This window comes from Rattus norvegicus, chromosome 14 (assembly GCF_036323735.1).
Source record: "Rattus norvegicus strain BN/NHsdMcwi chromosome 14, GRCr8, whole genome shotgun sequence".
Classification (NCBI taxonomy): domain Eukaryota; kingdom Metazoa; phylum Chordata; class Mammalia; order Rodentia; family Muridae; genus Rattus; species Rattus norvegicus.
In genome coordinates, this window is record NC_086032.1 from 21,769,055 (window position 1) to 21,913,233 (window position 144,179).

Here is a 144,179-nt window from a genome sequence, read left to right on the forward strand (position 1 = left end):
AGTGCATTTCTAGATGGAAGGACAGAAGTTTGAAATAGATGTTACCGTGGTGCAAAGATCAGTGTCTATTGGCAAGCTCAGTATTTTATTAAAGTAAGATGAGAAGGGAAAGAAATACTGTGCTGAAAGGAGAAGCATTCACGGCTGCTCAGATAGATGTGACACTTCAAGGTGAAATGCTTCGGCAACGAGGCCATGTAGCACGGCTCTTTCTGTATAGAAATGTGAATTAGGCTGGAAGGAAACATAGGAATATGGTGTGGTTTGATTGACTTTATCTTGGAGTTTATTCTAATGATGCTAGTGATGGTTTTAACTTTCTCCAGCCTGTCATTGTTTTCTATAAAGAGAATGGTTACTTTATAACGAATGAGCTTTCTTGTACAATGGTATGAGAGTGAAGGACAGGCTTGGATTCTTAGCAGGAGTAGCGATTCCTGAAGGTGCTGCACATAATTTCATCCACGCTAACTGGCTCAAATCCAAAAACAGATTTGAATTTTTTAATCAAACAATCTTAGAAAAAATCCTTTTGATTCCGTGGCAAGCAAGAGCTGAAAGGATGTCACAGTGTCTCTTTACATTTTAAAGCGTGATAGATTTGTTACTCATTCCACAAATAGGCATTGAACTCAGTATTGAGCTTTTACAAACTAGATTATATTTTCTAAAACTAGGTGGCACTTAAATAAACATAATTAGTTTGAATTATTTTTCTGCAAGTGAATTCTCTCATTTGTTTAATTATTACTCTGGCTTCAGGCTTCTGGCTCCTGTATTTTTCTTCTACTAGCGGAACACACCCGGGTCTTATCATTTCCTACAGCAGAGGGCGCTGAAACCCAAGAATCAGGATTCAGGTTTTTCCTATGCTGTCAAACTTCTATATTTAGCAACTCTGACAAGAAGTCACCGATGGACCCCACCCCCACCCAGTGTAGGGGAATGTTGGGAGGTAAGGGGGATGGTTGGGGAGGGGAACACCCTTAATAGAAGAAGCGGAGTGGGAATGGGATAGGGACTTATGTCCGGGAAACCGGGAAAGGGAATAACATTTGAAATGAAAAAAGAAAGTCACGGAAGGAGCCTAACGCCCAAAGAAAAACCTCTCTGACCTTCACTTCATTTAATAACGACGGTGAACCAAAACGTTTTATGCACAGTCTCATCAGTTTCAACCAAAGTTTTTCTTTTATTAAGGATATTTCCGTCTTCCGCCCCACTCTCCTCCCTGATATATGTCATGCTCTGTGCTACACAGCATGCCAGGTACCGGAACAGTGCAAAAGTCAGTAGCTTTGAGCTTCTACTCTTCTTGAAATTAATTAACTAATTAATTAATTAATTAACTAGATGTGTATGGCATTTTGCTTGCATTTGTGTCTGCATACTACATTTGTGCCAGTGACCGTGGAGGTCAGAAGAGAGCGTCAGACCCCCTGCGCCTGGAGTTACCGATGGTGGTTATGAGTGGTCAGGAACCGAACCCAGGTTTTCTGAAGAGCAGTTAGTGTCCTAACCACTGGGCCATCTCTCTAGCTCTCACAACTGTATTCTGATATCTAACTCTTGTGATAACTTCCATGAAAGAGCTCAGGTTTACATTTTAAACATTTTCAAAGATGCATACCCAAGGGAGGACTTGGTCCAGTTGGATCTGTTGGGGATCCTCTTCCCATTCAATATTTTTAGGTTAAACCCGTTAATAAACAGTAAATCCCTAGGGTACGGTGCTTTTGAAACCTCTACAAAGAAACTCTTGAGAAGTCCACTGTTTTTCAGCCATCACAAGGACTTTTTCTGATTTTTTAAAAAATAGGATTAGCAGACCATGTCATGTATAAACGTAAAATTAGAAAAGAAAGAACCTTACTGGCAAAAGAAGCTTTTCCTATTTTTGTTCTGTCATCTTCTACAACTAAATTCTGAGTACAAACTAAATTACTAGAAAATGTTATTACATTTACTCTGTGTGTGTGTGTGTGTGTGTGTGTGTGTGTGTGTGTGTGTGTGTGTGTACGCACATCACAATGTGCGTATCAGGGTCAGAGTAGAGTTGGTTCTCACATGTGCACACAGAAAGCCAAATGTACACATAGAGGAATCTAAAAAACAATTGACATGAAATAAAATGCACCTATCTACATTGTTCAGAGGTCTTACATCTTTGCACAGTATCACTGACCACATATACTTCAGACGAGACCAGCGACTTCAGGGTGGTATGCCATAGGTGGTCACTTATATATACCTCAATGGTCTCTGATAACACTCCTGCCTTCACGTGATGTGGGACTCCCAGGGGCCTCTCTGAGGATTTGTCGTAGTTGCTGTTTTTCCACATTCTGCTGGTCATTTTGTTATCAAGATCTACTTTGCTATTTCCAACTCTTGATTTTACCTTAAGAACCACAAGAAAAATTAAGATATTCTTCTCCAGTTGTATGAGGGGATTGCTACTGCCTTCTTTTCAGTGCAGCCTGTGTCCTCCATTTTGAGAGCCTCTTTAAGAATCCCAAGAGTCTTCTTCTGTCCTTTGGCCCTTCAGTTCTCACCCCACTCCCATGCCTGTTGCTTAGCAGTGCCGACGCCCTACTTAGGATCTTGGCGATCCTAAGATCTATTTCTTTCTAACATCCATTCAACTTGTCCTAGCTTCTGTTGGAACCCAGTGGTGCAGGTCCTGGAAAGAACTCGGCTAAATCCGAGTGAAGAAAGACATTTATGTAAAGAGTACACCTGAGGAAGGTAGTGGGCAGGGTAACAGAAGAACTGCTTAGTACCGGATGGTCCGCTGTAGCTGTGTTATGTGAGAGCGGCCCTCTTTGCAGTTTGGGCTCTCGCCACGCAAGCCAGGGCAGTTCAGACTGGCGGATATCTGGCTCTTCTTGGCTGTGGGCTGTGTTTATAGGGTGGCACCTCTGTGGTAGAAGTGGGTGGTTGATCATGAAAGGTCCCACTCAGTCATTTCATTTGTTTAGTTCCCAACAGACTGAGGGCGAACTTAAAATCTCAGAGTAGCCTAGAAACTGGTTTGACCTGAAAGGATACAGAAGTGTTTGGCATGTTTGGTTTTCGTTGTTTAAAAGAAGTAATGTTATTAGAAATGCTTCCTGACCCAGGCTTGTATCATACCAGAGACAACTATCAATCTTGATATGTTCCCACTTTAGAAGATTATAATAGGTGCATTATCAAACTTTTCCTGCCCCACCCCTTCATTATTATCTCAAACACTTTAATTCAGATTTTTTCTCAGGGAAGTGGTCAAAGACCGTATTTTATAATATTTTACCCTTCTGGACTAGACACAATAATAAAATTAGTCTCAACACATGCAGATTAAGAAACATTTGATAATTAAGCACTAAGTAGAAATAAAAAAGAGATAGATCTTAGGATCACAATTTAGTATGGCTTATAACACGGGCATTGGAGTCCCCAGAACTATGCTGGGATTCTATTCCTGGAAGTGCTGGTCTTAAGTTATGAACTTAAGCAAGATTATTTAATTTCCCACTGTCCCATGTGCTCATTTGAAAATGGAATCATAGTAGTTACGTGTTCTGAAACATGCATAAGACACATAAGCGTATTAAATGTGAACATTTAGTTCAGTGACTAGCATACAACAAATTACAAAGGAAACTTGCCAATTTGATGCTATAGAATTTAGGTATTGTTGGGAAGAGATTTTGGGTATGCATAGAATCAGACAAAGTTGTCATTTCTGACAAGAGAATATTAATTGGGAGCACCAAAGCGAGACAGCAAAGAGAAGACGGGTAAAGTGGGCGGGGCCTTGATCTGAAGGCACAGCTGCAGGTTAGAGGAGGGAGGGGTGTGCACTTATCATTAGAATCTTCTAATCCACTCTTGCTCTATAAAGGATGCTCGAAACTGAAGATGTATTCCCCACTACTTCTGAATATGAATACAGGTTAATATTCTAATAAAAATGTATTCATTTAAAGGAGTAAATCAATTAATGGATATTTTAACTTTACAGGTGATTGCTATTCTTCAGGTTCTGTTCTCATAACCTTAGAGAATTTCTTTTTCCTCCCAGTGTTTCTATTTTTTCCTCGTGCCCTTCCCTCATAGCACCCAAAACAGCCTCATAGTATATTATATATTTACTTGGTCACTCCTCGTCTCTCTGAACATAAGTTATCACGAGGGCAAGGGTTTTTCCCAAATCTCTCACTATTATTCCTTCACCCAGAAGAAGACCCAGCTATGGAGGCATTTAATAAATATTTGCTGAAATACTAGTTTCAGAAGTTCAAAATATAGTAAATGAATGTTTGTTTTACGTGAAGCCACTTTTATGTTCTCTGAATAATACAACTCAAAATAGATTGATTTCAGAGCGATTCCTTGATCTGCTGAAATGGAGAGATCATTAGTAGTTGAGGCCATGGAAGGATTGGTCCAGTGAGATCCATGAGAAGGAATGAAAGGCTTTGCTCTAAAGAGCTGCAGCTGAACATGTGAGAGATCGTTGCTTTTGATATACATCTACAGGACATAGTTGTTCACGTCAGTGTTCAAATGATAAAGAGATCAATTGTAACTTCCTCTAACCTCAGGTAAGTTAAGCCTATGACATAGTCATTATTATTATTAGTCAATGGTTATGTGGACACGTATTCATCTACTACCAATGCTTTGAAATTATACAAGATAACCCACAAGACAAAAATATGACGAAGAATATTTGTATAGCAGAAACAAGATCTATTCTTGCAAAGCAATCAATTAGATGTCTATGCTTAATATTTGATGATATATCTGATTGTACCCCAAACATTAAATTATAGTGTTATGACGTAGTTGGATATCTGAACTTTTGCTATTATGGCATATTATTTGAACCCTTATTGGGTTAGGTCCCCTGCTTTTTATTATTGAACACTACAGACACAAATCAATTAGATTACACTAAATGTAAGGCAAAAGTTGGAACTTCCTCTAGGGTCTGAATTTCCATTTCCCAACAACTGGACAATACTGTTTCAACTTCATTTTCTTACTGTGAAACAAGTGGAAGCAGAGGTCTTAGTATGTTCCTTTTCCCCCTTCAAACTGGCTACGATTCTTCAAGCATAGCTCATTAGCTAATTTATCATAGATACTTGACAGTGAATGCACAGTACAAGAATATGCATGAGACAACCTGTTTGTCAATATACTGTCCTATTGCCCCATCTGCCTCTTACAAATCAAACGAGATATTTTCAGTACTTGAATGTTGTATGTGTAATCCCGCCTACCCACCATACCTTGTGTATAATGAACAAAAGTTAGAGTCAGGAAAGTATCTGTCTGAACATTCATGAGTGGAGTATCCTTAGGAGTGGAATTTAAGAGCTGCCTTGGCCTTTGGACTCTGTGTTGCTCACTGAGCAAAGCAAAGACTCAGGGAACTAGAATGACCACTGAGATGTGTTTTGGCTGCTCTCGATGTGATGACCCTCTCCCACTCACTGGCTATTATTTTGCAATGTTGTTATATATAAAGCAATTAGAAGAATGATCTGCCTTATGGATATTGATCTCCTCTTTAAAAAACCACTCAATTTCACCTATTTTCTAAGTATATAGTAGGTTATTATAAAATGTGATTTTTAAATTATTTCAGTTATGTTTATTAATTTCTACTTTTTACATTTTTGTTAAATTTATTTATTTTGTTCATAAAAAAAAGAAGGTGTCTGTCGCTGGTGACACAAGCTCTCCTCTCCTGTAGTACAGAATACTGGGCTTCCATTTTTTGCACTTCTTTTATTTTTCAACAGTTAGCTACCAGAATACCAGCCTAAATAGATTTACATGCCATAGCTTAGAGTTGTTGCTAATTGTTTCTAATATGATGAACATTGTTTGGGCTTTAGAAATGGACATTGAAGTTAGTGATTCGTCAGCTCATAGCTGTCTTCTTCTAAATGTCACGGTAGAAAATAAAATAATGCTCTCATTTTATTAGTTGTGTGATTCTTGAGATGGAGACAGGAAGAGCAGGGAAAGACGGGATGGTAAATGAATCCAAGGGTATATCACCGTCTTCACTGGACTTTCCCATCAATATTTTGGGGATCCTTTTCTGAAAAGTCTGAGCAGGGAGAGAGAAGCAGACACATTTATCTTCTTCCAGCCGCGAATTAGAAAAAGTTCATCTCACGATACATCAACCGTGACACAGTTTACGTTTCGCCACTAGGCCATTGTAGCTGCTATGAGGATGCTAGACCTCAAAAACAGCAGAGCAAGCAACCAGAGTATCTGGAACACTGCATGGAGCATGCTCTTGGGCGGAAGAAGGTCAGAGAGACTTGACACCTACCCATGCAGAGTCTGCAGCTCCCGAGCCCTGCTCAGCAAGCTAAGGCACCGCCCTAACTCAAAGTCAGCAGGAAGACTTCAGATGGGATGCGAGAGACGCGGCACAACGAGTGAGACAACATGCTCAGGTCTTACTTGAGGATGTCATGATGGCCCAGGAGCAGCAACTTAATAGTCTGGCTAGCCTGGTGGAGCAGCAAGAAAGCAGGTCTCTCACTATGAAGGCATCAGCATCTGGAACTCAAGTCTAATGGTTTACTCTAATGGAGTGGGTACCAGGCAGTCCTCTGCAGCAACATCCAGAGCATTCTACAGAGAGGAAAAGTCACACACAAAAATCTAAATAATTCACAACAATTGGCTTCCACAAGTGGCTCAGCAAAGTTTCATAGTTGAGCGCAACACTGAGGAAAAAGGAACCAGAGAATCCTGAGAAACAATCTACAGATGCTTGATCAGAATTTATTCCTCAAAAATGTAAATTTTATTAAAAAACAAAGCATGAGAAACCGTTTCAGCTAACATAATGCTAAGGAAATGAACTAACTGGGGTTTATAATACACAGAAAGGAGCCACTGGTATATTGGTTTCAATATGTGAATTAGTGCTGATATATGATAATTCAAGTTCAGACTTTATTTCTTTAGTTTTTTTAAAATAAAATGATCTCTAACAAAGCAAAACAAAACAAAAATCATCATTCTCAACAACAGCAAAACATCAATAAGACAACAACAAAACAAAACAAAACAAAACAACGCATACAAAACCCCATGAAGTCTTGGCCAACTACTCCTAGGCATGAGGTCAAGTGTGGGGGAAAAGGGGAGAGGGGGAGAGGGGAAGAGGGGGAGAGGGGGAGAGGGGGAGAGGAGGAGAGAACTTGTGTGCATGGTAGTGTGGGTAGGGACATAGAAAGGATCTGGGAGGAGTTGGGGGAAGGAAAATATGATGGAAATATAATGCACAAAACTTAAATGAATAAACATGTTTTAAAGTAATAAAAGTCTTAAAAACCACTGAATAAATCAAATCATTTATTTATCACAAATTCCATATGTGAATACAAATTATTTTGATCATATTATCCTCCCACCTCCTCCATCTCTTCTCAGGACCCACCAAGCTGTCTCCTTCCCAAATTCTTTATGTTCTTTTTTTTAAAAAAAAAAACATTATTTTTAAAAGCCTGTTGAGGTCAGCGCTGAGCATGTGTTATGTCAAAAAGACATAGCGTAGGTCTCGTCCCATTTCGCAACTCTTACATTCTTTATGCCCTGCCTTGGCATTCAATGTCCCCCTTGTCTTGGCTGAGAGTAAATAGATACAGAGGACTCATCACTGACAGTGTCATCACAATCACTTCCCATATCAGACCCACCCACTGACTGCTGGATGACCTTGGTAGTGTTTCACGAGACTTAGCTGTGTTCCTACCTCCTATGGTTCTCACTAAAAATTGAACAAGTCTATCTGCATAAAGAATTTGAACTTTATAGCCAAATTAAGTGTTCACGAAATGCTAGTTTAGGTGTAACAAGTCTCCCAGGTCCCAGGATTCCCCCACACTGATATCATGATGGAAATATCACTCATGCCTTGGAATCCCGTCCCTGGGTGGCACACGTGCCAACATGACTATAAAGATCTAATCACTCAAAATCATTAGTTCCAAGAAAGTCCCTAAAAAGATGAGGCTTGCCTTTTAGCTTTTGTAGTCCTGCTTCTGGCTCACTGTTCTTTCCTATCTGAGCTGTGTCAACCAAGTACGTAGTTTTTTTTGTGTCCCCATCCTGAGAAAGGCTCAGGACTGCACTTGGGTTCCAAACACCCAGTGTAGTCTCTGGGCAGCTAATAAAGATTTTCTTTTGGCTAGAATCCATGTCCAAGTGGTCTTTTCTGGTGGATGCCTCACGACATTAATATGGTTTTAAGATTTTTCATTTATTTCGTATGTGCGGGCTATGAGTAGCAAAGAAGTCAGATACATTTGCAAACTTAAACAGTGAGCATCTCTAGTGTGTGATTGTGGGTTTCAAGTTTTCATATATATACACACACACATATACATATATAAACAAATATACATATATAAACATATATACACAAATATAAATATATATACACACATATATATACATATATACACACATATACATATATTTCTCCTCCTCCTCCTCCTCCTCCTCCTCCTCCTCCTCCTCCTCCTCCTCCTCCTCCTTCTTCTTCTTCTTGAGACAGTTTCTTGCTATGTAGCCCAGGCTGACTTTGTTCAAGGTTTTTTTGCCTCAGCCTCCTAAGTGCTGGTATTATAGGAGTGAGTTACAATATAAAGATTCTAAACATATATACATATATATATATATAATTTAAATGATAGTATAATTATTTTAGTAGGAGAAAAATAAATTTTGTTCCCGGACACATAAGGAATACAGATTTTCTTATTGTTACTGCTCCGTCTCAAATCTTCCAACTTCATTTCTCTTCTCCCTTCTGTACACACAGGCAGGTGCACAATGTGAAGACAAACACACACTAACCATACTGCCAACATGGTTGAAGTACGCACATAGAAAACCACACACTCTGGAGTAAAATCTCAAGATTTTTCAAGTAAAAATATGGACTATTCAAGTAAATAGGATTTCACTCTACAAAAAAATATTCACCTAACTTTGCCCTAAATACCTTGGAAAATAAGTGGCTGGCTTCAAATTTAGACACTATAGTTAGGGAGATAGAGTATGCTAAACATTTCATGGAACTAGTACTAACACGTATTTATCTGAAGTTCAAATCCAATTTGGAATCATATTTTATCTGACAAATCTTCTTATCCCTGTTAGTAGTAGATTATTTACCCAAAATTTCTTCCTCTATCTTTAACTTGTTCTATGTATAATGAATTTTAATTCATGAAGATTGTGAATTTGAGGCAAGCCTTGGATATATAGTAAATTTTAGGGTATCTTAGGCCCTATATAAATTCTGTGTTTCAATTCTCTCTCTCTGTCTCTCTCTCTCTCTCTGTCTCTCTCTCTCAGTGTCTCTCTGTCTCTGTATGTCTCCCTCTCTCTAGCTCTCTGTCCCTCTCTCCATTTCTCTCTCTCTCTCTCTCTCTCTCTCTCTCTGTATCTCTCTCAGTGTCTTTGTCTCTGTGTGCCTCCCTCTCTCTGGATCTCTCTCTCTCTCTCTCTCTCTCTCTCTGTCTTTCTGTATCTCTCTGTATCTCTCTCAGTGTCTCTCTGTCTCTGTGTGTCTCACTCTCTCTGGGTCTCTGTCCCTCTCTCCATTTCTCTCTCTCTCTCTCTCTCTCTCTCTCTCTCTCTCTCACACACACACACACACACAGAGCTGTATGTATGCCATGTGTGTATCTTCATCAGTTTGAACAGAAGGTCTATCTATGATACTGTCACATGAAGAGAAGGTCTATCTATGATACTGTCACATGAAGAGAAGGTCTATCTATGATACTGTCACATGAAACATAAATGTAGACCCAAATAGCTCAACATCTCTACACAGAATAAAACTAAATATCCAAAGGAGCAAACATAACTGTGGTGTGTCTGCTCCAAAGTTTTGCCCTGTCAAATACAAACAAAACCATACATTCAGGAACTGTTCCTTCTCTTCCTTCAGACCTTCCTTCCAGCATCATAATGACCCATCCCTTCCTTTCTTGTGGTCTGTCATATTGTTTTAAGAGATAAGAAAACATAACTGAAACACTACACTGTGGAGGTAAAACAAATATGTCTGAATCAGAGTGACAAATCCTGTTCTTCTTGTCCCCTGGTCTGGGCTGCCTCCCCAGGTACTACATGAGTCAGGAGTGACAAGCCTTCCTCAGCTTTACTGAAACACCAATGACAGCTTTTGGGCAAATTCTCTGATATGGGCTATTATACGACAAATGGCACTGATGAAGACCTTCTCTTTCTCCAGAGTGCAAGTTACCTTGGATAACACCTCCTCTTCTTTTCTTTTTGCTTCTCTGTTTACCATTCTCGTTGGTTTCTTTACAGCTAGGGACTCAGCCTATTTGGGTATCAGGGAGTGTGTCTTGTAATTTAGTTTTCCTGTCTAGACTACTTGATTCTATCCCTTTTAAGGTGAGGAGATCATTGCTGTTTGGGATGTTACTCCATTTCTCAATTGCCCTTCTTTATGAAGACATAACCTCTTTTGAGACAAAGGACGTTAATACTTCCTGTTTAGAAGCCTCAGTTTTCTGAGGCTCAGGTCTACTCTTATTTTATGCTTGTAGATTTGGAGAAGTTAGAGATAATGACATTCCTGATACTCTACAATCCTTGCTCAAATTAAGAATAGACTTGTAGAAAACTGCTAAAGAGAAGAATGTCTCTCTTCAAACTATAAACTAAAATGTATTGGAAAAATCATTTTACCTTAAAATCCTGGTTCTGTTGCTTACCATCTACGTAGTGTTGAATTTGTTCATTAACTTCCCTAATTTTTTTCTTACTTTTAAAGAGGGATAACAACACTCTGGGTGCTCTGGTATGAATTAATTTTGATATAATGTAATATATATGACACAAACCAATAGGTACTTTTCACCTCAGGAAACTCTTATAATTGAGAATGTAAGAGCTAAGTTGCTAATAAAGTATTAGCATTCTTACTTAAATGTATTTGCATTTTTCAGCTCTCTCAATAATTTGAATATACTCAACCCAATTTCTCAATGAGTCACGAAGGAAGCAGTGACATGTCTTTCAGCTATTCTGATAAGACTGTATGTCATATAAAGTTCTCATACAAAGAGAACTGTTGTGAAGTTCTTGAAGAATCTTTCTGTGCTACCTAAGGTTATAATTTTGGAAAAGTTCAACGTATCAGCTTTGTATTTTGTTTTTCTTGCCTTTTTCTTTCTTGTAACTAACTGAAGCCACTTAGACTTTATTGTTTATCTCATATTAGAATTTTAAAATACATTTACTATGTGCATGGCTTTGTAAACTTGATATTAGGCACAATTGTTTTTAATAGTGAATGATAAAGGGTAGTTAATTGGAAAAGAAAAAAAACTCATTGAGTGGTAAAATAAGATTTTACATTGATATTCTCTACTAAACCATAAATATCTTTATTAGAAATAACTAGAATTATATTGATGTAAAACAATGAACTATAATTGAACATACATCGTTAGATTTACATAGTTCAGTTGGAGGTGCCTATCTTAGGTCACAGACAGAGTAAGGTAATAAAAAAATGGAAAAAAAAGTATAAGTGACTAGATGATCTAGCATCTCCTAATCCTCCAGGAAATTCAATTCAGGTGGCTAAAATGTACACTGTCACAAGAAATAAAAGATCTTTTGTAAATAACATTAATATATCTTATTTTTGTATTTGTTAATGTATCAACAACCCCTTATCAACCCCAAGTGAATTTACTAGGTTAGGATTTTTTCAAAGAAAGAATAGAAATAATAGAAATGTTAAAGATTTTTGTGAGTGCATGTGATTATTATTTTTGTGAGTGTATATGTGCCTGTGTGAGTGTTTGTGTGTATGAGTGTATGCATATATTTGCATGCATGTTTTTATATGTGTGTGCATGTGAAAAGGTGTTGGTGCATTTGTGTGTGTATGTATATGTGTCTGTGCGTGTGTGCACATGTATGCATGCACACTATGTGTGTGAATACAGTGCCAAGAGAAGCAAGAAGAGAGTTCTGGATTCCCTGAATATAAAGTAACAGGCAGTTGTGAGCCACTTGGTCTGGTACTGGGAACCAAACACCCGTATTCTGGAAAAACAGCCAGCACATTTAAGAGTCAGATCATCCCTCATCTCAAGATACAACTTTTAAAATTCCAAATAAGATTAACTTGTATTTCAAGAAACAAAGAGATTTTAAGACCTAACCTTTGCCAAGCCAGAAAAAAGAGATGACCTTAATGAACAATGTTATTGTTTTAGGCTTGGCCTGTTAATATTTCCACAGTTATAGAAGAACATTTCTTCTTCAAAACCAAATGGGATTACTGCCTCATGGATGGCACTGATGGAGTAAGGTAAATGTGTGTTGAAAAAAGGAAGACAAAGGCATCTCTTTTATTCCAGTGAAGTCTGGGGAGAAAGGGAAAAATCACAAGTTAACCAAGGAAGTCAGGCACCTTTTCATGGTTTCGCTTGAGGTGGGACTCCAAGAGAATGAGAGAAATGGATGAGTGTAAGGATACTGGAGATGTGGTAGCTTAGGTGAACTGTGATATATATCTGTACATCTAGGTAAACTCCTGCACACACAGCTTTGAAAAGTCTACAGTGGGGACAGCATAGTGCATGTACTAGGGAAGGGTGGCATGGTAGTTAAGTGTGAAGTCTGATCCCCACGACATAAATACAGGAGTGAAGCTGTTCCTGTGTAAGTCAGGGGAGAGACATGGGATGTTTAGAGGCATCGAGAACTGATGGAAACCTAGGCTAAACTGGGTAAAGAGAAACAATGACTGAGACTGGACCTTCGAGCTGAGTGCTAGTAGCATGGTAGCAGGTCCCAGGTAGCACAATAACACTTCAGCTTCAGCGTTGAAAAGTCCAAGGACCAGACCAGAGATGTGGAAAGACCTTTCCTAATAAGCTTCCCTTGATTTCAAATAATCTTTAACTGTGTATCAATGTATTGTCTTCAAAAAGAGAAGTATTAAGAAATCAATAAAATGTTAAAACACATCTGTTTCTGAACAGAATTATCGAGATTCCAGACAAACTCTGAGGAGAAACTGAACTTGGAATTCAATGTACCACCCAGATCAGTTGTCTAGGAGAACAAAACATTCATTTAACTTGTAACTTCTGACTCAGCCTTAGAAAGCCTTGGCTCCAAAGAACTCTGGTGGAAAGTAATGTTCCAAGCACCAAATCTGCATGCTGCTTGCTAAGGTGCTGGGACTCTAATCCCTCATAGTGAACAGAGCTAAAAGATGCACATTTAGACACACATGACACTTTCCGTGTGCATGCACATGCTTATTTCCATCTTCCTTCGGTGTAGATACCGTCCCACTCAGGCTTTATTTCAGACTGCCTCATATCGGTAGCTACAATTATCAGGACCAAGTAATTAATGCGTTTTGAGTGAGTTCTGTGTGAAGTGGAAGGAAGGACACAGACAATCAAGGAAGTGAAAGGCCAGGCTTCACAAACATTCACATCATTTCTTAAAACTTAGAAGTCTGAGAAGAGAGTCTGCTCTTCTTTGGAAACGATTGTGGAGCTGTCTTCTCTCAGACCCAAGATCAATTGTTCTCTACACTCTCCTCATGGCCAGTGGGTAAGGAAAGTGCCTTTTCCTGGGACAGGTTAAGGTGATGGAGAAGTAGTTGTGAAATTGCCGCAGAGGATAATTATTAAATTAGCGACAAGAGGTGTAAGGGGCAATTTGGAACACAAGTGAAAATGTCTAGTGAGATTTCGACATTTGCTCAGGGGGATGTCAGGATCGAAAATGTTGTCTGACAGTCATGAACTTATAGATAACAATTTAAATAAAGACGTGGATTAAAAAATGTGATAAGGAAGATCCATGAACGCCAAACTTAGAGAATTTGAAATATTTCCTAGGTGGACAGAAGTGGAGGATTGGGGAAGGTCTTCGAGGTGTTGTGCCATAATGAAATATTTAAGGTGTTTCATGACTCATCTATTTCATCTGCCAAGGATTAGTTAAATCGCCAGCACAAAAGCTACAGTGATAACATAGTAGACCATACTTTAAGATTATCTTCACTGATAATTAGCAACACTTTGAAGCCAAGGTCTACTTAAAATTTTTCTCTTGGGATATTTGTTCAATGTCCTTTTGAACTTGATGCAGGATCTAATACTGAAGGTGCATCTAACACCCTTTTTTTTTTTGGCCTCATACTTTTAATTAACATCAAGCAAATGTCTGCTCATGTTTCTAGATTGTTGGTTTCCACAGTGGTCTGTTTCATGCCACAGAGTGGATTATTCATAAAGAAAAGAAACTTGGGGTTGGGGATTTAGCTCAGTGGTAGAGCGCTTGCCTAGCAAGGCAAGCGGAAGGCCCTGGGTTCGGTCCTAGGCTCAAAAAAAAAAAAAGAAAGAAAGAAAGAAAGAAACTTATTGCTCATTGTTATAGATAGATGTCTAAAAAGAAGAGTATATCTGTTGGTAGATTTTTCTGTGCCCTAGTGGATAGCTCCACTCCTATGCATGCATGGGCAGCACTAATTGAACTGAAGGGAGTTACTAAAAATAAATAAGAAATGGTTAGGGAGCGGCTGTAGTGTGATGATATGAGAGGAGTTAGGGGAGACGGGGAGGGATTTGATCATTTTTCTTTATATACATGTACTAAATTCTCAGCAGTAAAGAGGATAATAGACAGTAAAATGTAGCCAGATCAAGGTGTTACATCTTATGAAGACTTCTTGCCAATTCTCTTTTGGAGTATCAAAGCATATAAATGAGAACAAAAGTATTTCCAGAAATAAAAAGACTTACTCCATCTTTGATCAGTTTTGCTCTTGATGAACTCAGGGATTGGACGAATTATTTAACCGATGTCTAAAAAAAGAGTACAATGTTTCCTATCTTATTTGGAAAGCTGTAAAACCTGATGGGTTATTTGCTATTCTGGAGCCATCTGGCATAGTGCCATACATAATGACAGTGGTACTCACAGGCTGGCAGATGAATGTCTCAATTGAGCAGCTGTTGACTGAAGCCCGAACTTACTATTGGCTAAGGAAAGATGACGTGACTTAACTTCCAGGCAAGAGCCCTTTTGATTGACTCTGCAGTCCATGGCTGAGTCAGAGGTAAAGGGTTAAGGCTAAGAACTGGAGGGCGTGTGTGCATGTCTTTGTCTGTTTTGGATCTCAGAGAAAAGATTCCAGTGTCGTTTTCAACAACTGCAAACTGAAGAAGCACATGCTATGTGAGGAAGGAACAATATCAAGGTAATAAGCCAAAAGGTATGGAAAGCAGTACAGGGACTAGTACGTGCTCTAACGTTTGCTTGTATTTTCTCCTTTCTGCTTCACGTTAGCCTCTTAGGGCTGTGATTTTAGAAATTCTTAGGATTATTTAAAAGTGTTATTTTGTTGAAAAGTTTCTCTACTCAAACATTAATGAATAATTTTGTGCTTTAATTTATTGCTAAGAATTTTACTTTCAGAAAATTAAGAAGAGTCTTGGAAAATTTGAAATGTTTAATTCAGTGCTTCTCAAACTTGCACCAAGTACCTCTGAGGAGCCCTGAGGCTCCTCACAGGTTGCTGAAGTCAAAACTATTTTGCAGGTAACAAAAATGCCAGTTTCTATTTTTACTGTATTAGCAAAATTCACAATTAAAAAAAACAATTATGCTGTGCTAGCATCAGTACAGGAACATTAAACAAATACACAAACAAAAAAAGGAAAACCAGCTTCCTGGAGGACTGACTGCTCCTCACAAAGCAGTACAGTTTTGACTTAGTAATATTGACCACAGGTTCAGATATTTCCAAATGGCCTGGTAACAAAATGAATACCATGTGGGGATGCTTCTTGTATATATTGAAGTACAATGAGTACGCGAAGAAAAATTGATGTGGTGAGGATATTCAGACTTACATTTACATAAGACGACGTGTTGGAAGTCAGTTAAGTAAGCTTCTCACTTTGATGAGTGAGGAAACTCAATCTCTGAAGTAAAAATAAGAAAATTTAAAGCTCGTAAATTTGACAGGTCCTCAAGATTTAGAATTTTACAGAACGAATTTGGCGTTGATGTTAAATGATATTTTTTTATATGATGAAATGTGTCACTATGTAGATGTGTTGGCATCCGCATGTGAATAAAATCAGGCACAACAAAAGAACCAACCAGCTATGCAGAACTGGTAAGTTTTAGTGTAATACAGTAGGGCATCACATTTTATGCTACTAATAACTTAAGAAATGATTAGGGAGAACCAAAGCATGCCCATTAGTTTGACAATGGAATCCATTAGTTTTGAGAAAGCTTAATTTAAAAAAAAAATGAAAGACATATTTTAAACTGTTTATTAGTGTGACCTTAAATAAATTGGTACTGTAACTTTCTTGTTTAAATTCCTAATATAGTAAATGTTGTTGATGCCTCATATAATAAATAGTTCACTGAATGTAGTACAAACAGGCCTTAACACCAAAGTACGTGAAAAAAAAATCGGGGCTTAATTCTTTACAAAAGAAAAGTCAGGCATAAAAGAATCATGTAATGATAGGGTGTTGATATGTTGCTCTTACAGCTAGAATCAAAATATATACAAGCCCACAGAAGTCCTACTGTTCTTTTTTACCCAGTGACTCAGCCCAACTTGTATTCAGCATTCTGATGATGCATGGGATGACTATGTGGGCCAGAAGCTTCAAAGACTGCAATGCTGTGTGCCCGGGGTGCATTTAACTGTGATGAATACTGCTGCACCAACCAGAGGCACTTTACATTTTAGTAATTCCCATAGTCGTGCTGAAAATCAGAAACAATTTGTACTCCCTAGGGAGCAGAATTATTTTGACCCTCATGACAGCAGTGCTATGTCTCTTATAGGTCAGTTTGTCCTGGAAGTATAATTATTTTAGAATAGAAAAGAGTATCAAAACTAATGTCGGCTGAACTTCCTCATGACAAACATGGAAGAAGAGGTCCAGAGACAGAAAGAAACCACAGCAAGTTTCACGCTGCTTATTCAGGAACGGTGCTGCCTTTCCTCAGTGAAAGCTCTCCCTACTGTATTGCCCCTTGTCCTCTATTGTTGAACACACTCTCCTGTGTGCAGTCTTTAATCTTGAGGACAAATACTGAAGGTACAAACCCGAACAACAATCATTGAAACCTTTGCCTTCTTTTTCAGCACTCCAGGAAGGTTTTATTTTATTATTATTATTATTTTTATTATTTTATTTTTATTATTTTATTTGCGGTACAAATCAGAGACTGGCAAGTACGATGTTGAAAGTCAAATTTGGAAGACTAGTTTAGGTTCCTATCATTTTACTGCCATCACTGATAGGTGCACACATGTGTGAGCGTCTATCTATTTCTATATAAAGTAAATATATATATGCACATGCATAAGTATATGTATGTGTATATGTATACATACCTGTACATGATGTGTATGTATAATGTATAATTTCTTCTCTATGTATCTCTCAGCATATACATTATATACATATGTATTTGTAAGGTTTATTTAGGTAATATTGCTATTTCATCCAGGATTATAAACAAAAAGTAGTGGAATACTTTGCTCTGAGAACAATCTGAAAGTTTTTACGATTTTAAACTTTTCCTAGATTATTTTTCATCCATTCTTTTCTTTTACTATTTCTACACTACTCACCTTCTTTCCAATCTGAAAGCTAATATGAACTTTTACATTAAAATATTATATTGTTAAATAATTATTGCCTCTTTCACATATGAAATAATATTTAAGCTTGCATTAATATGTCCCCATTTTGCATATTTTTATAAAAAAGGAACTACTTGTTAAATGATTAAATTTGGTATGTTTCTATGTTTTATTAAGTCACTTTGAAATGTTTCAAAGCATGTCAGTTTTCTCATAATTAAATATCCATGTGGAAAATTACATTTCCTGCAAATTGCATTTTTTTCTCATCAGTTCTTTAGTCACTGTATACCTGCTGTCTTGCCATAACATCTTAACATCATTAAAATACACTAACTATTAGAAATTAAAGTCTCGACTAACACATGCTCTTAAGAAGAAGTACATATATCTATCTATAATCATTCCATGCAGTCCCTATGGAAACAAGTTTAGGTTCATCTCACTTGACATGAACTATATGTATGACCATGCAGAACTAAGACCTGGAACTCACCATCTTCAAACCATTACCTAAGGTTAGATGACAAACCTTTAGTTGCTTATAATAACATTCTGGAAATGATAATGACCGCCCATGTCTACAACTGGTATCTAGCCTAAGACCAAGTGTAGATAAGAGAGAATAATTTGTAATACTGCAGATGTGTCATCAAGTTTAAGCCTCTCATCTTGGTGTTAATTGAGCATGTAACTATAGATTTCAGGAGGAAATCCTGACCTGCAGAAGTTGTGTCATTGCTGGTTTCATTCATGAGCTATGAGCACAGAGTCACACCTCCCGTGACAGGCACCCTGAATTATGCATAGACAGTGAGAGAGATAACCAATGAATTAGTGCACTCACTGTAGATGAAAGAAACAAAACACAAGTTTAAGAAAAAGCTTTGATGAATTAGGTTCAGTGTTTGGTGTGCCTGGAATTGTCAATGAAAGTGGCCAGAACTGAATGCATTGTAGATAAATAAATGTCAATGCATTGTAGATAAAGAGTCAAGGAAAACTCGAGAGGCAGTGCCAGACTTGGAGAAAGAAAACACAGAAGGTCAAAGATGGGTATCATTGGGTGATGTTCACTTCCCAAGCTGTCAGCTTCTGCATTCTATTACCCTTGTTGCCTATGTCTCCTGTATGAAGGGACATAAATCAAAGCCCTCCGTTTCTGCCCTCACCCTAGAGTCTACTTAATTTCTGATTTGAATGAAAACTTCTTGACAACAGCCCACAGCAGCTATCTAGTTCATCCTACAAATCTTTCTGTGATTAAACACCACATCAGAGTAATATTTTTCATAATCAGTGTCACAAACTATTAATATAAAATATGACAGTTTTTATGGCAGAACACAGTACAAAAAGCTGGTCTGGCACAATAGACCCACAGGAAAAGTCAGCTGCTACGAAGCCTGATGACTTGTGTTTAATCTCTGGAATCCATATAATGGGAGAGAAGTGACTCCTACTAGCTGTCTGTCCTCTGACTTCTTTATACTCATGTATGCCCATACACACATACAAATGAGGTGGCACGAATGATTTCTTTGTTTTAAAGGTGTTCTGTGATATTTTAGAATCCTCATAGGAACCAGAAAAAGCCCAACTTTTTTAGGGTGGTTTTCAAAACAGTGCTGTGGGAGGTAGCATGCTCGTGGGTATCACTAAAAGTGACTCCAGCAGGAAGGAGTATTTTATCGATGATGTCGCTTAGCACTGCTGGTACACAGTGATAATTACCAAAGCAACTTAATTTTTTTCCTTATTTCTTTTCAATTCTTTAAAGGTTATATGTATCCCTAGTTCCTATATGTAGAACAGGCTGCTTCTATCCTACCTGGTGTTAATCTTCACATGCCAGTACTTTATAACATCAATAGACTTCCTGTGGCATTTCATACCAGCATTGATTTCTTTGATCAAGACTGAATATTTAGATAAGCCACTACAAAAAAACATCAATAGGCTAGAAACAAACAAGGCACATCTTTAAAAGACAGGACTATCCTGACTTAAGTCTAATTTATCATCTGATTCCTGGATTCCCCAGTAAAGAAAGAATAATAAATATTGAAAGAGTTCTAGAGAGGTAGCAATTTAATTTAATCTGTGGAACTTTATGTTTTTATTTCCTAGGCCAGGGTAAAAAATGAAGGGGCAGACGCTGTTCCCACCTCTAGATCTTATACACAGGGTAAATACGAACTACACTGTGAAACCTGATAGGAATAACTCACCCTCTTTCTGTTAAAGGACTTCCTGTCTGGGCCTAAAATTCATATGAGATAAAGGTAAAAGTTAAAAATCTAGTTTCTGTTCTTCAGGGTTGAAGAGAGAGACCCAGAACACTCTCAGGTGATATCAGTGACAGAAATCTGAATCTCATTAAGGTCACATTCTATGTCATTTTTATAAATAATAGGAAAGTCTACCAGAAGAAAAGATTAGGGTTGCAGAGGAATATATTACCACTGCCAAATGACTCCTGCAGCAAGGATTATTGGGTTATTGCTTTTTATATTCCAAATATTTAATTTGCTACTCAAACTATTCTAAGGACAGGTGACATGTTCACCAGTCTTATATGGGCAAAAAATCTAAGGCAAGGAATATCACCTGTTTTAAGAGAAGTAAGTAAATTATTGGCAGAACAAGGACTTGAATCAAAGTGTATGTGCACAACTAATAACGTCCCTTAAACTGCTACCTAAGCTGTTGAAGGTTTAAGTAAAAAGTGGTAATTAAGTTGGGTTTATTACAGAGACATATTTAAATGAGACAAAATAATAGAGAAGACACCTCAACGGGATGGAGACTGATAACAGCAGAGAATTACACTGTTAAAATATGATTACACGCTTTAAGCATGACAAAGTGTAGGAAGGCTTGAAAGGTCATGATCAATGTCTTGAAAAATGAGTTGGGAAGACATTGCTCCTTAGAGGACTGTGAATTGTATTCAGCCATGTATTAGTTGGCTTATTGCCGGTACAAAATATTTGACAGGAAAAAAAAAAACATAAGCGAAAAAGAGTGCCTCTAGGTCATGGTTTTAGAGGTCATGATTTTAGAGCCCATGACTCCATACTCTTTGGTGGGACATCATGGTAGGAGAAGCATGTGGTGTAGGAGCTTTTTCACTTCATGCAAGGCAGGAAGCAGGGAGAAAGAGCAAGGACCCCAGCAACATACTCGCCACACTGTTGGGAAATCTCCGAATAAGTAGTTGAAGACTAACTTCTACTATTTAACCCCTTGGTGGGCATTTTATATTCAAAGCAAGACAATAACATTTTTGATAAAGTAGAAAATAAGGCTCCATTAAAATACCTTAAAGAATGTTTTTATTGCCTATTTTTTGAGAATTTCATATGATTCATTTTGCTCACATTCATCCACCACAACACTTTGATAACCACCTTTTCCACCCTCGCACTCAATGGTGACCTTTTTCATCATTCCCAGTTTGTTTTGCTCAACTCTTCTTGAGAATGGGAACTTATTGCAGTGTGGTTTGAATCACCAGGGGTCATGTCATTAAAGGAAGCTGTGACACTCTGACAATAACTCTTATGCCAGAGCACGGGTAATTGATTTTAGATTAGCCTGGATTGTACTGATGAGAGAAAGGAACAGTGGTCATGAAACTGTGGCAGGAAACTGCTCTAAAATTAGAAACTAGTTAGGAAAAATGAGGCTACATATACAAAACAGCAATATGAGGAAATGATTATGAAATTTTGGACTGGATGCAAAGAGTGAAATTGAACTGTGATTTAAGCATGCTGTACAGATTTTGAAAGCAGCCAATTGAAACTAAGTGTAGTGGCTGACTAAGACAGAAAAGCACAAAGAGCCAAGACTCCGTTCTCTAATGGCAGCATAACTTTAACATGTTCACCTTGTACAATGTCAGGCACAGTGTGTGTCAGGTATATAACAGATGATAAAATTCATTTAAAATACAGTTGAACAAGACTCTGGCAAGATAATGAAACAAAGACCACTAGTGGGTGTCTACAAGACTACAATCACAGGTAAGCAGAGTTATAAATTTTCTTTTCCTTTTTTTCTTTTTTATTAGATATATTTCTTTACTTACATTTCAAAGGTTATTCCCCTTCCCGGTTTCCTGTCCATAAGCCCCCATCTCATCCCCTCCCCAACCCCATATGGGTATTCCCCTTATACATCCCCCTAATTGCCCTCCATATTCCCCTGCACTGGAGGTCCAACCTTGGCAAGACCAAGGGCTTTCCCTTCCCCTGGTGCCCCAACAAGGCTATTCTCTGCTACATATGCGGCTGGAGCCCTGGGTCAGTCCATGTATAGTCTTTCGGTAGTGGTTTAGTCCCTGGAAGCTCTGGTTGCTTGGCATTGTTGTTTTTATGGGGTTGCAAACTCCTTCAACTCTTTCAATCCTTCCTCTAATTCCCCCCCAAGGGGGTCCTATTCTCAGTTCTGTGGTTTGCTACTAGCATTGACCTCTGTATTGGACATGCTCTGGATGTGTCTCTCAGGAGAGATCTATATCCAGTCCCTTTCCGCATGCATTTTCTAGCTTCATCAATCTTATCTACTTTGGGCCACATGTGGGGCAGGCTCTGAATGGCCATTCCTTGAGTCGTTGCTCTAAACTTTGCTTCCATATCCCCTCCTACGAATATTTTCCCCCTTTTAAGAAGGAGTGGGAGCAAAATTTTTGAATTGCCTGAATAGAAGAATATTATATAAAGACCTTAAAATTTATTCAGTCATGAATGAAAAATCACTTGAAAAAGAAATAACCAGAGCCCCTAGTGTAGAGACCTCTATCTTGAGGGCTTGAAGATGTAAGCAATAGAAAAGTCAAGGGTCCTAGGAGAGTTTGTGAACTCCCAGTCTTTGAGACATTAAAGAATTGCATTAAAATGCATTAAAGTGCTTTGCCAACTACAAATTTTAAGTGATTAATGTCATCAATTATGGACATAAGTGTTTCTGCATTTTGAAAACAGAACATATAAAAATAGCTGGGAGGAAGAATTCTAGGTTGATTAAACTATGTTGGTTAATGTTTCTTAAAAGAAGGCAATTTCCAGAAACAATGTGCAAGAATATTCCAGGGTTGACATAGTCATACTCATTCTTTCAACTGATATATTCAGTATCTGTCAAAAGTAGATATGAACTGTTTATATATATATATATATATAAAACTAGATAAGATTGATGAAGCTAAAAACGCATGCTGAAAGGGACCAGATATAGATCTCTCCTGAGAAACACATCCAGAGCATGTCCAATACAGAGGTCAATGTTAGCAGCAAACCACCAAACTGAGAACAGGACCCCCTTGGGGGGAATTAGAGAAAGTATTGAAAGAGTTGAAGGAGCTTGCAACCCCATAAAAACAACAATGCCAACCAACCAGAGCTTCCAGGGACTAAACCACTAACGAAAGACTATACATGGACTCCAACTGCATATGTGGCAGAGAATAAACTTGTTGGGGCACCAGTGGAAGGGGAAGCCCTTGGTCCTGCCAAGGTTGGACCCCCAGTGCAGGGGAATATGGGGGGCAGTTAAGGGGGATGTATGGGGGGAATACCCATATGGGGGAGAGGGAAGTGAGGGGATGGGGGCTTATGGATAGGAAACCGGGAAGGGGAATAACATTTGAACTGTAAGTAAAGAAATATATCTAGTAAAAATTTTTTTAAACAAAGGTAGGTAAGGACAAGATCTTACTCTAAAACTGTACATTTTTTTGTCTGAAGGGAATGCCCCCCTAATTATATTGCAGTAGTTTGTAAGCTGAAAAGAAAAGACAAGTAAAGGTAAAATGGAGAAGGGGATGGAAATTCATTTATTTCAAAATCAGCAAAGAAACATATGGGATAATAGAGTATTACCTGCAATAAGAAAGCAATTTCACATTAACTTCCACAAAACCGTTTCAGAAATATTTTCATCTGTATTCTGTATGATTGTTGCCAGGAAGTATAAAGGCCATCATGGTTGTGAAGAGGACTCATTTTGTTCTGAGCAATGCTAACTGTTGCATATTGAAGCTGATTCTAATTTCTGAAACTACTGTCTTAGTCAGGGTTCCTATTCCTGCACAAACATCATGACCAAGAAGCAAGTTGGGGAGGAAAGGGTTTATTCAACTTACTTCCACACTGCTGTTCATCACCAAAGGAAGTCAGGACTGGAACTCAAGCAGGTCAGGAAGCAGGAGCTGATGCAGAGGCCATGGAGAGACATTTCTTACTGTCTTCCTTCCCCCGGCTTGCTCAGTTTCCTTTCTTATAGACCCTAAGACCACCAGCCCAGGGACGGTACCACCCATAATGGGCTGGGGTCCTCCCACCTTGACCACTAGTCGATGAAATGCCTTACAGCTGGGTCTCATGAAGGCATTTCCACAACTGAGGCTCCTTGTCTGCGATAACTCCAGCTTGTGTCAAGTTGACACACAAAACTAGCCAGTACAACTACCTTGCACAGATACAAAGGAAGCAAGACAGAAATAAAGAAATGAGCTCAAAGAGGGGGAAAAGTTATACCATTACGTGATGGTGCATACAATTTTAGATCATGAGCCATACTACTCTAGATTGAGAAAGCAAATAGTACAACTTCTTGAATATATAATATAAAAAATATATGTACTACAATATATTTCTTGGGGAATGTTTACTAGTCTCTTGTTTATATTAAGGATGAGGTTTATACCTTCATTTGTCTAAAAGATCAAATAGCAAAAGTACGTACGAATAGCAAACACAAACTACTGTTACCAGTCTTTATTTGCTTCTTAGAGGAACTTTATAGAGCATAATTCATAAAAATATGATTAGTGAAGATCTTCAAATCAATCCCTGTCTGTGGAAAAGGGGGCAAGGAACATCTGTCAAACGCAACAGCCACCTATTTTTAAGAAATGAAAAGACATATTGTCCCAATCAATACTACTATAGTCTTCTTAGTGCAATGCCTGAGAATTCACTTTTGAAATATGTCAAAAGGATCAAACTCCTTTATATTATGAAGATTGTTTTATGGGTAGAAAGGGCAGCAATATAAAAGAACGTTCACTTAAAAATAAAATAAATCACTGTCTCCAAATGCATTTGCTATGTATTATCAGTAAAATAATTTTTGGCACAGACTCCAAATTTCTACATATTAACTTTAAATTGTAGTCATATGCCATTTATTAATATACTTTAAGTCAATACAAAATGCAGTTTACAAAAAGGTGAGCTATAACCATTTGTAAAAATCTAACAAACATGTTAACATATTATCAAGTTAGTTCAAGTGTGGCGTGTAAAAATTTGTAAAAATCTAATTAACATATTTATGCCAACATATTATCAGGTTAGTTCACGAAAGTTAGTGTATCATGCATAACACCAACATGTTAATGTTAACTGAGAATAATATGATTGATCAGAAAGCTTCTTTAGGTCACCATAGTTCTTAAAATATTTTAATTAATTCTCTGAGTATTTTATGCAATATGATTGGACCATATTCACCCACACATCTACACCCAACTCTTCCCAGATATACTCTTATTTATCCTCACCTAAACGTCATGTTTTCTTTTAAAAAATTAACCCTTCCAATCCAGTTTATATGCCTATATAGGCCCATGTATATGTATATACATATACATATACATATACATATACATATACATATACATATATTCACTGAAATATGGTTAATCTATCAGGGGCCACCTTCTTAAAGATAACAGATTCTCCTCCAAGAAGCCATTATCTATGAACATGTCCTCATCTAGGGCTGGGGGTTCATGAACCCTTTCAACTTGTATGATAGAGAATTGATTGGCTCAGTACTGTGCAATCCTACTACAGATAATGTCTGCCACTGTGAGTTTACAAGTACAACAATCTTGCCATATCTAAAAGGCACTGTTCACTCTGCTTTTCCCCCAGCCTCTGCCTCTTACAGTCTTTCCTTCCACAGAACTCCCTGGGCCTTCACGGAAGCCGTGATATTCATGTCTTATTTCTGCATGGATACTCACTATGAGTTTTATTACTTGTGTGTTTTTGCAGTGACTACCGTCCAGCAGCACACAACGACACTTCACTAGTGAGGTTTGAGAGCTACACTAATCTACAGGTAGAAAAATATGGATTTAGAGGGCAATTTGATACTGGCCATTTGGCAGAATAATTGTAGTAGGTTCACTCTTGGGGCCCATGAACTCCTTCACCATGGGTTCTTGGCCAAATTTGCGAGGCCATGCTAGTGTTTGCCTCTATGGAATTGCTCTTAAATTCACTCAGAAAATGCTTGCTTGCTCCATTAACATAGGTGCCACTATTTCACCCAGGGTCATGTTTTGCTTACTACATCAGCCATTATTGTAGTTCAAAGCTGGGCAAGACCAATGATGACTTCCACCCCTACCCAGAAGCTGACGTAGCACCCCGCAGTACAATGAAAGATAATCAACATGGAGGAAGCTTCCTGATCAGTACCAGCTTGATCTCTCCTGTCTTTTCTCCAAAATGTATCTTGTCTTTAGCAAATGAACAATACCATGAAGTTCTGAGAGACAACTAGGAGCACTGACAATAGTTTACATTGTTTATGGAGACTTTAGTATATCTCTGACCAACAACTTGGGGAAGGATTTCTACATCTGGTACTCGTCTCTTCACTGGGCAAACTATGGCTTTGGGGATGAGCATAATCCCCTGTATAGGGTAATTACAATCAAAGCATTTTACATGAATATAAAAAATTACATATGCCACTTATAAAAATGATAGGTTGCCATAGGTCCCTTTTCTCTGCTGTACACTCCCATCCTCTTACAACTTAAAACTCCCTCCTTATTGTGACATTTTGCTCCATTGTAAAGGAAAATTTATAAACAAATTAATGGTGCTAGTAAATGTCATGTGGGTGAGATAACCCAGGCCAACATCCCATGGAGATCTTAGTGTCCAATATTTAGATGTGCGTGTTTAATTTAGAGTGCTGTAGAATTCAGGACACTAGAAAGAGAGCATAGATATTGAGTGGGAAGAAGGATTTTAAGGGAAGAGGGTTAGAAGAACACAGATTATCATTAAAAGTGAAAGAGAGGGACAGGTCATCACTTTTAACTGTGCTTTGCATCTCTAAAGTACTTCATTGTACATGTAAAATAATTGTTATCACTATTTGAAGTAAAGTACTTCTAAGGGGTATGTGCACATGTGCAGTATATGCATACCTATGAATATAGGAGGAGGCCAGACGAAGATGTTGCCTGTTCTGCTTTATTCTCACCACCTTACTCCTTGAGAAAGAATCTCTCAATCACATTGGTTCATGCATGGAAAGGCTTGAAGCAAAGAAAGAAATGAAAGAAATAATGTAAATATAGTCTCAGAAAGGTTCTAAAAGCTAATAATATTTCTATACCCAAAAATCTTATAAAAGATACTTTTCAAATGTCTTCTCTGTGTGGTCTAAAATTTTCTAGCATAAACATTAATCTCTTACAGTGACACAAAATTTCCCCATATTATTTGAGGGTTAGACCAAAATCTACTTATTTTTGGACAGACAGTTAAACTTTGAATTAAATTAAATTTTACCATTGATTTTTATTGGTTATTAGAACTCTTGAGCCTAAAGTCCTATACTATCTAAATGGACATTAAATACCCATGAACTGAGAGAACAACTGGGGAGGAATGGATGAGTTTTGGCTGCAACACAGGACTGAAAATAGAAGAGGGGAGTTCTGCTTTTAGAACCTGACACAAGTTCATCCGTCTCCATGTAACATACAGAATAAAGCATTAGGCTACAACTCCTCTAAGTTTTCTGTCATCCCCTTATTTGGGATTGAGCCTGATGATTTATAGCAATAGATGAATTAGATATTCTATAAAATGAGATATGATTCTGTAGACTCATATTTGCATCTGTGTCATGTGGGCTTTTTCAGAGGAAAAATTCTTATTGGGCATACCAAAATATGAGACTAAACTAATTTCAAAAATAATGAAACTATACATATGTAAATCTATGAATATTATTGACAGAAATAGGGCTTTTATGGTTGCTCTGAATCCTATTGTCTTGGTAAGAGTTAAGTGTAAGCCGTGATAACACTTTGGACTTAATACCTAGCCACTGTCACAGACCTGCTAGGATAATCCCCTTGATGTGGCCCTCTCTTTATCAACTGTAAGGTTGTTTCAGACAGACATGAGTGTTGCTTACTCTGCTTCTCTTTGTAGTTAACATACTACTTGACACATAGAAGGTACCCAACACAGAGTTAACGATTATGTGCATCAGTGCATGAAAATTTGAGTACAATACTTGGAAATGTTCTTGATTTAAGAAAGTTTAAAGACAGCCGAGTTGTTTTATTATTTTGAATGAGTATATACAGTGTACTCTACTAATATAGAACAAGAACAAGAACTCTACTAATACAACTATCCAATCGTTTAAAAAGGAAAGCCATGGAGCAATATAAGAACTATGTGAATGCAACGATATATGTTTATTTACATAAAACATCGGTTATATATTTTCACAAGGAATCATGCAAACCTGAGCCACATGGTCAGCAGAATATTTCCATTGTGATCTGGGTGGCATTCTCTCTCCTTCTTCTATTTTCTTCACATTTTTCTGCCTTATCATTTCCTTGTCTTCTCCCTGGGTCTCCTTCTTCCTCTGCTTTCTTTTTCTGTTTCTCTCTTTCCCATTCCTTCCATTTTTCACTCTTCCTCATTCTGCTTTCCCGTCTCTCATTTCTCTTTCTAGTCTATGACTCATTCTAGTTTTTGCTTACATAGCAGTACAGTTCAGTGTGCAGAATACAAACAAAATGAAAGAAAAAGAAAAATTAAAATAAAGCAAACATAATGTAAGGGACCATGTTGCATCAAGACTTCTGAAAATGTAGAAGTCACTGTTCCATATATCTTGGAATAGCCTTGTCTATGAACTTTTCCACTGAGGGTTAATATAATCCATGATGAGACCTGTGAAAATAAATTCTTAGAAAACAATTTTGATGTGCATAAAGAAATCATACTATCTATAAATGTGATAAGCATATTAATAGATCCCAGTCCCAATCCAAGTCCTGAAATGATCATTTTTCCATCTATCTACTATCATTTGTCTGCCTGTCTGTCTGCTTGCTTGACTGTCTGTTACCTTTCTTCCTTAGTTTGATTTCTGTAATTGTGATAAACACCATGACCAAAAACAATTTGGAGAGGGTTTATTTCAGCTCACAGTTGTAGTCAATCAAGAAGGGAAGTTTCAGGGCAAGAACATGAAGTCGGGAACTAAAACAGACACCATGGTGGAACACTCTTATTGGTTTGTTCTCCATGGCTCACAGAACCCTTCTACATCAATCTTCAATCAAGGAAATACCATACAGATTTGCTTACATGCCAATCTGATGGAGGTTTTTCTTAATTGAACTTCCCTCTTCTCAAATGACTAGCCTGTACCAAGTTGACAATAAACAAAAATGCAAAAGCCAAAACAACACCAAGGGAGACTCTATCTATCTATCTATCTATCTATCTATCTATCTATCTATCTATCTATCTATCCATCCATCAATCATCTACCTATCTAATTATTTACCTATTCATTTATCCAAATATCTCTTCCTAGAAAATAAGATTTAGAAAGCAAGTCTTGTGATGTAGCCTATAATGTTAGTTATCCAGGGGGCTGAGATGGGAGATTCACAAGTTCAAGGTCTACTTAAGCTGCAGAGTGAATTACAGATGAGCCTGGGCAAATTTGGAAGACTTGGTTTCAATATAAAAAAGATATAGGCTGTGGATATAACTCAGTGATGGTGTACCTGTTTAACATCCCTGAATCCTGAGGTCCAATCCTTAGTACGGAAGAATTAAGACTTACAGAGGTTACCTTCATTGTTTAAGAAGGCAACTCTGTGGTACACTCTAATTTCCTGATTGTGCTTCTTTCTATCCTTTTTTTTTTCTGAGAAGAGATTAGAATGGTTTGTTATTTTGTCTTTTTTTTGTATTATTACATGTTTCTTTTTTAATAGTTACCTCTTCTTACTTTTCTTAGCTCTGTTTGAAAATTTCATATATGCATATATATTTTAATCAAATCCCTCTCCCTTCTAGCTACTCCCCTATCTCTCCCATAATGTTTCACTCTCAACTTCATGTGATCATTTTTAAAAAAAACACAGAGACCACTTAATTGTATTTGGTTGGACCTGAGACTATCTAGAGTATGGGTAGCATCTTAAAGATACATCCTTGAACAAAACTATTGTTCCTCCCACTAGCAGCATCAATTGCCAGTGGCTCCTCAGGTAGAGGTGGGACTGTGTGAGCCCCTGTGCCCTCTATGCTGGAACTATGTTTAACTTATGAATAGAGCTTATGCATACAGTCACAGTCCTGCGAGTTCATGTGCGCAATGGCCCTACCGTGTCTTACAAATGCTCTTTCACTGTATGTGTCCGCTACTTCTGGTGTATAGAATCTTTCTGTGCCCTAAGAGCTAGCGAGTATGAGTATATGAGCATGATGGTTCCATGTTCTGAAACCCAAGGATGTGGCACCATTGGCAATGATACACTGCTATCAACTTTTAGGGGCTAAGACCAGCAATTGGATTTAATGGTTGCGGGGTCTGTGGAATCCCAGTGACCAGCATAAAACATAACTCATACTTGGCACCAGGCTTTTTGTTTTATAGTTTTTGGTATCTGGAAGAGACACTGTCTCCTCATTAAAGGGTAACTGTATTTAAACTCTGTTTACACACACACACACACACACACACACACACACACACACACACACACAAAGCTTTCATATGTGGTTTTTTAAAAATGATCACATGAAGTTGAGAGTGAAAAATTCTGGGGGAGATAGCATATATATATATACATATGTGTATATATATATATATTTCAGAAGCTTCTACAGTAGTAGGGTTCTATGTGGTATTTCACTGTCTTCAGTGTTGGTTATTCTTCCACACACTCTACTTCTACTCTGCCTTCTCCCCTTGCACATTTTCATTGTTCCTCTATCCTCCTCATACCACTCATGTTCCATTTCCTTGAAATCTTACCTCATTACCCTTTCTTAGCTTCCCAATTTCTATGAGCACTCCAATTTAAACACATATTTATATAGAGCCAAAGCAACCACAGATAAGTGAGAACACAAGACATCTATTCCCAGAACTCAGGATAGGAAGAGGAACCTGGCTGGCTGAATTTGTGTTTAGACTTCCACATACACACCTAGGTGTAAGTGCATCCTCCCTCCTCACACATATCCCCTCATCCATACACACCACATACAAATAATAAATATTTTTAAAAGGAAGAAAAAAGTGAATTTCCTATAGTTCCTGAAACTGATTAGATCTTAAGGAAGAATAGCTGTGTTCACTTGGGAAATAAAGACAATCCATAAACGGAACTTTCAATTCTCGGAGGAAATCAGTATGGAGGAGCATTATTCCCCCCAAAATCATGTTATCGTCATGATTTCACAGGGTTTTTTTATTTATTTATTTATTTATTTATTTATTTATTTACTTACTTACTTATTTATTTATTTATTTATTATATATAAGTACACTGTCACTGTCTTCAGACACACCAGAAGAGGGCATCAGATCCCATAACAGATGGTTGTGGGCCACCATGTGGTTGATGGGATTTGAACTCAGGACCTCTGGAAGAGCAGTCAGTGCTCTTAACCGCTAGCCATTTCTACAGCCCTTTCACAGGGTTTTATAAACTGGCTAAGCAGAAAAATCCACACTACGAGGTTTAGTTATTTCCCTTTTTGATTTTTTTAATCATTTTTTAAAATATTTTGAGATTACAATAGAGTTACATCATTTTACCTTTCCTTTCCTTCCTCCAAACCCATACATATAATCATCTTTGCATTTTTTCAAATGCATGGTATACACATATGCGCATATGTATGATTTCTTGTTCATTGTCAACTCTAATGAACCAGGCACCTCCTCCTTCTTATGATGAAATACATCCATGTACTTTCATGGGGACCAGGGAACCTCAGCACGCCTTACTCAGTGGCGCGTGAGTATTCGCCATCTTAAATCTCAGCATTTAATTGTGATGCTATCACTCCATTCTGAGAGGATATATTTTATAAAGAGAGTATCATATTTTATAAAGGATTGATGGCATTAAGAATTTGTCTTAGCTTTGTTTGCCAGTCCTACCTGGCGGCATTATAACTGTCTAACAGGATGAATGTGAGACTCATGACCTTTTCCTTTTTGAATAGGACAATTGTAAATCAAATCTGTAGACACAGACTATCCCTCTACAACTCACAAAGCACACATTCTTACACTTCAACAGCCATATAAATCAAATATAACAGATGTTACTAAGCCCTTTTCTTCTATCAGGCCATCTCCCCTTTGAGAGCTAGAGTGAGAGCCTCATGGCAGAAGATAATCCATTTCTCTCAACCGACGAGATCTTGAGAGTACAGAGACAGGATCTTTAGAAATAGGACTTGCAGTCACAAGCTATTATATTACAATAGAGGCTACTATTTTTCAGAGTTTAGCTATCAGTACATAGAGTATTTTCCCTTAATATAATTAAAAGAATGAAGATAAATGAGTTTCAAATAAAGGAAACAAGATTTTCAGAGCTGTTGAATGTCTTCTATTCCCTTTAGAATAATTACCATTTCCTTCACACCTGCCATGTTCCTACATTTAGTTAGATTACAAGGGATAAAACAAATTAATATCAATTAACTGAGATTAGTGAGTTAAGATCAGGGTCAAGATTAATGAAAGAAAGACAGATAAACAAATATCCAAGAAAATCAATGAAATGCAAACTGGTTCATTGAAAAGATAAACAATAATAACAAACCTTTAACTGAATTACTCAAAAGAAAGAGAGAGAAGCCAGAAATTAATAAAATTAGAGGAGATATTGGACTAAATACCAGTGAAATTCTAAACAGCAGTCCTGAGACCACTTTATAAAATGAGAAAGGAGATAATATTTCTACATTCTCTTTTACCCTGATACCCAAACCAGATTAAGACCCCCCTCCTACAGAGAGAGAGAGAGAGAGAGAGAGAGAGAGAGAGAGAGAGAGAGAGAGAGGGAGAAGGAGGAGGAGGAGGAGGGGGAAGAGGAGGAGAAGGAAGAAGAAGATTACAGACTATTCTCCTGAAACATGTGAAAATACTCATTAAATATCTGCCTCAATTCAAGAATACATTTAGAATATCATTCACCATGGCCCGGTTGTTTATATTCCAGAGATAAAGGGATTGGTCGACAAAAACAAATCCATAAATGTAATATGCAACATAAATGGACCCATTAATAGAGAGTATATAACTGTCTGAACAGATGCAGCAAAGAAGTCTGACAAAATCTTCAGAAGAGATGAGGAGGGGAGGGAGCGTAGCTGATGTGAAAAGGCTATATAGGTTATATACAACAAACATACAGCCAATATTGCACTAAATGGAGAGCAATTCAGAATCTCCACTACATTCAAGAGCAAGACAACAGTCTTCTTTCTTTATTCTTATTTGTTATAGATTTGAAATTTTGACTAAAGCAAGAAGACGAGTGAGAAAAATAAGTATCATATCTCCTTGGACAAAAAGAGAATATGAGAACAGAAGGGATATTTCTAAATTCACATAAGTAGTTCATGACAGGAGCTGTACCCAGGATTCCCATGCAAGACTCTAGCATACTACTGCTCCAAATTGGTAAGAACTTTATCTCGGAAGGTGAAAGTGAATTAGCCTAATATATTTATTAAAAGCAGTATGAATATATACATGTGAGAATGAATGATAGAATTTTTTAAACCAAAGTTTAGATAATTTGAAAGAATACACCAACAGAACACTTTGTTGCAAGTGACACTCAAATTTCAGTTAATGAGCTTTTAGAAATTAGGTTCCTTGGAGCTGGAGAGATCTATCAGTAGCCAAAAGCACTTGTCAACTTTTCAGAGGAAACAGGTTTAGTTCCCAGCAGCCACATGGTACTTAGAACCATCTCTAACTCTAGACCCAGGAAATTACACACCCTTTTCTCATTTTTACACATGTGATACAGATACACACATGCAGGCCCAACATTCACACACATAAGTAAAATCAATTACATTTCTGAGCTCAGGAGATGGTCCAGTTAGTAAAGGACTGACAAAGTCAAGGACCTCTTTGATCCCCCAAATGCACCTGAAGCAAAACCTGGCATGGTGATAAACACATTATCCTAGTCTGGGAAGCAAAGGCAGGCTGACCCTTGAGCCTTGCTGGGCACCCTTCCTAACCTACTTGTTGAATTGCAGGCAAATGAGAGATCTCACCTTTTTATTATTAATTAATTATTATCAAAATTTATTATCAACAATAACTATTAATTATCAATTAGTTTTTATTTATTTACATCCTCCTCTCGGTCCCCCTCCCAGAGTTCTTCCTCCATCCCTGTAAGGGGCCTCTCCCTTCATCCCCTTCCCTGGAGCATTAAATCTTTACAGGATTTGGGGCAAGATCTCCCACTGAGACCAGACAAATCAGTTCTCTTCTACTTATGTGCTGGCGGGGAGGGGCTCAGACTAGCCTGTGTATGCTCTGGGGCTGGTGGCTTAGTCTCTGGGAGCTCTGAGGGGTCCAGATAAGTTGACACTGTTGGACTTTCTATGGGGTTGGTTGCCATCCCCTTCAGTTCCTTCAATCCTTCCCCCAACTCTTCCATAGGGGTTCCCGAAGTCAGTCCAATGTTTGGTTGTAAGGATCTGCATCTGTCTCAGTCAGCTGCTGATGGTAGAGCCTCTCAGAGGACAGCCACGATCGGTTCCTGTCTGCAAGCACAACATGACCTTAATAATAGTGTAAGGGTTTGGTGCCCGCCCTTGAAGGATGGATCCCAAGTTTGTCTACTCACTGGTCAGCTATTCCTTCAGGAGAGAACTCGTCTTTAACAAAACAAGAAATGACATAAGAAACAACAGCCAGGCATTGTACTCTGGCCTCCACTGTTGTTTTGTCTGTCTGTCTCTTTCTCATATACACACATATGCACCCACATGCTTGCACACATGCTTCTATGCACAGCTGCACTAGCACACGTACACATGCAAATAAAATTAGAATTCTTCTATTGCAACCTTTAACATGTTTAAAAGTGTTAGACATTTTAATGTGTTTAAACCACATATTGAGTGAGTTTTATTTTTCTGCATCAAAACTACCCGTGGTTTTCGCTGTGTAGTCAAAAATTTTGGAAATGGAACCCTACACCTCTCAAACCCACCCACCTCCCAGTCTCTGATTCAGTAAGAGGATTCTGGTTTTGTTAATTTGAAGAAACAACCTGTGTGTATTGCGGTATCCTGCACAAATCCTCAAAGGAATGTTTGAAATTTCTACAATATGCCTTTCTACAACGTGGAGCTTGATTTCCTCCCACTAAGCTAACAGTTAATTCTTTTTTTTTTTTATAAACTTGAGTATTTCTTATATACATTTCAAGTGTTATTCCCTTTCCCGGTTTCCGGGCAAACATCCCCCTCCCCCCTCCCCTTCCTTATGGGTGTTCCCCTCCCAACCCTCCCCCCATTGCCGCCCTCCCCCCATAGTCTAGTAAACTGGGGGTTCAGTCTTAGCAGGACCCAGGGCTTCCCTTTCCACTGGTGCTCTTACTAGGATATTCATTGCTACCTATGGGGTCAGAGTCCAGGGTCAGTCCATGTATAGTATTTAGGTAGTGGCTTAGTCCCTGGAAACTCTGGTAGCTTGGCATTGTTGTACTTTTGGGGTCTCGAGCCCCTTCAAGCTCTTCCAGTTCTTTCTCTGATTCCTTCAACGGGGGACCTATTCTCAGTTCAATGGTTTGCTGCTGGCATTCGCCTCTGTATTTGTTGTATTCTGGCTGTGTCTCTCAGGAGCGATATACATCCGGCTCCTGTCGGTCTGCACTTCTTTGCTTCATCCATCTTGTCTAATTGGGTGGCTGTATATGTATGGGCCACATGTGGGGCAGGCTCTGAATGGGTGTTCCTTCAGTCTCTGTTTTAATCTTTGCCTCTCCCTTCCCTGCCAAGGGTATTCTTTTTCCTCATTTAAAGAATGAGTGAAGCATTCACATTTTGATCATCCCTCTTGAGTTTCGTTTGTTCTAGGGATCTAGGGTAATTCAAGCATTTGGGCTAATAGCCACTTATCAATGAGTGCATACCATGTATGTCTTTCTGTGATTGGGTTAGCTCACTCAGGATGATATTTTCCAGTTCCAACCATTTGCCTACGAATTTCATAAACTCGTTGTTTTTGATAGCTGAGTAATATTCCATTGTGTAGATGTACCACATTTTCTGTATCCATTCCTCTGTTGAAGGGCATCTGGGTTCTTTCCAGTTTCTGGCTATTATAAATAAGGCTGCGATGAACATAGTGGAGCACGTGTCTCTTTTATATGTTGAGGCATCTTTTGGGTATATGCCCAAGAGAGGTATAGCTGGATCCTCAGGCAGTTCAATGTCCAATTTTCTGAGGAACCTCCAGACTGATTTCCAGAATGGTTTTACCAGTCTGCAATCCCACCAACAATGGAGGAGTGTTCCTCTTTCTCCACATCCTCGCCAGCATCTGCTGTCACCTGAGTTTTTGATCTTAGCCATTCTCACTGGTGTGAGGTGAAATCTCAGGGTTGTTTTGATTTGCATTTCCCTTATGACTAAAGATGCTGAACATTTCTTTAGGTGTTTCTCCGCCATTCGGCATTCCTCAGCTGTGAATTCTTTGTTTAGCTCTGAACCCCATTTTTTAATAGGGTTATTTGTTTCCCTGCAGTCTAACTTCTTTAGTTCTTTGTATATTTTGGATATAAGGCCTCTATCTGTTGTAGGATTGGTAAAGATCTTTTCCCAATCTGTTGGTTGCCGTTTTGTCCTAACCACAGTGTCCTTTGCCTTACAGAAGCTTTGCAGTTTTATGAGATCCCATTTGTCGATTCTTGATCTTAGAGCATAAGCCATTGGTGTTTTGTTCAGGAAATTTTTTCCAGTGCCCATGTGTTCCAGATGCTTCCCTAGTTTTTCTTCTATTAGTTTGAGTGTGTCTGGTTTGATGTGGAGGTCCTTGATCCACTTGGACTTAAGCTTTGTACAGGGTGATAATCATGGATCGATCTGCATTCTTCTACATGTTGCCCTCCAGTTGAACCAGCACCATTTGCTGAAAATGCTATCTTTTTTCCATTGGATGGTTTTGGCTCCTTTGTCAAAAATCAAGTGACCATAGGTGGTGGGTTCATTTCTGGGTCTTCAATTCTATTCCATTGGTCTATCTGTCTGTCTCTGTACCAATACCATGCAGTTTTTATCACTATTGCTCTGTAATACTGCTTGAGTTCAGGGATAGTGATTCCCCCTGAAGTCCTTTTATTGTTGAGGATAGCTTTAGCTATCCTGGGTTTTTTGTTATTCCAGATGAATTTGCAAATTGTTCTGTCTAACTCTTTGAAGAATTGGATTGGTATTTTGATGGGGATTGCATTGAATCTGTAGATTGCTTTTGGTAAAATGGCCATTTTTACTATATTAATCCTGCCAATCCATGAGCATGGGAGATCTTTCCATCTTCTGAGGTCTTCTTCAATTTCTTTCCTCAGTGTCTTGAAGTTCTTATTGTACAGATCTTTTACTTGCTTGGTTAAAGTCACACCGAGGTACTTTATATTATTTGGGTCTATTATGAAGGGTGTCGTTTCCCTAATTTCTCTCTCGGCTTGTTTCTCTTTTGTATAGAGGAAGGCAACTGATTTATTTGAGTTAATTTTATACCCAGCCACTTTGCTGAAGTTGTTTATCAGCTTTAGTAGTTCACTGGTGGAACTTTTGGGATCACTTAAATATACTATCATGTCATCTGCAAATAGTGATATTTTGACCTCTTCTTTTTATGTTTTCCTGGAATTCTTTCAGGGATTTTTGCGATTCTTTCAGGCATTTTTGCGATTCCTCTCTGTAGGCTTCTACTTGTTCTCTAAGGGAGTTCTTCACGTCTTTCTTGAAGTCCTTCAGCATCATGATCAAAAATGATTTTGAAACTAGATCTTGCTTTTCTGGTGTGTTTGGATATTCCATGTTTGTTTTGATGGGAGAATTGGGCTCCGATGGTGCCATGTAGTCTTGGTTTCTGTTGCTTGGGTTCCTGCGCTTGCCTCTCACCATCAGATTATCTCTAGTGTTACTTTGTTCTGCTATTTCTGACAGTCGCTAGACTGTCCTATAAGCCTGTGTGTCAGGAGTGCTGTAGACCTGTTTTCCTCTCTTTCAGTCAGTTATGGGGACAGAGTGTTCTGCTTTCGGGCGTGTAGTTTTTCCTCTCTACAGGTCTTCAGCTGTTCCTGTGGGCCTGTGTCTTGAGTTCACCAGGCAGCTTTCTTGCAGCAGAAAACTTGGTCTTACCTGTGGTCCCGAGGCTCAAGTTCGCTCGTGGGGTGCTGCCCACGGGCTCTCTGCAGTGGCAGCAACCAGGAAGACCTGTGCCGCCGTTTCCGGGAGCTTCAGTGCACCAGGGTTCCAGATGGTCTTTGGCTTTTTCCTCTGGCGTCCGAGATGTGTGTGCAGAGAGCAGTCTCTTCTGGTTTCCCAGGCTTGTCTGCCTCTCTGAAGGTTCAGCTCTCCCTCCCACGGGATTTGGGTGCAGAGAACTGTTTATCTGGTCTGTTTCCTTCAGATTCTGGTGGTGTCTCAGGCAGGGGTCCTGCCGCTCCTGGGCCCTCCCCCACGGGAGCCCAGAGGCCTTATACAGTTTCCTCTTGGGGCAGGGATGTGGGCAGGGGTGAGCAGTGTTGGTGGTCTCTTCCGCTCTGCAGCCTCAGGAGTGCCCATCTGACCAGGCGGTTGGGTCTCTCTCTCACAGGGTCTGGTGGCAGAGAGCTGCTGCGGGCCGGGATCCGCGGGTGTGGGACTTCCGGTAAACACAGAAAGTGCCCGGTCCTAGAGGAATTCTGCTTCCGTGTGTCCCAAGCTCACCAGGCAGCTTTCTTGCAGCAGAAAAGTTGGTCTTACCTGTGGTCCCGGGGCTCAAGTTCGCTCGTGGGGTGCTGCCCACGGGCTCTCTGCAGTGGCAGCAACCAGGAAGACCTGTGCCGCCGTTTCCGGGAGCTTCAGTGCACTAGGGTTCCAGATGGTCTTTGGCTTTTTCCTCTGGCGTCCGAGATGTGTGTGCAGAGAGCAGTCTCTTCTGGTTTCCCAGGCTTGTCTGCCTCTCTGAAGGTTTAGCTCTCCCTCCCACGGGATTTGGGTGCAGAGAACTGTTTATCCGGTCTGTTTCCCTCAGGTTCCGGCGGTGTCTCAGGCAGGGGTCCTGCCGCTCCTGGGCCCTCCCCCACGGGAGCCCAGAGGCCTTATACAGTTTCCTCTTGGGGCAGGGATGTGGGCAGGGGTGAGCAGTGTTGGTGGTCTCTTCCGCTCTGCAGCCTCAGGAGTGCCCACCTGACCAGGCGGTTGGGTCTCTCTCTCACAGGGTCTGGGGGCAGAGAGCTGCTGCGGGCCGGGATCCGCGGGTGTGGGTAACAGTTAATTCTTTTGCATTATTGTTTAGCAATATAATAGTCTGAGAAAATTTGTGTGAATTTTAGAATATTATGATTATAAAAATATTAATTTACTAATAAACATTTCATGTATTAAAATAAGCAAATGTACTTTGCTTATTTTATTTACATGTGTGTGTGTGTGTGTGTGTGTATGTGTGTGTGTGCATTTGTAGAAGGTGTGATGAGGGGTGTGTATGTCATTGCACACAAGTAACAATCAAAGCGAAAATTGCAGGAGTCAATTCTCTCCTTCATTGTGGGATCCAGGAATCAGACTCAATTAGTCAGGCTTGGCATCCAATAATTTTACTCAGCGAGCCATCTCACCTTTGCTAAAACAACTTTAAAGAATATTTACACAATGTAAATTTCACGTTATCACTAGCACCATTTATGTCACTGACAAATGGAAAGTTTGCTTCAAGATAGCAAAATTTTCCCAGCACCTTTGTGTTAGACTTTACAGTGTTCACACTAGTTAAAGCGATTAGCAAGTTTTATAAATTACTCAGAAACTATTATTTTTTTGACAATTATATTATTATCTTTTCTCGTGGTATTAGTAATTATAAAAAGAAAAAGTGTGTTTCAATTTTACTGTTTGTTAAATGCTTTAGCAGAATATTATGGGGAAAGCACCTCAACATGTGTGGGCTACATTAGGTGAAGGCATTGTTCTGTGCGAGCAATGAAAAAAAAAACCAATCACAACTTCTTTCCTTTTTATCTGTCTCCACTTTTTATGTGTGTGTACATGAGTGTGACCCCACATAAGTTTTTCTCTTTAATGACTCTTGGCTACTAGCCATATTTACTTACCCATTTGTCAATTTGTCTGTCTGTCTGTCTTTGTGTGTATGTATGTATGTATGTATGTATCTATCTATCTATCTATCTATCCATCCATATCTATATGTCAGACTATCTATCTATCTATCTATCTATCTATCTATCTATGGTCTATTAATCTATGATCTATCTATATCTATGTCTCTATGTCTCTATCTACCTATCTGTGTATCAACCCATCTATCTGTGTATCAATCTGTCTATCTATCAGATTATCTATTTATCTATCTATCTATCTATCTATCTATTTATCTATCATCTTCCTACCTACCTACCTACCTACCTACCTACCTACCTATTTATTTTTATGGTACTAGTGATTAAAATAGGTCCTTGGACTTGGGCGACAAGCATTGTACTACTGAGTGATATTCTCAGTGTTCTTTTCATTTTCTGTCCTGAACAAGAGTTTTGCTAAGTTGCCTAGACTGGCCTGTGAATTTACTCTGTGTCCTTCTAGGTCTTGAACTTATCCTTCTGCATTTGCCTTCTGAACAACTGTGGGTACACACCAATGCTAGTAGGCCTGACTTAGTTTTGAATCTTTAAAGGCAGACTTTATAATTGCAATATATATCCTGTAACTTTATATAATTTTCTGAGAAACTCATATATTTAGACTCTCTAAGGATGCAATTATATAAGAGTACTATTTCTAAATATTGGATGATTTATGACACTAGAATCTACTGATGTTTCTGATGGTGAGAAAAGTAAACTGTTGTTCATTTTACTTTACTGTTTTTCCATTGCAAATATAAATATGTTTTTAGTGAAATTTATTTCTGTTTTTAGAACTAAAATGGCCACTGTTAGCTAAAACTAATTTTACTATATTGCTTGGGGGGAAAGTCATCAATAAGCTAATCCGACTGTCCATGGCCACACCACCAAGGAAACAGACTCAACTGCTTTCCTCCATAACTCAGGACCACTCCGTTCCCTCATTCCTCATGATTCCCTCAAAGGGAAGGGATGGATTATCTTTGACAATTAAGCAAGAAGTGTCATCCGTGTATTCTAGTGTTCAAAAAAAGAAACCCGAGGCTGGCCTCACCCCAATTCTGATCATACCTCCCCAACTGGAAAAGTGTGACTTCTGAATCATCACCAGTCATGCACACTGATCACCCTATGGTTTGGAGCTTCTCTTTGTAGGTATTGACAATTGCTTCCCTGTGTGGCAATGGCTGGCACCAAGTAGACCATGCTCCTATCAGGGTATATGAAGACAGCAAACCTCGGTCAGCAAACCTGTTGGACTTGTTTCCTTTCTTGTCCTCAGTGACTGTCATTATTTTTCAGCCTCCCAGCCCTGACCTGGCTGATCGGGATCAGATGGTGACTGGATAGAAACCTTCCTAGTCCTGGGTCCATGATGTATGCGTAAGTATTCAGTGTTTCTCAGTGAGTTGACAATGGGGACAGATATTTTCATCTTCTGGAACAGGGCATTAACTTTTTGACTGGTAGAAGTTATTTAACTTTATGATAGCTTTGTGTGTGTTATATTTTTTGTTGAAATCTTGTCTTATTGGTTTTTGAATGGAAAAAAGTGACAAATGTGATATTTTCTTTCTAGAAATTCTATGTAGTAATATATAAACATTTAGAAGATGTCATTCTATATTAACATTTAGAAAATGCTTTGTGCTTTGAAGAGTAAAATAGTTAACATAGTTCATTTGATTTCTTACTACACTCAATATGATCTGTTTTATAGCATATTCTTTATTGAAACATGTTATTAACAACAAAATACAAATTAGAGAGAACATTCTTTTCTTAATTTGTTTCCTTCCAAGTAAAAGGATGACAGCAATTGGATTATTGTATGTATCAAATGGTTAAATTGAGATAATTATATGTAGTAGATTATTGAGTTAGCAAAAACTTGAACTTCAAAATAGATGATCACTTTTTAACCTAATATGAAGAAACTTATGTTGTACTATTCATGCTATTGTTTTAGACTGAAATTAATAACTGATATGTGATCAATAATTTCTCTTAAGCTCTTATATAGTCCAAACTATAATTTGTCTCTCAAAGATGTGTTTTTTAAATTTCCCATGCTTCCATTGATCAATCTGTTAGACAGAATTCGGACTTTGTGATCCTTGACTTTTTAGTTTTGAGTCTGTCTTTAGTGAAACATAATATTTTAAGCATATGGATTGTCATATTCTTAAATAAGTTCTTTATATTCTCCAACTTTCTCACCAATAGCAGCATGAGCCCAAGGATGACTAGTTCATAGTAAGGTTGAGTTCTAATAATAGATCCTACCATAATAGTAATATTTTAAAGTATAAATATATATTTATTATTGAGCAAAACAAAACATACAGCAATGAATATATGTTAATAATTCAATTTAAAAAGACACATCAAAGAAGCTGAAGTCTTCATCCACTTCCATCTCAGAAAGGCATGCCTTTCTCCTTTCTTCCCAACTTATGACATCATCTCCAGTCACTTTCCTACTCTGATCTTTTTTTGTGGTCTCTCTTCTACTCTCAATGTTTTTGTTAAACTGTAACTAAACTCTCCTGTCCATTCTGAACCTTTGACTATGCTTTGTTATACTGAAGCTTCTTCAGATTGGATTCAGACTGAATAGTTCTGAGTATTGACTTCTAGACAAGAGTTGTTTGTAGCACCGTTATTCTACCCAAAACTGTTCATGAGGACAGTGTGAGGTAAGCTAGTAGATTCACTAAATCTATTATCAAAAGTTTGTTGCCCAAAAGCTGTCATTTCAGATAGTAAAGAGCAAGAAAGCCATGGCCTTTTAAAAGGGCTCCAGGGGACTTGGTGATGAAGAGGGAAAAGGGAGTATTTATATGTGTTTTAAAGACAGTTTTGCACGCTTTTCTCTGGGAACATTCTTTACCTCTCAAGACTTCATATTTTTACATAAAAGTTAGGTAGTGTCAGAATAAATGTGATGAGAGGCATGGCCATTTGTAGAACTTGAGGTAGTCTTTGAGGCTAAATACAAACCTATTTTTGCTTCACTGGTTTAGGTGGTTTGACTTTGACATTATTAATTTTCTTTGTTTTGTTTAAATAATAACAAGGTATTACTTCATATAGTTTGAACTTTAACTTTAAGTAGCAAGTTTTTATTGGGGAGGAGGTTCAGATGTTTGGGACTTTGATGCAGAAACTTTTTTCTTTTCTCCTGTGGGTCTTGGTCAAAAGTTTTTCTAAATCAACAAGTCAAATAATCCTAAATTTCATTTGAGCAATTGAATCCTATGACATTAAAAAGTTAAGAGACAGTTAGCATAGATAACAACAACTTGTCTAAAGAATAAGAGATCTATTTAAATTATCCCAGAATACAGTTGTCTAATTTAGTTTCACTTTGTCAGTCACTTTATGTGAAACCCAGGCATGGCGGGAACTACAGTTGCCAGAAAGCAGAACTTGATGTCAAAAGGCAGATGAAGGGCTCGAGAGATGGCTCAGCCGTTAAAGCCTAGGCTCATAACCAAAAGGCAGATGACTAAAGCACACCTGTGTGGTTTAATGTGACATATGTAAAGACTAGAAGCACATGAAGGTTATAATGAATGTGTCTCCTACCCCATCTCATTCAAGGACCTCTAAACATGTAAGAAATGAGTACGGTCGTTAAAATACGTAGACATTAGCTGGAAGAAAGTAGTATATATTCTGGGCTAAGAGAACACAGTCATTCAAAGTCATAAGACTTTGAATATGCTTCCGAGTAGACTCCCAAGAATTATCTAATTAAACTAAAATGATTGGTTGATGAAGGGTCTTTCCTCCAGATGAAAACTCTTTAAACTTCATCATGAGAGTCAGATAAAAAATATGCAAGGAGGAAAGAATGGTGAACTTTGCTATTTGGAACTTTAGCTCTTTGCTATTTAGCTCTCTTGGTGACCCTGTTGTCATTTGGCTACAGCAGCAAAGCTTTGGAAGGGAGAGGTGGAGTTCCCCCTCATGGGTGCATGGGTCGTTTCTTCTTCTATGAGGAATGCACCACTCCATATTTACCACTGTCCATGGTTTTCCTTTATGGTAGTAATGAAATTTGTTAGGATATTGTTTTCCTCCAGGCTGATATAATAGTCATTCCTGAATCATAACTATGCACTCCCAACACACACAAAACATTGAACATCTGCCAATCGACACTTATCTCTCTGTATATTTAATCGCCTTTGATCCTGTCTCTACAGGTAAACAGAATGCTCTCTGTATTTCTAGTACTAAACATAATTCCCGTCTCATTACAGACCCTCAACATTTGTTAAGTTATTTATGACTACATGTGACTAAGGTTGTAGAACAATTCTTGAGGAAATGGGAAAGGTTATGAGTGAATGGAACTGTCAGGTTTATGACTCATAACTTATTAACAATGCTCATGAGGTATTCGCAACGTGGCAATTCAGGAGATAAAAAAAAGCTTAACAATAGAAATGTATTCTAAGTAAGCCTGTGCTGCTCTGGTAGTGGAAGCTTATCATTGAAGTGAAGAAGACTTCAGATAAATGTAGTCTAACTAGAAGGATCCTTCATCCCTTCATTAATCCAACAAATATCGATTCTAATATACTAATAATACAGTATATACACATTACATAGTGATCTTAATTTTTTATACACGGTTGGATTAATGGCTCAGTGGTTGAGAGCATTAACTGCTCTTCCAGAAGTTCTGAGTTCAATCCCAGCAACCACATTGTGGCTCGTAACCATCTGTAATGCCCTCTTCTGGTGTGTCTGGAGAGACAGACAGTTTACTCATAGACATAAAATTAAGTTTAAAAAATTTGAAAAATTATCTATACACAAATGTTGTATGCATCTATCATGTGTGCATACATATAAATACAACAAGATTTTACAAAATTGAGAAAACACACACACACACACACACACACACACACACACACACACACATTTTTTTTCCTGGTGTTTCAAATCTAAGGAAGAAATGTGATAACCAGACAAACAAAAGCGAATTATGAATGACATAAATGTGAGATGAAAGTTGTATTCTGTTTCATGTGAAAATTTTCAATTCACTCTACTTAAGTGATGAAGTGAACATTTGCCTTATATGTGAATATTCTATGTTCCTAATTCTCAACCTTCCCTCATGCTGTGTCCCTTTCAATACCGTTTTTATTTCTGCTGCATAACTGTAAGCTTGTTATTGCTACAAACCATAAATGCAAACATTCCATACACAGGTTGTCTGGCATGTGACCCTGTGAAAGGACCCTTTGATGCCACTCAGGGGTTGTGACCTACAGGTTGAGAGCCAAAGTTCTATGCGGTTTACATTTTGTGACCAAAGTTTTGAAATGTATTTTGAAAAGTTTACATATTGCTGTTGTTTGCTACTTTGCTCAAATGAGACTTGAGAGGACCCAAAAATCATCTTCTGTTGATATTCAACAAATGCAGGAAAAGAACAGAAATGGCAACTGGGCCAGGATCTGTTGCTTGAAGAAGCCACTTGCTTAGTACCCCTAAGGTCATGGTACTATAAATATGTTTAGAAACAACTAGAAAGTTTTCATAATTTTGAAACATAGTTATTTTGATACTTATTTCTTGTGACACATCCCAAACTCTTCACATTTGGAAAAAAATTGAATCTAAATTCAAAATCAATTCCAGGTGACATCATAGACTTGTCATTTTGGATTCTGTATATTATATTATTTCAATTGTGTGTGTTATAAAATATTGATTGCACATTCCCTGTCATTGCCCATGTTTAAAATGTAGGCTCTTTTTTTCTTAACAAAGGTTTAATGTTATAATTAAATACTTGTCATTGCTCAAAACATGAAAACAAGTGACTTTGAGGGAGGTGATAATCTAGAAGTAAGTACGGAAGCAGCTCACCTTTTGGTATCTTTTATAGAATAAAATAAAACGTGAAGTAGAGTATAACTTTAGAAAATGTACAATATAATGTACAATTAAATTGTAAAAAAAAATTAATACTACTACCCCTTTGTAGATTAGAATCATTATAAGCTAGCAATTTCATATAGTTCCAATTTACTAAGTATTTTTCTGGACTTGTTTTATTAACACAACATTCAGAACGCCCAGTTTCAGAAGCGAGCCATCAGTGCGTGTTTCAGTGCTATCTGCTCATTTAAAATGTTGGCCCAGACACTGGTATGTAAAACAATTTGCAAGATACTTTCCAGTAAACGAGATAAGATAAAGTATTTTGGCAAGAAATAATGTCTGAGAATAGAAAACAAGAACTGTAAAAGACAGTGCAAGATATTTGTGGGAACTGTAAGGAGAAGGAAAACCAGTACACTCTTTGATCTATACGATAGCAAAACAAGCGCCTTCTCTCCTCTCCTCCCCTGAGACCATCATTGGTGGACTCTTGTACTTGCTCTCGATTGGCCCCCTTTCCTTTCTTTCCCTTCTCTCTCTCTTTCCTTTTCTTAATAATCAAGTGGACAAGCCGGTATAGGATTTAGAGCTTACACCAATATTAAACCATTAGAAAAGCAACACAGACTAAAACGGGGAAAAGAAAAAGTAGAAGAGAGAGGGGAGAGAAAGGGGAAAGATGAGCCAAAGGAGAAGGATGCAGAGAAGGAGGAGAAGAGGGAGAGGAGGTAGAGAAAGAAGAAACACTTTTATCCCGATGAATATTTTTAAAAATAGATTAAGAACAGGTCGTTTATCTGGCTCCCATCTTTCGCACCGAACACGTTTTAGTCACACACACAAACCTGAAGAGAGTGCTGAGTACCGATGCATCAGCACAGATGCCGCCTCGAAACTCCACGAAAGGTATCAATCACCTTAACTCTCCTCTCTACAACATCGGTGCGGTGTATCCTGCCCTACTGGCTGTGACCTTCTTGCCCATCTCCCTCCACTAGCATTGTCCCTTGTCCTCCCAGGTAGCTATGTGCTCTGGGCTGTGCATTGTACAGTTTCCATTTGCTTTCCTTTTCTTTGACACTATTCACACCAGTAAAGGAATGATTGATTTTATTTTCACAAATTATATGCATTATAGGTAAAGGAATAACCAGTTGTTACTTTCATAGCTCACATGCTGTATCATATCCTAAAAATACATTTAAAAATGGGCCATTACAGTTGAGTGTACAGGGTATTCGATGAAATAACCGAGAAATGCATCCATCTTCAACAGAACGTGCAGAAACATTTTCTGTAAACTCAGGAAATGTGTGCTCTTGGGGAGGACACAGAGCTAGTGCCTTCCATCAGTCATTGTTTTGGGGACAATATACATTTGCTGGGAACTGCTGGTATTTCTCACTCCCTGGCCCAGTCATAAAAGCAAGACATCACTCAGTATTTCCTGTTCTTTCAAAAATCAGTAAACCATTAATTTTACCTCATTTTAACCCCTTTTCCTTCATCCTTTTCTTGTTGACAAAAGCTATTGAAAGAACATTAAACAGTCTTTGCAGGTAAGCTGTATGTGACAGCGTATATGAAATGGCTTATTCACTGTTCTCTACTGTGTTTACGAAATTATGGAAGCTGAGTCAAGGTCTTGTGGTGGGGAACCTTTTCTCTGTCTTTCACAGTGCTATTAGTTAGGAATTTGGATGATTAACACAGAGTTGCAACTTATCATTCAGGAACACAGAGAAGTCAGCTCTTACTTTGTCCATCTCAGTTCAAACTTAACCATCATCTTACATCACAGACACATAGAAACGAAGTTCTTAACTGAATCGAGAATTCAGGAATCACTAAAACGTCTACTTAGATAAATTAATAAGAAAATGTACTATTATCATGAGTGTCTTCTTAGTGATTTAGTGCCTTAAACGAGGCATGTATCAAATTGTTCTTGGTGCCGAGAACTGGATTATCTGCTTGAGTTATGAGTGTGTTGGCTGTACATTAGAATAATTTACATAAACACTAATTAGAATGGAATCAAGTCATTAGAATTGCATTTTCATTGATTCACATGGTAATGTTGAAAAAAATTAATGTTGCTTTGGTAATGTTTAACTGTTTACTGCATTGAGAAAAATAGAAGGAAGTTAGGGGTTTTTTTCTTATTAATACGGTATTTATTTGTCTTCTCTCTGTCAAACCCTGAGCCAAGCATTTTCCCCAAATTTCTTGGGGAGGCACGGGAAAAGGAACATACAGGGCAGAAGAGACACAAAAGAACTATGGGAGGTGGAAGAGGCTCCACATTGCGAAGAGGATGAGAAAGGCCACCATTAGGCTAAGGAGCTTCGTGGCCTCTGATTGGGCAAAGCCCAGAAGCTCGCCGGAGAAGCATTGCTGCTTCAGAGAAGGGTTCCTGGAGTAGTCAATGATGAGACTCCCCAAAGCAGTCCCAATCCCTGCCCTAGAGTCAGCCACCGGAACTGTAGCAGCCCCAGCTCCAATGAACTTGGCAGCTGTGTCGTTGTGTCCCTTGGAATGGCGCTGGTTTGGAAGCTGAGGCTAGGGATAAGCCGCCGGACCACCAAGCTGTTCAGGCCCTCATCTGACGGCATCGGTGGTCGCTTCAACACCTCTGCACACTGGAGACACTCGGCTCAGCAGCTGAGGGTGCTCCTGATCAGGAAGCCGGTAGAGACAAACTTGGAGTCTGCATACATTTTCAGGGGTGAGGGAGCAAGGCAGGAGAACTGCTCTCAGGGTAGAGAAGACAGATAGGGCAGGAAGTTAGTTTTAAAATCTCACGATACTCTTATTAAATGCTAGTATTCATAATATTCCGGCAGCTGTGAATAATGTATTTTGTGGTGCTTTTCTGTAGCTTTATTTATAGCCAAGCACAATCAGTTAATTAATAGATTTCCAAAGGAATATGGCAGCAAATGGCAGATGATTTATCTATGAAAATCTATCTATCTGCATATGTTACCAATAATACGAATTTCAGGTATTCTCACAGGATTAAAATCTGATTTTAATCCTTAAGAAGAAACACAGTTCGCAAATTGTATTTCAAATCCCAGCAGCCAAAATTCATCTATCTTATCGTAATTCCAGAATTAGGTGGCATAATTTTCTAAAACTTGTTTAGATTAGGTAGTTTTTTCATGGCAATTAAGCATTAGTGAACTTCTTAATGAATGCATAATAAGAAATGCAAAACTTACAAAAATTATAAAATTTAGTTTGAATTGCATGACTTTTTAATTACTTAATAAGATATTTTTAAAGGGAAATTACAAGAATGGCAAGCTCGTAGAGGCTTCTGCATGTAGCTGTCTAACCTATTCATTATCTCTCACACGTGACCCTTCAGTAATGTCACAGAGAAATTCTGGGACATGTTAATTTTGTTTATTTAATATGCAGATTATGTGAGCTGTGAATGAGAACACTGCTGATCTCCTTTATCTAGGACACTTACTCCTTAATCACAGCTCCTCCCTTTGTACTAGATTGCAAAATACCAGTAAAATACAAATCTTTTATTCCAAAAACAGCCATATAGAAAGCAAAGTGCAGAACATCACTGCTCATAGAAAATGATTGCAGTTTTTAAAGTGTACATATAAATGTATGTGCACATGTGTATGTGTACGCATGCATGTATGTGTGTCCCTGCCTGCATGCATAAGTGTGTGTGTTTACTTATATTTCTAGCAACCAGATAACAGTAGTACATCCCATTTAGAATCTATTATACATGAACATTGGAAAATAGAGCAGAGCCAGTATTTGCTTCAACTTTTTTATTATTGGATATTTTTTATTTACATTTCAAATGTTCGGACTGGTGTGATGTGGAATCTCAGGGTTGTTTTGATTTGCATTTCCCTGATGACTAAAGATGTTGAACATTTCTTTAGGTGCTTCTTGGCCATTCGATATTCTTCAGTTGAGAATTCTTTGTTTAGTTCTGAACTCCATTTTTAATAGGAGTCTAACTTCTTGAGTTCTTTGTATATATTGGATAGCATGTCTCTAGAAATGTGGGATTGGTAAAGATCTTTTCCCAATCAGTTGGTTGCCATTTTGTCCTAATGCCAGTGTCCTTTGCCTTAAAGAAGCTTTGCAATTTTATGAGGTCCCATTTGTCTATTGTTGATCCTAGAGTATAAAGCATTGGTGTTGTGTTCTGGAAGTTTTCTTCTATGTCCATGTGTTTGAGGCTCTTCCCCACTTTTTCTTTTATTAGTTTGAGTGTATCTGGTTTTATGTGGAGGTCCTTGATCCACTTGGACTTGAGCTTTGTACAAGGAGATAAGAATACATTGATCTGCATTCTTCTACATGCTGACCTCCAGTTGAGCCAGCATCATTTGTTGAAAATGCTACCTTTTTTCCACTGGATGGTTTTAGCTCCTTTGTCAAAGATCAAGTGACCACAGGTGTGTAGGGTCATTTCTGAGTCTTCAATTCTACTCCATTGATCTACCTGCCTGTCTCTGTATCAATACCACACAGCTTTAAATCACTATTGCTCTGTAATATAGCTTGAGTTTAGGGATAGTGATTCTCCCAGAAGTTCTGAAAGCTCAGAATTCCCAAGATACAATTTACAGATCACACGAATCTCAAGAAGATAGAAGACCAAAGTGTGTATGCTTCAGTCCTTCTTTTAAGGGGGAACAAAATACTCATAGGAGGAAATAAGAAGACAAAGTGTGGAGCAGAGACTGAAGAAAAGGCCAACCAGAGACTGCCATACCTGGGGATCCATCCCATATATAGTCACAAAACCCAGACACCATTGCGGATGTTAAGAAGTGCATGCTGACAGGAGCCTGATATAGCTGCCTCCTGAGAGGTTCGGCCAGAACCTGACAAATACAGAGGCAGATGCTGCTGGCAGCCAACCATTGAATAAGAAGGGGGTCCCCAGTGGAGGAGTTAGAGGAAGGATTGAAGAAGCTGAAGGGGTTTGCAACCCCATAGGAAGAACAATAATATCAATCAACCAGACACCCCAGAGCTGCCAGAGACTAAACCACCAACCAAAGAGTACACATGGAGTGATCCATGACTCCAGCCGCATATGTAGCAGATGATCAGACATCAATGGGAGGAGAGGCCCTTAGTCCTGGAAAGACTGGATGCCCCAGTGTAGGGGAATGCCAGGGTGGATGGCGAGAGGGAGTGGGTTAGTGCACCCTCATAGAAGCAGGGGAAGGGGGGGATGGGATAGGGAGTCTCTAAAAGGGGATAATATTTGAAATGTAAATAAAGGAAATGTCCAACAAAAAAATAAAAAATAAATAAATAAAAAAGGAAACAAACTATTCATGGTTTTAGAGACAAAATACCAAAATATTTGTTAAAATATAATTTGGACAGATGGTCTGAATGGCAAGCTTTAGAAATGGCAATTATAATTATTTTGACTCTGGAGATAACTTCCCATTCTAAGTCATTGACAATAAAAAATATTTGATTTTTCATATATTGTTTCTTGGATCTTAGGTCAGAATGGTTTTTTCACCTAATTATGAACTTTATCTTAAACGTAATTTATTATATCAATTTTATTTTATAAAATTGAAACAACACACACATACACACACACAGAAAGAGGTGACCTCTGAGGTACAGATGCAGTCATCTACGTATATCATACATGAAGGAGACAGGGATTTGATATGCACTTGGCTGTAGTTTAGCATTCTTAGTTAATTCTTTAATCATGTGAGATTCATAGTTACGAGCATTTCCCAGACAAGGTGATCCTACGTCTATGTCTAACACACAGTAATTAAGAACTACAGTGATAATAATAATTAATAATAATAGAACAACAGCAGCTTCCCAGATCAAATCAGGATCCCAGCTCTTACGTTTTGTTGGACTACTTGAGATGCAGTCACTAAATCCACCAGCCCTGGTTCAGGACACAGTAGGGCTTACCCATTAGGAGTTGAACTTCAGGTGGCAATCAGATGAAACATTTACTATCCGCCCCATATGACCCCCGAAATACTGTAGACCCAAGTTCACCGTGATTCATATTCAGAGCTGATCTGTTTCAAGTCAGAAAGATTTTCTAAGTGATTGCTACACAAAGGCCTTGAAAATATTTTAAAAAGCAGAAGATTGCTTCCTGGTTGCTGCCGCTGCAGAGAGCCCCTGGGCAGCACCCCACGAGCGAACCTGAACCTCGGGACCACAGGTAAGACCAACTTTTCTGCTGCAAGAAAGCTGCCTGGTGAGCTTGGGACACACGGAAGCAGAATTTCTCTAGGACCGGGCACGTTCTGTGTTTACCGGAAGTCCCACACCCGCGGATCCCGGCCCGCAGCAGCTCTCTGCTTCCAGGCCCGGTGAGAGAGAGACCCAACCGCCTGGTCAGGTGGGCACTCCTGAGGCTGCAGAGCGGAAGAGACCACCAACACTGCTCACCCCTGCCCACATCCCTGCCCCAAGAGGAAACTGTATAAGGCCTCTGGGCTCCCGTGGGGGAGGGCCCAGGAGCGGCAAGACCCCTGCCAGAGACACCGCCGGAACCTGAAGGAAACACCGGTAAACAGTTCTCTGCACCCAAATCCCGTGGGAGGGAGAGCTGAACCTTGAGAGAGGCAGACAAGCCTGGGAAACCGGAGGAGACTGCTCCCTGCACACACATCTCGGACGCCAGAGGAAAAAGCCAAGGACCATCTGGAACCCTGGTGCACTGAAGCTCCCGGAAGGGGCAGCAGAGGTCTTCCTGGTTGCTGCCGCTGCGGAGAGCCCCTGGGCAGCACCCCACGAGCGAACCTGAGCCTCGGGACCACAGGTAAGACCAAGTTTTCTGCTGCAAGAAAGCTGCCTGGTGAACTCAAGACACAGGCCCACAGGAACAGCTGAAGACCTGTAGAGAGGAAAAACTACACGCCCGAAAGCAGAACACTCTGTCCCCAGAACTGACTGAAAGAGAGGAAAACAGGTCTACAGCACCCCTGACACACAGGCTTATAGGACAGTCTAGCCACTGTCAGAAATAGCAGAACAAAGTAACACTAGAGATAATCTGATGGCGAGAGGCAAGCGCAGGAACCCAAGCAACAGAAACCAAGACTACATGCCATCATCGGAGCCCAATTCTCCCACAAAAACAAACATGGAATATCCAAACACACCAGAAAAGCAAGATCTAGTTTCAAAATCATATTTGATCATGATGCTGGAGGACTTCAAGAAAGACATGAACACACTTAGGGAAACACAGGAAAACTTTAATAAACAAGTAGAAGCCTACAGAGAGGAATCGCAAAAATCCCTGAAAGAATTCCAGGAAAACACAATCAAACAGTTGAAGGAATTAAAAATGGAAATAGAAGCAATCAAGAAAGAACACATGGAAACAACCCTGGATATAGAAAACCAAAAGAAGAGACAAGGAGCTGTAGATACAAGCTACACCAACAGAATACAAGAGATGGAAGAGAGAATCTCAGGAGCAGAAGATTCCATAGAAATCATTGACTCAACTGTCAAAGATAATGTAAAGCAGAAAAAGCTACTGGTCCAAAACATACAGGAAATCCAGGACTCAATGAGAAGATCAAACCTAAGGATAATAGGTATAGAAGAGAGTGAAGACTCCCAGCTCAAAGGACCAGTAAATATCTTCAACAAAATCATAGAAGAAAACTTCCCTAACCTAAAAAAAGAGATACCCATAGACATACAAGAAGCCTACAGAACTCCAAGTAGATTGGACCAGAAAAGAAACACCTCCCGTCACATAATAGTCAAAACACCAAACACACAAAATAAAGAAAGAATATTAAAAGCAGTAAGGGAAAAAGGTCAAGTAACATATAAAGGGAGACCTATCAGAATCACACCAGACTTCTCGCCAGAAACTATGAAGGCCAGAAGATCCTGGACTGATGTTATACAGACCCTAAGAGAACACAACTGCCAGCCCAGGTTACTGTATCCAGCAAAACTCTCAATTAACATTGATGGAGAAACCAAGATATTCCATGACAAACCAAATTTACACAATATCTTTCTACAAATCCAGCACTACAAAGGATAATAAATGGTAAAGCCCAACATAAGGAGGCAAGCTATACCCTAGAAGAAGCAAGAAACTAATCGTCTTGGCAACAAAACAAAGAGAATGAAAGCACACAAACATAACCTCACATCCAAATATGAATATAACGGGAAGCAATAATCACTATTCCTTAATATCAATATCAATGGCCTCAACTCCCCAATAAAAAGACATAGATTAACAAACTGGATACGCAATGAGGACCCTGCATTCTGCTGCCTACAGGAAACACACCTCAGAGACAAAGACAGACACTACCTCAGAGTGAAAGGCTGGAAAACAACTTTCCAAGCAAATGGTCAGAAGAAGCAAGCTGGAGTAGCCATTCTAATATCAAATAAAACCAATTTCCAACTAAAAGTCATCAAAAAAGATAAGGAAGGACACTTCATATTCATCAAAGGAAAAATCCACCAAGATGAACTCTCAATCCTAAATATCTATGCCCCAAATACAAGGGCACCTACATACGTAAAAGAAACCTTACTAAAGCTCAAAACACACATTGCACCTCACACAATAATAGTGGGAGATTTCAACACCCCACTCTCATCAATGGACAGATCATGGAAACAGAAATTAAACAGTGATGTCGACAGACTAAGAGAAGTCATGAGCCCAATGGACTTAACGGATATTTATAGAATATTCTATCCTAAAGCAAAAGGATATACCTTCTTCTCAGCTCCTCATGGTACTTTCTCCAAAATTGACCATATAATTGGTCAAAAAACGGGCCTCAACAGGTACAGAAAGATAGAAATAATCCCATGCGTGCTATCGGACCACCACAGCCTAAAACTGGTCTTCAATAACAATAAGGGAAGAATGCCCACATATACGTGGAAATTGAACAATGCTCTACTCAATGATAACCTGGTCAAGGAAGAAATAAAGAAAGAAATTAAAAACTTTTTAGAATTTAATGAAAATGAAGATACAACATACTCAAACTTATGGGACACAATGAAAGCTGTGCTAAGAGGAAAACTCATAGCGCTGAGTGCCTGCAGAAAGAAACAGGAGAGAGCATATGTCACCAGCTTGACAGCACACCTAAAAGCTCTAGAACAAAAAGAAGCAAATACACCCAGGAGGAACAGAAGGCAGGAAATAATCAAACTCAGAGCTGAAATCAACCAAGTAGAAACAAAAAGGACCATAGAAAGAATCAACAGAACCAAAAGTTGGTTCTTTGAAAAAATCAACAAGATAGATAAACCCTTAGCCAGACTAACGAGAGGACACAGAGAGTGCGTCCAAATTAACAAAATCAGAAATGAAAAGGGAGACAAAACTACAGAATCAGAGGAAATTCAAAAAATCATCAGATCTTACTATAAAAACCTATATTCAACAAAATTTGAAAATCTTCAGGAAATGGACAATTTCCTAGACAGATACCAGGTATCGAAGTTAAATCAGGAACAGATAAACCAGTTAAACAACCCCATAACTCCTAAGGAACTAGAAGCAGTCATTAAAGGTCTCCCAACCAGAAAGAGCCCAGGTCCAGACGGGTTTAGTGCAGAATTCTATCAAACCTTCATAGAAGACCTCATACCAATATTATCCAAACTATTCCACAGAATTAAAACAGATGGAGCACTACCGAATTCCTTCTACGAAGCCACAATTACTCTTATACCTAAACCACACAAAGACACAACAAAGAAAGAGAACTTCAGACCAATTTCCCTTATGAATATCGACGCAAGAATACTCAATAAAATTCTGGCAAACCGAATTCAAGAGCACATCAAAACAATCATCCACCATGATCAAGTAGGCTTCATCCCAGGCATGCAGGGATGGTTTAATATACGGAAAACCATCAACGTGATCCATCATATAAACAAACTGAAAGAACAGAACCACATGATCATTTCATTAGATGCTGAGAAAGCATTTGACAAAATTCAACACCCCTTCATGATAAAAGTCCTGGAAAGAATAGGAATTCAAGGCCCATACCTAAACATAGTAAAAGCCATATACAGCAAACCAGTTGCTAACATTAAACTAAATGGAGAGAAACTTGAAGCAATCCCACTAAAATCAGGGACTAGACAAGGCTGCCCACTCTCTCCCTACTTATTCAATATAGTTCTTGAAGTTCTAGCCAGAGCAATCAGACAACAAAAGGAGATCAAAGGGATACAGATCGGAAAAGAAGAGGTCAAAATATCACTATTTGCAGATGACATGATAGTATATTTAAGTGATCCCAAAAGTTCCACCAGAGAACTACTAAAGCTGATAAACAACTTCAGCAAAGTGGCTGGGTATAAAATTAACTCAAATAAATCAGTTGCCTTCCTCTATACAAAAGAGAAACAAGCCGAGAAAGAAATTAGGGAAACGACACCCTTCATAATAGACCCAAATAATATAAAGTACCTCGGTGTGACTTTAACCAAGCAAGTAAAAGATCTGTACAATAAGAACTTCAAGACACTGAGGAAAGAAATTGAAGAAGACCTCAGAAGATGGAAAGATCTCCCATGCTCATGGATTGGCAGGATTAATATAGTAAAAATGGCCATTTTACCAAAAGCAATCTACAGATTCAATGCAATCCCCATCAAAATACCAATCCAATTCTTCAAAGAGTTAGACAGAACAATTTGCAAATTCATCTGGAATAACAAAAAACCCAGGATAGCTAAAGCTATCCTCAACAATAAAAGGACTTCAGGGGGAATCACTATCCCTGAACTCAAGCAGTATTACAGAGCAATAGTGATAAAAACTGCATGGTATTGGTACAGAGACAGACAGATAGACCAATGGAATAGAATTGAAGACCCAGAAATGAACCCACACACCTATGGGCACTTGATTTTTGACAAAGGAGCCAAAACCATCCAATGGAAAAAAGATAGCATTTTCAGCAAATGGTGCTGGTTCAACTGGAGGGCAACATGTAGAAGAATGCAGATCGATCCATGCTTATCACCCTGTACAAAGCTTAAGTCCAAGTGGATCAAGGACCTCCACATCAAACCAGACACACTCAAACTAATAGAAGAAAAACTAGGGAAGCATCTGGAACACATGGGCACTGGAAAAAATTTCCTGAACAAAACACCAATGGCTTATGCTCTAAGATCAAGAATCGACAAATGGGATCTCATAAAACTGCAAAGCTTCTGTAAGGCAAAGGACACTGTGGTTAGGACAAAACGGCAACCAACAGATTGGGAAAAGATCTTTACCAATCCTACAACAGATAGAGGCCTTATATCCAAAATATACAAAGAACTAAAGAAGTTAGACCGCAGGGAAACAAATAACCCTATTAAAAAATGGGGTTCAGAGCTAAACAAAGAATTCACAGCTGAGGAATGCCGAATGGCTGAGAAACACCTAAAGAAATGTTCAACATCTTTAGTCATAAGGGAAATGCAAATCAAAACAACCCTGAGATTTCACCTCACACCAGTGCGATTGGCTAAGATCAAAAACTCAGGTGACAGCAGATGCTGGCGAGGATGTGGAGAAAGAGGAACACTCCTCCATTGTTGGTGGGGTTGCAGACTGTTAAAACCATTCTGGAAATCAGTCTGGAGGTTCCTCAGAAAATTGGACATTGAACTGCCTGAGGATCCAGCTATACCTCTCTTGGGCATATACCCAAAAGATGCCTCAACATATAAAAGAGACACGTGCTCCACTATGTTCATCGCAGCCTTATTTATAATAGCCAGAAAATGGAAAGAACCCAGATGCCCTTCAACAGAGGAATGGATACAGAAAATGTGGTACATCTACACAATGGAATATTACTCAGCTATCAAAAACAACGAGTTTATGAAATTCGTAGGCAAATGGTTGGAACTGGAAAATATCATCCTGAGTGAGCTAACCCAATTACAGAAAGACATACATGGTATGCACTCATTGATAAGTGGCTATTAGCCCAAATGCTTGAATTACCCTAGATCCCTAGAACAAACGAAACTCAAGACGGATGATCAAAATGTGAATGCTTCACTCCTTCTTTAAATGAGGAAAAAGAATACCCTTGGCAGGGAAGGGAGAGGCAAAGATTAAAACAGAGACTGAAGGAACACCCATTCAGAGCCTGCCCCACGTGTGGCCCATACATATACAGCCACCCAATTAGACAAGATGGATGAAGCAAAGAAGTGCAGACCGACAGGAGCCGGATGTAGATCGCTCCTGAGAGACACAGCCAGAATACAGCAAATACAGAGGCGAATGCCAGCAGCAAACCACTGAACTGAGAATAGGTCCCCTATTGAAGGAATCAGAGAAAGAACTGGAAGAGCTTGAAGGGGCTCGAGACCCCAAAAGTACAACAATGCCAAGCAACCAGAGCTTCCAGGGACTAAGCCACTACCTAAAGACTATACATGGACTGACCCTGGACTCTGACCCCATAGGTAGCAATGAATATCCTAGTAAGAGCACCAGTGGAAGGGGAAGCCCTGGGTCCTGCTAAGACTGAACCCCCAGTGAACTAGTCTATGGGGGGAGGGCGGCAATGGGGGGAGGGTTGGGAGGGGAACACCCATAAGGAAGAGGAGGGGGGAGGGGGATGTTTGCCCGGAAACCGGGAAAGGGAATAACACTCGAAATGTATATAAGAAATACTCAAGTTAAGCCCATGCATACATGAAAAATATGACAGCATGCAATCCTGGGCTCCAGCATTATAGACTATAAAAAGTATATGGAAAGAATATTAGCAATAATGTGTAAGGTGCCTGTGTGTCCATCCCACGGCTGTTTCCTTCACCGGTGCCATCTTTGTGTCTCTTCCCAGACTGAATTTTTCTAATGGTTTGACATTTATCAGATTTAAAAAAAAAATTTGGAGAATTTTGACGTAATTCAATACCTGCTCATTATTGCTCTTTGATTAACTGTGTGTGTTTGACATTTCACAGAGTAAGAAGATTACGCTTAGTGTACAAAACTCTTTTGGAATTATTTTGCCTACCTCCTTCCCAGCTAGCTTCACGCACATTAGCGGTTCAGTTTATGAACTCCGGAGCTGTTTCTCTGGCACAGGCTGGCCCCTCTGCTTCTGCTTTTTCAGGCTCTTGCCAGTGAGATGTCTTGTTTTATTTGTCTTTAGAGAAGCCATCAGTGATCTTAAACATGAGATAAGGTTTCCCTGTTACAGAAATTCAAGAGCGACCTCCATCTCATACCAATTTTCATTATAATTATAGTGTGTGTGTGTGTGTGTGTGTGTGTGTGTGTGTGTGTGTGTGTAGAGAGAGAGAGAGAGAGAGAGAGAGAGAGAGAGAGAGAGAGAGATCTTGAGGGTTTTATTAGTTAAATTTGTTCTTCTGACAATTTCATAAATGTATATTCAAGTCTTAGGTCAGTCCCAGCTACACAGTGAGATATTGTCTCAAAAGCAAAAGGGGGAAAAAGGAAATGTTTTGCATTGCAACTCCCCAGACTCAAGCATTTTAATAATTGATAAATAATTATTGAAGTGAGAGTTATTGGGAGACAATTTGAATTCTAAAATATTTTATGCGGTGATCGTATATATAAGTAAGCAATCTGATTTTTTTTTCAATGGGTATGAGTGCTCTGCATGTGCCAGAGAGGGCATCAGATCTCATTATGGGTGTTGTGAGCCACCACGTGGTTGCTGGGATTTGAACTCAGGACCTCTGGAAGAGCAGTCAGTGCTCTTCACCAGTGAGCCATCTCTCCTGCCCCATTAAGTAAGCAATAACACATAATAACTCACACAAAATCATATCGTCCCTCTATGTGTGATTTTGGTACTTAAGTTATTTAGCTCTCTGGTCATTGAGACTAAAGGGAAGGAAGACTAAATGCTACACATCAAGGGAAGGAAGGAGCATGGGGCAATTACCCTCCTAACTTCTTTCAAAAACACCTGTAGTTTTTCCAAAGGAAAGCCTCAGCAAGATTAGCAGAGCCTGGGTTTTTTTTTTTTTTTAAAGCTGAACTTTCACGAAAACCCAGCATGATTTAATAAACTGCTATGTTGTCTTGCCCTAGGAGGGAAGCCCCGGTGGATTTTTGCTGAAGTCCACTTCTTTTGAGTATCCAATGGTGCCTTTGAAACGAATATCGCACATTTTGTCAGCTACAGTAACTTGGCAATTTCCGTGGGTATCACAACGTGTATGTACACATATGTGTTAAGGAGGATCATTAATCTCGGTTAACTCAGGCGAAAGAGATACTAATGAAGAGAAAGAGCTGTTCATGGGCATGCTCAGAAATGAAGGCTCTTTTTTTTTTTTTTTTTTTTTTTTTTTTTTTTGGCAAGCAGTAGAGAGGATTGTGCCTAGCAGAATCTGTAATGCTTATCTGTGCCTCCGCTTAAATACAAATATGTCAGGACATGTGTAAGACACCGGAGGAATTTCCCCCCGGGGTTGCTGTTGTTAGTACGCCAGATAAATGCATAACTATTTATGCTGCACACAGAAGGCTGTATTGCGCTTAATTTACATTTGGGTATTTACATCTCCTTCGTGCGAAGGATAGTTACATATTTAAATCCTTGTCTTGATGGGATTTTTATCTGAATCGTTCCGTTTATGAGGCTCACGTTAGGGGTGCCGTATTTCCGTATAACATTCTCATAGCACTAGAAATAACCAGAAAGAAGCCAGATGAGAAAGACGTGTAGGAATGATCACCAAGACTTATGTAACACTGTCACAGATGATTAAAGTGTATTTAAATAGACTTCACAAGATATCTTCTCATCCGCTCATAAACCCTTGGCAATTTTCTCCTTCTTTCATTTAGAATGCTGAGTCCAACCAACAAACACATCTATTCGATATGCATCTTTGGCTCTGTTTTGAGAGACATTATTATGTTAATTTTAAAAAATTAGTTTGTAAAGGAATGGGTTTCCAAACAGGCTTTATATCCATCCTTCATTTTGCTTTGCTTCCTTTGCTATGCCCAGTCTCCCTCTTCTTCTCACCGTCCCCTTTGGCACTCAGAATTCTTTCTTCCACATCACCTGTGCTCTCCCTGCTTCCCTCCTCCAAGTTCTTTTCTTTTCTCTTTCCACAGAGGTCAGGGTTATAACCAGAGGCTGATCCCATGCCAGAGACGCTGAGTTAGTTTGGTCAATGCTTTCCAATCCTATTTACTTACCTGCAAATTTTATAATTTCAATTTTCCTTATAGCCAAACAAAACTCCATTGTATATGTGCACCATATTTCCATTATCCATTTATCTATTGACGGATGTTTAACTGACCCTCGTTCTTGATATTGTGAAAAGAACAGCTAATAAACCGGGATGTGTATGTTTCTCTCTAGTAGGATGTTGTCTTCTTGAGCGAATGCCCAGGAGCAGTGTGTCTGCGTCGTACTGTGGTACTAACTTTACTCTTCTGAGAAGCTTCCTCACAAATTTCTAGAGTGGCTACACTAGCTTATACTCCCACCTACAGTTGTTAAGGGTAATTCTTTCATTACATTCTTCCCAGCGTGTGTTGGTTTAATTTTCCTTGATGGTGGGCAATCTCGGCCAAGGTGAAGCGACATCCCAAAATCATTTTAGTTTTTGTTTTGACTGTGATGGCTACTGACGTTGAATATTTTAATAAGATCTTTGCCTTTCTTTCTTTTTTCTTTCCTTTTATTTCTTTTTTAAGGACTATTCTGTTTATGAGATTGACCCATTTATTGACCACAATTTGCAGGGTTTTTTTTTAACTTTTTACTTTCTTGTAGTTCTTTATATATTCTGGACACTGAGTGCTTTGTCTGAAGTACAGTTGCAGATATCTTTCTCTTACCCTCCAGGCTATCTTTTCATTCTTTCGTGGTTTCTTCAGCTGCACAGCTTTGAATTCCACGCAGTGCTGTCTATCGGTTCTTCACTGTTCACGATGCTGTCAGGGGTCCTGTACAGAAGGTTACCGAGTCCCGAAGCACTCTCTCTATGTTTTCACTTGCCAGTTCCAGCACTTTCGGTTCTATAATAAGTACTTTTGTCCATCATGAATGGAGTTTTTTGTTTCTTTTAGGACACAGGACGGCTAATTTCCTCCTTCTGTGGGTGGCTATGCAAATTTTCCTGTGCCATTTCTTTTCCAGTTCATATTTTTTTTTGTTTTTTTTTCTTTTCTTTTTTTTTATTTTTATTTTTATTTTTTTTTATTAACTTGAGTATTTCTTATATACATTTCGAGTGTTATTCCCTTTCCCGGTTTCCGGGCAAACATCCCCCTCCCCCCTCCCCTTCCTTATGGGTGTTCCCCTCCCAACCCTCCCCCCATTGCCGCCCTCCCCCCATAGTCTAGTTCACTGGGGGTTCAGACTTAGCAGGACCCAGGGCTTCCCCTTCCACTGGTGCTCTTACTAGGATATTCATTGCTACCTATGGGGTCAGAGTCCAGGGTCAGTCCATGTATAGTCTTTAGGTAGTGGCTTAGTCCCTGGAAGCTCTGGTTGCTTGGCATTGTTGTACTTTTGGGGTCTCGAGCCCCTTCAAGCTCTTCCAGTTCTTTCGCTGATTCCTTCAACGGGGGACTTATTCTCAGTTCAGTGGTTTGCTGATGGCATTCGCCTCTGTATTTGCTGTATTCTGGCTGTGTCTCTCAGGAGCGATCTACATCCGGCTCCTGTCGGTCTGCACTTCTTTGCTTCATCCATCTTGTCTAATTGGGTGGCTGTATATGTATGGGCCACATGTGGGGCAGGTTCTGAATGGGTGTTCCTTCAGTCTCTGTTTTAATCTTTGCCTCTCCCTTCCCTGCCAAGGGTATTCTTTTTCCTCATTTAAAGAAGGAGTGAAGCATTCACATTTTTTTTTATTAACTTGAGTATTTCTTATATACATTTCGAGTGTTATTCCCTTTCCCGGTTTCCGGGCAAACATCCCCCTCCCCCCTCCCCTTCCTTATGGGTGTTCCCCTCCCAACCCTCCCCCCATTGCCGCCCTCCCCCCATAGACTAGTTCACTGGGGGTTCAGTCTTAGCAGGACCCAGGGCTTCCCCTTCCACTGGTGCTCTTACTAGGATATTCATTGCTACCTATGGGGTCAGAGTCCAGGGTCAGTCCATGTATAGTCTTTAGGTAGTGGCTAAGTCCCTGGAAGCTCTGGTTGCTTGGCATTGTTGTACTTTTGGGGTCTCGAGCCCCTTCAAGCTCTTCCAGTTCTTTCTCTGATTCCTTCAATAGGGGACCTATTCTCAGTTCAGTGGTTTGCTGCTGGCATTCACCTCTGTATTTGCTGTATTCTGGCTGTGTCTCTCAGGAGCGATCTACATCCGGCTCCTGTCGGTCTGCACTTCTTTGCTTCATCCATCTTGTCTAATTGGGTGGCTGTATATGTATGGGCCACATGTGGGGCAGGCTCTGAATGGGTGTTCCTTCAGTCTCTGTTTTAATCTTTGCCTCTCCCTTCCCTGCCAAGGGTATTCTTTTTCCTCATTTAAAGAAGGAGTGAAGCATTCACATTTTGATCATCCGTCTTGAGTTTCGTTTGTTCTAGGGATCTAGGGTAATTCAAGCATTTGGGCTAATAGCCACTTATCAATGAGTGCATACCATGTATGTCTTTCTGTAATTGGGTTAGCTCACTCAGGATGATATTTTCCAGTTCCAACCATTTGCCTACGAATTTCATAAACTCGTTGTTTTTGATAGCTGAGTAATATTCCATTGTGTAGATGTACCACATTTTCTGTATCCATTCCTCTGTTGAAGGGCATCTGGGTTCTTTCCATTTTCTGGCTATTATAAATAAGGCTGCGATGAACATAGTGGAGCACGTGTCTCTTTTATATGTTGAGGCATCTTTTGGGTATATGCCCAAGAGAGGTATAGCTGGATCCTCAGGCAGTTCAATGTCCAATTTTCTGAGGAACCTCCAGACTGATTTCCAGAATGGTTTTAACAGTCTGCAACCCCACCAACAATGGAGGAGTGTTCCTCTTTCTCCACATCCTCGCCAGCATCTGCTGTCACCTGAGTTTTTGATCTTAGCCAATCGCACTGGTGTGAGGTGAAATCTCAGGGTTGTTTTGATTTGCATTTCCCTTATGACTAAAGATGTTGAACATTTCTTTAGGTGTTTCTCAGCCATTCGGCATTCCTCAGCTGTGAATTCTTTGTTTAGCTCTGAACCCCATTTTTTAATAGGGTTATTTGTTTCCCTGCGGTCTAACTTCTTTAGTTCTTTGTATATTTTGGATATAAGGCCTCTATCTGTTGTAGGATTGGTAAAGATCTTTTCCCAATCTGTTGGTTGCCGTTTTGTCCTAACCACAGTGTCCTTTGCCTTACAGAAGCTTTGCAGTTTTATGAGATCCCATTTGTCGATTCTTGATCTTAGAGCATAAGCCATTGGTGTTTTGTTCAGGAAATTTTTTCCAGTGCCCATGTGTTCCAGATGCTTCCCTAGTTTTTCTTCTATTAGTTTGAGTGTGTCTGGTTTGATGTGGAGGTCCTTGATCCACTTGGACTTAAGCTTTGTACAGGGTGATAAGCATGGATCGATCTGCATTCTTCTACATGTTGCCCTCCAGTTGAACCAGCACCATTTGCTGAAAATGCTATCTTTTTTCCATTGGATGGTTTTGGCTCCTTTGTCAAAAATCAAGTGCCCATAGGTGTGTGGGTTCATTTCTGGGTCTTCAATTCTATTCCATTGGTCTATCTGTCTGTCTCTGTACCAATACCATGCAGTTTTTATCACTATTGCTCTGTAATACTGCTTGAGTTCAGGGATAGTGATTCCCCCTGAAGTCCTTTTATTGTTGAGGATAGCTTTAGCTATCCTGGGTTTTTTGTTATTCCAGATGAATTTGCAAATTGTTCTGTCTAACTCTTTGAAGAATTGGATTGGTATTTTGATGGGGATTGCATTGAATCTGTAGATTGCTTTTGGTAAAATGGCCATTTTTACTATATTAATCCTGCCAATCCATGAGCATGGGAGATCTTTCCATCTTCTGAGGTCTTCTTCAATTTCTTTCCTCAGTGTCTTGAAGTTCTTATTGTACAGATCTTTTACTTGCTTGGTTAAAGTCACACCGAGGTACTTTATATTATTTGGGTCTATTATGAAGGGTGTCGTTTCCCTAATTTCTTTCTCGGCTTGTTTCTCTTTTGTATAGAGGAAGGCAACTGATTTATTTGAGTTAATTTTATACCCAGCCACTTTGCTGAAGTTGTTTATCAGCTTTAGTAGTTCTCTGGTGGAACTTTTGGGATCACTTAAATATACTATCATGTCATCTGCAAATAGTGATATTTTGACCTCTTCTTTTCCGATCTGTATCCCTTTGATCTCCTTTTGTTGTCTGATTGCTCTGGCTAGAACTTCAAGAACTATATTGAATAAGTAGGGAGAGAGTGGGCAGCCTTGTCTAGTCCCTGATTTTAGTGGGATTGCTTCAAGTTTCTCTCCATTTAGTTTAATGTTAGCAACTGGTTTGCTGTATATGGCTTTTACTATGTTTAGGTATGGGCCTTGAATTCCTATTCTTTCCAGGACTTTTATCATGAAGGGGTGTTGAATTTTGTCAAATGCTTTCTCAGCATCTAATGAAATGATCATGTGGTTCTGTTCTTTCAGTTTGTTTATATGATGGATCACGTTGATGGTTTTCCGTATATTAAACCATCCCTGCATGCCTGGGATGAAGCCTACTTGATCATGGTGGATGATTGTTTTGATGTGCTCTTGAATTCGGTTTGCCAGAATTTTATTGAGTATTCTTGCGTCGATATTCATAAGGGAAATTGGTCTGAAGTTCTCTTTCTTTGTTGTGTCTTTGTGTGGTTTAGGTATAAGAGTAATTGTGGCTTCGTAGAAGGAATTCGGTAGTGCTCCATCTGTTTTAATTCTGTGGAATAGTTTGGATAATATTGGTATGAGGTCTTCTATGAAGGTTTGATAGAATTCTGCACTAAACCCGTCTGGACCTGGGCTCTTTCTGGTTGGGAGACCTTTAATGACTGCTTCTAGTTCCTTAGGAGTTATGGGGTTGTTTAACTGGTTTATCTGTTCCTGATTTAACTTCGATACCTGGTATCTGTCTAGGAAATTGTCCATTTCCTGAAGATTTTCAAATTTTGTTGAATATAGGTTTTTATAGTAAGATCTGATGATTTTTTGAATTTCCTCTGATTCTGTAGTTTTGTCTCCCTTTTCATTTCTGATTTTGTTAATTTGGACACACTCTCTGTGTCCTCTCGTTAGTCTGGCTAAGGGTTTATCTATCTTGTTGATTTTTTCAAAGAACCAACTTTTGGTTCTGTTGATTCTTTCTATGGTCCTTTTTGTTTCTACTTGGTTGATTTCAGCTCTGAGTTTGATTATTTCCTGCCTTCTGTTCCTCCTGGGTGTATTTGCTTCTTTTTGTTCTAGAGCTTTTAGGTGTGCTGTCAAGCTGGTGACATATGCTCTCTCCTGTTTCTTTCTGCAGGCACTCAGCGCTATGAGTTTTCCTCTTAGCACAGCTTTCATTGTGTCCCATAAGTTTGAGTATGTTGTATCTTCATTTTCATTAAATTCTAAAAAGTTTTTAATTTCTTTCTTTATTTCTTCCTTGACCAGGTTATCATTGAGTAGAGCATTGTTCAATTTCCACGTATATGTGGGCATTCTTCCCTTATTGTTATTGAAGACCAGTTTTAGGCCGTGGTGGTCCGATAGCACGCATGGGATTATTTCTATCTTTCTGTACCTGTTGAGGCCCGTTTTTTGACCAATTATATGGTCAATTTTGGAGAAAGTACCATGAGGAGCTGAGAAGAAGGTATATCCTTTTGCTTTAGGATAGAATATTCTATAAATATCCGTTAAGTCCATTGGGCTCATGACTTCTCTTAGTCTGTCGACATCACTGTTTAATTTCTGTTTCCATGATCTGTCCATTGATGAGAGTGGGGTGTTGAAATCTCCCACTATTATTGTGTGAGGTGCAATGTGTGTTTTGAGCTTTAGTAAGGTTTCTTTTACGTATGTAGGTGCCCTTGTATTTGGGGCATAGATATTTAGGATTGAGAGTTCATCTTGGTTGATTTTTCCTTTGATGAATATGAAGTGTCCTTCCTTATCTTTTTTGATGACTTTTAGTTGGAAATTGGTTTTATTTGATATTAGAATGGCTACTCCAGCTTGCTTCTTCTGACCATTTGCTTGGAAAGTTGTTTTCCAGCCTTTCACTCTGAGGTAGTGTCTGTCTTTGTCTCTGAGGTGTGTTTCCTGTAGGCAGCAGAATGCAGGGTCCTCATTGCGTATCCAGTTTGTTAATCTATGTCTTTTTATTGGGGAGTTGAGGCCATTGATATTGAGAGATATTATGGAATAGTGATTATTGCTTCCCGTTATATTCATATTGGATGTGAGGTTATGTTTGTGTGCTTTCATTCTCTTTGTTTTGTTGCCAAGACGATTAGTTTCTTGCTTCTTCTAGGGTATAGCTTGCCTCCTTATGTTGGGCTTTACCATTTATTATCCTTTGTAGTGCTGGATTTGTGGAAAGATATTGTGTAAATTTGGTTTTGTCATGGAATGTCTTGGTTTCTCCATCAATGTTAATTGAGAGTTTTGCTGGATACAGTAACCTGGGCTGGCATTTGTGTTCTCTTAGGGTCTGTATAACATCAGTCCAGGATCTTCTGGCTTTCATAGTTTCTGGCGAGAAGTCTGGTGTGATTCTGATAGGTCTCCCTTTATATGTTACTTGACTTTTTTCCCTTACTGCTTTTAATATTCTTTCTTTATTTTGTGCGTTTGGTGTTTTGACTATTATATGACGGGAGGTGTTTCTTTTCTGGTCCAATTTATTTGGAGTTCTGTAGGCTTCTTGTATGTCTATGGGTATCTCTTTTTTTAGGTTAGGGAAGTTTTCTTCTATGATTTTGTTGATGATGTTTACTGGTCCTTTGAGCTGGGAGTCTTCACTCTCTTCTATACCTATTATCCTTAGGTTTGATCTTCTCATTGAGTCCTGGATTTCCTGTATGTTTTGGACCAGTAGGTTTTTCCGCTTTACATTATCTTTGACAGTTGAGTCAATGATTTCTATGGAATCTTCTGCTCCTGAGATTCTCTCTTCCATCTCTTGTATTCTGTTGGTGAAGCTTGTATCTACAGCTCCTTGTCTCTTCTTTTGGTTTTCTATATCCAGGGTTGTTTCCATGTGTTCTTTCTTGATTGCTTCTATTTCCATTTTTAATTCCTTCAACTGTTTGATTGTGTTTTCCTGGAATTCTTTCAGGGATTTTTGTGTCTCCTCTCTATGGGCTTCTACTTGTTTATTTATGTTTTCCTGGAATTCTTTCGTGGATTTTTGAGATTCTTTCAGGCATTTTTGCGATTCCTCTCTGTAGGCTTCTACTTGTTCTCTAAGGGAGTTCTTCACGTCTTTCTTGAAGTCCTCCAGCATCATGATCAAATATGATTTTGAAACTAGATCTTGCTTTTCTGGTGTGTTTGGATATTCCATGTTTGTTTTGATGGGAGAATTGGGCTCCGATGTTGCCATGTAGTCTTGGTTTCTGTTGCTTGGGTTCCTGCGCTTGCCTCTCGCCATCAGATTATCTCTAGTGTTACTTTGTTTTGCTATTTCTGACAGTGGCTAGACTGTACTATAAGCCTGTGTGTCAGGAGTGCTTTAGACCTGTTTTCCTCTCTTTCAGTCAGTTATGGGGACAGAGTGTTCTGCTTTCGGGCGTGTAGTTTTTCCTCTCTACAGGTCTTCAGCTGTTCCTGTGGGCCTGTGTCTTGAGTTCACCAGGCAGCTTTCTTGCAGCAGAAAACTTGGTCTTACCTGTGGTCCCGAGGCTCAGGTTCGCTCGTGGGGTGCTACCCACGGGCTCTCTGCAGCGGCAGCAACCAGGAAGACCTGTTCCGCCCCTTCCGGGAGCTCCAGTGCACCAGGGTTCCAGATGGTCTTTGGTTTTTTCCTCTGGCATCCGAGATGTGTGTGCAGAGAGCAGTCTCTTCTGGTTTCCCAGGCTTGTCTGCCTCTCTGAAGGTTCAGCTCTCCCTCCCACGGGATTTGGGTGCAGAGAACTCTTTATCCGGTCTGTTTCCTTCAGATTCTGGTGGTGTCTCAGGCAGGGGTCCTGCCGCTCCTGGGCCCTCCCCCACGGGAGCCCAGGGGCCTTATACAGTTTCCTCTTGGCCCAGGGATGTGGGCAGGGGTGAGCAGTGTTGGTGGTCTCTTCCGCTCTGCAGCCTCAGGAGTGCCCACCTGACCAGGCAGTTGGGTCTCTCTCTCACAGGGTCTGGGGGCAGAGAGCTGCTGTGGGTCGGGATCCGAGGGTGTGGGACTTCCGGTAAACACAGAAAGTGCCCGGTCCTAGAGGAATTCTGCTTCCCTGTGCCCCAAGCTCACTAGGCAGCTTTCTTGCAGCAGAAAAGTTGGTCTTACCTGTGGTCCCGGGGCTCAAGTTCGCTCGTGGGGTGCTGCCCACGGGGCTCTCTGCAGCGGCAGCAACCAGGAAGACCCAGTTCATATTTTTGATACTTTTCTAAAAAAAAAAGCTGTTCATAGCTGTCACTTGATTCATTTTAAAGCAAAGCCAAACTCAATTCTAATTGAGGAAGAGCAGAGGTTTTATCGTTCTCAGAGACCTGTGGCTTTCTAATTGAAAATCACCTCTCTAATTCTTACCTACACTTATCAAGTTACGAAAGATGTATAGAAAATTCTTCATCAATATGCCCCTAAGGGAGCTATGACTTCTGACTGACTAGTAAAAGAAGGTGTAAAAAAATTATTTTAGTTTATTTGACGAGAATTTTCGTTTGTTTATTGTGAATAGCTTGTGCCTATGACAGTGCCAGGCATTCAGTAGATGGCAGGTGCTTCTTCAATGACTGAGATGTAAGGATTCAATCTGTTTTATACGTCTCTAAGAAAACACAGCCAGTGGCACATCTGTGAAAGCTGGAAAGCAAACCTAAAAACCATCATCAAGATAATCAATGAGAATAATAAATAATGGGAAGAGACCGGGAAGTTAGGAAGGGGCTTGAAGATGAGGTGGAACAATACCCAGTGTTGCTAGGAAACAGATAATATTTGCATTGATGATGGAAATGAATTATCCATAGGTTATGTTTTACTGTAAATTCTGACTTGATAGGGCTGTTTGGTAAACTTGAGAAGGGAGTTCAGTTCCTTCCTCTACACTTACAAATACATTTGTATTGGCAAGTAATCTCAGAGGAATGGTGTTGGATTGCCCCAAACTAACTTGTCTGATTGTTAGGTTTTTCTACCTTGTTACAATTTGGAGTCTTGAATGTCTACTAAGGGCACAGGTCATCATTTTTGAGAAGTCACAGAGCCTTTGAGAGGTGAAATTAAATGGGATTAACTTATTGAGATGAAACTAAATCACTGAGGTCATGCCCTTGGGGGATGTTCCTCTTCCTCTTCTTCGAATTCCTGGCAGTTAAGGAAGTAGCTTCACCTGCCTTTAACTCTCATGGTGAGGTATTGCCTTTCTACTGTCTAGAGGTAACGGATTTAACTAACCATATACTGAGAGTTCTGGTTGATTGATTGTTTTATTTTACTTCATTGTCTGAATCTGGTATTTTGTCATGGTGACAGAAAGCTGACTGATAGATATCTCTTCTGAGGTACTGAAAAAGACAATGAATAAATAGCTCGTAACTATAACCATCACCTGCTAGCTGGTCCCTGGAGGTAAACAGACTATGTGGAGACGACAGCTAAAAAACAAAGATGTTTCCAGTGTGCATCCTGGGAAAAGGCTGACAAAGGTGAATCAGGTCCAGGTTACAGAACAGCTTCCAAGTTTTCCATCCCACGGGAGCCACAAGATCTTGCTAAAGAGTTTGTGTGTTAATTTGCAATTCAATAGTGATGTCTCAGCTGTGTCTCAGAGGCCTACCTGTTGGTGAGATTTTATGCTGGTAGAATTCTATTTTCCCTCTCCATCTCAAAACATCTATAGTATAGATGGACATTCTATGTAAACATTATTTTGAGAATCAAATTTGACTAAGGCTACTGTTTACCATATACTATGCTGTTTAGGCTAAAGCCATTTGTTTGTTTGTTTGTTTGTTTGTTTGTTTACACTCCCCTCCTGGTCACCCCTCACAGAGTCCCTCCTCCCATTCCCCCTCCTCTTCTCCTCTGAGAAGGTAGGGTCCCCCTAGGTGTCCTTTCATTGTGGTGCATCACATCTCTGCCAGGTTAGGTGCATCCTCTCCCATTGAGGCCAGACAAGGTATCCATGGAGATTGAGCTGCACATCTGCTACCTATGTGCTGGGGCCATTTTATAATTTAGGTTTTGAGAAAAATTCATATATTTGTATAGTATTTACATCATTTCCATCCTATCTCTCTCTTCTGTCTCCTCTGCCACCTGTCCTGTCCCCCACTTTCTCCCATATAAATCATGTGTGTGTGTGTTTGTGTGTGTCTGTGTCTGTGTGTCTGTGTGTGTGTGTATGTCTGTGTGTCTGTGTGTGTGTATGTATGTGTGTCTGTGTGTGTGTCTGTGTGTGTGTTTGTGTGTGTGTGTCTGTGTATGTGTATGTGTGTGGTGTGGTGTATGTATGTGTGTTTTTGTGTGTGTGTGTCTGTGTATGTGTGTGTGGTGTGGTGTATGTATGTGTGTTTGTGTGTGTGTGTGTGTGTGTGTGTGTGTGTATGTGTGTGTGTGTGTGTACACTTAGCGCTGCTGAGTCTCACATGTGTTTGTGGCTGATCACTTAGGATCGGATAACCTATCAAGGATCTTAGCTCTTCTTTAACTCTCTTTTTCTGGAAATTCCATCCATGACACCTTTAAAAGATATAATGAATCCAAGCACACATTGTTCTTACTGGTGATGTCCAAGTCCACGGCAACACCATATTTCATTTGAGTTGCTGCTGTGGTTCTCCTGACAGTGTGCTGCTTGGCACTCATCTCATGCTTCCTGGTCCATCGGATTCTTGGGAAGGTGATCCTTGTATAGGATTATTACTTCCCAGAGATCAAGACTTCATAATGGCTTCCCCTCTTTTTTTTTTTAACTGAGAATTTCATGAAATATTTACTAGGGCTTGCTGGGCTACAGATGACAATTTGTTTTATACATTTTTATGACTTTATTATCTTCTTTTCCCCATATATGCTCTATACATTGTCCTCATCGAACTCCTGTTTTTGACAAATACATTACTGCTCCAACTTTAAGTCTCCTAGACTCATTGTTCTTCTTTGTTGGTCGAAGAGCTCTATTCTTCACATTGTTCATTCAAAATGCATTTCCAGTTCAGTGTAATCCAATCACCTTTCTTACACTCTGAGAAGTCTCCTCTCTTCCCTAGTATTTTACAGTGCAGTTTAAACTTGGATATTGTCCACTATGTCGTTCTTTCCTATAAAAGCCATGAGGGAAGAGTTGCTGGATGTATTAATGTTGCATCTGTTGTACCTAAAATAGTGTCTGGAACACAGCAGATGTTTACTGCATATGTACTTGATGAGTGAGACAATTTAACTCATTTGACGTGTTCTCTTCTCAATATACATTTTTATTGTTTAAAAATTAAAATGCAGTTATATTACTTTTCCTGCTGCATCCTATATAGCTTGGTCTTGAAAATCTGACTGGATCCACAGGGGAATGAAGAAAGGACAGGACACACAATCATAAGTATAGAAAAGCTGGGCTCTTTCTCAGCCATGATGGATACTCACCATCAACAATAGCAACCTGGAAGCTGAGTCCATTTATTTCAAACATCTGAATTGGGAAGGAAGGTTTATTGTACACAGCTGAGCAAGGAGGCAGAGCCACAACCTCAGGCTTCCTTCCCAGAGAAGGAAGATGCAGTTGATCCCTTTGCACACACTGTCGACATTCATTTGAATACACTCAGACTTAGACCAGAGGAAGGCCATAAGAGGTAAGATGGCCTCTTAATCTCACCCAGGGAAGGCGTTACCATTTGCATCAGTCTGAGGCATTGAAGTAGGTAACACGGCTGTGCTCAGGTCAGTAGCGTGTGTTCACTCATGATCTCATTTGTTCCCCACACATTCACTCAACACTTCCTCTGACTCCCACAATCCTGGCCCTCACATCACCCTTCCTCTGCTCCCCTCAGGTTTTCATGTCTCCTGGCCAACTCCTCTTCAAATCATTGTCTTATATTCCATAATTATTATTTTATTGTCACACACACACACACACACACACACACACACACACACCTCCACTCACAGCAACCTGAGTCCATTTAGTATGACTTGAATGTATAATTTCAAGATTGAAGCCTTGTTATTGAATAATTAGATGGTTCGTCCCCAGAGAAGAATAATTCTTCCTCTTTTACCATTATTAACTGCCTCTTTCTCTATGAGATTTTCCTCATCCACACTAGTATGTCAGTTGCTCTTGATATTGTTTAGATTTTGTTTGGGCAGTTATACTAATAGATATTTCATAGGTATGGCTTCCCTGTCATGCCTAGAAGACATAATACGGCAGTGTACTTCCTGGTTCTTTGTTCTTACAATCTTTACTCCATCTCTTCCGTGGTGTTCCCTGAACATCAGATGTAGGAGTTGTGCTGTAGATGGATCAGCTGGGGTTTGGCAATATAAAGTCCATTGATGTCTGCATCTTGGCCAGCTGAGGCTTTCTAGAGTAGTCTCTGTCTTCTGTATAAGGAAGCTCCTTTGATCCAGGGTAAGAGCTACACTTATCTTTTGGCTATAAGGATAAGTATTTAGAACGAAATTCAACATTACATTAGTCTACAAAGTGGCAGTACCAGGTGTTCCCCTAAGATCCATGACCTCAGTACCCATGGGTAATCAGAGAGTTAGATAATACTAGGCATGTTTTTTCCTCCAGTTGAGCAAGTCTTAAGTCCGATAGACAACTATTAGTTACTACCAATATATAAGTACAACTATTTCATCTTTAGGGATATCTTGCCATTCTGTTCATTGTTGTAGTTCATAAGCATTGCAGTTGGGTAAGATTATCAACTGCTTTCCTCTCCTGGCAGCTTGTGTAGTTCCTTCTGGTACTCTGGAAGCTGGCGCCCCAGGAAAAAGATTTGGGTCAGTTCCAGCTAGATTCCTATGGGTCCTGGGTCCAAGGTACATGAGATCTTCAAGTAGAAGGACTGACTTTCAACTTTTAGGAGACAAACAAGGGTAACAGCAATCACTTAGGGAGTCTCTTGTACTCCCCTGACCAACAGCCCAAAAGGGAGTTCTTTTATGCCTGGTACTAAGTTTTTTGTTAGATACTGTATGGAACATTAAACATGTTCTATTTTCAATCGTTTTTGAGGGAACAGATGAGTCTTCTTGGGGTTAAAAAAAGTGATAATTCTAATTAGCTCAAATACTAATCCAGAAAATAAAATATTTTGAAGAGCTTGATGGATTTTGAAGAGTATGGGGGAAACTACACAAATGTTCTTTATATTTATACAAAGTAATTTAAGCTACTAAATACATTTGCAAATGGAGCTTCTGGAAGAAGCGAGGTTGTCCTTTCTGGCTTTTCAGCATTGGGAGACTTGTTTCTGAATGTGCTGATGTGGTCCTGATGATTTCACAGCCCTCACAGATCCAATACTCAATCTATGTGCTTCTAAAGATTTAAAAATAATTTTCTGAAAAATTATGAAATTAATAGGACCAAATTCTTGAAATATCTTATGTTTTCTTCTCCAGTGTAACTAAAATATAATAGGATAACAATCACCTTCACATGCAAAGCTATCCCATACTCTAATATTAAAGCAAGGTATTATATACCTTCTTTTCATACCCTTCAGTTTCCTCTGCTTTATTGACTTCGAAACCAGGTATTCCTAGCTGATAGAAGCTTATTTTGATGCCAAAAGGGTACTTGACATTCCCTAAGCTCCCCATCATTTCATCAGTTCATGCCACCGAAGTCACTCACAACCTAAAGTGTCTCCTTGTTTGCTTGACAAAGCTGAGGGCATGTTTTGCAGTTTTTGTTTCTTATCTTTCAAATGTACAAGCTTAACACAATTTTTTAAATCTCATCGTGAAAATGCCAACATTACCGCAAGTTAAGTACTGCGTCATTTTATATGTTGCAGAGAACAACTAAGCTATGTTCTGCCCTCTTGTCTGATTATTTATTGCAAAAAACCTATTCAATCCAGAAACTCTCTCACTTGATCTAGTCTTTCTACTATGTCGTTGGTATTGTCAATTGTATTTGATTTCATCTGTGCAATTTTCTGCTTTCATGGTATGTTTTCAGTTTGATGCTTTTATATATAATGAATAAATTGTATATTTGTATAATACATAATGCATCAAAACATACATACATATATTGAACTCGTTCAGACCATTATTTTACTGTTACTTTTGAATTTTTCATTGGTAGGCTCTTGTTTCTTGCTGTGCTTCTTTCAAATCGTTTTGAAATCTCCTTTCAACACTTTATAGATTTGTTTAACATCACAGACTATTACTATTGCACTTCTTTGGAAGCATTTCTTCAGTCTGTATATTGGTATCTGTGAAGTCAGCCACGTATTTCAAATTTGTGGAGGACTTTCAATGTCAGGACATTTTCCTGAGTGTGATATGGGTATTTACTGGGCCAGGTCCTTTGGCTTGGTTCTGGTGAGTCCTAGAATGTAGCACAATAGGATTTTCTTAAAAAAGGATATAATCAAATTCAGTGTGCTTAAAAGTGTCTTGATGAGATAGATACATAGGGGGTTTTTGTGGAGGCAATGGTGTGACTTTGCTGGAGGTGTGCACTAGTGCCCAAGTGCTCAAGTTCTTGGAGTCATACATTGGATATAATGGGGCCACTGTTGGTGCAGTAGTAGGGTTAGGGACTGGCTCATCCTCAGTCTTCCCTGTAAAGGACAGACATGTCAGTTTCCTTGATCTTGAGGACATTCTTCTTATTGTGCTTAACTATTCATTCTTCGGACTCAAGATGTGCATGACTGGAGATTAGCACCAAGGCTTTACTCCTGGGTCAAGTTGAGGTTGAACTTTCTACCTCATTTGTGTGTGAAGGAAGGCAACTCATAGTTGGAGGGACAGCTACTACTTGTCTCTAAGGAAGTTTATATTCCATTAGTGACCACATTCTCATCATGGTGCCATTCTGTGTAGTACTTTGGAGGACATAGAACATGATATGTTCTCTGGAGTATATTGTATAGTCCTTGGGCAACTTCCTAAATTGGCCAAAAGGTTTGTGAGAACTCTGAGAATTTCTGTAGGGATGTAGGAGAAGGGGGCCACTAAGGATGTTTTATTTTTTTCTGCCCTGCAGTAGTGAATTCATCCTGGCTCTGAGCTGATGGTGTGGCCAGATGGCAAGCCAAAGGGTTGCTTCAGAATGCTGTGTCTCTGTGTTGCTGGCTGTCTCTATGACAGTCTGTGCCTCACAGAAGAACTATCCTTCAAACACTTTCCTTGAAAAAGTTATTCATTTGTTACTTTAGTTCTTGTAATTTACAGCACAAACACTTTGGTAAAACTTCATGCCTCATGGGACAGAAATTATCATTTGAGTCCTATCAGAGTGAAAATAAGTAGTTGAAGATAGAAGAAGCTCGTTTTGAAATTAAATATAGCTGCGATAAAAGAAGGAAGGAGGAGGAGGAGAAGGAGAAGGAGGAGGAGGAGGAGAAGGAGGAGGAGGAGGGGGAGGAGGAGGAGGAGGAGGAGAAGGAGGAGGAGGAGGAGGAGGAGGAGGAGGAGGAGGAGGAGAAGAAGAAGAAGAAGAAGAAGAAGAAGAAGAAGAAGAAGAAGAAGAAGAAGATGAAGAAGAAGAAGAAGAAGAAGAAGAAGAAGAAGAAGAAGAAGAAGAAGAAGAAGAAGAAGAAGAAGAAGAAGAAGAAGAAGAAGAAGCAGAAGCAGAAGCAGAAGCAGAAGCAGAAGCAGAAGCAGAAGCAGAAGCAGAAGAATCCTTTTCATGGTGCATCTTATGATGTGATGTTCACCAATGATCCCACAGGATTGGGTAAAACTTGATCCTTATTCATGACTTTTGAAAGCATCAGGCTGTAGGAGTGAAATCAAGACAACATGGAGAGAGTGGGACTATGAATACAGATGAATGACAACCCTAGATAATACACAAAATAAGTAAGCAAGAAAATTTACTGTCATGGACTTTGGGAATAAGTTTAGTGTGGGTGAGAAGGAAAGCAGAGCTCATGGGAACATGAGACTTTTTCTCTGGGTGGTGCAGCTTCAACTATAAGAGTTGCTTTTATTGGAACCATATAAATAGGCATTGGTGACACAAGAAAAATAAAGGTGTGTGTTGTTTCCAGCTGCCTCAGCCTCAGCCATGTAGTAGCTTTATTGATACCTAATTGGAAGCACTTTCTTTCCTTTAATTGTCCTCCTCTTTCCTGGAAGGACAAGAATTTGCCTGGACATCCACCCAATCATTTCTTTGTGCCACACCCAATCAATCCCTGAGTGAGGCTCAAGGATTAGAGCTGGATTTGTGTTTTTCTTTCCATCCCACGCTGCAACCTCTATCCAGGCATATGGTGTCTGCTCTAGGATCTTCCATGTGACCTCCTTCCTGACATACCTGTCCATGCCTTGCCTAATCCCCATTCCTACTCATACCTGTGGGATTTATCCTATGTTCATGACCTGATTATACTTCTGACTGCCCAGTTCCTGCAGGGAAATGCCTACCTCTCCTTGGGATTATAAATATTTATGAGTTTACAGTAACCTATTCTACTGTGTCCTCCTTTTGTACTGTATTATTTGTAAAGGCTTCCTGTCTGCGTCCACTTCATAGTTCATATGTTAATTAGTGCAAAAGTCCAATTTTATCTACATTTTAAATTCTGACAGTAATTATTAGTAAAGGGTGCTTTCTTATATCTCATCTTTTAGTTTCTTCTTTTCATATCCTCTTTCTTCTTTTGTCTTTCCATATATATATATATATATATATATATATATAAAATGTGTGTGTGTGTGTTGTGTGTGTGTGTGTGTATCCCCCCCCTTTACCTTAGGGTTTCCATTGTTGTAAAGAGAGACACCATGACCGAGGCAACTCTTACAAAAGATAACCATTAACTGGGGCTGGCTTACTGGTTCTGACGTTCAGTCCATTATCATTGTGGCAGAAAACATGACAGCAAGCTGGCAGGCAGGCATGGCTCTGAAGGGCCTGGGAGTTCTACATCTTTTTTCTGAAGGCAAACAAGAAAAGACTGACTTCCAGAAAGCTAAGTGGAGGTCTCCAAGCCCATCCCTACAGTGTCGCTCCCAGGGTCAAACCTATTCAAATCACCATATTAGTAAACTTCCATTCCTCCAATTTTTAACAGTATAACCTAAGCTGGGCACGGCAGCACAGTTCTTTAATCCTAGAACTCTCAGGGCATTGTCAGGGATGAATTGTGGGTTGGAAGATCTGTGGGTTGAAGGCAGCCTTGTCTACGTAGCAAGCTCCAAGGCAGTCAGGTTATGTAGTGAGTGCCTGCCTCAATAAAAAATGAAAGAACACTCACAAAAAATAAATGTAGACTTCATAATAAAAATCCTTTGTCATATTGCTCCAGAGGTTAATTGCTTCTCATACAAACTTATTAAATTATGCTACAATAACTTGTTTTCATATCTTTCTCCTCTACTCAAGTACAAGTATCCTCAAGGCAGCATGCTTATCAAAACTCTAAGTTAAACACAATGTTTTGTGAGGCACTTTAATGTCATACGTAATAACTTAACAATTGCTTCTATATTAGCGAACATTTGCAATTCATATCTGTCAAATAAAATGACATTTTCATAAAAATATACAAAAACCATAGCACTAAATGCTATTTGAGGACTTAAAAATTAAGTGAACAACAATTCTATGTTGGGTAAAAGATGGTCCAAATGATGTGCTGTCCCTAGAAGTACTGCACCAGGAAACCTGGGACAAGTCAGTGGGACCAGTCACAGGGGCCCTGACTACTGAGTGCCACCAAGTACAACTCTCAAGCTGTGGGCTTTGGCTGGGAATACCAACAAAATACAAAGACCCCTGCTCATGTCTTAAACGTGATGCTGTTACTTTTAAAAAAACTTTTAAAAATGTTTTCTATTTATTTTATTTATGCATGTGAGTGTTTTTGCTTATAAGAATATTTGTGCACCACTTGCATGCAGAACCTGCAGAGGCCAGAAAAGGGCATGTGGTACCTTGGAACTGGAGTTAGTTGTGAGTCCCCATGGTGGGTGCTGGAAATCAAATCCAGTCCTTCAGGAAGAGCAGCAAATGCTGTTAATCACCGAGCTTTCTCTCTCTAGTCTGTGTGGTTACTTTAAAAACAAGCCATTAAGAATTTCTTAAGATTGCTTTTTAAGTCTTGTTTTACAGTCTTTTGTTTTTAACAGGTTACAACTTATGGAACTATGCAAACTCATGCTTAAAATTTCCCTTGTTAAATAACGTAAAATATTATAAAGTATCAGTTTTTAAACTTAGTCTTTATATTTCACTAGCAAACTTTTTTCCCCCATCTTTATTAACTTGGGTATTTCTTATTTACATTTTGATTGTTATTCCCTTCCCCGGTTTCTGGGCCAACATCTCCCTAACCCCTCCCCCTCCCCTTCTCTATGGGTGTTCCCCTCCCCATCCTCTCCCCAGTACCGCAGTCCCCCCAACAATCACATTCACTGGGGGTTCAGTCTCGGCAGGACCAAGGGCTTCCCCTTCCCTGGTGCTCTTACTAGGCTATTCATTGCACTAGCAAACTTTTAAGTTGCTAGCATGCCACACAAAAATCAGTGCAAAGAAATTAGCACATCAATAGGACTTAAATGTGGACTGTGGTTTGGGCTTCGGGCAAGATGCACACTTCACAGTGTTCTCACTGGGACTCAAGTAACCCAGGGAGACTGAGCAGTACAAATCATTTGACTAACGAACATTGGAAACACAGACGAGCAACTCTTTGAATTGTTGTTGTGCTTTGTTCCATTTTCACAGACCAGTTGAATTTTCAGAAACCGAATATCCACGAATCGAATATCAAAGAAGACAGCAACAGTTTTGGGACCCTATACGACTAGCTCTGTTCACATTGGCGATTGTCGCAATCATAGGAATCACAATTGGCATCGTCACTCATTTCGTGGTTGAAGGTTAGTATCCAGGTCACATTTCCATTGTATAAGTGCACTCTGTTGCATGGAATTTGATATTTTGATGATATTAAGTGGTAAATATATTTTAGTGATGCAAAAGTATAGTGTAATAAAAACAAAAAGTCGCAATATACATTTCTAAATAATTAAATTTTAAATTGTCACCACACTGGTAGGTACATTTAAATGAAACACAAAGAATATATATATGCACATACGTATATATATATATGTATATATTCATAATAAGAACAAATAGTCTGCGTCTGAGACACCGCCTGAACCTGAAGGGACCGACCAGATAAGCAGTTGTCTGCACCCAAATCCCGTGGGAGGGAGAGCTAAACCTTCAGAGAGTCAGACACGCCTGGGAAACCAGAAGAGACTTCACTCTGCACACATCTCTGACACCAGAGGAAAACACCAAACTCCATCTGGAACCCTGGTGCACAGAAGCTCCCGGAAAGGGCGGCGAAGATCTTCCTGGTTGCTGCGGCCACGGAGAGCTCATAAGCAACACCCCATGAGCAAACTTGAGCCTCGGGACCACAGGTAAGACCAACATTTCTGCTGCAAGTGACCTGCCTGGTGAACTCAAGACACAGGCCCACAGGAACAGCTGAAGACCTGTAGATAGGAAAAACTACACGCCCAAAAGCAGAACACTCTGTCCCCATAACTGGCTGAAAGGAAACAGGAAAACAGGTCTACAGCACTCCTGAAACACAGGCTTATAGGACAGTCTAGCCACTGTCAGAAATAGCAGAACAAAGTAACACTAGAGATAATCTGATGGCGAGAGGCAAGCGCAGGAACCCAAGCAACAGAAACCAAGACTACATGGCATCATCGGAGCCCAATTCTCCCACCAAAGCAAACATGGAATATCCAAACACACCAGAAACGCAAGATCTAGTTTCAAAATCATATTTGATTATGATGCTGGAGGACTTCAAGAAAGACGTGAAGAACTCCCTTAGAGAACAAGTAGAAGCCTACAGAGAGGAATCGCAAAAATTCCTAAAAGAATTCCAGGAAAACATAAATAAACAAGTAGAAGCCCATAGAGAGGAGTCACAAAAAACCCTGAAAGAATTCTAGGAAATCATAAATAAACAAGTAGAAGACCATAGAGAGGAGTCACAAAAATCCATGAAAGAATTCCAGGAAAACACAATCAAACAGTTGAAGGAATTAAAAATGGAAATAGAAACAATCAAGAAAGAACACATGGAAACAACCCTGGATATAGAAAACCAAAAGAAGAGTCAAGGAGCTATAGATATGAGCTTCACCAACAAATACAAGAGAAGAAAGAGAGAATCTCAGGAGCAGAAGATTCCATAGAAATCATCAACTCAACTGTCAAACATAATGTAAAGCAGAAAAAGCTACTGGTCCAAAACATACAGGAAATCCAGGACTCAATGAGAAGATCAAACCTAAGGATAATAGGTATAGAAGAGAGTGAAGACTCCCAGCTCAAAGGACCAGTAAATATCTTCAACAAAATCATAGAAGAAAACTTCCCTAACCTAAAGAAAGAGATACCCATAAGCATACAGGAAGCCTACAGAACTCCAAATAGATTGGACCAGAAAAGAAACTCCTCCCATCACATAATAGTCAAAACACCAAATACACAAAATAAAGAAAGAATATTAAAAGCAATAAGGGAAAAAGGACAAGTAACATATAAACGCAGACCTATCAGAATCACACCAGACTTTTCACCAGAGACTATGAAAGCCAGAAGATCCTGGACAGATGTCATACAGACCCTAAGAGAACACAACGGCCAGCCCAGGTTACTGTATCCTGCAAAACTCTCAATTAACATAGATGGAGAAACCAAGATATTCCATGACAAAACCAAATTTACACAATATCCTTCTACAAATCCAGTACTACAAAGGATAATAAATGGTAAAGCCCAACATAAGGAGGCAAGCTATACCCTAGAAGAAGCAAGAAACTAATCATCTTGGCAACAAAACACAGAGAAGAAAAGCACACAAACATAACCTCACATCTAAATATGAATATAACAGGAAGCAATAATCACTATTCCTTAATATCTCTCAACATCAATGGTCTCAACTCCCCAATAAAAAGGCATAGATTAACAAACTGGATATGCAACGAGGACCCTGTATTCTGCTGCCTACAGGAAACACACCTCAGAGACAAAGACAGATACTACCTCAGAGTGAAAGGCTGGAAAACAACTTTCCAAGCAAATGATCAGAAGAAGCAAGCTGGAGTAGCCATTCTAATATCAAATAAAATCAATTTTCAACTAAAAGTCATCAAAAAAGATAAGGAAGGACACTTCATATTCATCAAAGGAAAAATCCACCAAGATGAACTCTCAACCTAAATATCTATGCCCCAAATACAAGGGCACCTACATACGTAAAAGAAACCTTACTAAAGCTCAAAACACACATTGCACCTCACACAATAATAGTGGGAGATTTCAACACCCCACTATCCTCAATGTACAGATCATGGAAACAGAAATTAAACAGAGATGTAGACAGACTAAGAGAAGTCATGAACCAAATGGACTTAACAGATATTTATAGAACATTCTATGCTAAACCAAAAGGATATACATTCTTCTCAGCTCCTCATGGTACTTTCTCCAAAACTGACCATATAATTGGTCAAAAAAGGGCCTCAACAGGTACAGAAAGATAGAAATAATCCCATGCGTGCTGTCAGACCACCACGGCCTAAAGCTGGTCTTCAATAACAATAAGGGAAGAACTCCCATATATACGTGGAAGTTGAACAATGCTCTACTCAACGATAACCTGGTCAAGGAAGAAATAAAGAAAGAAATTAAAGACTTTTTAGAATTTAACGAAAATGAAGATACAACATACCCAAACTTATGAGACGCAATGAAAGCTGTGCTAAGAGGAAAACTCATAGCTCTTAGTGCCTGCAGAAAGAAACAGGAGAGAGCATATGTCACCAGCTTGACAGCACAACTAAAAGCTCTAGAACAAAAAGAAGCAAATACACCCAGGAGGAGTAGAAGACAGGAAATAATCAAACTCAGAGCTGAATTCAGCCAAGTAGAAACAAAAAGGACCATAGAAAGAATCAACAGAACCAAAAGTTGATTCTTTGAGAAAATCAAGAAGATAGATAAACCCTTAGCTAGACTAACGAGAGGACACAGAGAGTGTTTCCAAATTAACAAAATCAGAAATGAAAAGGGAGACATAACTACAGATTCAGAGGAAATTCAAAAAATCATCAGATCTTACTATAAAAGCCTATATTCGAGTTCTCTGCACCCAAATCCCGTGGGAGGGAGAGCTGAACCTTCAGAGAGGCAGACAAGCCTGGGAAACCAGAAGAGACTGCTCTCTGTAAATACATCTCGGCCAGAGAAAAACACCAAAGGCCATCTGGAACCCTGGTGCACTGAAGCTCCCGGAAACGGCGGCACAGGTCTTCCTGGTTGCTGCCGCCGCAGAGAGCCCTTGGGCAGCACCCCGCGAGCAAACTTGAGCCTCGGGACCACAGGTAAGACCAACTTGTCTGCTGCAAGAAAGCTGCCTGGTGAACTCAAGACACAGGCCCACAGGAACAGCTGAAGACCTGTAGAGAGGAAAAACTACACGCCCGAAAGCAGAACACTCTGTCCCCATAACTGACTGAAAGAGAGGAAAACAGGTCTACAGCACTCCTGACACACAGGCTTATAGGACAGTCTAGCCACTGTCAGAAATAGCAGAACAAAGTAACACTAGAGATAATCTGATGGCGAGAGACAAGCGCAGGAACCCAAGCAACAGAAACCAAGACTACATGCCATCATCGGAGCCCAATTCTCCCACCAAAACAAACATGGAATATCCAAACACACCAGAAAAGCAAGATCTAGTTTCAAAATCATATTTGATCATGATGCTGGAGGACTTCAAGAAAGACATGAACACACTTAGGGAAACACAGGAAAACATTAATAAACAAGTAGAAGCCTACAGAGAGGAATCGCAAAAATCCCTGAAAGAATTCCAGGAAAACACAATCAAACAGTTGAAGGAATTAAAAATGGAAATAGAAGCAATCAAGAAAGAACACATGGAAACAACCCTGGATATAGAAAACCAAAAGAAGAGACAAGGAGCTGTAGATACAAGCCTCACCAACAGAATTCAAGAGATGGAAGAGAGAATCTCAGGAGCAGAAGATTCCATAGAAATCATTGACTCAACTGTCAAAGATAATGTAAAGCGGAAAAAGCTACTGGTCCAAAACATACAGGAAATCCAGGACTCAATGAGAAGATCAAACCTAAGGATAATAGGTATAGAAGAGAGTGAAGACTCCCAGCTCAAAGGACCAGTAAATATCTTCAACAAAATCATAGAAGAAAACTTCCCTAACCTAAAAAAAGCGATACCCATAGGCATACAAGAAGCCTACAGAACTCCAAATAGATTGGACCAGAAAAGAAACACCCCCCGTCACATAATTGTCAAAACACCAAACGCACAAAATAAAGAAAGAATACTAAAAGCAGTAAGGGAAAAAGGTCAAGTAACATATAAAAGCAGACCTATCAGAATCACACCAGACTTCTCGCCAGAAACTATGAAGGCCAGAAGATCCTGGACTGATGTCATACAGACCCTAAGAGAACACAAATGCCAGCCCAGGTTACTGTATCCTGCAAAACTCTCAATTAACATAGATGGAGAAACCAAGATATTCCATGACAAAACCAAATTTAAACAATATCTTTCTACAAATCCAGCACTACAAACGATAATAAATGGTAAAGCCCAACATAAGGAGGCAAGCAATACCCTAGAAGAAGCAAGAAACTAATCGTCTTGGCAACAAAACAAAGAGAATGAAAGCACACAAACATAACCTCACATCCAAATATGAATATAACGGGAAGCAATAACCACTATTCCTTAATATCTTTCAACATCAATGGCCTCAACTCCCCAATAAAAAGAAATAGATTAACAAACTGGATACGCAATGAGGACCCTGCATTCTGCTGCCTACAGGAAACACACCTCAGAGACAAAGACAGACACTACCTCAGAGTGAAAGGCTGGAAAACAACTTTCCAAGCAAATGGTCAGAAGAAGCAAGCTGGAGTAGCCATTCTAATATCAAATAAAATCAATTTTCAACTAAAAGTCATCAAAAAAGATAAGGAAGGACACTACATATTCATCAAAGGAAAAATCCACCAAGATGAACTCTCAATCCTAAATATCTATGCCCCAAATACAAGGGCACCTACATATGTAAAAGAAACCTTACTAAAGCTCAAAACACACATTGGACCTCACACAATAATAGTGGGAGATTTCAACACCCCACTCTCATCAATGGACAGATCATGGAAACAGAAATTAAACAGAGATGTAGACAGACTAAGAGAAGTCATGAGCCAAATGGACCTAACGGATATTTATAGAACATTCTATCCTAAAGCAAAAGGATATACCTTCTTCTCAGCTCCTCATGGTACTTTCTCCAAAATTGACCATATAATTGGTCAAAAAAGGGCCTCAACAGGTACAGAAAGATAGAAATAATCCCATGCGTGCTATCGGACCACCACGGCCTAAAACTGGTCTTCAATAACAATCAAGGAAGAATGTCCACATATACTTGGAAATTGAACAATGCTCTACTCAATGATAACCTGGTCAAGGAAGAAAGAAAGAAAGAAATTAAAAACTTTTTAGAATTTAATGAAAATGAAGGTACAACATACCCAAACTTATGGGACACAATGAAAGCTGTGCTAAGAGGAAAACTCATAGCGCTGAGTGCCTGCAGAAAGAAACAGGAAAGAGCATATGTCAGCAGCTTGACAGCACACCTAAAAGCTCTAGAACAAAAAGAAGCAAATACACCCAGGAGGAGTAGAAGGCAGGAAATAATCAAACTCAGAGCTGAAATCAACCAAGTAGAAACAAAAAGGACCATAGAAAGAATCAACAGAACCAAAAGTTGGTTCTTTGAGAAAATCAACAAGATAGATAAACCCTTAGCCAGACTAACGAGAGGACACAGAGAGTGCGTCCAAATTAACAAAATCAGAAATGAAAAGGGAGACATAACAACAGATTCAGAGGAAATTCAAAAAATCATCAGATCTTACTACAAAAACCTATATTCAACAAAACTTGAAAATCTTCAGGAAATGGACAATTTGCTAGAGAGATACCAGGTACCGAAGTAAAATCAGGAACAGATAAACCAGTTAAACAACCCCATAACTCCTAAGGAAATAGAAGCAGTCATTAAAGGTCTCCCAACCAAAAAGAGCCCAGGCCCAGACGGGTTTAGTGCAGAATTCTATCAGACCTTCATAGAAGACCTCATACCAATATTATCCAAACTATTCCACAAACTTGAAACAGATGGATCACTACCGAATACCTTCTACGAAGCCACAATTACTCTTATACCTAAACCACACAAAGACACAACAAAGAAAGAGAACTTCAGACCAATTTCCCTTATGAATATCGACGCAAAAATACTCAACAAAATTCTGGCAAACCGAATCCAAGAGCACATCAAAACAATCATCCACCATGATCAAGGAGGCTTCATCCCAGGCATGCAGGGATGGTTTAATATACGGAAAACCATCAACATGATCCATTATATAAACAAACTGAAAGAACAAAACCACATGATTATTTCATTAGATGCTGAGAAAGCATTTGACAAAATTCAACACCCCTTCATGATAAAAGTCCTGGAAAGAATAGGAATTCAAAGCCCATACCTGAACATGGTAAAAGCCATATACAGCAAACCAGTTGCTAACATTAAACTAAATGGAGAGAAACTTGAAGCAATCCCTCTAAAATCAGGGACTAGACAAGGCTGCCCACTCTCTCCCTACTTATTCAATATAGTTCTTGAAGTTCTAGCCAGAGCAATCAGACAACAAAAGGATGTCAAGGGGATACAGATCGGAAAAGAAGAAGTCAAAATATCACTATTTGCAGATGATATGATAGTATATTTAAGTGATCCCAAAAGTTCCACCAGAGAACTACTAAAGCTGATAAACAACTTCAGCAAAGTGGCTGAGTATAAAATTAACTCAAATAAATCAGTTGCCTTTCTCTATACAAAAGAGAAACAAGCCGAGAAAGAAATTAGGGAAACGACACCCTTCATAATAGACCCAAATAATATAAAGTACCTCGGAGTGACTTTAACAAACCAAGTAAAAGATCTGTACAATAAGAACTTCAAGACACTGAAGAAGGAAATTGAAGAAGACCTCAGAAGATGGAAAGATCTCCCATGCTCATGGATTGGCAGGATTAATATAGTAAAAATGGCCATTTTACCAAAAGCAATCTACAGATTCAATGCAATCCCCATCAAAATACCAATCCAATTCTTCAAAGAGTTAGACAGAACAATTTGCAAATTCATCTGGAATAACAAAAAACCCAGGATAGCTAAAGCTATCCTCAACAATGAAAGGACTTCAGGGGGAATCACTATCCCTGAACTCAAGCAGTATTACAGAGCAATAGTGATAAAAACTGCATGGTATTGGTACAGAGACAGACAGATAGACCAATGGAATAGAATTGAAGACCCAGAAATGAACCCACACACATATGGTCACTTGATTTTTGACAAAGGAGCCAAAACCATCCAATGGAAAAAAGATAGCATTTTCAGCAAATGGTGCTGGTTCAACTGGAGGTCAACATGTAGAAGAATGCAGATCGATCCTTGCTTATCACCCTGTACAAAGCTTAAGTCCAAGTGGATCAAGGACCTCCACATCAAACCAGACACACTCAAACTAATAGAAGAAAAACTAGGGAAGCATCTGGAACACATGGGCACTGGAAAAAATTTCCTGAACAAAACACCAATGGCTTACGCTCTAAGATCAAGAATCGACAAATGGGATCTCATAAAACTGCAAAGCTTCTGTAAGGCAAAGGACACTGTGGTTAGGACAAAACGGCAACCAACAGATTGGGAAAAGATCTTTACCAATCCTACAACAGATAGAGGCCTTATATCCAAAATATACAAAGAACTCAAGAAGTTAGACCACAGGGAAACAAATAACCCTATTAAAAAATGGGGCTCAGAGCTCAACAAAGAATTCACAGCTGAGGAATGCCGAATGGCTGAGAAACACCTAAAGAAATGTTCAACATCTTTAGTCATAAGGGAAATGCAAATCAAAACAACCCTGAGATTTCCCCTCACACCAGTGAAAATGGCTAAGATGAAAAACTCAGGAGACAACAGATGCTGGCGAGGATGTGGAGAAAGAGGAACACTCCTCCATTGTTGGTGGGATTGCAAACTGGTACAACCATTCTGGAAATCAGTCTGGAGGATCCTCAGAAAATTGGACATTGAACTGCCTGAGGATCCAGCTATACCTCTCTTGGGCATATACCCAAAAGATGCCCCAACATATAAAAAAGACACGTGCTCCACTATGTTCATTGCAGCCTTATTTATAATAGCCAGAAGCTGGAAAGAACCCAGATGCCCTTCACCAGAGGAATGGTTACAGAAAATGTGGTACATCTACACAATGGAATATTACTCAGCTATCAAAAACAACGACTTTATGAAATTCGTAGGCAAATGGCTGGAACTGGAAAATATCATCCTGAGTGAGGTAACCCAAACACAGAAAGACATACATGGTATGCACTCACTGATAAGTGGCTATTAGCCCAAATGCTTGAATTACCCTAAATTCCTAGAACAAATGAAACTCAAGACAGATGATCAAAATGTGAATGGTTCACTCCTTCTTTAAAAGGGGAACAAGAATACCCTTGGCAGGGAAGAGAGAGGCAAAGATTAAAACAGAGACTGAAGGAACACCCATTCAGAGCCTGCCCCACATGTGGCCCATGCATATACAGCCATCCAATTAGACAAGATGGATGAAGCAAAGAAGTGCAGAGCGACAGGAGTCGGATGTAGATCGCTCCTGAGAGACACAGCCAGAATACAGCAAATACAGAGGCGAATACCAGCAGCAAACCACTGAACTGAGAATAGGACCCCCGTTGAAGGAATCAGAGAAAGAACTGGAAGAGCTTGAAGGGGCTCGAGACCCCATATGTACAACAATGCCACGCAACCAGAGCTTCCAGGGACTAAGCCACTACCTAAAGACTATACATGGACTGACCCTGGACTCTGACCTCATAGGTAGCAATGAATATCCTAGTAAGAGCACCAGTGGAAGGGGAAGCCCTGGGTCCTGCTAAGACTGAACCCCCAGTGAACTAGACTGTTGGGGGGAGGGGGACAATGGGGGGAGGGTGGGAGGGGAACACCGATAAGAAAGGGGAGGGGGGAGGGGGATGTTTGTCCGGAAACTGGGAAAGGGAATAACATTCGAAATGTATATAAGAAATACTCAAGTTAATAATAAACAAAAACAAAAACAAAAACAAAAACAAAAAAAAGCCTATATTCAACAAAACTCGAAAATCTGCAGGAAATGGACAATTTCCTAGACAGATACCAGGTAACAAAGTTAAATCTTGAACAGATAAACCAGTTAAACAACCCCATAACTCCTAAGGAAGTAGAAGCAATCATTAAAGGTCTCCCAACCAAAAGAGTCCAGGTCCAGACGGGTTTAGTGCAGAATTCTATCAAACCTTCATAGAAGACCTCATACCAATATTATCCAAACTATTCCACAGAATTAAAACAGATGGAGCACTACCGAATTCCTTCTACGAAGCCACAATTACTCTTATACCTAAACCACACAAAGACACAACAAAGAAAGAGAACTTCAGACCAATTTCCCTTATGAATATCGACGCAAGAATACTCAATAAAATTCTGGCAAACCGAATCCAAGAGCACATCAAAACAATCATCCACCATGATCAAGGAGGCTTCATCCCAGGCATGCAGGGATGGTGTAATATACGGAAAACCATCAACGTGATCCATTATATAAACAAACTTAAAGAACAAAACCACATGATCATTTCATTAGATGCTAAGAAAGCATTTGACAAAATTCAACACCCCTTCATGATAAAAGTCCTGGAAAGAATAGGAATTCAGGGCCCATACCTAAAAATAGTAAAAGCCATATACAGCAAACCAGTTGCTAACATTAAACTAAATGGAGAGAAACTTGAAGCAATCCCACTAAAATCAGGTAGTAGAGAAGGCTGCCCACTCTCTCCCTACTTATTCAATATAGTTCTTGAAGTTCTAGCCAGAGCAATCAGACAACAAAAGGAGGTCAAGAGGATACAGATCGGAAAAGAAGAAGTCAAAATATCACTATTTGCAGATGATATGATAGTATATTTAAGTGATCCCAAAAGTTCCACCAGAGAACTACTAAAGCTGATAAACAACTTCAGCAAAGTGGCTGGGTATAAAATTAACTCAAATAAATCAATAGCCTTCCTCTACACAAAAGAGAAACAAGCCGAGAAAGAAATTAGGGAAATGACACCCTTCATAATAGACCCAAACAATATGAAGTACCTCGGTGTGACTTTAACCAAGCAAGTAAAAGATCTGTATAATAAGAACTTCAAGACTCTGAAGAAAGAAATTGAAGAAGACCTCAGAAGATGGAAAGATCTCCCATGCTCATGGATTGGCAGGATTAATATAGTAAAAATGGCCATTTTACCAAAAGCGATCTACAGATTCAATGCAATTCCCATCAAAATACCAATCCAATTTGTCTAAGAGTTAGAGAGAACAATTTGCAAATTCATCTGGAATAACAAAAAACCCAGGATAGCTAAAACTATCCTCAACAATAAAAGGACTTCAGGGGGAATCAGTATCCCTGAACTCAAGCAGTATTACAGAGCAATAGTGATAAAAACTGCATGGTATTGGTACAGAGACAGACAGATAGACCAATGGAATAGAATTGAAGACCCAGAAATGAACCCACACACATATGGTCACTTGATTTTTGACAAAGGAGCCAAAACCATCCAATGGAAAAAAGATAGCATTTTCAGCAAATGGTGCTGGTTCAACTGGAGGTCAACATGTAGAAGAATGCAGATCGATCCATGCTTATCACCCTGTACAAAGCTTAAGTCCAAGTGGATCAAGGACCTCCACATCAAACCAGACACACTCAAACTAATAGAAGAAAAACTAGGGAAGCATCTGGAACACATGGGCACTGGAAAAAATTTCCTGAACAAAACACCAATGGCTTATGCTCTAAGATCAAGAATCGACAAATGGGATCTCATAAAACTGCAAAGCTTCTGTAAGGCAAAGTACACTGTGGTTAGGACAAAACGGCAACCAACATATTGGGAAAAGATCTTTACCAATCCTACAACAGATTAGGCCTTATATCCATAATATACAAAGAACTCAAGAAGTTAGACCGCAGGGAGACAAATAACCCTATTAAAAATGGGGTTCAGAGCTAAACAAAGAATTCACAGCTGAGGAATGCCGAATGGCTGAGAAACACCTAAAGAAATGTTCAACATCTTTAGTCATAAGGGAAATGCAAATCAAAAGAGCCCTGAGATTTCACCTCACACCAGTGAGAATGGCTAAGATCAAAAACTCAGGTGACAAAAGTCAGCATCCTCAGATGCTGGCGAGGATGCGGAGAAAGAGGAACACTCCTCCATTGTTGGTGGGATTGCAGACTGGCATGACCATTCTGGAAATCAGTCTGGAGGTTCCTCAGAACATTGGACATTGAACTGCCTGAGGATCCAGCTATATCTCTCTTGGGCATATACCCAAAAGATGACCCCAACATATAAAAAAGACACGTGCTCCACTATGTTCATAGCAGCCTTATTTATAATAGCCAGAAGCTGGAAAGAACCCAAATGCCCTTCAACATAGGAATGGATACAGAAAATGTGGTACATCTACCAATGGAATATTACTCAGCTATCAAAAACAATGACTTTATGAAATTCATAGGCAAATGGTTGGAACTGGAAAATATCATCGTGAGTGAGGTAACCCAATCACAGAGAAACTCACTCATTGATAAGTGGCTATTAGCCCAAATGCTTGAATTACCCTAGATGCTTAGAACAAATGAAACTCAAGACAGATGATCAAAATGTGAATGCTTTACTCTTTCTTTAAAAGGGGAACAAGAATACCCTTGGCAGGGAATAGAGAGGCAAAGATTAAAACAGACACAGAAGGAACACCCATTCAGAGCCTGCCCCACATGTGGCCCATACATATACTGCCATCCAATTAGACAAGATGGATGAAGTAAAGAAGTCCAGGCCGAGAGGAGCCGGATGTAGACCGCTCCTGAGAGACACAGCCAGAATACAGCAAATACAGAGGCGAATACCAGCAGCAAACCACTGAACTGAGAGCGGGACCCCCGTTGAAGGAGTCAGAGAAAGAAGTGGAAGAGCTTGAAGGAGCTCAAGACCCGTTATGAACAACAATGCCAAGCAACCAGAGCTTCCAGGGACTAAGCCACTACCTAAAGACTATACATGGACTGACCCTGGACTCTGACCCCATAGGTAGCAATGAATATTCTAGTAAGATCACCAGTGGAAGGGGAAGCCGTTGGTCCTGCTAAGACTGAACCCCCAGTGAACGTGATTGTTGGGGGGAGGGTGGCAATGGGGGGCGGATGGGGAGGGGAACACCCATAAAGAAGGGAGGGGGAGGGATTAGGGGGATGTTTGCCTGGAAACCGGGAAAGGGAATAACACTCGAAATGTAAATAAGAAAAACTCAAGTTAATAATAAAAAAAAGAACAAATAATATCAAGTTATGAGCTTGCTTGCCCTTCTCAGAATCACTATATATAGAACTATACCTAAGCGCCTTCTGATAGCTGACTTATGAAACTTCTTAGTATCCCAGCTATTCAGAAGACCAAAGCAAGAAAGTGACAAGTTCAGAGACCATCTGGGTTACTGAGTGAGATCAAGGTCAGCCTGGACAAGCAGACAGCCGCCTCAAAGCTTAAGCAATGAAGAATGCCATGGGTCAGTCCACGTACAGTCTTTGGGTAGTGGTTTAGTCCCTGGAAGCTCTAGTTTGTTGGCATTGTTGTTCTTATGGGGTTGCAAAGCCCTTCAGCTCTTTCAATTCTTTCTCTAGTTCCCCCAAAGTGGGTCCGGTTCTCAGTTTGCTGCTAGCATTCGCCTCTGTATTTGACATGCTCTGGTTGTGTCTCTCAGGAGAGATCTATATCCGGTCCCTTTCAGCATGCACTTCTTAGCTTCATCAATCTTATCTAGTTTTGGTGACTGTAAATAAAGAAATATATCCAATAAAAAGTGATAAAAATAAAGAATGCCATGGGCGTTTGTTGTTCAGTAGAAGATCAATTGCTGAGCAGGTCTTAAGATGCAGATTCAAATCCCCAATACCACAAAAAAAAAAAAATAGAGAAAGAGACAGAGACAGACGGATCTGTGGGGGTTGGGTGGGGGAGAATGATGGGTTAGAAGAATGGAAAAGAAAAGGGGGAAGTGAAGGGGTGAGAAGGAAGGGAAGGATAAAAATTACCCCCAAAAAAACCTTTAAAAAGTCAAAGTCAGCATTTTATTTGAAGGAAAGTCAAATTATTTCATGACTGGCAAGAACATAAACCTCAGAATCTCTGTCTGTATGCAAAAATGGTTACTGTCACAGATAAATCAAATACACACAGCCCTTTGTCTTTGCATATTTGTAATCATAAATAACTGTAATTTTGCTTAAAGGGTTTAAGGACTCCCACCAATAATACTACAACTGAACAATCTATAAATAAAAAATAAAAAATATCCAAAATCCCCGGCTATTTTTATTGGCTCATTAATACTATTTACCTCTTTGACAAACCCAAATCAACTCACCTTCCATAATTTTACCTTTCTTGTTGACATTGTGGGCTAAAAGTTAATAAAGTGTGTTTATGTTTGTATAATAAGTGTCCTATGCCTGTAGTTTCAGAATCTGGAAGGATGATTCAGAAGACTCACAAGAACAACAATGCCAACGCACACCAAATTCCCAGTTAGCATATGCTATACAGTGAGACTTAAAGACAGCCAGTAAATACAAAAGAGCCTACACACCCCCCAATGCTGCAGGTGTTTAAGGATAAAACAAGGAAGAAATAATAAAAAAAAGTCTAGAAGTATTTTAGATTAACAATCATAATGTCTGGGAAAGGTACTCATCCATAAGAGGTCCATATCAAAAATCTTCAGAATTCATGAATGTTACATAGCAGAAGAGACATGCCAGTCATCATTAATATTGTTGCGATGGTGATCTAGTATGGATTTTCTGCACATTCCCTAAGCACAATTGCAAGGATCCCTCTATGAGACAGGGGCACAAGGTTGAAGGAGAAAAGGCACTGAAAAGAAATGGGAGAATGTGTCAGGTGACAGGAGCTAAGGGATGAGGTCACTCTAGGAAATGACAAGGCACAGTTTTTCCCAGAAGGATAAAACCCACCAATTGACACAAGACTATATAAAAACAAACTTGTATTGCCTTGTATTTACACTAATTTACTAATCTGTCATGTGTTTGTGGACATGGGGATTAGTGAAATCTGTAGATGTTAAAAGACTATCAGTCTTCGTGTATTTTATACATATATTTTAGTATACATGGGAACTGTACAAAGGCTTTCCTAATAAACGTGGAGATGGAAAATGCTCTATCTGTATAAACCCTGGCCTATGGAGAATCTTCTTCTTTTTTTAAAATGAGCTTTTTATCTTTATTTCTTCTGCATGCCAATTATCACTGTCACAACAGTACATTTCCATGCCTTTTTATAATAGGTAATTTGGTTCAGGTAGCATCAATGTTGCCATTTTAATTTCAATAGCATTTGCATGATCAGTAATGATGGTGAGAACTGTTGAAGACCTGTTCATGGATCGATAGGTCATTTGTGCTTTCTATTAGTAAATGTCTATTTAAAGTTCTTATCTCATTTTATTTATTTATTTATTCATCCTTCCTTCCTTTCTTTCTTTCATTCTTCCCTTTCTTCCTTCCTTCCTTCCTTTCTTTTTTTAATCTGTCACTTTTATTTTTTTATAGTCCAGTCATATACACCTCCTGGTCCACCCTCCCACAGTTGTCACTCATCACATTCCTCCTCCCCCTGTCTCCAAGAGGATGTCCCCACCTACTCCCCACCCTATCCCACCCCTACCAGGCCTCCATACTCCATTGGGCCTCAAGTCTCTCAAGGATTAGGCACATCTTCTCCCACTGAGGGCACACCAGGCAGTCCTCTGTTGTGTATGGGCTGGGGGGGGGAGGCGTCAGACCAGCTCTTGTATGCTGCCTGGTTGGTGGCTCGCTGTCTAAGATATCTCAGAGGTCTGGGTTAGTTGAGATTGCTGGTCTTCCTATGGGGTCTCCCTCCTCCTCAGCTTCTTTCAGCCTTTCCTTAATTCAACAGGGAAGGGGTCCCTGACTTCAGTCCATTGGGTATCTGTAAGTAGCTGTGTCTGTCTTAGTCAGCTGCTTGTTGGGCCTCTTGGAGGGCAGCCATGCTAGCTGAGCTCCTGTCTGTAAGCACACCATAGCATCAGTAATAGTGTCAGACCTTGGAGCCTCCCCTTGAGATGGATCCCCAGTTGGGCCGGTCACTGGAACTCCTTTCCCTCAGTCTCTTCTCCATTTTTGTTCCTGCAGTTCTTTTAGGCAGGAACAATTCTGGGTCAGAGTTTTTGACTGTGGGATAGCAACCCCATCCCTCCCCTTGGTGCCCTGACTTTCTACTGGAGGTAAACTTTTTAAGTTCCCTCTCCCTACATTTGGGCATTTCATCTAAGGTCCCTTCCCTTTGAGTCCTGAAAGTCTTTCACTTCCCAGGTCTCTGGTACTTTCTAGGGACTACCCCCACCTCCCAACCTGCAAGGTTCCATATTTCCATTCATTCTGCTGGTCCTCGGACCTTCTCTCCTGTTTCCTCTGCCACAGGCACCTCATTATGTGCCACTCCTCCCTCCCCTCTCCCACCCTAGTCCCTCCTTGTCTGCCTTCTGTGATTGATTTCTTCTCCCTCCCAAGTGGGACTGAAGCGTCCTCACTTGAGTTTTCTCATTTTCTTATTGAATTATTTGTCTTTCTGCCTTCCCCTTTCTTCTGATTTTTTTTAATACTTTGTAAATGAAAGTCCATTACCAGTTGCACACTGGGAAGACTTTCTATCAGTGAAAAAGTTCATGGACTATTTAGCCACTAGCATAGCATATGACTTATACAATGAATTGAAAGTTTAAACATTGAGTTTGGAAACTGTCTGCTCTGTGTGTGTGTGTGTGTGCGTGTGTGTGTGTGTGTGTGTGTGTGTATAGAGAGAGCAAGGCTGTATATGTGGGAGGCTTGAAGGAAGAAAAGGGAAGAAAGAAACAATATAATCATAATTTCACAAAAATAAACATGATTTTGCATTGTACGTGGTTTAATTACAGTACACAGTACACAGTACACAGTACACAGCGTTAAAGCATGTAAGGGTTTTAGAGTCAGAGAGAGCTTGTTTGGCTCTTTGTTTTGCTGACTCCAGACTCCATATGATGTGGAATCTTTGCATTAGCAAGATTATAAAATAATAATAATTTATAACTAAAGATTTTATATTATTTTTGATTTTAAAGTCACTCTTTTTATTTTTGGAGATTATAATATATTAAAATGTATTGAAATGTAGATAGATACATTTAATAATATAAATATAGACATCACTGAATAAAAGTAGCTGTCATTAAGTAAATAATAGAACTTCTTGTGAAAGAACTATTACAAAATCTTGTGAAGACAGACATCAAGATATAACTTGGATCCATTAAGACACTGCATGTACAGGTGACTGATTAGAACTTGTCTGCTCAATACTTGATAACTACTGATTCATTCATCCACTCATCCATGAGTAAGGATTAAGCCATGATCTTAAAAGTAAGACCAGAAATGCAATTAGAATGGTCCATAGATTACTTAAGTAAAAAGTCATTGTTGGTGCATTTTTCAACGTTTAATTTTGGTTAACTAAACTACACTTTTTTTTCTTTCTTTTTTTTCGGAGCTGGGGACCGAACCCAGGGCCTTGCGCTTCCTAGGCAAGTGCTCTACCACTGAGCTAAATCCCCAACCCCTAAACTACACTTTTAAGAAACATAATGCTAATGAGGAATGGAGGTGCACAACTTTAATCTCAGAATTTGGGAGGCAAACGTAGACACAGGTAGATTTCCTTGAGTTTGGGGGCAGCCTCATCTTCATAGTGAGTTAAGATAGCTGGGCCTAAGTAGAGATACTGTGTCCAAAAAGCAAACAAACAAACAAGTAAATAGAAAACTCATAAATTTTTAGGACACACTAGCAGGGGCTCTTCAAAGTAGAATACAGGTTGCTAGCTCACTGTGGACGCTCCAAATATCATCTTAGAAAGAGGAATGTCAAGGATAGGATGAAAGCAGCAGAAAATTTATGAAGAAACTTTCAGAGTAAGTAATGGTAGAAGCAAAATCTTGAGGGTGATTGGTATGAAATACAGAAAAACAAACAATTTTGCTTTGTTAACATTTCAACACAAATTCTTAAGTATGCAGAAAAGAAGATAAAGGCTATCTTTGACCTTTTTTACCTGCTTTTAGGACCCTTTTCCTCTTTCTGAGTTGCCTTTTCCATATGTCCATCCTAATACAAGGGAAGGTACTAGTCTTATTGCATCTTGATATTCTATGTTTGGTTGATATTCTATCTCTGGGAAGCCTGTCCTTTTCTTAGGGGAAGAGGAGAAATGAAGGGGGGGTGATGAGACAGTAAGAGGGAACAGAAAGTTCAGTCAGAATGTAATGTATGAGAGAAGAATTAAGAAAGAAGGAAAGAAAGAGGGAGGAGACAGAGAGAGAGAGAGAGAGAGAGACAGAGACAGAGAGAGAGACAGAGAGAGGGAGAGAGAGAGAGAGAGCAACCAAGACATCAGGTTCCATGAAAGAGAGGATGTGTCAACGTAAAAAGGGTTAGATTAGTTTTTTTGTAATGGGAAAACAGAAAAGCTTCAGGTGCGCAAGTGATATTGGTAAATTTGTCTTAAAGACAGATCTAGACAAAGCTGATTTATACATAGAAAATATATTTAAAAGAAAATGGGAGAAGAGGAAGCAATTCTCATAAGGTTGTAGATTTTGTTCTCAATAACATGTACATGCATAAACTCGATCACTGGTGGTAGTGGTCTTTATGAAGACACATTTTTAAAAGCTTGGGCTATTATGTCATCAAAACCCAATTATGGTAAACTTATGTTAACAGTATCAGATGGAATAAAACATATGACTTTTGTGATTTCATTTAATATTGACTTTTCATTGTGTGTTACAAGTCTGATTGTAGAAAAGTTTTGATATGCATATGCATCTGTAAGAGGAGGGTCACTCAGTGCTCTTTGAGAACTGAATTTTCTCTTTGGTTGACTGCAATAATGGAATTATAAAATGGCTTTCTGTACAGTAACTTTTGTTCTAGGTAGAAGCAGACTTAGCAGGGATTGAAGCAAAGAACCTACTAACACAGGATCTTCCATTCTTGCCTTTCAGATGACAAGTCGTTCTATTACCTTGCCTCTTTTCAAGTCACAAACATCAAATACAAAGAAAATTACGGAATCAGATCATCAAGAGAGTTTATAGAAAGAAGTCATCAGATTGAGAGAATGGTGAGCCCAATAGGAAATGCTGATTTACAACTGTCTCACAATCATCTAAAAATGTAGCAATTTGACTAATCAAATTTGCTGTGCTGGTAGTTTTTATCTCATTAAAGGTGTAATTCTTATTTTTCTGTTTATTAACTTTCATAGTACTTATCTACTCTATTTCTTTTCCATTAATGTTCATTAGTGATTCTGCATGTTTATATATAAAACTATCTCAATAATATGCATCAAAAATTATCTTTTCCCATTTGTTCCCTACTTTTAATAATTGTTATACTATATTCATATGGACAGGTGATCTAAACTTTAAAATGTTATTGATATCATTGTTTCTCATCAGTACCTTTTGTGCTTGCATGAGAAATCACTTTTAGTTCTATATAACTGATCTTTAAAACCCTGTTTTTGCCTTTTGCATTTAAACTTTATGGTATGTGGAACTGACTCAAATGTCTGTTTGAATTTAGGAATTAAATTCATTTCCTCCCTAATATAAAAGGCAGTGTTCTTAGCAGTTCCATGGGCAGTGGTCCTTCCCACGTTCCTCTGTCCCAGCTCCACCACAATTCATGTTTGAACTTATTAACTGAGGTGTGTAGCCTCTTCTGCTGCCCAACTACTTTTCCCTCTGTCGGTAGCATTTTTAGAACTCACACAAAAATTGCCACAAAACTAGGGTGTTTCGACCAATAGAATTTTTCTTTAATAGTTTTAAAAGCCAAAGAAAGAAAGGAAGGAAGGAAGGAAGAAAGGAAGGAAGGAAGAAGGGGAAGAAAGAAAGAAAGAAAGAAAGAAGAAAGAGAAGAGAAGAGAAGAGAAGAGAAGAGAAGAGAAGAGAAGAGAAGAGAAGAGAAGAGAAGAGAAGAGAAGAGAAGAGAAGAGAAGAGAAGAGGGCAAGAAAAGGCGAACAGTCATGTCCAGGAGCCTATAGCAAGAGATGCCTCCACTTGACTTTAGCTTCTGGCTACTCCACACATCCCTTAACCTGCTGCTACAGTTAGTCAAATCTCTAATCTCCATCTTTACATGGTTTTCCTGTGTCTCTATAACTTTTCATTCTGAGGAGACTCTTTTATATGAGACTCAATATCTTCCAAGGCAGTCTATCTCCATTTCTTTTCTCGTTTTAAGATCTATAGCCTAGTTATATCATATTCACAGATTTCTAGATTCAGATATATTTTTCATAACATACACCTAGTCCTTCCAATACATCTAAGATTATAATCTTCAGGTTTATCTTGACTAATCTCGAATTTTGCTTTTATGTGTCAAACACACACATATTTTTGTGTTGGGATTTGATCTAACTTGATGCAAATGTGCAGAAATAACTAATCCATTTTTGACTTTGATATATTTCAGTAAAACTTGAAATTGTTTCTTTAAAGATATTACAAATTTTTAGTTGATTCATTTTAAAAATAATCTTATACATGTATGCAGTGTATCTTGATCATGTCCGTTCTTCACTTCTAACCCCCAAGGTCCCCCCAAGACCTCATAGCCAATAAGGGCAGTGCTAAATGGATTCCAGGGGGTTAAAAAGAATAAATAGTTTAAATTTTTTAATCCTAGGTACTTTATTTTTAAATCATGTATGAGTGCATATGTCTATGTTAATATGTGCACATGAGTTCAGGTGTCAGAGGAGGCAAAACATGGATATTAGATCTCCTAGAATTAGAGTGACAAGTGGCTGATAACTGCCCAGTGTGAGTGCAGGGTGGAACTCAGATACTCTGGAATACCAGCCAGTACTGAACTACTAAGCCATCTCTCTAGCACAGTGGATCTCAACCTTCCTAACATTACTATCCTTTAATACAGTTTGTAGTGACCCCCAACCATGAAATGATTTTTTTGTTGTTACCTCATAACTGTAATTTTGCTACGGTTATGAATTGCAATGTAAATATCTTTGGAGATAAAGGCTTGCCAAATGGGTCATGATCCACACCTAGAGAACCATTGTTCTAGCTAGTTATTTTTCTTCACTGTCTGATTCCAAGACAATTCTTGATTCTTTTTTGTCAGTGTTAGGGTTTATCCTTACTCTAACATCTCATGTGATTTTTAGAGTGGTCTTAGTAGAGAAGTCTTTCACCTGGAACCCAAACCCATTCGTTACATTTACCTTTTCAAAATTCTTAGTACTTAGAAGTCAGTCAGTCCTTCCTTAATACTAATTCTTTGTCTTTGAATATTATATCTTCTTTTTTCTTTCTAATTAATTCCTGATTCTACATCTGCTTTCTCAAAGGACAACAAATAGAATTAAAGCATCTGTACAGTAAAGACTTGAACACAACAAATGAGGGTTTCCTAGTTGACTGTAGTAGTTTTTAAGATGACAATACCTTTTTAGTTTTAATTATCACCAGAAACAACTGGGCTTCTCAGAAATGTGGAAAATATTGCATAGTCTTTAAGTTTTAATGATTTCTTTTTTACTTTTCTGTGGGCTGCATCTTTTTAATTGCTTTAGATCCTTTCCACTCCAAGATACTTGAGATGATAATGCAAAAGTGTAGCTTATGACTCATACATCCATCTTCCTGCCCATTCAATAAACTTATAAAAAATTATATGTATATATATATGTTTAATGAATAGTTATAGAATCCTATGCTCTAGGATTTTGTTAGATAATGTTCATAGACAGTATTTTATGTTTAAGTAGTGGCCAAGATATGTGTCAAATAAAGCATTATTACTAAATATATAATCATTTATGAATATTTATATCAATGTCTTATAGTCCTCAGTAGAAATATTAAAGTCAGTCACTGTTATTAGCATCTTCCTCTGTCCTAAATACTACCTAAACTCTCAGGGCCACACAGTGATCAGGTTTGCCATGGAATACTCTGTTTGACCACTTGGATAATACTCTGTGGTGGAGTTTAGACAGATTAGAAGGTCCTTCCCTTAGAAGGTGCTGCTAAGGGAGGAGCAAATTAGTTGGTTGTCCAGTGGTAAATGATAAACCCTGAAAACACACATACAGGTAGCAATATGTAAACTGGACATGTCATATTTATGAATATACACTATACATATACATACAATAACAATTAGTAAAAAAACAGAGGTCATGAATTTGAGAGTAGGGAGCGACATACGAGAGGATATAGAGGGAGAAAAGGGAAATGAGAAATGTAATTAATTATTCTCACAAAAAGAAAAGAAAAAACAAGATAATAACTTTTTCATACTCAGTGTTGCTGGTTTAATTAGTTAAATTAAAGCTGTTTACTTTATTTTCATCTAATCTCATTACCAAAACAACATTTGCTAAAACCCCTTCTGTTTATTTATTTAATATTCTGAAACAATAAAGCTTTAAGGGACTATCTGGAGGTTCCTTTCACTTCTTTTTCCTATCAAGGATATGACTTGAAATGTAAAAATGCTTGAGACACAAATTATTACTACAAAATGCACTTTCTCTGCTGGAATTCTTTCATTTTTTTTCTAACTGCAAGCTGAAGAGATGCTTAAAGTGCATTAATTTCCACAGAAATTAATCTTGCCTAGATTGAGTTAAAATAAACAAATTTTGTTACCAGAGGTTTCCAATTGGTGACTATTTTTGATTAAATAATTTTTAGAACTAATAATTTCAGGACATTTTATTTAGAAAGTAGAGATAGCAGAAAGTCACAGAGGAAGAATCTTAGCCAAGCCAGGGTTTCAAAAGTTCAGGCTCATCTTGATTTGCCCGGAAGATCTGTAACTTTGGTTACATCACATTCTGTGCAGACATAGTAGGGTTGGGCTGTTTGTCATACAGCAAGCAGGGATGTCTGGCAAAGGCAAAGAAAAACTCCTCAGACGTAGCTGGGTAAGTTTCCCAGGTCATCTAAGGACAAGGCTTTGGGGAAGTGCAGGTGTGAGGCTATCAGTCAGCTCTTACGGAAACTGGAACATCTACCCACAAAGTACAATTTAATTAGTACAATTATAAATTTATCATTAAATAAATATTTTTATTTAACACAATCTACAATCACGTAAAAAAAAAACCCAAACTAATGCTTTAAGAACCTCTTGTACGTTTGGTTATGAGTAAAACTCTCCAGCCTGTTTTAAGAAGTCTCTAAAGAAAACAGACATTTTTTTATCCATTGAATGAGCAGCTATTACAACCAATCTCCATTGATCAATATGTCTACATAATCTGAGGGATAGTCTGGCTTTGCTTCTCCTTCTTCTGCTTATTTGTAATTTTCTCTTCTTTTAACATATAGCACACATTTGGGGCCAAATAGCATTAAACAAGTGTAGTTGAAATATAGATTAGTAAAATGAAGATGGGAAAATATAGCACCTCACTTGGTCTCAGATATGGCTAACTCCAGGGGATCAGATTTTGTCCATGGGCATCTGTCCTTCCTAATTTCTTCTCCACTTGGAAGATATAACTAATGCCTGCTCAATTCATTTTCCTAAGTTACAAACTGAAGCAGTGCGGCATTTTCCCAGTATCATTCTCAGATGGGCTTTTGAAGAAGCAGTCATAATTGGTTCATTAAATTTAGAAGACAACTCTGCCAGTCTTGTAAGTCATGGACACAGGGTTTGCTTCCCTTGAACTCTCTCTATAAAACTCCGCCCTCCTTCAATAGACTGTCCGATCTTTCTACTTTGATCTCTTACAGGCATCTCCAATTTTAAGTACCCGTCTTGAGGTCTACTCTCCCTAGTGTTCTCTCACCCTGACTTCTCAGGGAACATCTCTGTCCACCTACGTTTATATTACCTACAATGCCTGTAACAGTGACCAGTGACTATTCATGGTCCTACCTCTAGTCCATTATCTACATTCTCGACTAGCTGGCCCGGAAACCAGGAAAGGGAATAACAATCGAAATGTAAATAAGAATTACCCAAGTTAATAAAGATGGAAAAAAATTAAACCCTCCCCCCAAAAAAGGAAAATGGGTTAGATATTTAGAAGTTAGAATCTTCTGAGTGTTGTATTAGTTTAGCAGAGTCAAGAAGAGGAAGAAATCATGCAAAGGAGGAATACACAGCTCTTTGTTCCCAGATAGTATAGTAATTTGGGGTGGGCTGCTGTAAGGCTAAGCTTATAAGTCAACTTAATACATTTATCACAGATCTGTATCTTCTGACTTTTTGCATGCTCTTCCATGGCTAAGTTCCAGTGTGACTCCTTTTAGGCAGTCAGGACTCTTTAGGAAATAAGTTCCCCGAATCCTTCACAGGTTCAGGCTGGAAAGATTGAGGAACGTCATCCTCATGATATGAAGTGTTGGTAAAACCGATTACCAGTATTAGATGTTTAGCCCTGCATGTCTCAGAGAGATGACTCGCAATGAGGTGTCAGGTTTCCAAGACATGCTGTTATAGTCATTCAGATGGCCAAGTGATACAGTGAGCACTGACAGTCAACAAATCTGGCACCAATAGTGGACGGGAAGCTATGAGAATGTAGCAAACAGGCTGCTGCTGGGCTTTTTTTTTTTTTAAAGAACTGAGATGATGTCTTAAAAATAACATGTACCTTAATTCATTTGAAAATTATGATTAAAATTATTTTATAAGTTGTTTGTTTACTATCAAATACATTATATATATATATATGTTTACTTTTCAAAAAATCTATTTTTTGTATGCATATGTGTGGGTCTATGTGAGTGCATATGAACACCTGTCTGTGAACACACAGGGCTAGAAGGATGATATTACATAAAGTGACATCATATATCACCTTTCAACCATTCTTTTGAGCCAAAGTTTCTCTTTGAACTTGGAGGGATTGCTTTAAGGGCTAGCTTAAAGCAGCAAGCTCAAATAATCTCCCTGTGTCTGATCCTCTCTCTCCCAGGAGCTGGAATTTCCATTCCAGCTTGGGCTATCTCAGGAGTATGGGAATCCATATCTTTATGATTTCAGAGAGAGCACTCTTGGTCACTGATCCATGTTTTCAGTTCCCAAATCAACTGTATGAGGCAGATATCACAATCACCCATTTTACAAAGGAACAATAAATTTGGTCATTTTGGAAAAGTTGTTCAGTCCTACAAGGATCTGAACATAGGTTTGATCTTCACACTGTGGAAAGCCAATGTACATCATGTGAAAATCAACTTAAAAGTCTGGTCTTTGTCAAAAATCTCTTCGTACATATGAAATAATGTCTCTTAGGAATAACATCTTTTAATTCTTTTGTATTAGATGTCTAGGATATTTCGACGTTCTTCTGGAGTGGGTCGGTTTATCAAGTCCCATGTTATCAAGATAAGGTATGTAGACCGGATCTGTAATTTCAACCTAATATCATTAAAATGACATGTTTCATTGACTTGGATGCTCAACCACCCTGAGACTCATGGTAGCAAAGATTTTTCATAAAATTTAAGCAACAAAGAGTATGCTATTTAACTGGTTTGAAGGATGTCTTAGTCACAGTGGAAAGGTAGTAAATACTTTACAACGGAGTCCCAGCTGTTAGGTAAGAAAAATTATAGAGAAAGGAGACAAAATGAGATGGTTCTACAAACACCAACTCCCTCTTAAGGAAGGAGCACAGTAGAACAGAATGTAAGGGGTTTTTGTCTTCCTTCCTTTAAGTCTATAACCATTTCCTGTGTAGTGTTTGTCATGAATCTCAACACATCTTTGTTGTTATTAAAATGCTTTTTTGTTTTAATACTTTGGTAGAGTATAATATACATAAATTAAACATGGAGTTATCTTCAGAGACTAAGTCTTATCTTTTTGTGCATTTATTTATTCTGCTCCTATATGTTTTGATATAATGTTTAAAAGGCCTAGATTTTATACTGAGATAAATGAATAGATAGATAGATAGATAGATAGATGGATAGATAGACAGATAGATGACAGACAATAGGCAGGTATATGATAGGAAGGATATATATATATATATATCCTTCTATATCCAACTATATATAGAGTTGCTAAACTTAGTGATAATTATTCTTTTTCTGTTTCTTTCTTTTTTGTCTCCATCTTTCTTCTTTCCTCTGACTTACTAATTAAATTCATTTTCTGAAGTCTACTAGAGACTTTCCCGCCTTAATGCACAGTATAAATGTATATATTTGAATCATTGATCAAATTATGTCTTTATAAACTACTTCTCTAAAGACTGTTTATTACATGATAGCAGATACTAAAATATCAGTGTTTTAATACAATATATACTACATTTCCACAGTTCACCTCAAAGGGTCAAAAGTAGGTGTGAAAGAGTGGGTGCTAGTGGATATTACAGCATTGCACTGCCACAGGATCTTCCATTTCTGCCTGAGAGAAGAGAAGCACTAGGCATTGTCAGTAAGGGACATCATTTCTGCACACATCCCTCCAGCCAGAATTTGGGGGAGAGTTTCAGTAAACCTCAAGAAAGGCTAGAAATGCAGTACAGTTCTGTGCTCAGAAGGCAAAGAACAATGGATATGGTGAACCACATGGTCTCTGCCACACTTCACTGGGGAACAATGACGTCCACTATCAATTTTGTTCCAAATTCCTTAAAAAGAAAACTCTTTAGCTAAACAATAAGTATGATTTAATGAGCACCTCAAAAAATTCTGAAAACCAAGGAAAGGTAGAGAACAGTCTTCACATTGCTATCCTGTTGCTAACACTCCTCCAGTGCTTGGCACACTCCTCACCATGCATCCTATCCTGTTCCCTTGATCTGGATACAATGCTAAGCCTTGTATACACAAAAATCATCTACAATGTTTCTCTAAACTCATGGAGACCACAGAGGTGGAATCATTTGTCTGTTTTGCTCCAGTCCAGATGAACAAGGCGTGAACATTCTTATAGTGCTCATGTTTCGATATCCATCTACTGACAGTGCCGAGCACATCAAGAAGAAAATTGAAAGGACTTTATATCAGAGTCTGAAGATCAAACAGTTCCCTTTGACTATTAATAAGCCATCGTTTAGCCTCACACGTAAGTCTTTTGCTGTTGTTTGCCATTTTTCTAATTCTCTTCGACTGCCATCTCCTGCATTTTTCCTAAGAGTCTGGATTATGTAACTTCCAATTTAGAAATTTACCTCTAGTAAGTCTGTAAGTGGGCTTGGGATGAAGATTGATCAGACTAGGTCTCCTTTACTCTACTACTTTACTTTTAGACCTCGTTTCCACCTACCTTTCTACAGTGCATAGCTGTGGGGTAAGAGGTGTGAATGGACAGCATCTTTGCATAGGTTTTAAGTGAAGGAGCGTCCTGTTCTTCTTTGAGTTCTTCCTGGGCACTTCAATATGAGAGAGGGTCTCAGGGAGACGTCGTCAAGGTGCATGGGCAGATTTCCTACTTCGTGTTAGACTAGGTCCTTAAAGTTGGCGTGAGAGTCTTCTCTCACCAGTGACTATTGGGAATATGGAAAAACTACACTGAGTGGCAGCACCAGTTGTGGTGGAAGTCGGAGACTACATCTTAGACTTTGGCTATAGCCCCCTAAAGAAAGTCACTGGGACATTTCCCCTTGTTCCTTCATCCCTAATCTTTGTGCTTGTTTGTAATATAAAACCCTAAAATAAAACTCTCTGAGTTCATTTTTAAATGAGATTGCGTTATTTGAGCCAGTGATCAAGTCAAAGGATTGTTATGTATTACTTGGCTATAAAATTTCGATATCTTCCTGAATTATGAGTATTTCAAATAATTAGCCACGCTGTTTATGAACCTATGAACAAAGTAGACCAGAAAGGGAAATGTGTTTGTATGTCAACTAACTTCTCCTTTATTACAGCCATTGACAGCAAAAAGATGAGAAATCTTCTCAACAGTCGTAAGTTCCAAAATTATTTATTTTATAATAAACAGAATAGATAAGAATCATAAATAATTAGTACAGATCATCAACATTTTCCTTCTTATACTTTCATAAATCAAGTACTTATTCTTTTAACTTTTATTGTATACTTAACATATTAGACATATATAATATGACTTTGTATTGTTCTGGAATATATATATATATATATATATATATATATGTCTCATAGTATTCCAGATGCTATATTACAATTCTAAAAGTATCATTAATATTCTCTCATAATTCAAGAGAGGACCAAGTTGAAGTTTTTCTTGTTACTTTTAAGGCTTTATCATTTTATGTTTTTTGAGGTTTGTTTCCTGCTTCTCATGTGAATATATTTTGAGTTTCTGTAGGCAAATATGTGCCTATTATCAATGTTGTGAGAACACATGCAAGTCTTTTTAAAGGCTGGCTTGAAGTTTGGTTAATTGAAGATTTGATATCAGGGAATAATAATTTTTCTAAACTACTCTTATATTTTAGAAAATGAAAAATATTATTATTTAAATTAAAAATAGGCTAAGGATAATAGTCTCTTGTCACATGAAGGACAAATTAAGACATCTATTCAGAGTTGGGTTTCCTGAAGAGTAAAGTACTCTTGGCTAAAATGTGGAACCTCCTAATGCCTTATTCTACTCTGTTACTCATTAGCTTGGATGCACAGCAATTTGTGTCCCTCTCCAAGGTTGGGCTTTCTTAGCTAACAACTATACTGCTATATATCTATGTAAAGTAATTAAAATAATATCCAGACTTTTTGATGCTCACTAATGACCTATGTGTTGGTAAAAAGAAAAACAAAATGGCTCTAGAATGGCCAACAGTAAAACAAAAATCCTTTTCGGAACCGTAATTACATGCTATCATGGGCAGATTACCACAAGGATATTTCACATCCAGAAATATCAAGCTACTATATGGAATGTTTTCCCCGGTCTAACTACACCTTAGTAGGTATAAGGCACACCATATTGTTCAGTTTGTTTTTTGACTTAGACTTGCAAAATTCAAGATTATCAGAGTTTGCATTAGTTTCTAATCTGTGAGCTTGCCCCAGTCCCATCTCTCTTCCTTAAAGGATGCTAAGTTAACACATCCACATTTGACATAAAAGCTCAGGGCCACCTTCCCTTGGCAGAACACTTGGTCAGTCTATGTGACTGCACTTTTTAGGTTCCAAATCTATTATGCATCCAACTTAAACTGTTTCCATTTTTGCTTGTCCTCTAAGATCATTTATTATTTTTTGTTTATATTACATTGTTTTTTTGTGAGACACTTAATTGGGTAGCCCTGACTAGCTTCAGACTGGCAAAATTCCTGTACAGGCATCTCAAATGCTGGGATTATAGCATGCCAGGCTGTATAAGATTTAGGCAGAGATAGAAATTGAGTTTTGAACTAAATGCCTAAGCGTAAAGATAAATATTGCCTCTGAATCTCAGAGCAACCAATACAATATATATGAAACAAGCCAGAGACTGCATGCTAAGAACAGGTTAAAGAGTTGCAGAGGCAAAGAATTTTCTAATTATACTCTCTAAACACAAACCATGATTCTTTTTCTTATCATGAGAATAAACGACTGTGTGTTTCTTTGTCAGGATGTGGGATAAGAATGTCATCTTCCAACATCCCATTACCAGCATCCTCTACTACTGAACGAATTGTCCAAGGGAGGGAAACAGCTATGGAAGGGGAGTGGCCATGGCAGGCTAGCCTACAGCTCATAGGGGCTGGCCATCAGTGTGGAGCCACGCTCATCAGCAACACATGGCTGCTCACAGCAGCTCATTGCTTCTGGAAGTAAGTTCACTGGACTCTAGGGAGCGTTTGTTTCCTAATCCTCTCTTGCCTTGTCCTTGATTTAGTGCAAGGGAACAGCTCAGTATTACCAGCTTGTTCTCTAATGTGCCCCTCCAGTGCTCTTTACACAGTAGAAGAGGCTGTGCTCTTGATTGTATCATTGTGATTCTAGTGTTATCGTTCCTATAACATTATAGTTTACTCATTATGAAGACTATACATGTCTTAAGGAAAAAAGTTAGTCACTTTAGTTTTGTTCCCCCACCAATGATCTCTGTGGCTTCTCACAGTCAATACCCAGTGCTACTTGATTACAAAGGAAAAAAGGCTTAGAAATCTGTTTAGAAGCACTCCCTTCTCATTGCATTATCCAGGAAACCCCATGGGTGTGCATGACTCAGAAGGTGTATAGAGGGTAGCAGAGACCTTACCTTGTCACTCTGCCCTCATAGTATGTAATTCTGGTCATGTGTGTAATAGCTGAGCCTGAGCTCTCAGTTCAGTCTTACAGTTGTTGCTCTCAAAACTTTGACATGCACAGAGTCTTTAGAGCACTTGGGGGTTGAAGCACATAGTCTTTTCTCCCTCGTGGATCACCATCAGCATAGGGAGAATTTACCAAGACAGGAGGGACTCTGAATAAAGGCTCTTTCCTTGCACAGTGACACTGCCTATGTGTGCTCCTAAAGTAGCTTTACTCTTTTTTTTCTTTATTAAATTGAGTATTTCTTATTTACATTTCGAGTGCTATTCCCTTTCCCGGTTTCCAGGCCAACATCCCCCTCCCCCCTCCCCCACCCTTCTTTATGGGTGTTCCCCTCCCCATCCTCCCCCCATTACCGCCCTCCGCCCAACAATCTAGTTCACTGGGGGTTCAGTCTTAGCAGGACCCAGGGCTTCCCCTTCCACTGGTGACCTTACTAGGATATTCATTGCTACCTATGAGGTCAGAGTCCAGGGTCAGTCCATGTATAGTCTTTAGGTAGTGGCTTAGTCCCTGGAAGCTCTGGTTGGTTGGCATTGTTGTACATATGGGGTCTCGAGCCCCTTCAAGCTCTTCCAGTCCTTTTTATGATTCCTTCAATGAAGAACAAAACCACATGATCATCTCATTAGATGCTGAGAAAGCATTTGACAAAATTCAACACCCCTTCATGATAAAAGTCCTAGAAAGAATAGGAATTCAAGGCCCATACCTAAACATAGTAGCTTTACTCTTTAAGGTGCTTAAAAAACTCATTCTTCTAAGGGAAGCAGAATGATTCCAAGTCACTTAACCAGTTTCTATGTAGTCAAGGAATAACGAGAAGGAAAAAGAGACTATTGCATATCTATGAACCCCAAAGTCGCTAGCATCATGTCTTCCTGTCAAACACAAGACCCACTTGCTTGTTAAGATTTTCTGACATAGTCATATCATTATAGTTACCCAATGTTAGTATTTCTAATTTCATGAGAATGTTAATCCAACTTAGTTTACAATTGTGCTCTTTGTATAAAGTAAAAATTACAACCAGAATGCCAGCTTAATATTAGTAATGAATATGAATATTTACTTTAGTGAGTCTAGTGTAATTTCTGGGGATAGGCAGATCTACATAGGAATTGAACATTGATGCTGATAATGATATTTTACTATTGGTTTTAGTAACATTTTTTATAGTGTGAGAAGAATGGAAATAAATTCAAAGGGTAATAGGATGAACAAATGCAGGAGCTTTAAAAATTACTTTTAAGGAGCGTATGAATGAGATCCAGCAAAAGAAATTTAATAGTTGTTGACAGTTATGATTTCAAGGGAATATATTTTAAGATATGGCAAATATAGCATCTTTGACACTGATAAAAGTGATCCAAAGAGCTGGATAAGGCGATGATATTGAAAAAAAAAAGAATTATATTTTGAGCATGCTGTAATTTCATAAAATGGAGAACTATGGCAGACAAGAGACAATTGGGCTGTATGAAATTTGTGACATAACCCTGGAAAAGAAAAACATTTATGTGAAGGAAGAGTTAGAGGGAGGGGTACTGAGCAAACTGTAGCAAAGGGCTTCCAGTAAGGGCAGCTTAGCCCTTGAATGTCAGGAAGGGGTGTGGGCCTGGGTGGAGAAACGACTTTGGGCATATGAGGAACTGCACAGTAGACACATTCCACTTAGCCTCAAAGATCATAATAAACAAGAGCCAACAAGCAAGTCATCAAATCAGAATGGGTGCTTGGATGCAAAGGGAGCTTACCTACTAATATGTTGATTTCCTTAAAAAAAGCAAAATATAGTTTTGTGCACACTTGATTGAAATGAAAGAACAAGAACTCAAAGAACTCCTAACAAAACCCAAATTTAATTTTTGGAAATGATAGTGCTAATTAATTAATTACTTATGCACAGTTATTTGTGTACCTCTTTTCTTTAAAACTTTTTTTTTTATTTTTACATTTTAAATGTTATCCACTTTCCTGGTTTCATATCCAGAAACTCACTATCCCATCCTCCCCCCACCCTGCTTCTATGAGGGTGCTCCCTCACTCACCCACCTACTACTTCCCAGCTCCCCACCCTGACATTCCCCTACACTGGGGCATTGAGCCTTGACAAGACCAAGGACCTCTCCTCCCATTGATGCCCGATAATGCCATCCTCTGCTACATCTGCGGCTGGAGCCTTGGGTCACTCCATGCGCACTCTTGGGATGGTGGTTTAGTCCCTGGGAGCTCGGGGTGGGGGTGGTCTGGCTGGTTGATACTGTCGTTCTTCTTATGGGGTTGCAAACTTCTTCAGCTACTTCAGTCCGTTCTCTAAACCTTCCACTGGGGATCCATTCTCAGTTCAATGGTTGAAGAAACCTCTTTTTCATGGAGCAACCTACAACAGTCCGTTCTCTTACCATAGGAATTTTTCAAGAGCATAATGGTAAAAATTGGACAGATGTAAAATTTTAATTTTCTTCCCCTCTTCTTCCTCCGTCTCTTCCTCTTCTTCCTTTCTTCTTTCTTCCTTTATCTTCTTTAGAAGGTAATGTAAACCATCACATAGCTTATCCTTTCATTTTCTGCAGAAACAGAGACCCAAGTAAATGGATCGCTACCTTCGGTACAACGATTACACCACCGTTAGTCAAACGGAGTGTTGGGAGGATTATCATCCATGAAGAGTACCACAGAGATAGCAATGAGAATGACATTGCTCTAGCTCAGCTAACCAGCCGCGTCGAGTTTTCAAATGTGGTTCAGAGAGTCTGCCTCCCAGATTCGTCTATGAAACTGCCACCAAAAACAAGTGTCTTTGTCACAGGATTTGGGTCTATTGTAGACGATGGTGAGTAGTTTCACCCTAATTTTTCTGACATTAAAATAATTTTACTTTTTAAAATTTTATTTAATATTATTTTTTACACTCCAGATTTTATCCCCCTCCCGATCTACCCTCTGACTCTTCCACATCCCATACCTCTCCCTCTTCCTGTCCCCCTCCCCACACCACCAAACCTCTTCCCTCCCTAGGGCCTTCAGTCTCTTGAGGGTTAGCTGTGTCCTCTCTGACTGAACCCAGACCCAGCAGTCCTCTACTGTATATGTGTTGGGGGCCTCATCTCAGCCGGTGTATGCTGCCTGGTTGGTGATCCAGTATCTGAGAGATCTCGGGTGTCCAGAGTAATTGAGACTGCTGGTCCTCTTACAGGGTTGCCCTCCTCAGCTTCCTCCAGCTTTTCCCTAGTTCAACGAGAGGCGTCAGCAGCTTCTGTCCATTGGTTGGGTGTACATATCTGCTTCTGACTCAGCTGCTTGTTGGGTCTTTCAGAGGGCAGCTCTTTCAGATAGGTCCCTTTTTGTGAACACCCATAGCCTCTGTAATGGTGTCAGGCCTTGGTGCCTCCCCTTGAGCTGGATCCCACTTTGGGCCTGTAACTAGATCTCCTTTTCCTCAGGCTCTTCTCAATTTTTGTCCCTGTGCAATTCTTTCAGACAGGAACAATTATGGGTCAGAATTTTTGACTGTGGGATAGCAACCCCATCCCTCACTTGATGCCCTGTCTTTCTGCTGGACATGGGCTCTACAAGTCCCCTCTCCCCACTGTAGGGCCTTTCATCTAAGGTCCCTCCGTGTGAGTCCTGACAGTCTCTCGCCACCCAGGTCTCTGGTACATTCTGGATAGGTCCCCTACTTCCTAACTCCTGTGGTTGCCTGTTTCCATTCTTTCTGCTGACCCTCAGGGCTGCAGCCCTGTTCCCCTCACCCAATACCCAATCATGTTCCCCTCTTCCCCTCCCTGTCTCCCATTCACACTCAGGACCCTCCCTCCCTCCCCCTTCCTGTGATTGCTTTCTTCTCCCTCCCAAATGGGATTGAGGCACCTCACTTGGGCCCTTTGACTTGGTAACTTTTTTGAGTTCTGTGGACTGTATCCTGAGTATTCTATATCTGAGGGTTTTTTTGTTTTTGATTTTTTGTTTTGTTCTGCTAATATCCACTTATCACTGAGTACATATCATGCATGTCTTTTTGGGTCTGAGTTACCTCACCCAGGATGATATTTTCTAGTTCTATCCATTTGTCGGCAAAGCTCAGAATGTCCTCATAAAAATATGGTTCAGGGGCTGGGACTCAGTTTGCAAAGTATCGCACAAACAAGTGGTAACAGATACCAGTTACCACATAAAAGTCAAGTATGATGGCTCATAACTGTAATAGATGAATTTAATGTTCAGTGAGGTACCCTAAAACTCAAACACTATCTCAGAAAATTAGCTGAGAGTTATTGAAGGAAACACTGACCATCAACCCTTTTCTCCACATGCATATACCATAGACATGCACTCGCACCCATTTTCATATGTGCACACATACAAACATACACACACACACACACACACACACACACACACAAATAATGATGATAATGTGGTGGTGGTGGTGGTGGTGGTGGTGGCGGCGGCGGCAGTCAAGTTCTTGGGGGTGTAGCTCTTGATGGTGTGGGAAGCTGTTGCTTGAGAAGTAAGAGATATAAAGTCTTGTCACAGAGTTCACAACTGAAGCAGTAATAAGAAATGACAGAGACTAATAAGGAAGAACAGAATAAGTTAGAGAACATACTAAAGAACAAATACAGGACTAGTGAAAAGCAAATCGTATACTTGAAGTAAATACTTTTGGTCACCATATACTTTAAATACCATTCTTGATGATAGCTTTTCTCTATTTTCCCGCTATCTTCTCTTTAGAAAAGTGCAAAGATACCAAATCTAAGAATTACATAAATTGAAATAGAAACTGAAGAATTATAAGTGTTAACCTGTTACACATGGAGAGATTAGTCAGATAATTAACATAAAACAGACACATTTAATGTTCAAGGAATAATCTTCTAAGGAAGCCAGGCATGGGGTGCAAGCCTTTAATCTCAGCACTTGGGAGGTAGCAGGAGACAGATCTTTGAGCTTGAGGGAAGCCTGGTCTCCAGATCAAGTTCCAAAATAGTCAGGGCTATACAGAGAAAAAAAACCAGAAGGAAGCAGAAGACACACCATGTGCTCAAACACTTAGCTTAGTCTTTGAAAGTACAACTCTGTTATGTGAAATTTTCTCATGTATCCTTTACATAAACTCAGCATTGTAAGGATTTTTTTAAAATAAATTTCATTTGCTTTCCTTTCTACTACTCACTCATGCTTATTCTGCCATAGCTTGGCCCAAACCCCAAACTGCTTCCCATTTGTACTGAACCATGCAGGATCCTCCACTCCAACCCCCATGACTAATTGGTCATCCATTTTACTTCCCATGTTATGAAACTCTTTAAATAACATGGCAGCAGGGAGAATACTTCTCTGTGTTGTGTCCTGCTTTCTACTTTATATTATCTGGAAAAAACAGATGTATTTATTTGCAGCTTGAGTTACATCCGTGTGATGGATCTTCCTGAGCATCCAGTAACAACTGCACAATGTGTTCCTATGAAAAATCTTATACACAGATAATATCTGTGTCTAGTTTCAAATGATGCCTTGGAAGAATTATTAATATGATTTAATTACAATGCCTATGTGTTTGACTTCTTTCATGCAGATGCAGGATAGAGCAAATACAATTCAGCAAAAAAAAATTTTCATATGATACTTACTGCTTTGGTTCCTAAGAATATACAATTTACCTCTCACCTGTATCTAAGGCACAATCATATTTGAAAAACAGATTATTTATTTGTTTGCTTATCCATGTGTATATAATAGGGCCAACACAAAATAAACTCCGGCAGGCCAGGGTGGAGACCATAGGCTCTGATGTGTGCAACCAAAAGGATGTGTATGACGGCTTGATAACTCCAGGGATGCTGTGCGCTGGATTCATGGAAGGAAAAGTAGATGCTTGTAAGGTAAGTTGGAAGTCAAACCTTTGAAAGGAAGTTTCCATTAGATAATTCTGTGCTAATGGGGCAACTGTATTGAGTATTTGATGAGCATTAACCTAAAGTAAAGTACCTTTAGTGTGTAGCATTTCATTCAGTGCAGTAGATACGTGCAATGCTATCATTTCCCCATCCTCCATATTATGAAATAAAAGTCGGAGGTCCCCACTTTTGGTCCACACAGTTATTTTATGCTTCATTATTTTTCCTTGTCTCTTTTTTTTTCTGTGGGGGAAGGGAGTGAGCGATTGAGAGAGAATCTCCTATAGTAGTCTAGGTCAATCTCAAACTTGCCTTGTAGCTGAGGATGGTCTTGAACTCTTGACCTTCTTTTCTATACAACCCAAGTGCTAGGGTTATAAGACCATACAATCATAGCTGACTTCCATTCTCTTCTTAAAGTCAAGCCTCAAAGATAGAGAACTGCTCCTCTGAATGATGCATTTTTCTTAGAATTCCTTTACCCAGAACTAGAAGGCAGGTTTATTTTGCCAGGCATTGGGAGTTTTTTTAGTGTCTGGTGCTTGAGGGAACATTTTCACTCTGTATAATGAAGTCCTCTGTGTGTGTGTGTGTGTGTGTGTGTGTGTGTGTGTGTGTGTGTGTGTGTTTGTGTGTATGCATGTGTGTGTTTGTGTGTGTGTGTGTGTTTGTGTGTATGCATGTGTGTGTTTGTGTGCATGTGTATGTGTATGTGTGTGCATATGTGTGTGCATGCATACGTGTGTATGTGTGTGTGCATGCATGTGTGTTATGTGCTCATTAAGCAAACTTATAAAATAATATATTATAAAATAATGAATTTTCTGGAACTTTTCAAATGTCTTCAAGTTTATTTATCCCTCCTTCCTGTCTCTCCATCTGCATTATTCCTCCCAACTCTACAATTAGGTACCCCTCCCTCCTCATTTCAACATTTACTCCTTCATAACACCCATGTCCTATCAGATTCTTCAGACCTACATTCCCTACCCTCCATGATCCATTTGTATTTTCCTGGCTTCTGTGATCACCCAAGGTTATATCCTCAAATCTAAAGAGTCCTAGCTAAAGTCCACAAGTAAGGCAGAACATGTGGCATTTGACTTTCTGAGTTCCAGGTTATTTCACTCAGTACATTTTCCATCTATTTATCAGCAATACACATAATTTGTGTTACTTTACTGCTGAATAGGATTCTGTTACAGCACATTTTTATTCCTCATTAATCAGTAGAAGGACATCCAGTCTGCCTCTGTTTTCTAGGGATCGTGAATAGATTGCCGAAAAGAACAACTCCTTTTCTTGTTGTTTATCTAGTATATATTTTATATATTTCTGCTTTGTATTTTATTTCCTTCTGTTTACTAAACTTGACCTTGGTTTGCTCAGTTTTCTCTTTTCAAGTAATAATATTGTATTTAATTAACATCTTTGCTCTTTTCTGACCTAGCTATGCAATGCTCTAAATTTCCCAATGCATCTATTTTTCATGTATTTTCTGTTTGTCTCAGAATATTTTATTAATTTCATTTTTTTCCATTTCTGTGACCTTGTAAAGATTTTGTCCATTTGTTGACTTGTAGTTACAAGCCACTCTGGTTCAAGGGAGCCCTCTGTAAATCATTTCTTTTCTATGGTTCACCCCTCCTTCTCCGCTCGAGTTCCTGTTTTCACTGACCCATCTCTTATAGTTAAAATTTACCTTACAACTGGTTTTGTCTTATTATTAGATGTCTTGAGGGAAAATATTTTCACCCAGATGCCTCCAGCTAGAACTCTACTTCGAGGCTTTGCTATGTGATATTTGGAAAGAACATCTGTGCCTCTTGTCTCTATTCCTTACCTCCTTTTAGGACTTTCAACCAGCAATATTGGGGTTTCCCTATTATTTTCTCCAAACAGTTCTTCCTAATGACTCATGAGTGACATCAATGTTAAATCCTAATAGTCATCTTTGACACATTTCTTTTAAAAAAAAAGCTTAGTAACAGCGTTTAATAATGTTTACTGCTGGGTTGGGGATTTAGCTCAGTGGTAGAGCGCTTGCCTAGGAAGCGCAGGGCCCTGGGTTCGGTCCCCAGCTCCGAAAAAAAGAACCAAAAAAAAAAATAATAATGTTTACTGCTCCCCTTCTTAAAACCTTATCTTCTCCTGATTCTGAATTATTTCCATCCCATTTTTTCTTCATACCCCATGTCAATGCTAATTGAATCTGATGGCTTTTTTTTTTAACCTTTTGTGATAAATTCTCTCTAGCCAGTTCTATACTGCACCTCCACTCTCTCTTTCCTCTCTCCACATGTCTCCCCTCGTCACTAGCCACCTCTTTTCTACTTTAGTACTCCTTTGGCGCATTTGTAAGATAAATTCAGCAATATTTACAGGACCCTGTTCTAGTTTGACAAATGCATTGTTAGAATATTTCAGTGATCACCTTTTGTTCTTAGAAATATGAAGCAAAGCTTTCTAAACAAGGCACATGGTGTTCATAGTGTTTCCAGTAACTCCTGGCCAACCGCAGCACATGCCACTGGCCTCCTCCACTGCTGTTTTCTTTCTCCAATAAACATCCTTTTCACCCTTGTATAGGATAGATTCCTACATATCAAAGAGAATTTGCAAAAAAAGTCCCTCTGTCCACAGTGCCTTGCATTACTACTTTCTGATGCCTAATCAAGACCTTTGCTTTCTTTTTTCCCCATCTTTATTAAATTGGATATTTCTTATTTACATTTCAAATATCATTCCCTTTGCCAGTTTCCAGGCCAACATTCCCCTAACCCCTCTCTCTCCCCTTCTATGTGGGTGTTCCTCTCCCCATCCTCCCCCCATTACTGCCCTCCCCCAACTACATTTCCCAAAGATATACTGGGAAAAATCCACCCTGAACAATCAAATATTCATATTGTATGTTTCTCTGCCAGTTACTGTAGTTATTATTTGTCTGTGGGAAAGAGACGATAACTATGATATTTATTGAGTTTTTTTTTTCTATTCCAGGGTGATTCTGGTGGACCTTTGGTCTATGACAATCGGGACATCTGGTACATTGTAGGCATAGTAAGTTGGGGGCAATCTTGTGCTCTTCCAAATAAGCCTGGAGTCTACACAAGGGTGTCTAAGTATCGAGACTGGATAGCCTCCAAGACTGGCCTCTAAAGTAGACTGTTGTGAGTGATAGCCACAGACCACAGAGCAGGATACCTGAAGATTGTACAGTATCACGTAGAGTTGTGAGTTATAGCCACAGCCCATGGAGCAGAATGCCTACAGATTGTACATCATGTGCATTATTACTAAGAGTCATCGGGATTGAATGAGTGCTTTTGCCAGATGTCAAGGAACTCTTCAGACCGAGACCAACGTAAGGTCATGAGGTGGCTTTTTGTGTATAAACTTTTACCAAGAAGGAAGAAAATCTGGCAAATAACAGGCAGCACCAGTACCTCACTCACCAAAGTGCCTCGTTAATGTGACAAACACAAACAGCTTCCCTCAGGATATCAAGAGCTGCCAGGTGGCTACGATCTCACCTCATATGATACATAGAGCTCCAGGACTCATCTCATAAACATCAGCTAGCATCTTCCTTAAGGATTCAAGACACAAGCATTTTGGAACTCGTGACTGGACATTTGACTGCTGCAATGAAGGAGTGTGGAACCTGAGGTAAAACTTGAACTCTAAGCTGGGTTTGCAGCTGACCGAGCAGGACGTTTTTCTCAACCACAGGAACTGTCATTATCTAGATGCATTGGAACTTGCCGTTACACTGTATAATGCCCTCAAGCAGTAGCTTTAGAGAGCAGATTACATTGTTAAGAAGCATTTCTGACTGTCTCTTGCCATCCACATATCAATCATATTTCGTCCAGCAAAGAGAAAAAATAGAATCATTCTAAGTATTTCCCCACTAGTATAGGAAGGATAAAAGGAAGCTGATGAAGGCAGAATTATCTGAAAAATGATTAGCATCAGGGAACTCTAAACTTTTGATGGAAGGTGTTCTCCAAATATTTATTTAGAAGTATAGGCATAAGCAAGTGGCAGCTGATGCTTTTGTAAATCACCAGCTCATTACCAAGTTCTATGTCTATCAGAATGTCAGGTGGGGCATGCCTCAAGTAAAACACTTAGTACAGTGCTCACTATGCACTAAATACAAAGTCCTAGTAAGTGAGGGTCCCAGCAAACGAGCTTCACTATAGTTCAAAGCCTGGTGGTTGGCACAGTGTTAGCGAGCACAGATTGTCTGAGCTAGGCCAGTGGCTCATGTACTTTGTCTCTGCCCTATGCAAAGTATATGTATGATTTTATGCAAATGACCCAATAGCTCTGTTAATTAGCACTTTCATCTGGATGGTGTGAATAAAAAGACTACCTCACTGTGGGTTTTTTTTTCTTTTGAGGATTACATGTATTAATACATGTAAAGTATTTGCAACAGCATCCGAACACAGTAAGTTCTCAGGATGAATAAGCTACTATCAATATTAATGTTCCTTGGACTTTTAAAAGCACATTGTACTTTTAAATGTCCCGGCTTCTTTGAAAGATGCGAATAATTTCAAAGTCCCTTAAATTACATTGTTGTAAAACAGATGCAGTTTCAAAATCAGCGTTTCCTGGACTTAATTTCGATCTGTGTCTACTGTAGCCAGTACTCGTGGGATGCTGGTCGTCAGGCTTGCAACTAGAGCCATGCATCAGTACTCACTCCTAGCCCTCAACAGTGAGGCTTGCATGGGTTACTCTGACTTAGCAGACAAAATGTGTGGCATAGCCATCCTTGAATGGCTAAAAGTTTGGTTTCCTTTTCAGTTTACATGTAATTGATTTTATATGTAACTTTTGTAACCAAGATTAATATAACTTTTGAAGTCTGTGAGTTGCACCTCAATGAGCTACAAGCACACAGAGGTCATGTATGGCCACTTAAAAACTTAAAGATGGCCATGACTGATGTTGGATTTTTTTCCTTTAGTTTAAATAAACTCCTACTTTTGGTAGATATGGGAAAGCAAATCTCTCTACCAAAAAGGCCTTATTCTTTCCTTTGTAATTTTGTTACAACGGATACATGCCTGTGTGTAACTTTATTTATATTTTGTCAGACTGTGATAACTTTTTTTAAGTACTCGTGAACCTACGTATACTGATTTAAATATTTCCATGCTTAGTTAGATTGACTTAGATGATAATTTAACACAAATCAGAGAAATAAATATAAAAAGTCATATGAATTCTAAAAACAATAGAAAAGTGTATTTTTTATAACACTGTGTGTATGTTTTATCTGATGTTTGGTATTTGACTTATTGATTGAACATCATAAAGGTCAATTTATCTTCTACTTCATGTTTCCCATCTGACATATGGGTTACTAAGCTGTCTACCTCATGGTATTTCTGTGAGGGATTCTTACAAATAATAAAATTGAAAAGTTGGAGAACATTTAAAAATCTCAAAACGCAGAGTATATTACTGTAAATAGACACGAATACAGATGATACAGGAAATGGATTTAGATTATGAAGATCGATGTGTTTTGCTCTTTACAATGTTGGAATTTTTTTTTTTTTTTTTTTTTTTTTTTTTTTTTTTTTTTTTTTTTTTTTTTTTTTTTTTTTTTTTTTTTTTTTTTTTTTTTTTTTTTTTTATTAACTTGAGTATTTCTTATATACATTTCGAGTGTTATTCCCTTTCCCGGTTTCCGGGCAAACATCCCCCTCCCCCCTCCCCTTCCTTATGGGTGTTCCCCTCCCAACCCTCCCCCCATTGCCGCCCTCCCCCCATAGACTAGTTCACTGGGGGTTCAGTCTTAGCAGGACCCAGGGCTTCCCCTTCCACTGGTGCTCTTACTAGGATATTCATTGCTACCTATGGGGTCAGAGTCCAGGGTCAGTCCATGTATAGTCTTTAGGTAGTGGCTTAGTCCCTGGAAGCTCTGGTTGCTTGGCATTGTTGTACTTTTGGGGTCTCGAGCCCCTTCAAGCTCTTCCAGTTCTTTCTCTGATTCCTTCAATAGGGGACCTATTCTCAGTTCAGTGGTTTGCTGCTGGCATTCGCCTCTATATTTGCTGTATTCTGGCTGTGTCTCTCAGGAGCGATCTACATCCGGCTCCTGTCGGTCTGCACTTCTTTGCTTCATCCATCTTGTCTAATTGGGTGGCTGTATATGTATGGGCCACCTGTGGGGCAGGCTCTGAATGGGTGTTCCTTCAGTCTCTGTTTTAATCTTTGCCTCTCCCTTCCCTGCCAAGGGTATTCTTTTTCCTCATTTAAAGAAGGAGTGAAGCATTCACATTTTGATCATCCGTCTTGAGTTTCGTTTGTTCTAGGGATCTAGGGTAATTCAAGCATTTGGGCTAATAGCCACTTATCAATGAGTGCATACCATGTATGTCTTTCTGTGATTGGGTTAGCTCACTCAGGATGATATTTTCCAGTTCCAACCATTTGCCTACGAATTTCATAAACTCGTTGTTTTTGATAGCTGAGTAATATTCCATTGTGTAGATGTACCACATTTTCTGTATCCATTCCTCTGTTGAAGGGCATCTGGGTTCTTTCCAGTTTCTGGCTATTATAAATAAGGCTGCGATGAACATAGTGGAGCACGTGTCTCTTTTATATGTTGAGGCATCTTTTGGGTATATGCCCAAGAGAGGTATAGCTGGATCCTCAGGCAGTTCAATGTCCAATTTTCTGAGGAACCTCCAGACTGATTTCCAGAATGGTTTTACCAGTCTGCAATCCCACCAACAATGGAGGAGTGTTCCTCTTTCTCCACATCCTCGCCAGCATCTGCTGTCACCTGAGTTTTTGATCTTAGCCAATCGCACTGGTGTGAGGTGAAATCTCAGGGTTGTTTTGATTTGCATTTCCCTTATGACTAAAGATGTTGAACATTTCTTTAGGTGTTTCTCAGCCATTCGGCATTCCTCAGCTGTGAATTCTTTGTTTAGCTCTGAACCCCATTTTTTAATAGGGTTATTTGTTTCCCTGCGGTCTAACTTCTTGAGTTCTTTGTATATTTTGGAAATAAGGCCTCTATCTGTTGTAGGATTGGTAAAGATCTTTTCCCAATCTGTTGGTTGCCGTTTTGTCCTAACCACAGTGTCCTTTGCCTTACAGAAGCTTTGCAGTTTTATGAGATCCCATTTGTCGATTCTTGATCTTAGAGCATAAGCCATTGGTGTTTTGTTCAGGAAATTTTTTCCAGTGCCCATGTGTTCCAGATCCTTCCCTAGTTTTTCTTCTATTAGTTTGAGTGTGTCTGGTTTGATGTGGAGGTCCTTGATCCACTTGGACTTAAGCTTTGTACAGGGTGATAAGGATGGATCGATCTGCATTCTTCTACATGTTGCCCTCCAGTTGAACCAGCACCATTTGCTGAAAATGCTATCTTTTTTCCATTGGATGGTTTTGGCTCCTTTGTCAAAAATCAAGTGACCATAGGTGTGTGGGTTCATTTCTGGGTCTTCAATTCTATTCCATTGGTCTATCTGTCTGTCTCTGTACCAATACCATGCAGTTTTTATCACTATTGCTCTGTAATACTGCTTGAGTTCAGGGATAGTGATTCCCCCTGAAGTCCTTTTATTGTTGAGGATAGCTTTAGCTATCCTGGGTTTTTTGTTATTCCAGATGAATTTGCAAATTGTTCTGTCTAACTCTTTGAAGAATTGGATTGGTATTTTGATGGGGATTGCATTGAATCTGTAGATTGCTTTTGGTAAAATGGCCATTTTTACCATATTAATCCTGCCAATCCATGAGCATGGGAGATCTTTCCATCTTCTGAGGTCTTCTTCAATTTCTTTCCTCAGTGTCTTGAAGTTCTTATTGTACAGATCTTTTACTTGCTTGGTTAAAGTCACACCGAGGTACTTTATATTATTTGGGTCTATTATGAAGGGTGTCGTTTCCCTAATTTCTTTCTCGGCTTGTTTCTCTTTTGTATAGAGGAAGGCAACTGATTTATTTGAGTTAATTTTATACCCAGCCACTTTGCTGAAGTTGTTTATCAGCTTTAGTAGTTCTCTGGTGGAACTTTTGGGATCACTTAAATATACTATCATGTCATCTGCAAATAGTGATATTTTGACCTCTTCTTTTCCGATCTGTATCCCTTTGATCTCCTTTTGTTGTCTGATTGCTCTGGCTAGAACTTCAAGAACTATATTGAATAAGTAGGGAGAGAGTGGGCAGCCTTGTCTAGTCCCTGATTTTAGTGGGATTGCTTCAAGTTTCTCTCCATTTAGTTTAATGTTAGCAACTGGTTTGCTGTATATGGCTTTTACTATGTTTAGGTATGGGCCTTGAATTCCTATTCTTTCCAGGACTTTTATCATGAAGGGGTGTTGAATTTTGTCAAATGCTTTCTCAGCATCTAATGAAATGATCATGTGGTTCTGTTCTTTCAGTTTGTTTATATAATGGATCACGTTGATGGTTTTCCGTATATTAAACCATCCCTGCATGCCTGGGATGAAGCCTACTTGATCATGGTGGATGATTGTTTTGATGTGCTCTTGAATTCGGTTTGCCAGAATTTTATTGAGTATTTTTGCGTCGATATTCATAAGGGAAATTGGTCTGAAGTTCTCTTTCTTTGTTGTGTCTTTGTGTGGTTTAGGTATAAGAGTAATTGTGGCTTCGTAGAAGGAATTCGGTAGGGCTCCATCTGTTTCAATTTTGTGGAATAGTTTGGATAATATTGGTATGAGGTCTTCTATGAAGGTTTGATAGAATTCTGCACTAAACCCGTCTGGACCTGGGCTCTTTTTGGTTGGGAGACCTTTAATGACTGCTTCTATTTCCTTAGGAGTTATGGGGTTGTTTAACTGGTTTATCTGTTCCTGATTTAACTTCGATACCTGGTATCTGTCTAGGAAATTGTCCATTTCCTGAAGATTTTCAAATTTTGTTGAATATAGGTTTTTATAGTAAGATCTGATGATTTTTTGAATTTCCTCCGAATCTGTAGTTATGTCTCCCTTTTCATTTCTGATTTTGTTAATTTGGACACACTCTCTGTGTCCTCTCGTTAGTCTGGCTAAGGGTTTATCTATCTTGTTGATTTTCTCAAAGAACCAACTTTTGGTTCTGTTGATTCTTTCTATGGTCCTTTTTGTTTCTACTTGGTTGATTTCAGCTCTGAGTTTGATTATTTCCTGCCTTCTACTCCTCCTGGGTGTATTTGCTTCTTTTTGTTCTAGAGCTTTTAGGTGTGCTGTCAAGCTGCTGACATATGCTCTTTCCTGTTTCTTTCTGCAGGCACTCAGCGCTATGAGTTTTCCTCTTAGCACAGCTTTCATTGTGTCCCATAAGTTTGAGTATGTTGTATCTTCATTTTCATTAAATTCTAAAAAGTTTTTAATTTCTTTCTTTATTTCTTCCTTGACCAGGTTATCATTGAGTAGAGCATTGTTCAATTTCCACGTATATGTGGGCATTCTTCCCTTATTGTTATTGAAGACCAGTTTTAGGCCGTGGTGGTCCGATAGCACGCATGGGATTATTTCTATCTTTCTGTACCTGTTGAGGCCCGTTTTTTGACCAATTATATGGTCAATTTTGGAGAAAGTACCATGAGGAGCTGAGAAGAAGGTATATCCTTTTGCTTTAGGATAGAATGTTCTATAAATATCCGTTAAGTCCATTTGGCTCATGACTTCTCTTAGTCTGTCTACATCACTGTTTAATTTCTGTTTCCATGATCTGTCCATTGATGAGAGTGGGGTGTTGAAATCTCCCACTATTATTGTGTGAGGTGCAATGTGTGTTTTGAGCTTTAGTAAGGTTTCTTTTACGTATGTAGGTGCCCTTGTATTTGGGGCATAGATATTTAGGATTGAGAGTTCATCTTGGTTGATTTTTCCTTTGATGAATATGAAGTGTCCTTCCTTATCTTTTTTGATGACTTTTAGTTGGAAATTGATTTTATTTGATATTAGAATGGCTACTCCAGCTTGCTTCTTCTGACCATTTGCTTGGAAAGTTGTTTTCCAGCCTTTCACTCTGAGGTAGTGTCTGTCTTTGTCTCTGAGGTGTGTTTCCTGTAGGCAGCAGAATGCAGGGTCCTCGTTGCGTATCCAGTTTGTTAATCTATGTCTTTTTATTGGGGAGTTGAGGCCATTGATATTGAGAGATATTAAGGAATAGTGATTATTGCTTCCCGTTATATTCATATTTGATGTGAGGTTATGTTTGTGTGCTTTCATTCTCTTTGTTTTGTTGCCAAGACGATTAGTTTCTTGCTTCTTCTAGGGTATAGCTTGCCTCCTTATGTTGGGCTTTACCATTTATTATCCTTTGTAGTGCTGGATTTGTAGAAAGATATTGTGTAAATTTGGTTTTGTCATGGAATATCTTGGTTTCTCCATCAATGTTAATTGAGAGTTTTGCTGGATACAGTAACCTGGGCTGGCATTTGTGTTCTCTTAGGGTCTGTATAACATCAGTCCAGGATCTTCTGGCCTTCATAGTTTCTGGCGAGAAGTCTGGTGTGATTCTGATAGGTCTCCCTTTATATGTTACTTGACCTTTTTCCCTTACTGCTTTTAATATTCTTTCTTTATTTTGTGCGTTTGGTGTTTTGACAATTATGTGACGGGAGGTGTTTCTTTTCTGGTCCAATCTATTTGGAGTTCTGTAGGCTTCCTGTATGTCTATGGGTATCTCTTTTTTTAGGTTAGGGAAGTTTTCTTCTATGATTTTGTTGAAGATATTTACTGGTCCTTTGAGCTGGGAGTCTTCACTCTCTTCTATACCTATTATCCTTAGGTTTGATCTTCTCATTGAATCCTGGATTTCCTGTATGTTTTGGACCAGTAGCTTTTTCCGCTTTACATTATCTTTGACAGTTGAGTCAATGATTTCTATGGAATCTTCTGCTCCTGAGATTCTCTCTTCCATCTCTTGTATTCTGTTGGTGAAGCTTGTATCTACAGCTCCTTGTCTCTTCTTTTGGTTTTCTATATCCAGGGTTGTTTCCATGTGTTCTTTCTTGATTGCTTCTATTTCCATTTTTAATTCCTTCAACTGTTTGATTGTGTTTTCCTGGAATTCTTTCAGGGATTTTTGCGATTCCTCTCTGTAGGCTTTTACTTGTTTATTAATGTTTTCCTGTGCTTCCCTAAGTGTGTTCAGGTCTTTCCTGAAGTCCTCCAGCATCATGATCAAATATGATTTTGAAACTAGATCTTGCTTTTCTGGTGTGTTTGGATATTCCATGTTTGTTTTGGTGGGAGAATTGGGCTCCGATGATGGCATGTAGTCTTGGTTTCTGTTGCTTGGGTTCCTGCGCTTGCCTCTCGCCATCAGATTATCTCTAGTGTTACTTTGTTCTGCTATTTCTGACAGTGGCTAGACTGTCCTATAAGCCTGTGTGTCAGGAGTGCTGTAGACCTGTTTTCCTCTCTTTCAGTCAGTTATGGGGACAGAGTGTTCTGCTTTCGGGCGTGTAGTTTTTCCTCTCTACAGGTCTTCAGCTGTTCCTGTGGGCCTGTGTCTTGAGTTCACTAGGCAGCTTTCTTGCAGCAGAAAATTTGGTCTTACCTGTGGTCCCGAGGCTCAGGTTTGCTCGTGGGGTGCTGTCCAGGGGCTCTCTGCAGCGGCAGCAACCAGGAAGACCTGTGCCGCCCCTTCCGGGAGCTTCAGTGCACCAGGGTTCCAGATGGTCTTTGGCTTTTTCCTCTGGCGTCCGAGATGTGTGTGCAGGGAGCAGTCTCTTCTGGTTTCCCAGGCTTGTCTGCCTCTCTGAAGGTTTAGCTCTCCCTCCCACGGGATTTGGGTGCAGAGAACTGTTTATCCGGTCTGTTTCTTTCAGGTTCCGGCGGTGTCTCAGGCAGGGGTCCTGCTGCTCCTGGGCCCTCCCCCACGGGAGCCCAGAGGCCTTATACAGTTTCCTCTTGGGCCAGGGATGTGGGCAGGGGTGAGCAGTGTTGGTGGTCTCTTCCGCTCTGCAGCCTCAGGAGTGCCCACCTGACCAGGCGGTTGGGTCTCTCTCTCACCGGGTCTGGGAGCAGAGAGCTGCTCACAATGTTGGAATTTTAATGCTTTGTACATTTGGCAAACATAAAAATGGTTAACAACACACAAGAAAATGGTCTTGCCTCCTCTGTATTGACATTATAGTAATTTTAGTACCCTTTTAATTGAAAGTCAGATAAGTTTAAAAAACAGAACAAATCAATTAGACATATTGAAAATGTAGTAATCCACAAAAAAAAAAGACTCTTGAAACCTGGGGTTCCGACTAAAGGGTTAATTTTTATGATAAAGATCGAGCTTTCATTTTTATATTTTTATAAAATATGAAACTTTTTTATACTTTTTATTAGATATATCTCTTTACTTACATTTCAAATGTTATTCCCCTTCCCCATTTCCCATCCATAAGCTCCCATTCCCTCTCCCCCATCCCCCATACGGGTATTCCCTTTATACATCCCCCTTACTGCCCCCCAAATATTCCCCTGGGTGTCTAACCTTGACAGGACCAAGGGCTTCCCCTTCCACTGGTGCCCCAACAAGGCTATTCTCTGCTACATATGCAGTTGGAGCCCTGGGTCAGTCCATGTATAGTCTTTTGGTAGTGGTTTAGTCCCTGGAAGCTCTGGTTGGATGTCATTGTTGTTTTTATGGGGTTGCAAGATCCTTCAGCTCTTTCAATACTTCCTCTAATTCCCCTAAACAGTATCCTGTTCTCAGTTCGGTGATTTGCTGCTAGCATTGACCTCTGTATTGGACATGCTCTGAATGTGTCTCAGGAGAGATCTATATCCAGTCCCTTTCAGCATGCATTTTTAAGCTTCATCAATCTTATCTAGTTTTGGTGGCTATATATATATGGGTCACATGTGGGTCAGGCTCTGAATGGCCATTCCTTGAGTCATTGCTCTAAACTTTGCTTCCACATCCCCTCCTATGGATTTTTTCCCCTTTTAAGAAGAAGTGGGAGCATCTGCATTTTGGTCATCCTTCTTGAGCTTCCTGTGGTCTGTGGATTGCATCTTGGGTAATTCGAGCTTTTTTGGCTAATATCCATTTATCAATGAGTGCATACCAAGTGTGTTTTTCTGTGATTGAGTTACCTCACTCAGGATGATATTTTCTAGTTCATTCCATTTGCCTATGAATTTCATGAAGTCATTATTTTTGATAGCTGAGTAGTACTCCATTGTGTAGATGTACCACATTTTTTAATCCATTCCTCTGTTGAAGGGCATCTGGGTTCTTTCCAGCTTCTGGCTATTATAAATAAGGCTGCTATGAACATAGTGGAGCATGTGTCTTTGTTGTATGTTGGAACATCTTTTGGGTATATGCCCAGTAGATGTAGAGCTGGGTCTTCAAGTAGTGGAATGTACAATTTTCTGAGGAACCTCCAGACTGATTTCCAGAATGGTTGTACCAGTCTGCAATCCCACCAACAATGGAGGAGTGTTCCTCTTTCTCCACATCCTCCCCAGCATCTGCTGTCACCTGAGTTTTTGATCTTAGCCATTCTGACTGTTGTGAGTTGGAATCTCAGGGTTGTTTTGATTTGCATTTCCCTGATGACTAAGGATGTTGAACATTTCTTTAGGTGCTTTTTGGCCATTCGATAATCCTCAGCTGAGAATGTTTTGTTTAGCTCTGTACCCCATTTTTTGATAGGGTTATTTGAGCCCAAACTTTTTTTTAAAGATTTATTTATTTATTATATATAAGTACACTGTAGCTGTCTTCAGACACACCAGAAGAGGGCATCAGATCTCTTTACAGATGGTTGTGAGCCACCATGTGGTTGCTGGGAATTGAACTCATGACCTCTGGAAGAGCAGTCGGGTGCTCTTAACCGCTGAGCCATCTCTCCAGCCCGAGCCCAAACTTTTGATAATAGTAAACCATGGCTCTGATTCACCAAGAGCAATAAAATATATCTATCCATTCAAGTAAACAAGCTTCTTATAAATTATTTGATAGCAAGAAGAGATATGCACAATCCTTCAAGCACTCATGGAAATGAAGATTTTTAACAAATGGTTAAAATTGATAGGATCATAACTTTCAGAGCTGTTGTTGAGTGCTGTGATATTAAGACAAGGTATCTACTGGTTTATAGAAGAGGCCATGGTTGGTGGAGGAGTAGGTCCAGCCCAGTCTTACCTCCACTGTTGCACCATGAGTCATCCAAGTACAGCAGAGGACATTGTAGCCTTAAGTAATCATTTTAAATCACTGTCTCTCCTTGCAAAATTAAATGTGAGATAATCTACATTCACAGTGTTCCACACTGTGTCTCTTCACCATTTACACATACACATGTGTGGTGTATTGGTGTGTTCATGTGTGTGGGTGTGTGTTCATATATGTCTTAGTGATTCTTCTGCTGTTGTAAGGAGACACCATGGTCAAGAAAACTTATAAGAGGAAGAATTTATTGGTGACTTGGTTACACTTTCAGAGGGCGAGTCCATGAGCATCATGGCAAGGAGCAGTGTAGTAGGCAGTCAGCCATGATACTGGAGCAGTGTCTCAGAGCTTAACATGTTGAGAAAGAAGGCAGAAAGGGGGAGGGAGGAAAAGCTGGAACAGAAACCTCAAAACACCACCACCACTACATGATATATGTCCTTCAAAGGGCCACACCTGTACAAATAATTCCACCAACTGGGGACCAAGAATTCAGATGACCCTTCTTATTCAAACAACCAAAGATTGATTTTTCAAAATGAAGAAGGAATTAAAAATAAATAGGGGGGGCGTTGAATACCACTTGTTGAAAAAGAAGGGGTCAGTGTTTATTGACTACCTTGGTGCTCACATGGGGGCTGCACAACCATTGAAATGTATCACAGTTTTAACCCTCTGAGCTTCAATAGCTGAAGAGAGGCCTAGAAATCTGAAAACATGCACACTAGCTCTGAGCACTTAATTGAGGAAGAGAAGATTGTTCAGATCAGGTAGGAGCTGGAGATAATAAAGGAAGGAGTATCCTGAAGGGAGTTCAGGCTTTCAGAGTCCTTAGATGTCATGTGCATAGGCTTTAATTAGATGACCCTGACAGTGAGTGGACTTTAAGCGAATTGTAAGCAAGGAAAAAGGAAGAGATAATTTACACAGAAAGAAGAGTCACTGAAAGAGAAGGACTGGCAGCAGAGAGATGAAAACCCAGCAGTATAAAAGAAGGTGGATGGGGATATAGTTAAAATTACCAGACCGGGGTAGGCGGTGAGGAATCATGGTCACATCAGGAGACCCTTACAATGACCGTCAGTTCAAACTAAATCTCAGGTGTTGCTCTTTTGTCTTTGTTTTCCCCTTCTTCAGATTCTCTTTAGAACAGACATGAGAATCCTGGACAAGGTATGATGAACACATATGCCCTAAGGAAATTTTGTGAAGGGCATCAAATATTTCCTGAAAACCTAGTTTCAGGTGCTTCTGGAAGGGATGAATGACTGAGCCAGGGACCAGACTTGTACTGACTCACATGGAGAAAGGCTGCCTCATGAAAGGCAAACAGAAAGCGTCTCCACAAGTCAAGGGAGTTGCTTATATTTGGGACTTGACATTGTTTCTCAATTAGCCTGAACCAGGAAATTCTCGTTTCCTGTAACAAAGACTTTATCAAGTGATTCTTTTCCGTACCTCAAACCATACTCTCGGTTAACGTTTACCCGTCCCGACTTGTTAAACAAGTTTTGTTTTGTTTTTTTAGAATCTTTAAGCGTTCTTAACTTTAGCCAGCTCACACATCTGCAAGAATATCTAGGATGGTGCTCATTTGACAGGGATCACACACAGAGCAGCGTGGAGGTGGAGAAGCTCGCCTTCCCCACGGTGACGATGTATCAGTAAGTTCGGTTTTGTTTCACCTACGAAGGGTTTGTTTCACATTTATGCTTCTAAGTAGAAGTTAGAAATAATGCTAAGTTAGTTATCTAATTGCTCTCTATTTCTGTTGGTGAGAAGACATAGTAATAATAATAAACTCTATTTCAGGAAACCATGAGTTTATACTTAGGAGTTGAGATTTTTGATGTTGGACTGAATTACGATTAGGGTTGAATATGGATATTTAATGTGAGAATTACATTTCATATAGCTTAAACGTTTAATATGAGGATTTAGGCAACAATATACACCTTTCAGTAAGACAGAGAGCCCAAGGAGCACTGGTAAGTTCAGGGACTGGAATGGAATGAGGAAGGTCACTCCACCTAAGAGTTTAAAAGACATTTACTGTGCTCATTCTAAACGAGGCACTAAGCTGATCCTTTTGAAAGGAAATGTTCAGGTTATTTGGGAAGCATATGCCTTAGCCTCCATTCCGAAGCTGATAAACATGAGTGAAACTCAAAAATATGAATAAGGAGTGTAATGGCCTCAGTTTTATTCTTACATCTTCGTACTGCCTTCTCCACCTCCTGGGTCCTACGATTCTCCCTCACTGGAAATTCCTCCCACACCTCCTTTTAACTTTTCCAAAGAACGTTATTAATCAGCAACCTATTGCTGTATTCTATGCAAAAACAGCTTTTGAAATTAAAAACAATGCGAAAAAGCTGCTCAATTAAAAAAAAGACAAATGTTTTGTTTTTCAAAAAGAAGAAAACAAAAACAGCATACAAGTACAATTTATGTAAATAGATGAGAAGTGAGTAATTTTTAGTATTAGTATAGAAATCCATGGTAAGGAAATGGTATTTTATATAAAATAAATACATTTTCTTTCCTACTCTTTGTCTGATCTGTTCTGCATCTTGTTCTACATATTTGCCATCATCACATATTAATTCTTCATCTACAATTGGAGGTAAATTATCACAAGTTATTCAGGATGAAGGAGTTGCAAACGTCTTTTCTAATGTCTGATAAAAGTTTTCCTGTCTTTTTCGACAGTAAAAAGAAACAGATATTGGTATGTGAAACTCAACTAAATTCAAGTAGTTTTCTAGATCAGGAAACTTCCAACAAAATTAATTTTTTACAGTTATTCAGATGAGTTCTCTCCACCTGATCGCCTTACATCCACAAGTTAAGGTTTAGTTTACTTTAAAAAAATAAAAGAGAATAAACGAGTGAACTGAAATTAGTTGTATTTGTGGAAATAGTATGTAACATGATAAATGGTTTTATTTGTATGTAAAAGAATAGGAACATTCAAAGGTTGTGAGTAGAACATCAGTAATATAATTCAGTTCTGTTAGAGATATATCTCATGTACTTGCTGTGTGCACATGAGAACCAGTGTATGGATCCTAGAACCCACATAAACTGTGGGCCTGGTCCACGCGTACCTGTAACCCTAGCCTGATAGCAGGGACACAAAGGTTTCTGGGCCTTGCTCTATGCCAAAACCATAAGGTTTGAGTTCAAAAGCAGATGCTGTCTCACAAGGACAAGGTTGAATGTAAAAGATGGTGATGCTATCTTTTCGCCTCTCCATGTGTACACATACACATACGTGTGCACACACACCATACCCACACATGCACATATGCACATATACATATATATTAAAAATATGTAAAGTAAAGCTAATCAATTTTCCTTTTTTCTATCTGGCATTCATTTGTGGTCTGTTATATGCCAGGAACTATTAGTAGCCTTGGGGACATACAATTTAAATTTCTATTAAGACTTGTGTAAAACATGAATTCTATATTACAGTTGGTTAAAGGCAAAGGAAATCCCTTGGTGTAGTAAAGGGACAAATGGCTGGAACAAAAAAGAAAGAAGCTAAGAAAACAAAGCCAACAAAAGCCCTGGGACAACCCCTGGTATGAAATACACCAGGAAATCATTTAAACTTCCACATTCCTATAATTCTCCATCCAAAGATTTTCAAGATTTTCAACTCTAGATCCAAAAGTCCACGACCATATTTTCTGTTCAGACGACCAAGATCCCAGCTCGATACAGGTTTGCTTTATGGAGTCTGGCTTTTCCTTAGTTTTTTGGCTGGAAGCAGGATGAGGGGTAAGGGTCATAAGGAAGGAAATGAGGTATTAAGAAGCTTTCTCTATTCCTCCCACTGATGATGTCTTTGGAAAACACAACTTGATTTTTAATGTTTTTTTTTATCACTTTTGAATAGAGTGAAGAAAATACATCTTGCTTTTGTACAGACTATTATGGACCACAATGCTTAGCATGTAACGTGTTAGCAGAGCCCTTTAAATGCTTCTCTAATTCACTTAAGACCAACACATTTCTAGCCAACCACTTGTCCAACTTCTGGTCTTCTCAACTCCACTCAAATGGATTTCGTGACACTTCTGACTCTTTTAAATATAGAAGTTCTTTTTCTAGTAAGCTACTCTATGCTTACTATGTTCTAAAAAAAGTATAAATATATTTGGTTTTTATTTAAATTCTTTTCTTTCTCATCAAAAAGAAAAAAACCCAAAAAACAAAAAAAAAACCCCAAAACCAAAAAACAATTGCAAAATGTAGCCTCCAGCGGAATTTGATCCTTAGAACCCATGATGGAAGAAGGAAATGACTTCTGAAAGCTGTGCTCTGACTGCCACATATGCACTGCAGCATGCTTTGACCAGCTCCATATAACAAACAGATGACCCTTTAAATCTACTGATTTTAAAAATGAGGTTAAAAAAAAAATGAGGTTCTGAGTGATTTTATAATTCTCTGTCATCCACCGAAATACTGGAATTTTTTTTTATTGTGGAAACACCTATCAGTAGATTGTTTCTCCCCTCCCACACGTACTAGTATGCCTGTTCTAAGAACAGGCAATTAACGTAAAAAAGCTTCGTCACTGGGCCTAGTGGCTCAGGACTACCGTCCTACCAAGTTAGGGGCTGAGGTAGAAGAATAGAGCACAACCTTGCCTAAACAACTCAGTGAAACAGTGTCTGGGAACCCTTTTTAAATTTATGGGGTTGAGTGCTTGCCAAGCGTATGAGTGATCTGAAATATAATCTCCAGTACTGAGAAAAAAAAAGGGGGGTTGGGAAGAAGGAAGGAAGGAAGGAATAACGAAAGAGAAGTTTGTCAGTGGAAACATATGCATGCAGAAAATGAAATCTAACGGCTTTGACATCATCATTGTGATTAAATCGATAAAAGGAAGCGTGTTCTTTGTTTCTGGGATAAAGCCTTGAACAGAAGGAGTTCAGGTTTGCCAGCAGAGTAAGAGGCTAGAAGCAAAAGAGTAATGGTACCCAAACTGAGTAAAGGTAGTTAGTACTTCTCAAGAGCATAAATCTGAGCTTTTACAAAACATGTGCATACACAATGTACATATATACACACATACAAACACATGCTCATACTTTTCTATTTTATTTTATTTTTGATTATTTTATTTATTTACATTTCAAATGTTCCCCTTTCTGGTTTCCCTTCCACAAACCTGCCATTCCATACCCCTCCCTCTTGCCTCTATGAGGGTGCTCCCCCACCCACCCACTCCTGCCTCACCACTTGGACACCCCCTTACACCAGGGTACCAAGCCTCCACAGGACCCAGGGCTTCTCCTCCTATTAATGTCAGATAAGGCCATCCTCTGCTACATATGCAGCTGGAGCCATGGGTCCTTTCCATGTGTATTCTTTGGTTGGTGGTTTAGTTTCTGGGAACTCTGGGGGGTCTGGTTGCCTGTTATTGTTCTTCCTATGGTGTTGCCATCCCCTTTGGGTCCTTCAGTCCTTCCCCTAACTCTCACTGGGTTCCCAGTGTTCAGTCCAATGGTTGGCTGTGAGTATCTCTATCAGTATTGGTCAGGTGCTGATAGAGCCTTTCAGGGAACAGCTATAGCAGGCTCCTGTCAGCAATCACTTCTTGGCATCAGCAGTAGAGTCTGGGTTTGGTGTCTGCAGATGGGATGGATTCCCAGGAGTGGCAGTCTCTGGATGTTTTTTTTCATTCAGTCTCTGCTCCACTCTTTGTCCCAGCATTTCCTTTAAACAAGAACAATTCTGGGTTAAACTTTTTGAGATGGACAGGTGGCCCGATCCTCTACAGGTTCCTATGCCTATCCACTGGACATGGGCTCTACGGGTTCTATCTCCCCTTTGTTGGGTATTTCAACTAATGCCATCCCCATTGGGTCTTGGGAACCTCTTGCTTCCCTGGCATCTGGAACTTTCTAGTGTCTACCCCAGTTCCCCAACACCCACTGCTACACACTTCCTTTCAATTTCCAGACTCTGTACATCTTCCTGTCTCCTTCCACACCTGATCTCCTGTCCCCCTTTTCCCTCCTCCTCTCCCTCCTCTTCCTCCTCCTCTTCCCCCTCCTCCCCCTCCTCCCCTCCTCCTCCTCTTCCCCCTCCTCCCCCTCCTCATCCTCCTCTTCCTCCTCCTTCTCCTCCTTCTCCTCCCTCTCCCTCTCTCTCTCTCTCTCTCTCTCTCTCTCTCTCTCTCTCTCTCTCCCCCCCCCAGGTCCTTCTCCCCTTCCACCTCCCTTCCTACTTACTTCCTGTGATTATTTTGTTCAGTAGGACTGAAGCATCCACATTTTCTTCTTCCTTCTTCTTTAGCTTCATGTGGTCTGTGGATTGTATTTTGGGTATACCAAGCTTTGGGGCTAATATTCACCTATCGATGAGTGCATACTATGTGTGTTCTTTTGTGATTGGGTTACCTCACTCAGGATATTTTCTAGTTCCATCCATTTGCCTATATATTTTATGAAGTCATTATTTTTGATAGCTGCGTAGTACACCATTGAGTAGGTGATCCACATTTTCTGTATCCATTCCTCTATTGAAAGGTATCTGGGTTGCTACAGCTTCTGACTATTATAAATAAGGCTGCTATGGACATAGTGAAGCATGTGTCCTTGTTATATATTGGGGTATCTTTTGGGTATATGCCCAGGAATGGTATAGCTGGGTCCTCAGGTAGGACTATGTCCTATTTCCTGAGGAACCACCAGACTGTGGTTGTACCAGTTTGCAATCCCATCAGCAATGGATAAGTGTTCCTCTTCCTCTACATCCTTACCAGCATGTGATGTCATCTGAGTTTTGGTCTTAGCCATTCTGATTGGTATGATGTGGAATCTCAGGGTTGTTTTGATTTGTATTTCCCTGATGACTAAGGATGTTTTGAATATTTGTTCAGGTGCTTCTCAGCCTTTCAAGATTAGACATATATTTAAGACTTGGGATATAAATATAATTATTAATGATTAGGTTAGAACAGTTTTATTTATCACTTGAGAATTCCATATATGCCTACAGCGTGGTTTGATCATATCCCTCCTTCTTCCTCCTCCTCATCCCAAACTGTCCACCACACCTCCTCTCATCTTCATTTTCTTTTTGTTTTTCTACAACTCTCTGAGTCCAATTAGAGTGGCCTACATGTGTACAAACACAGTGCTGTCCAATGCATCATGCCCAAGCTACTAGGAGCCACATCTCTGGAGAGAGCTGAGAACCAGGAGCTGCATTAGGATTCTGTATTTCTATAGGGCAATGTCATAATAATGTCTAGTATAAAACCATTCTACTAAAAAACAACAACATACTTCGAAGTGAGCATTTGACTTACATGTGCCATAAACATTAGCACCTATAGTAATGACTATAGCTCTCAATGGGGGCATCTATAACACATCTCCCTCACTGAATCTCAGGGATCATCATGGAAGATAGGACAGAAAGACTCTAAGAGCTGCTGTTGGGGATATCTGCTCTGAGACCGGGCCAATACACACGTGATTTCACAGCATCCGCAACTGCATGCCCACGACACACACAAAAGCAAATCACTCAGAATCCTAGTACGGACAAGAGAAGAGCTCATGGAGTTCCACTCTTATCTGAGGAGCTTATCCATAATTGGCTGAGGGGAAGGGGTCGTGTTTCCTCAGGCATGTGGTTGCTAAGAGGCTACCCAGGTACCAGCAGATGCTCCTATACCCATGAGTATCCAAGCAACACTGGCTTAAATTTGAGCAAGCACATTATGTGCATGTATGAAATTCTCAAACAATAAGAATATAATTAAAAACAAATGTAAAAGTATCTCTCTGCTTAAGTTTCACACACATTCAAAATTATTTCCATAAGATAAATTCATTTCCTCATCATTTTGTCATTCCTGAAATGTCATCTCGTGATTGACAAACTGATATACACTCTTCCTCATCTATGTTTTCACATTCAGTTCCCTATAGTTCCCTGAATAACTCAGTATGTAGAATTCCTCAGGGCCTTCAGATAAGGACTTCTAAATCTCCAGACATCCCACAACAAAGAATTTAGTCTTTGAGGGAGGCATTTGTAAGGGTGGGACTGGGAAGAGAGGAGGGAGAGGACTGTGATCGGCATGTAAAGTGAATGAAAAAAAATTGAAATAAAAAAGTTAAAGTTAAAAAAAGTTTAGTCTTTGTTTCCGTTGCCATCCTTCACCATTAGTTTTCTGACCTGGCACTGCCCGACTCCTCTGAGGCTAACGCTTTTTTACATTCGACCTTCCCCCCTCAGTGTGATCATTATGGACCCCAGGCTGACCCAGGTTATGATCCCTGTTATTTACAGACTTGCGCTTACTTCTTTTTCGTCCCCAAGTCCTGCATTCACTTGAGCACAAGTCCCTCGGAGTGGAGACTGACATCCTCACTACCTATTTCCTTGATCTTCTCTCCCAGATATATTTTTCTCCTCAAACGTCATTTCTGTGAACACCCCACACCCCGGATTTGTCATGACTGGGAGTAACTCGCTATGAATCACAAGTGTGAACTTCTAACCCTGTTATTCTTATAGTCTTGTTCTGCTGCATCAGGGCGTCAGAGCAGCTTTCTGTTGCTCTTATTTCATTTGTTCTTAAAATGTTTTTGCCTTTTTCTAAGGTGGGGGAATCTCAGGTTTCATTCAGACTGTCCCAGAATTCAGCCCAGACAGGCCACGGGTTGCAATCTTCCTCCTTCTGTCTCCTTAGCAGTATGATTTTAAGAGTGCGTCACAACTGGTTCTAATTTTTAATCCTTTTGTTGGGCATCATCTGCCACAACAAATTACGTGATAATTTGAATTCTCACACAGATAGACACTGAGCTTCCTCTTCTAATCTTTAGGATCTTTTTTTGAGATAAGTTTTGGTCTGTGACTCAAGCTAGTCTTGAACTTACCTGCTTCTGCTCCCTCAGTTCTGAGATTAAAGGTCTACGCCACCCTGACTACTGGAAAATTTTTGTTTATTCATTTATTCCTCCTCCCCGTCCTCCTTGTTAAAGACAAGGCCTCAATCTGTAGCACAGACAGGCCTTGAACTTGGGGTCAGTTCTTACCTTAGTTTCCTTTATAGAATTACAAACCCGTGTCATTGCAAATTCGTGAATATTTTTCTTTTAAGTGTATGAGTGTTTTACCCAAATGCATATATGCTCACTTCATGCATGCAGTGGTATCGAATCTCAGAGGGTTCCAGAACCCCTGTGACTAGAGTTATAGATGCTTGTGAACGCTCATGTGAGTACCAGGAACTGAATCCTGATTCTTTAGAAGAGTGACAGGTCCGCTTAACCTCTGAGCCATCTCTCTAGACCCTACTGAAAATTCCTTAATGACATCAGGGTTTCAGCTCTAAATTCTTTTGCCTCTCATCTTTTCCCATTTGTCCTGCCTACACTCTAAAGCAAATAACAGCACCCTCCCTCCTCACAGACTTCCTTACAAATGTGCAGGATGTCCCCAGATGTCCCTAGTCATCCAAGCTTGCTATGCTTCCTGGCATTTGTACTTCCCTTTGTCCGTTTCTACAGTAAGTCTGTCAGATTCTTTGGCTTCCTTCAGTTTCTGGTTCTCATCCTCTGTGCTCTCAGGTTGTACTAATTCAGCAACTCTCAACCTGTGAGCTCTGAGACCTTGGGGTCTTACCTCAGATATCCTGCATATCAGATATTTACGTTATCATTCGTAAGAGTAGCAAAAGCTATAGTTGTGAGGTAGCAAGCAACAAAATAATTTTATGGTTGTGGGTCACCAAAACATAAGGAACTGTATTAAAGGGTCGAGTTAGGAAGGTTGAGACCCACTGTCCTCACTGTGACAAAGTGATTGACTTATCAGAGTAGGTCATTCAACTTCCACACATCAAACCTTCAAATCCAGAGGCATTATTCATTCTCAAGAATACATCTACAATTTTTTTAGTTCCCCAATCTACTAGTTTAAACTATATCAAAATGCTAATCTATCACCATTTTCTACTTCTAGGAAAGTTTTATATGAGTGAGCCTAATTATCTATAACCCATGATTATTCAAATACACTTAAATCCCTCTCACAACTTCAGGATACCTGAAGCTTTGAGAACTAATACTCAAAGCTAGGGACTAAATTATCTCATCCATAGAAGAAAAAAATCACTCCATCAAATCCACATACCTAGATGATTTAATGCTCCCTCCCCAGTGACAGTCAAACTCGGTTAAACTGAACAATTGTTGATCCTATTGTGCCATTTCCTTACTTGTAGTGTCCCTCCCCATTTTCACTATCTGCTTTTTAAGCTCGCATTCCTCATTGGTTATTTGAGAACAAATTCTAATAGAATAGTGTATCATGTCCTATTAGTAAGTGAAATAATATTCTTACTTAGCTTGCTTATTTAATCATTCTTGGTCTCTGCTTTTGAGTATTCAAAAGAGCATATTCCAGATCGTCAATGTTCTTACTGTCATTGTGGCCCAGGGGTGCATCTCTCACAGTGTCTCCTGAGCACCACCACACCACAGCCTTGATTGCCATGGCATGCTCACCTAACACAGGTTCTCTTAGCTAGAGCCATGCCACTACATTTATAAGTTTTGTGGTTCTTAACAATACCACTCAACCAGAGCTCCCAGGGACTAAACCAACATCCAAAGAGTACACATGGACAGACCCATGGCTCCAGCTGCATATGTAGCAGAGGATTGCCTTGCTGGGCATCAATGGGAGGAGAAGCCCTGGGTTATGCCAAGGCTAGGGTCCCCCACCCCCCCAGTGTAGAGGAATGTCAGGCCAGGGAGGCGGGAAGGGGTGGATGGTTGGGGGGGACACCCTCATAGAAGAAGGGGAAGGGGGTATGGAATAGGGGGCTTATGGATGGGAAACTGGAAAGGGAATAACATTTGAAGTATAAATAAAAAATATCCAATAAAAAAGAATAAAATAAACAAAAATAATTTTGTGGTTCTTCAAGACCTAATGAATCATGAACACATAGTCAAATTATTTCTTGTAAAAATTTATTCTCAAGTCCTATTTTTCTAATTTTCCCCCGTGGTCACTGGTATGATAATTTTACATTAGAATCATATAGAAAAATGTAAATAAAGATAAGAAATTTAAGTCTTCTGAATCATTACTATTCGACTTAGAGATTTAGTTGAAACAGGGGCACAGACATATTTGCCTTAGGACCTTCACTTAGATGTTGGGTAAATCAAGTTCCGGAAGTGTTAAATCTCCTTCTAAACTTTATTCTATCGAATGAAGACTCCTAATTGCTGTTGTTGCTCCCATGACCTGTGCTTCACCCTTACACCTCATTCTTTGTTTTTCCAAACCTGTTTGGGAAAGGTAGAGCAATCTCAAGTAAAGGACCACACCCTACCTTTGTCGAGGTCCTATGACTACAACCATTAGCAAAGAAACTCTAAATACATCATGGAAACTCTAAATACATCAGACACAGAGAGAAGCAGTTGCTGACAATTTAGATAGCTTACAGTCCAGCCCAAATGACCTTGCATTTTGCTGATGCTGTACATTTACCCTCTGGCGGGTGTTTGCCACTAAAAGTTAAGGGTGAGTATTGGGAGAGTAGAGAAGCCATTTGCCTAGGGATTCTTTGATTGACAGGAATCTCCAAAATAAGCCAACCGTTAGGTGGCTCCACTGCTTTGAGTAGAGCTGTTTATGTGTTTCAAGCCACTTAACTTTATTCATTTGGATCAATCAGGTACAGCCTTTTCTGTAAACAACCCTCTTAACTGTTAACACTCAGTGAACACTTCCTATCTACCCTACATCACAGGAACTATGTGGGAATCATGTCTTTTTTTATAGAAATAAAGTCAGGCACCAGAAACCTGAGGCAAGGTCTAAATCACAATTAAGGGCAGTGAATACAATCTGAACCAATTCAGGCGCTTTCTGCTACTTGTGCAGCCTCATTCAACAAGGCTACTGAGCTCTGGAGGAAGAAACACTACAGGGAAAATAGTGTTTGTTTTCTGTCCATTGTTATGTAAGACATGCAGAATTGGACAAAAAAGGGAAAATAGTATGAAAATCCACTTCTTTCCCTCGTAACCCACTGACATTTGAAATAGCACATAACTGTAACATCTTTAAGCATCTTCCCCATTTTAATTAAGATTTTTAATATTTTTGAGTTTTCATACCTGTTACACCATATTTACATGACTTCTACTTCACCAACAGTTTCTTTTTTTTTCTCCATCTTCATTAAATTGGGTATTTCTTATTTACATTTCAATTGTTATTACCTTTCCCGGTTTTCAGGCAACCATATCCCTAACCCCTTCCCCCCCTTCTATATAGGTATTCCCCTCCCCATCTTCCCCCCATTACCACCCTCCCCACAACAATCACGTTCACTGGGGGTTCAGTCTTGGCAGGACCAAGGGCTTCCCCTTCCACTGGTGCTCTTACTAGGCTATTCATTGCTACCTATGCAGTTGGAGACCAGGGTCAGTCCATGTACAGTCTTTAGGTAGTGGCTTAGTCACTGGAAGCTCTGGTTGGTTGGCATTGTTGTTCATATGGGGTCTCAAGCCTCTTCAAGCCCTTTCAGTCCTTTCTCTGATTCCTTCAATGGGGGTCCCGTTCTCAGTTTAGTGGTTTGCTTCTGGCATTCGCCTATGTATTTGCCTTATTCTGGCTGTGTCTCTCAGGAGAGATCTACATCCAGTTCCCGTCAACCTGCACTTCTTTGCTTCATCCATCTTATCTAGTTTGGTGGCTGTTTATGTATGGGCCACATGTGGGGCAGGCTCTGAATGGACATTCTTACAGCCTCTATTCTAAACTTTGCCTCCCCATTCCCTCCCAAGGGTATTCTTGTTCCCCCTTTAAAGAAGGAGTGAAGCATTCGCATTTTGGTCATCCTTCTTGAGTTTCATGTGTTCTGTGTATCTAGGGTAATTCGAGCATTTGGGCTAATATCCACTTATCAGTGAGTGCATACCATGTGTGTTTTTCTGTGATTGGGTTAACTCACTCAGGATGATATTTTCCAGTTCCATCCATTTGTCTATGAATTTCATAAAGTCATTGTTTTTGATAGCAGAGTAGTATTCCATTGTGTAGATGTACCACATTTTCTGTATCCATTCCTCTGTTGAAGGGCATCTGAGTTCTTTCCAGCTTCTGGCTATTATAAATAAGGCTGCTATGAACATAGTGGAGCACGTGTCTTTTTTATATGTTGGGGCATCTTTTGCCCAGGAGAGGTATAGCTGGATCCTCAGGTAGTTCAATGTCCAATTTTCTGAGGAACCTCCAGACTGATTTTCAGAATGGTTGTACCAGTCTGCAATCCTACCAACAATGGAGGAGTGTTCCTCTTTCTCCACATCCTTGCCAGCATCTGCTGTCACCTGAGTTTTTGATCTTAGCCATTCTCACTGTTGTGAGGTGAAATCTTAGGGTTGTTTTGATTTGCATTTCCCTTATGACTAAAGATGTTGAACATTTCTTTAGGTGTTTCTCAGCCATACGGCATTCCTCAGCTGTGAATTCTTTGTTTAGCTCTGAACCCCATTTTTTAATAGGGTTATTTGTCTCCCTGCGGTCTAACTTCATGAATTCTTTCTATATTTTGGATATAAGCCCTCTATCAGTTCTAAGATTGGTAAAGATCTTTTCCCAATCTGTTGGTTGCCGTTTTGTCTTAACAACAGTGTCCTTTGCCTTATAGAAGCTTTGTAGTTTTATGAGATCCCATTTGTTGATTCTTGGTCTTAGAGCCATTGGTGTTTTGTTCAGGAAATTTTCTCCATTGCCCATGTGT

At 39.3% G+C, this 144,179-nt stretch overlaps 2 protein-coding genes and 1 pseudogene across 2 annotated transcripts in view; 2 read left to right on the forward strand and 1 right to left on the reverse strand.

Moving 5' to 3' along the window:
• Positions 1–48,443: 48,443 nt before the first annotated feature.
• Atp5mc2-ps2 (ATP synthase membrane subunit c locus 2, pseudogene 2) lies at positions 48,444–48,936 on the reverse strand (annotated as a pseudogene).
• A 31,097-nt stretch (positions 48,937–80,033) lies between these two features.
• Positions 80,034–120,559, forward strand: Tmprss11f (transmembrane serine protease 11F). The gene is made up of 10 exons (XM_063273858.1): positions 80,034–80,147; positions 80,206–80,407; positions 99,020–99,138; positions 105,343–105,410; positions 106,937–107,100; positions 107,906–107,944; positions 109,582–109,783; positions 112,844–113,103; positions 116,016–116,158; positions 119,174–120,559. The coding sequence occupies exons 1-10, from the start codon at positions 80,034–80,036 to the stop codon at positions 119,330–119,332; spliced, it is 1,470 nt and encodes a 489-aa protein (XP_063129928.1). The 3' UTR covers positions 119,333–120,559.
• Positions 120,560–131,949: 11,390 nt separating this feature from the next.
• Positions 131,950–144,179, forward strand: part of Tmprss11g (transmembrane protease, serine 11G) — a 41,061-nt gene continuing 28,831 nt past the window's right edge. The window contains 1 exon segment of the mRNA NM_001008554.1: positions 131,950–132,024. Within this exon segment, the coding sequence (NP_001008554.1) occupies positions 132,017–132,024 (8 nt within the window). The 5' untranslated portion in view covers positions 131,950–132,016.

Excerpts from the sequence above, each read along its gene's own strand:
- Tmprss11f (XM_063273858.1), top strand. The coding sequence starts at position 80,034 with ATGCCACACAAAAATCAGTGCAAAGAAATTAGCACATCAATAGGACTT. Across the intron at positions 99,139-105,342 it reads GTCATCAGATTGAGAGAATG|ATGTCTAGGATATTTCGACG; the intron begins GTGAGCCCAATA and ends CTTTTGTATTAG. Across the intron at positions 109,784-112,843 it reads GCAGCTCATTGCTTCTGGAA|AAACAGAGACCCAAGTAAAT; the intron begins GTAAGTTCACTG and ends CATTTTCTGCAG.